The 139,526-nt window shown below is 55.9% G+C and overlaps 3 protein-coding genes across 7 annotated transcripts in view; 1 reads left to right on the plus strand and 2 right to left on the minus strand.

The window, feature by feature from the left end:
• Positions 1-5,082: 5,082 nt before the first annotated feature.
• On the minus strand, positions 5,083-13,012 carry KLHL35 (kelch like family member 35). Its single transcript, XM_045816328.2, has 6 exons — positions 12,138-13,012; positions 10,726-10,910; positions 8,992-9,110; positions 8,181-8,369; positions 6,657-6,845; positions 5,083-5,690 (listed from the first exon to the last, which is right to left on the minus strand). Exons 1-6 carry the CDS (start codon positions 13,004-13,006, stop codon positions 5,502-5,504), a joined length of 1,740 nt encoding a protein of 579 aa, XP_045672284.2. The 5' UTR covers positions 13,007-13,012; the 3' UTR covers positions 5,083-5,501.
• Positions 13,013-18,496: 5,484 nt separating this feature from the next.
• Positions 18,497-102,920, minus strand: GDPD5 (glycerophosphodiester phosphodiesterase domain containing 5). 4 transcript variants are annotated; one of them, XM_045816208.2, is made up of 18 exons: positions 102,095-102,916; positions 70,634-70,717; positions 59,687-59,863; positions 45,011-45,114; positions 41,902-41,995; positions 41,222-41,281; positions 34,780-34,878; positions 34,377-34,470; positions 33,882-34,027; positions 29,356-29,438; positions 28,316-28,411; positions 28,062-28,212; positions 27,319-27,537; positions 26,666-26,823; positions 26,279-26,426; positions 24,984-25,066; positions 22,148-22,260; positions 18,497-19,498 (listed from the first exon to the last, which is right to left on the minus strand). In XM_045816208.2, the coding sequence occupies exons 3-18, from the start codon at positions 59,801-59,803 to the stop codon at positions 19,350-19,352; spliced, it is 1,914 nt and encodes a 637-aa protein (XP_045672164.2). In that variant the 5' UTR covers positions 59,804-59,863; positions 70,634-70,717; positions 102,095-102,916; the 3' UTR covers positions 18,497-19,349. The 4 variants fall into 4 exon arrangements, with proteins under 4 accessions (XP_045672164.2, XP_045672165.1, XP_045672167.2 ...); XM_045816209.2 differs by lacking the exon at positions 28,316-28,411 and adding an exon at positions 24,408-24,422 and having other exon boundaries at positions 102,095-102,915; XM_045816211.2 differs by lacking the exon at positions 24,984-25,066 and having other exon boundaries at positions 102,095-102,920.
• A 32,356-nt stretch (positions 102,921-135,276) lies between these two features.
• Positions 135,277-139,526, plus strand: part of SERPINH1 (serpin family H member 1) — an 8,924-nt gene continuing 4,674 nt past the window's right edge. Inside the window, exons 1-3 of one of the 2 annotated variants that reach the window (XM_087868171.1) lie at positions 135,282-135,417; positions 136,925-136,968; positions 139,341-139,526. The exon at positions 139,341-139,526 is cut by the window's right edge and continues 479 nt beyond it. In XM_087868171.1, the coding sequence (XP_087724297.1) occupies positions 139,384-139,526 (143 nt within the window). In that variant the 5' untranslated portion in view covers positions 135,282-135,417; positions 136,925-136,968; positions 139,341-139,383. Of the gene's footprint in view, positions 135,418-136,924; positions 136,969-139,340 lie in introns of both variants that reach the window. The other variant, XM_045816272.2, reaches the window with a different exon arrangement.

A 139,526-nucleotide genomic window follows, 5' to 3' on the forward strand; every position in this document is an offset into this window, starting at 1 on the left:
CCTGTAATGGGCCAGTTGCATTACTACATTTTATATGAACTTTAACCCACATCATACATCTTAGGGGAATGTGTGATTTCTCTTAGGCTTTGGAAAATATTTAGACTATGTCAAGATCCCTACTTCCAGTTTGAGAACCAATATGGAGCCCTAGATTGAGAACAACTTACCTGATTCTAAACCCTCATTTTTACAAATAAGAGTCCCCATGGCTCAAATTCAAATGAGACCATGCCTCTGCTTCTCAGTCCAGTGTTGTACTAGCAGCTTGGCCAGCCAGGTGCAGCTGGGCCTCCGACCACTGATGGGGGAGGGCTGCTGTGATGGGTTCATCCCACCCTCCATGACCAGCCTGCTCCCGCCAGTCCTTTGGTGAGCCAGAGGAGCTGGACCCTTTGAATCCCAAATTGCTGAGAGAGGATAGGGCTCCCCTGGCCTTTAAGAATATTTTTGCTTTTTAGAGGGAGGAGAGAAAGCAGAGACCCAGCAATAAGGCCGCTTTCCCTTCAGGGATGGGAGACCAGAGGTGATGGAGCTTTGCTCACTGGTTTTCCCTCAATACAACAGGAAAAATAGCTGTCGCTATTTACCATCTGAGTCTAATAGACACCCTCCCTTTTATATTTTAAGTCACTTTACAGATAATTTACAGAAGTGAGAATAAAGGGAAAGTGGAAAACCATTTTATAAATTTTACAAGTATTCAGATAAGTATTTAAAAATACTAAAATTTTGGGACACCTGGGTGGCTCAGTCAGTTAAGCGACTGCTTTCGGCTCTGGTCATGATACCAGGGTCCTGGGATTGAGTCCCACATCGGGCTCTCTGCTTGGCAGGGAGCCTCCTTCTCCCTCTCCTGCTCCCGCTGCTTGTGCGCTTTCTCTGTGTCAAGTAAATAAATAAAATCTTTAAAGAAAAAATAATAAAATTTTAGCAAGCAGTAACAGCATCATTCTGAATATACTAAAAAACACTGAATGGGTGGGTTTTATGAGATATGGATTACATCTCGATAAAACTGCCATTCATATGTTCATGCAAATAGATACTTGTAAATGTGTATATACGTACATATGTATATGAATTAAAACAGCAAACGATTTCGTATTTTCCTTGCCCGGAAGACCTGTATACCCAAAAGAGCACGGTCCCTTGAATGCAGTTAAATGCTCATCAGCCACTATGTGTGAAGCTGGAATGTATTGATCTTATAACTACTGGTCCCAGGTTTCAAATACATCTCTAGTAGGCTCTAGCTTTTTCCTTCTGGGATTTTGGTTTCGGTTTTGTTTAGTTTTTGCACTTGCCTTGTCAACATGGAATACTTGAAAAATTTTGGATGGCTCATAATGTTGAAGAGAGGACAGTCATTTTCTCTGTTCCATAATTTTAAAACATTTTTGATTTTGGATTTATAAAGATCAATTTGAATGACAAATCTAATGAATTTTTAAAATCTCTGCAGCAACTGTTTCCCCACAGTCACCCTAGTACACAGCTGCCTCAGCATGTTTCCACTTACGAACTGTAACAAACTATATCAAGTAAATTTGGGGGCATAGGCATCATAAAAGATGAATACTGTACAAAACAGGATGGTACAGGTCTTTGTCAGAAAATATTGTGCGATGAAATCCTTCCTGTCGAATGACTTAAAATGCTGTATTTCCTTTCTGTTTTTAGAAATACATTGTTCACTCACCAATTCTTGAGTTTAAGAAAATTCATGTAGGAAAGATTTTGCTTATATGAACAATGTCCCCATCCTCAGAGACTAAGAGTGCTCCCGTGTGTGTCTGCATTCATTTTCTGATTTGTCTGTATTAAGTGTGAAAGATCCTCTGTCCGTTTTCTTCTGTCATTATGGGTGGAAAATGAAAAATCTTGAATTCTCAGCCAACATCTCTGGACTCATACCTTCTTGAAAGATGATCTATAGTACTTTAGGGAATACAGTATGGAAACTGAAGGATGATGTAATAGTGATGGTATATTCACTAGTCCATCTTCTGGGCAGTACCATCCTCCATTTTGTCATTGTAGTCTTGTTTGGGAATAACTGATGAGGAACATGAAATAATTTTTAGGATGAAAGAAATAGCAAAATTTTTAAAGACATAGGAAAAATAAATTCATCATGATCACATAATATACTTTAGATTTATAAAAGCACCTAATGAATCCATATGGTGATTGTAAGAGAGAATGAGTTTTATGTCTTTTTTGAAAGGTAAGTAAATTCCTCATTGTTTTTTAGAAGCCCACTAAGAATAACTGATAAAATAACAATCCTTACAAAGAGTTAGAACTTCTCAAAAAAGAAACTAAAAACTAAATTTGGGTCCCATGGCTTCTGATGGCATATGAAGAGTTCATTGTTCTCAGCTGGGGAGAGTATGGCAAATCCACGTGGCTAGGGAGTCATATACTCAGAACTTGTGGTCTGGTTTCCTATTGGATAGTGACAGTCCCTCCCATTCAGCAGGCAGCCCAGGTGGGCTGAAGGAGCAGTGGGCTAGGAGCCAGGGAGGCCGACCATATTTGGTTTTGGGTCAAACCCACAGTCCTAGGAAATGAGGACACATGGGTGTGTAACCTTTTGCTTTGTATTGTGTTCTGTGAGCCTCACTCACCGGGGAGATGAACCATGTCTCCCCACTCATCCAACTGGAAGCCCCTAAGGGCAGGGACCAAATCCCAAGAGGCTGGGATTTCCCACAGTGGAAATGATGTACAGTAGTTCCCCCCCCACCCCCTTATCCGTGGTTTCACTTTCTGCGATTTCAGCTACCCGAGATCAGCCGCATTCTGGAAGCAGACGATCCTCCTTCTGACTTAGGTCAGGTCAGTAGTAGCCTAATGCCGCATCATGATGGCTATGTCATTCACCTCATGTCATCTCACCCTGTAGGCATTTTATCTCACATCATCACAGGAAGAAGGATAAGTATAGCACAAAAGGTATTTTGAGGGAGCCCACATTCATATAACCTTTATTATAGTGTATTACAACTTTTATATGTTAATTATTAGTTACTTTAAATCTATTATTACTGTGCCTAATTTACAAATTAAACTTTATCCTAGTTATGTATGTATATGTAGGAAAAACAGTGTGCAGGGTTTGCTACCATCTGTGGTTTCAGGCATCCACTGGGGGTCTTGGGATGTATCCCCCACAGAGAAGGGAGGACTACTGTCTTTTCTACTTCTAAATAACTCATGTGCAGCCCTCAATGCTGTTTTCTCAGATTAGCTTTCTCAGATTAGCAGAGCCTGGGCGAGGCTGCATGGAGAGAGCAGGCCTTGGAGGTGGCTGGACCCAAGGTAGAATCCTGGCTCTGCCACCACTCACCAGACCAGTGACATTAGTGGACAAATCACTTCACAACCCTGAGTCTCTATTTCCTTTATTGGTAAGTGGGGCAATAGTACCTACCTCCTGGGTATAAAGTAGAAATCCAGGAAGCTTTGATACAGCATACGGAGGTGGGAGCGGGGTGGGCTCTTTTTCCGGGCACTGGGGGATAGTAAAAACACCTTTCCTTCCTCAGGAAGCATTCTATGGGTATGTCAGGGAAGACACGTCACGTATAAGGCCTGGCCACATGCCTGGCGGTGCAAGAGGGGCGGGTAAGGAAGGGCGTAAGGAGAGAGGAGTCAGCTCTGAAGTAGAGGCTGCAGGATCTGCCCAGGCACAAAGCAGGAAAGGGCACTGGCACTTGGATGGGAGAGCATAAATGGTCATTGGTGGGGAAATGGGGTGGTCTGCTTGGCACACAGGAAGTGCCCGGCCCGGGTGAGGTACCCACGTTCTCAAGATCTTACCCTGAATTTGCCCCTTTACCACTCAGGCTTTTGCTTGGGTGGTCAAACGATACAGCACCTTTTTTGCTTTGTCCTGGGTGTTATCTGTGGGGTGGGGACAGGCAGGCTCTGAGGGGCTGGGCATCCCCACCACTCCCCTCCCCTCCTGCCATTATCAGCTGTGTCCAGATGGTCACAGGCTTCCTAATCTGAGATAATCAGAGGGTAGCAGCTCAGCTGGGACCCAGGCCTTTGTGCTGGGCTGTGATGGGCCAGCCCCAGCTGGAGAGACCCCACAGATAGGACCCTGGGGCTTTGGAAGACAGGGAGGGGCATGGAGCTGGCCCTGTGCCGGAGGGGATGCGAGGAGCAGATGATAGCTCTTCAAAAGGCAATCTGAGTGCACATGATGGGGAGCCCCAGATGGGACCTGGCCAGCTCCTCTGGGCCTCAGAAACACAGGCATAGGACCTGAACCCACTGGGTCTCTGCCTTACAGAATATGTGACATCTTTTGTCCCCTCTTTCCTCTGAGCTCATCCCTCCCCCTCTAGCAGTTTTCTGTTGCTGCCTGTAGAGCCTCAGGCCACCCGGGTGCTTATGATGGCACGAGGGGCTCAGGCCCGCTGGCGATGTGGGGGATCTCACAGGTCCAGGTGCAGAGCTGGGCTGGCTGGGTTCTCAGGCCTGGGGCTCCGGTGCCTGCTACCCTGGGCCTGCAGTTTGCTGCGAGCCTTGGCCTCAGGGCTGCTCAGCATCCCACAACTGTTTTCGGTTTTGTTTCTAGTTCTTTGATGAGGCGAGGAGCCCTACCTTGGCCCTGGCTTCTAGCAGTGAGGCTGGTTTGTAATCCCCTTTTTTTAAAGCTTTATCCTAGAGTCTGAACCCCAGAGCTGGAGCTTCACCCTTTCTCATGGTTTTATAATTCCACTGTTTCTGGTCCTTGGACATGTTTGCTTACTTGTAAGCCCAAGCCCCTATCTTTTTAGTTGTTTGGCTTTTAATTTTGTCTGTTATTGCTAAGTGTTTGAATTGGAGAGGGTGGTTTAGAAACATCCTGACCAGAAGTGCTTCATAGATTCTGAAGCTTCACGGAACCTCATGAGTCATGGACTCTGCCAGTTACTAAGTATGTGATCTTGGGCAAGTCTCCTCGTCTTTTAAGGCAGTTCCTTTGCTGTAAGATACAAATCTTAATAACTAGCTTATTAAAAGTTAAAAAAAATGCAGTAACCTCAAATTTAAGGACTGATTACTTCTGGGAGGAATGTGGGAAGGAGTGGGTTTGGAAATGGAGGTACCTACAAAGGCATTTGTAACAATCTATTTCTTAAGCTAGATGGTGGAAACAGATTTTATTGTAATTCTTAAACTGTACAAAAATATATACTTTTTATGCATGAAATATTTCATAATTTTTAAAACATACCCACACTGCCAGTTTGAAGGTAAACAAGGTAATATATGAGGGAGCTTTGTAAAGAGTCAAAGCAGGGAGCAGACACTGGGCATTACTTCTCCAGACAAAGGAGGCTTGAGCTGGAACACAGACCCAATCTTAAAGGTTTTTATTTCTATAAGAAAGGGGGGCAATAAGTTAAGGGGCTATTTACATGGAGGTACCATGAGGGGAGCCGTGGTGAGCCTGAAACCCTCCTTTCTCTGCTTCCTGGCTCAGGCTGTTCAAGTCTGAGTTACCTGCCCAGGCTCTGAATAATGGTGAGGCAGCCATGGGAGCTGGTGCAGCGCTGTAGGGATGGCTGGGCCTCCACCTGCCCATTGTTGGGGTCAAAGGTGAAGACTTTGTCGGTGCTCTCCCCGAGATCATCCCGCCCACCAAGGATGTGGATCTTCCCGTCACACACAGTCACGCCACAGCTCTCCTGGGGAGACAAACAAAAAGATAATAAGCTATGGGGTCCAGTGTGGGGCTCCCTCTGTCCCTAGCTGGCCAGGCCAGACACGAAAACCTTGACCCACAGAATATGAGCAGGCAGTCTGGCAAGGCAGGCAGAAAGGCAAGAACTGGGTGGATTTGAGTTCAAGCTCTGGTGGAGCTTGAGCTTACTAAATGGCCTTAGACAAGTCACTCAAGCTCTCTGGGCCTCAGTTTCCTCCCCTGCAGAGTAAGAATATAGTACCTTCTTCATAAGGTTGCCTAACAGTTAATGGGGGTAAGCATGTAAAGCATTTTACATAGTGCCAGGAAGACAGTAAGCACTCCAGGAACAGTGACCACAATCACCGCCACCACCACCACTGCCACTGCCCTAAGACTCAGAGATGCCAGAAATCTCAAGCTCTTAGGATCACTGAAGGTCAGAACTGGCAGGGACCACCAGTCCAACCACACCCTTATGTAGTCTCTTTGGAGTTTCAGGGAAGGGGACAAGAGGGGGGGAGGCCAGGAATGCAGGGGCCAGAGCCTCCTGGGCCTTGACCTCCCTGCTCCAGTATTACTAGGACAGGGGAACTTACCACGTCCCTTCCCTACCCTGACCTCCCCACAACAGGCTGCCAGCTGGTGGCCTTCAGGACAAGAGACTGCAGGGTCATTCAGACCAAGACCTTCATCCAAGGCTAACGCACTTGGAACTGGGGTTCCATGCTCTGCCTTAACACGGCTTAACTGGTGGCCTTGGGCGAGGCTTCAGTCTCCCTCAGGCTGGTCTCTTCATCTGCGGAACACAAGGCTGATTCTCCGAATGAGGACAAAGCTAGGGAACTGTGTGTAACTGCCTAGCATGGAGCCAGACACACGCACAACCTGAGTTCCACGTCCTTAGACGTGGGACTTTGTGCTCCCGAATGGAACGAGTTCCAAGGCTGGGCCGGGAGCCTCTACTTACCACAGGGCTGGGGAGGACAGCTGCCTCCCGCCAGACATCTGCGCCAGGGTCATAGGTGAAGATTTTGTTCATGAGGCCCCCCACCACATAGATGCTGCCCTCAAGGGAGACAGCCTCGAGACACCGCTGTGAGAAAGGTGCCGGCGATCGCAGGCTCCACCGGTCCTCCTTGGGGTCAAAGCACTGCACCTGAGGGGCAGGAGGAGGGGCTGTGGTGAAGCCTCACCCCCCAGCCTCCCTGCTGCCCACATCCTCCCACCTCCCCAGCAGGGGGATTCATTCAGCACATTCGCTTGTGTCTACCACACCTGAGCTAGCATGGGGGGGCGGGGGGCAGAGACCTACCATCCCTGCCCTCAAGTGTGCTCGGTCTGGTTCCACATTCTGGCCCCAGCCCTGGACTTCCTTTGTCCAAAGCCGCCTCATCTTTCAAGCAAGGTCTGCATCCCAGGAGGTGGAAGTACCAGCTGCACTAGTGCTGTAGAAAGTCCTCAGAGAGCAGGCCCTCCATAGAGATGCATTTCTTATTGCACACATTGTCAGCCCTCTTCCCTCCCCCTGGTGCTCTGAGCTCATGCCAAGATTCCAGCTGGGGTGTCTTGCAGCTGGAATCCCTACAGCTGTCCACAGGCTTCCCAGGCCCACCGGTGTTCACACTTTCGAGTTTCGGAGGGCTTATACTACCCTCCCGTTCACCTTTATTTCGTCTGCTCAGTCGTTTCCTTGGAGGCTCCTGGAGTGGCCCATAATGAATCAGTAATGCGCCAGAGGGCAGCCCCCCGCCAGCCCCAGGAAGGGGTAGGTGTGTGTGTGGCAGGGGGGTGCGGAATAAGGAGGGGTGAGGGATCCCAGTTTAAAGATGCAGATCCCAGGACCACAGACTTGCGAGGCCATCAGGGGAGGGAGGAAGCTGCTGTCAAGAAGACGGATTTTTATTCACAGAAAGCCTAAATGTCCAGCAACAGAAAGTTTGGTTGATGGACTACGGTTCATCCACCCCAAAGACTACTACACATTGAAATGATGGCTGTTAAGAGTTTCTAAATATGTGGAAAATGCTTACCTTTAAATGAGAATAAAAAGCAGATTGCAAAATTTTACTAACAGTAACACAAAACGAAAACACAAAAGTTGATTCAGAAGAGGCCTGCAAGGCAATGCACCAAAATATTAAGAGTAGTTATCCTTTGGTGGTGGGATCATGGGTGATTTTTTTTTTCTTTCTCTGTGTTTTCTAAATTTTCCATAGTGTGTGGGTTTGTTTTGAACGAAGGAAAAACATTTTACTTGATCCCACCCCTGCCCTAACTTCATTTTTTAAATCTGTGAAACCCATATGGCACCAGCTCAAATATTCGGGTCCGGACCCGCTGTGTGGCCTAGGGGTCATCTCTCTGACGTCACTTCCTTGCTGAAACTTGGGGTCACTCCTCAGGGCTGCTGAGCGGAAAGCGCACGAGGACGTGAAAGTGCCAGCTCTGCGCCCGGCACACGGCAGGCGTCCAGCGCCCTGTCCGCGCCCACCTTGTTGGTGCTGACGCCGTCCTGCCCGGCGCCCCCGATCACGTAGATGCTGCCCGCGCAGGACACCACTGCCGCGGAGCTCACGGCCTCGGGGAGGGGCGCCGCCGCCGCCCACGTGTTGGAGAAGGGGTCGTAGCGTTCTACACTGCGCAGGCGCCGAAGGCCGTCGAAGCCGCCCACCGCGAACAGCTGCGGATGAGGACAAGCACGGGTGGGGTGCCGAAGGAGCCTCCGCGGGGGCTCGAGGCCTTCTCTGCGTCTCAGCCCCACCGTCTCCGCTACGTGCGGAGAAACCCAGACACACAGGGGGTACATCCCAGCACCGCCAGCGCCCGGGCGGCCTCCCTCAGCGGGTTTTCTCTATTAACGGGGGATAATGATATGCATCTCTGGGATGGGTATTAGACCTGTCAAATATCTGGCACCAAGCTGATGCTTAATAATAGCTAGTAATTTATCGAGGGTTTATCACCTTACTTAAGTGATCCGAAGAAGCACTTTTCTTTTCTGAATTCGGGATGTAGCTTACAAAGATAATTAGATTTTTTTTTTTTTTTTTAAGTGGCAGGGTCAAAGTTTACACCTAGTCTGTTTGGTCCCAGAGCCCACACTTTTGACCCCTGACCACTAGACTGTACTATTACCATAATTAGTAGTATTATTAGCATTATCATGTAACTTTGAGCAAGTATCTTTCCTTTTTGGTGCTTAAGATCCCATCTTTCAGAGAGACTGTGTTTTGGACCTTCCCCCAGGAAGACCACTGATCTGTACCTTGAGCCACAGGACAGCATCTGCTGTGTGTCCCTACCTGCCCCTGCATGACTGCCATCTTGTGCCTCCACCTGCCCTTGAGCAGCGAGGCCACCTTGATCCAGGTGTGCAGAGGGGTACTAAACATCCACACATCACGGCTGTTGATGTGGCCTCCTAGGGAAAGAGAAGCAGCTGTTGACTCCAGGCCCTCTTGGGGTCAACAGCACCCCTAAAGACCTAGAAACAAGGGTCCCCAGATCCAAGGAAGAGTTAAGGGTAGACCATGTGTTTTGAACAAATGGTGGGAAGGTGTGAGTTAGGACAAGGGGCAGGGAGTTTTGAGGGGAGAGGCCTGAGAGATTTAGGGAGGAGCTGATCTTCACTGGGTGCCTTATGGTGTTATGCCAGGCTCTGTACTCTGGGAAGCAAAGAGGGGGTCACTTAGAATTCAGCTGGAGATTAGAGTGCAAAGTGTGCCCAAGACAAGCATCAGGAATGTGTGGGGGACAGAGGCAAAGCAGGGCCACCTGCACTGCGATGGGCAAAGGTAGAGAGTGACTCAGTAACCCTGCCTCGTTCAGGGTTATGATTTCATGTCTGTTCTCGTCCCTCCAGGAAGTGTTAGGATTATTGGACATGTTTACAGACAGGAAATTCAGATGTGGCTTAGAGACCAGGAAGGCCCTGCTGAAGGCTCATGGCCTTTTACTCTAGATCAATGACCGGAACTAGAACATCTAGTCTCCCAGGCTGAGCACTGGTACGCCCAGTGGGGCTAGGCCCTGGAATGCAGACTGTGGACTCTTCTTCCCCGTTCCTTCTGGGATTACTGACCAGGGACTTACTCTCAGGAGCAGCCTTCCCAGGGACAACCATGACAGCATCCCTCAGCCTGAGCCCATGACTCAAGCCCCAGCTCTGTTTTGTAGCCCTTGACTCTGTGTATTCCCACCAGCACCCAGCAGAGGCCCTACGTGTTGTTCACAGGCCATCAGTAGCATTGGATAAGTTGTCCAGTAATTAAGTGTGGCCTGGATGTTCCCTGAGGCCTTTCTGGCTCATTCTTCTGCTCTTTATCCTTCCCAGACACCCACAGCTCCCTACAACAAGTGCAGTCTACCTAGGCCTGGAGTCAAAGCCTCCCTGATCTGACTTGACTCCCTTTCCTGCCTCATCTACAATACCTCCCCTCCTCTCCCAGGTGCACTCAACCTACCCTTTAGAGACCCGGGTACCTGGGATTCCTTTCTGCACATTCCTGTCTTCATGCCTTTGCCTGTGCTGTTCCCTCCAGATTTTCAAGGTCCAGCTGAAAAGTCTGGTGGTAAAGTGAAGTCTGTCTCCCCTTCTCCAGGGGAGCAGGAACTGTTTTATTCGCTATCTAGGGCCTGGACCTCAGGGAGGGCACAATCCGTTGGTATCAAATCGATCTGAGTTTCCCCTAGCTTTACCATTTTTGAGATAATGGTAAAATTCTTAACCTCCCCATAAAATGGGGTTGTAGGGAAAATTGATGAACTAATGTGAGCTGTGTAGCACTCTGTTCTGCACATAGTTCGTTAAATAAAGAGAAGTGATTAATAGTAATACGAATCGAAGTGGACATTGCTGAACGAAGGTCAGAGTCATACCAGCGACTGGCCCTGCAGGACCACATACCACTTCAGCCAATAGCTGTAGGTTATCGGGGGAAATCCCACCCCCACCTCAAGGCTGGGGAGAAAAGAGAGGCGTGAGAAGGAGGCCAAGAGCCAATCTTGTGGGGCTCCCGCTGCAGCCCTGCCCTCACCAGAGACATAGACGTCATTGCGGAGAGCACAGGCAGCGAACTCGGAGCGCGTGTAGCCTGGGAGGCTGGGCAGTGGGGTCCAGCGCCGGCTCTCTGGATGGTAGGCGTCGGTGAAGGGCAGCTTCAGGAGCCCCTTGCGGTCGCAACCGCCGATGACCACGATCACTTCAGCTAGGTCCATGAATCTGGCGTGGGGATAAGCCCAATGCCTGGTGACCCACACCCAAGTTCTGGCCCTCTCTCATCCCTTTGTTGACCACACTGTACCGTCCTGCTGCCCTTCCATGCCCTCATGCCCTTGTGTACTCCCTGCCTCCCAGTCCCATGCTGGACATGCCCTTTTGTACTCCCTGCCTCCCCGTCCCATGCGGGACTCTGCCACCTCCAACCTCCTTTCCTAGTATCGATGGGAAGAGAGTCACCAATCCTTAACCCCAGTCTACTGACATCTAAATTACAGGGAAAGGATCTTTACAGAGCCCTTACCTAGAAAAGTCACCTCGTTTAATTCTTATGATAGTTCTATTAGGCAGGGGTTACTATTCCTTTTGCAGAGGAGGAAACAGAGGCTCACAGACTCTGTCTTGCTGTAAGTCATGGAGCCAATAAGTGAGACAGTTGGAATTCAAGCCCAGGTTGGCTGCCACTAACCCATTCTCTTTACCCTTTTCTGTCCTTCATCCCCGACTGCTAATTCTGCTGCCTACCTCCTACTATAACCATCTCCTAAACCCATTCCTTAATTAGTAATTCCATTGGACCAGGATACACACTCTTTCAGTAAAACATTCTCCCCTCCCACTAACCAACCCCTCAGGCTTCTGACCCCACCAGAATTTCCAAACCAAGCCACCGGCTTCCTACCTAATTTCTTTGACAAATATTGAGCATCTTCTTCATACCAGGCCCTGAGCTTAGTTTTGGAGACACAGTGTGGTTATACAGAGGTGTCCTGTCTTCTATCCCCGGGAGGGGGACAGACCGTCTTGGACTACTCCACCCAAAGTCTCCTGGTCTGTTGTTCCAGAGTAAGCCTCTTGCATTTTTTTCCAGGCCCTATTTTTATCCCTTACTAGACTGAGCTCTTGGACGGTAAAGGGTATTTCCAATTACTTCCAAGTCCCAGACACCCAGCACAAGATCTGCACAGAAGCAGCACTCAGAATTATGGATGGATGGGCAAGAGGAAGGATGTGTGCTAGGTGTGAGACCCCTGCCTCTCCGCCACTGGACTGTGAATTCTTCAAGGGCAGAATTCCCAATACTAAGCCCGTGAAGTATGTGCTGAATGAATGAGCAAATCTCATTCCAGAGGCTCGATTAAGTGATTGAATGAAAGGACACCGCAGGTATGAGTGGTTGCACAATCGGGGATGAGGGCGGCTGGAAGGCAAGGGGGCAGGGGGCCGTACCTCCGCGGCTGGGCCCGCAGCGCACCGGCCTCGCGGCCCAGGATGAAGCAGGCGCGGGCCTCGAGCAGCAGCGGGCGGCACTCGCGGCTGGCCTGCAGCAGCTCGTCGGCCTCCACCTTCTCCAGGAAGTAGGCGGGCGCCAGCAGGGGCAGGCGCACGTGCTCCAGCAGGCGTCGCAGCTGCCCGCGGCGGGCCGGCGCGTCGTGGCGCACCCAGCGCATGGCCGCCTCGAACACGGCCTCCTCGCGCGCCACGCCCAGCGCCGGGTCGGCCAGCAGCGCCGCCACCTCGTCGGGCGCCAGCTCCAGGAAGTCGGCGTGGCGAGCCACCTCGACGAAGGCCTGGCGCAGCACGCGGCCGCAGCGCTCGGCCAGCGAGGCGAGCGAGAAGGCGGCAGCCACGCGGCGAAGCGCCAGGCTGTTGGCGGCGCGCAGGCGGCCCTCGAGGAAGCTGGCGCAGGCCTCGCGCAGGCCCGCCACGCCCAGCCGCTCGGCCAGCGCCAGCACGGCCGCCGCCTCGTCCTCAGCGCGCAGCCGCACGCCCGCGCCGTACACGTAGTCGAGCACCACGGCCAGCGCCGCCGCCGCGCCCGGCCCCGCCTCCGAGGCCACGGGCGCCACGGGCACCACCGCCAGGCCGCGCTCTGGCCGTCCGGCCGCGAACAGGCTGCGGAAGTAGGCGCTGCCCGCGCTGAGCGCCGCGCGGTGGCACGGGAAGTCGCGGCCGCCGGCGCGCAGCACCACGTCGGTGAGGGTGCCGCTCCGCCGGTACGCGTTGAGAGTCTGCAGAACGCGCTGCGCGTGGCAGGACCCCGCGCACGGCGCCAGGGAGCCGGGCTCCGACTCCTCCAGCGCTGGGCCCTCCAGCATCCTGCCAGGTAAAGAACACAAACAGCGTCGGAAAACCACCTGGCTGGGTCGGCGAGAGGGCAGGAGACCCCTCATCCGTCGATTCCGTTGTTGTTCGTTCCCTGGTTTACTCAAGCCGGCAAGCATGCATGTAACGCAGGTGCTTTCATTTACTCAGCTGCTCTGCCTTCCATCCCTCATCCAGAGGCGTAATGGCTGCAGGGATCTAGTCCCTGCCTACCTGCAGGTGGTCCCTGCCTTAGCTCTATCACCTTCTTCCTCGCTTACCCACTGTAGCCATATTACTCCTTCTGTCCTTCAGACTCGTTAAACTTTCATCAGTATCAGCAGGAGACAGATGGCAAGCTCTCAAATGGGATAATTTGCGGATTGTCTAATAAGGGGATGATTTACAAACACGTGGACGTTGTTTAGGGCCTCCCACAAGGGCTAAAGCAGTGCCCGTGGCCGCCAACAGCATGGAGACTTTACCTCTCCAACGTCCGGAATGGGAGGGCTGGGAGGTTACAGGAACCTGCGCAAAATATCTGTATAGGAAGGCCCCCTGACAGGCGCTGTGGAAGGGATTCAGGCTACCCCACAGACACCTAGTGTGGTGTGGGGAGGAACAGCTCTGCTCCCTCTTGTCACCCTAGTCTGTCTCCGGATCTCCTGTAGGTGCTCCCCACTGACCAAACCCTGATGATTTTATCTATTTATATTTTATTTATTAGAGTGGACGCACAGGAGTGGGGGGAAGGACATAGGGAGAGGGAGAGGGACAAGCAGACTCCCCGCTGAGTGTGGAGCCAGACACTGGGCACGGTCCCAGGACCCAAGATCATGACCTGAGCTGAAGTCAGATGCTTAAGGACTGAGCCACCCAGGCACCCCCTGATTATTTAATACCTGCCTCTCCTACAGCAAGTGCTCAGTTAATATCTGTTTGAGGTTGAGTGCATGTATTAAGCTAGCATGTATTTAGAGCCTTTTCTGTGTCAGGCAGTGAGCAAGACAGGCATAGACCCTGCTCTCCTGGCTCTCACAGCTTGGTGGGGGTCCCACAGGGGAGTGTGGGAGCCGATCGAAGGGGCACTAGACCCTGTTGCAGGGGCGTCAGGGAAGGTACCCCCTGACGGATCATCAGACTGAGAAGCATAGGGGGACTTAGCCAGGAGAAGGGAAGGGAGTGCAGGGAGGATGTCTCCATTTAGAGAACAATCTTTGCGAAGGCCCAGAGGGAAGGAGGGCAGGAGACTAGAACCCAGGCTGAGAGGGAAGTTAGTTAGCCCTCTCTCTAGTATGTTCTCCCCGTGTTCTCAAGGAAGTGCTGTGGGGAGATGGAAAGAACTGGCTCTAAGGACTGATCCGGGTTCTAAACCTGCCTCTGTCATTGACCCACTGCATGAGCTGTGCAAGTCACTCCCCTTCAGGCTCCTCTTCTGAAATGGGATCCTAATGCCCACCTCGTAGGATTGTGACATTGTGCTTATGAAGTGGAATATGAAAATGCTAGGAACATAGCACAGCCTCAGCTAACACAAGAGGAAGGGAGCACACCAGTGCCCTGGCTGCTTTTATGTACGTAATTGCATTTGATCCTCACAACCCTGAGCATTTCTTTAGATGCCCCCGCCCTTCTTTCAGTTTGTCCTAAGGAAAGAAGCACACAGGAAACCCGCCCTTCGGAGGTTGTGCTAAGAATCAAAGGAAGGGTGTTTGTGAAGGCACTCTACAGACTAGGGGGCGGTACTGGGCTGGTTGTGATTTGGCATTATAAATACACAGTCTCTGCTTGCATACCTCCAGGGACAGGGAGCTCACTTCTGTATGTGGCAACTTACTCCAGGGGAGCACAACTCTGCCCTCTACCTCTTGCCTCTCCCTCCATGCTCCTGATCCCACGTGCTCTGCCTCCTCTGAGACTGCTTTGCCCTGGAGGTCAGATCTTGCCCATTGTTAGTCTGGCTTTCACTGCGCACGCCCCGGTCATCCTGGGTGGTGGATCCCCATGTCAGGGTTACAGAAATGAGCTCCCTGGTGGGCAGGGTCCCAGGAGGCTAACTATGCCCAAGTAGAGGGGCTGGGCCCTGAACCCACCTGGCTCCAGACTCTGCATGCCTAGCTGCTCGGCCACACCTACCAGGGTCAGGGCATGTCCTAAGGAGCAGCCCAGGACCAGCAGAGGGAGGTGAGAGAGGTCATCGGAGCGTGCTGTCCCCATTCCATTCTCTGCTGGCTGCTTTCTTAGCAAGCAGGTCCCTGAGCTGAGATCCAGGAGGGCAGGTCTCTTCAGGGTAAGGAGGGACCTCTCCCTGCAGCACAAGGGGCTGCCTGGGGGCGGAGAGAGGGTCTCCTCCTGGGAAGTGCACCAGTACTCTTTCATTCTTTCTACTGCTGTCTCCTGTGCCAGGCACTGTGGTCACACTGGGATATCAGACTCCGTTTCCACCCTGGGAATTCCCAGTCTGGGGGCCAGAAGACCCAGTTGCGACGTGGATGGTAGGGATTCCCAGGGAGGGCTCTACTGGACGTTCTCCCGTCCTAGCGAAGAATCTAGCTGCCTCCAGCCAAGAGTTCTGATGCATACTAAGGGGTCTAGCCCCTAGAAGTTGACATGCCCCCCTGTTTCTTGTTCATACCCTCACTCACACACACGCACTCACACACACACACACTCAGCCTTGTAAGACACCACATAGCCCTGCTGGTTGAGGGGCTAAGTCCCCGGATGTACCTGACACTTACCTGGCCATGGCCTCACCCGGGTGCTCTGCAGCTGCTGCTCTCATAGTGACCACTGCTGTCTGTCCTGCTGCTGCACCCCTGGCCGTCCGGGCTCCAGTGTCCTTGCCGCTCTGCCTGGACTCGAGCTCCGGCTCAGCTGCAGGAGGACAAAGGGGCTGGACGCCAGGGGGGAGGGGAGAGGAGAGGGGGAGAAGGGGAGGAGGGGACGTTGGGCTTTTGTTCCATTCTTGGACCAGCCCTGGGAGGGAAGGAAGGAAGGAGGCGCGAGTAAGCGTGGCATTGACTGTGCGTGCATCTCGGGGATCCTTGTACCTGGATTGGGGGTGATCTGGCACTGGCTGTGCCCCTGAGTAAATGCATGGACGTGAAGGTGTGTGGGGGGACTGCCCTAAGGAGCCGGGGTGTATCCGGGTGGCTGTGAGGGTACAGGTGTTCCAGGGTACCCGTATGTGAGTGTGGGAGCACACGGGGACGTGGTGGGTGTGACTAACACTGTGGCTGCATAGCTTAGGGGTCTCGGATTCCCTCCTGCCTCTGTGTGACTCAGCCTATCTGTGTTCCTGTTTGACAGCAGACATTGTCATCGTAGGACTTCATGTGTCTGGTTGACTGCCTAGTGTGTCCCTCTTTGTGTCTATGTGATCCTGTGTGTGACGTGGGTCTGTCTGTGCAGGACAGGGGTCTGTGTCTTGTGGCCCGTGCGTGTCCTACGCCCGTGGCATGGTATGAGTTGAGGTGGTTTTCAGCAACGGACCCACATTGGAGGGGACTCAGTGAGGTGGGCCTTGCTGGTACTGAACAGGCCTGGTTGGGGTAGATGAGAGGAGGCAGCTTGGGCCGGCCTGGCCTCCTGGAGCCAGAGGAGACCACGCCACAGGCTGGTCCCAGATCATTTGCTGCCTCCACAAGGGCCACAAGGCCTGGTATTTGAGAGGCCAGTGAGGAGATTTGCTTTCACAGAATAGGACAGTTGTTGGGAGGAGGTTGCTTTGACAAGAGCCCAGATAGGCCCAGGCACTTGGGGTCTTGTCCCGGAACCGCCACGACTCGGCATGGAGCCGTAGACAGATCACTGCCCATCCCTTGGCCCCGCTCTCCGTCTCGGCAGAACCCAGGCTCGCAGTTCCTGCCCTGCCTCATCTTATTGGGCTGCTGTGACACTCAGAGGTTTGGCAGTGAAAGCCATGTGCCGTGTGGAGTCCATGAGGCCTGGGCGCTGCAGGAACGTGGCCTGGCCAGCTCGGGCAGGCTGAGTTTGTGGAAGGAGCTGTGATGGGGTCACTGTGATGCTGGCCAAGTGTGTGTCCTGAGGTCTGGGGGCAGGTTCTGTTTCGTGTACCCCACGCCAGGGGATGGTATATGTCTCTTCTCCCTAAAAAAGGAGTGTGTGTTGCTGTCAAAGGACAGGAAAGGTTTGGGCCCCTTTATTTCTGTACTTGGGAAGGAAGGCCCTGGAGCAGGTGGAGGGCGGGGGCGGCACCCCTGAGGTCCACGGAAGGAGGGAAGAAGTGGGAAGGGAAGGGGCCCTGTCTCTGGTTTTCCTATGAACAGGGCAGTCTGTCTGTCCTCCACAGACAAGGGGAGAATGTGGGGATGGCATCAGGAAGGCGGGGTTCTCAGTAACTCTTCAGGTCAAGGGACAGGAGCCAGCACTGACCACAGGTTGCAAGCTCCGCTGAGGGTGGAGAGAGGACTGGCTCCCTGCCTGCCCAGCTAGGGGATGGCCTCCATCCTCCCTCCATTGTTTGGGGTGAGGGGAGGCAGCTAGACTGGTGGGTACGGTCTAGGGCCCTGGTAGAGTGGGATGCTAACTAGCTGTCCCACTCAGAACTTCCAGCCCCCTCTGCCTGCTCCTGAAGGCTCTGGGATGTCTCACATTGCCCAGGTGTGGCCACGAGCCTGGAATATTCTGGCCTGGGCCACTGATGGGACAGGGAAGGGCTGCAATGAAAGGTCAAATCCACTTTCCTGGATGGGTCTGCCAGAGGCTGGAGAGGTTACTGGGGCATTTTGGGTAGAGCAGTGTGCCCCATCGCTGATCCGGCCATTCAGGATTTCCCTTACACTTCATGCCCAGGGAGAGGTGGGAGTTGACCTCTGCCCCAGGAAGGGATGCACTTGACAGATGTTCAGTAGGAGGAAAGGAGGGTGAATCCCCTCAGTTCCCAGAGGGCAGTCCAGAAGGTTAATGTGGGGGGCCCAGTCTGGATTCCAGTATTTGAGAGGGGTTTCTTTTCTTTTCCTCCAAGAAGGTGCCAGAGTTGCTCAGACCCCAAGAATTCTATCCAGAAGACCCCTGTTTGTAGAAGAGATATATCCCTTGGCTCCTAGGAAAAACCTTAGAAAGCCTCCATATGGCTGTGAGGGGACCTGCCAGTTCCGCCACCCAGCCCTGCATCAGACCCAGGCGGCCTCCCCATCGGCCTTGCCACTCTGGCTGGTTATGGAGGCATGCATACACTCCGGGGTCAGAGCTTGGCCGGGCTTCTGGCTTTGTCCGTTCTAAGCTGTGTAGCTTTGGATGTCATCTTACCACTCCAGGACCACCTCCCCCCACCACAATATGGGGGTACTGGTCCCCAACCCTAGGGCTGTTAAGGAAGTCCCAGTGTCCTGGTGATGCTGGCTAGGGGCCCAAGCACCCTGCGCTCTTCCATTCATTTCTGAGAATGCTTCCTCCTCAAATCATTGGCCCAAAATTGAATCCCAAATCCAGCAAACTCTCTCCCTACCCTCCCACAGACCATTCAGAGACAACACACGTCAGGATGGCAGCTTTAATCGTATTGGCCAAGGCCCTCAGGCTCACTCTGCCGTAGGCCTCCTTGGCCATATGCCCACCCTTGGCCTTGCCTAGAACACTGTTCCCACGTGGCCACTGTGCTGTGGCCACTGATGTGGAAACCTGAGGTTGTGTCAGTCTGTGGATCTGCCGGGCCTCTGCACCACTCTGCCCTGCAGGCCTGCTGGACACTTAGGTAAGGGTCTAGTAGAAGCAGCCTTAAGCCTGCTCTTCCGGCACCTCCAGCTGCTCCTGGGGCAGGGCCAGTGGTGGTAGGAGGCCGGTCGGAGAGGAGTGTCTCCACCACTGCAGCAGGCTTTCCTCCTGGGCTGAAAATCCTTGTGCTTTTGAGACTGACATGAAGAACAGAGCTGCTGGGGGCAGAGGCCCAGCCCAGGCCCTCAAGGCAGGAGACACGCAGAGAAGTCGGTTGCCTCTGAGAATAGACAGGAGGATGGACACACACGGGCACACGTGGACATCCACATTCTTGGCTGCCACAGGGGGCATGGCATAGCCCAGTGACTCAGCAAAGCTTCCAGATCAGGATATAAGGGAAGGCCTCCAGAGGAAGACCAGGCCCTGGGCCCCAAACTTTCCAGAAGGAGCCCCAGGCCTGCAGGGGCATCTGCGAGGCTGGAGTTCTGACCTAAGTGGGCCTCAGGAGAGAGGGGAGCCCCCTTCAAGGGAGGCCATGCTGACAGAGGGCTGGAGCGAACAAGGAGGCTGTGGAGCCAGCTCCCAGCGCACTCCCAGTCCAGACATGCTTCTGCCAGCTCTCTCGGGTTCCCTGGCCTCCACATCGGGCACAGGCTGGGCCAGACCAGTCTTCAGCTAGCGCCCACTCCGGTCTGCGAGAGTCCTGGTGCGGCGGCCACCGCCTCGGTTATCCATAGGGGTGGGAGCGTTGTTGGCGTACGTGTCATAACTGTTGTCTGAACATACAGAGAGCTCATCGGAGACCTCCATGCCATCGCTGATCTCTGTGGGGCCAGAGGGAGGCAGAGTGTGAGTGGGGAGAAGAGGGGTCAATGCGGATGGCTGGCAGATGCAGCGGGAAGGGTAGCCAGCAGCAAGTCCTGGTCAGGCACTTAGAGGCTGATGAAATCACTGGGTTCAGGTTTGCTGTTGAGGTTGGCATTCAAGGCCCTCCTTGGACTCTGCAAACACTCTGGCCGCACCTCAGTCTACTCTCCCCTGGAATTCCACCTTCCAGCCACAGAAAACCATCTGCACCCTCCTAATCTTGGTGCCCATGCGTTTACTGTACTCAGGGCCTTTGTACACACTGGCCCCTCTCCTGGGAGTGACCACCCTATCAACACTTCCTTTTCTTAAAATCTGGCTCCATTTTTCTTATCTCTGTTATTACCGACTCCTAAAAGCCTCCCCTGACCTTGCACCTCCCAGCCCCCCAAGCTGGGATGGGGACTCCTCGTGGCCACCCTAGCCCCTGCTTCCCCCCGCCCCATCACCTCCTATTCTGTCACTATCTGTGGCCCCCACCAGCTGGAATACTTCAAGCACAGGGGTGAGGTCCGGGCATCTGTGTCCCACTCTCTGGCACAGCACTGGACGTACACCAGAGACTCAGAAAAGGTCTGCTGAGTGGAGCTGAGCCCACCCCGAGGGGACTCGGGGTGCCTTGGTGAGGCTGAGGGTCTCTGGAAAGGACTTTCCAACCTGGAGTGGGCAGGTTGGGGTGAGGACTGTGGCTGGCTCCTCAGAGTCCGTACTCAGAAGGTGCTCGATGAATGGCATTTGGCACTGAAGGAGAGGTGGGGGCCTGGAGGCGCAGAACCTGCCGGGCCTAGGGGCTGCCCTCTTCCTTTCCATTCATTCTCCCTGCCTCTTCTGATTTCTCTGGGCCAGGCTGTAGGAGCCTGGGCACCCCAGGTGCCTTCGATTGGCCCCTCCTTCCAGGAGCTCCCCAGTGTGGCTCAAGGGCTGCGGGCACCAGGGGAGGCGCTCCAACCCAGCCCCAGCGCTCAGGGAAGGCTCCCTTTGAGCCAAGGCAGGAGGAATGCGAGGGCCCCACAGGCAAGAATCTCTGAGTCCTAAGCACCTAAAACAGTGCCTGGCGTTCAGCTGTTGAAGCGACGAGTTAAATAAAGGAGAGAATGAATGAGTGGCTGTTCACAGAATCCTGAGAACCAGCCCTCAAACCAGTCACCCCCACGGGGGTCTTGTTCATTCAGACAGTGCTCACCGAGCGTCCCTCCGGGCCAGGCGTGGGGCTAGCCCTCAAGCACCCTGTGAAGGGGGCCAGTCCCTTTTGCACGCGAGGAGTCTGACCCCGATGTGCTCTGGGTCACATATCTAGTTGGGGATAGAGCTGGGATTTGAACCCCAGCCCATCTGGCTCCTAGATGTCCCTCAAATCTCTCCTCTCCTCTGTGTTCCCATATCCAGTCTCTCCCCTGAGTTACTGGTTTCTTTGCCTCCAGCTTCCCCCTCTCGTCACCGTCCACACTTGTTATAGATGGAATTGTGCTGTCCCCCAAATTCATAGGTTGAAGTCCTAACCTCCAGTACTTGCAGAATGTGACTTTGAGAATAAGGTTGTTGCGGATGTTAATTGGTTAAGACGAAGTCATTAAGGTGAGCCCTAGTCCAATATGCCCGGTGTCCTTATAAAGAGGGGAAATTTGGACCAGAGATGCTAACTGGGAGAATGCCACGTCAACACAAAGATGGCCATCTGCAGGTCAAGGAGAGAGGCCTGCCTGACCAGATCCTTCTCCCATGGCCCTCAGAATAAACCAACCCTGCTAATACCTTGATTTGGGACCTCTAGCCTCCAGAACTGAGACAAGAAATTTCTGTTGTTTAAGTGACCCGGTTTGTGGTGCTTGTTACAGCCCTACTGTAACAAGGACAAGTCTGCCCATGACCCTACCCTGTTTTCAAAGTGAAGCCCAAGTTCCTGACCATACACTCGAGGCCCGAGTGCCTCCCTAGTGCCATCCTGGGGTGAGCGAGCGCAAGGCCACCCCTCATGCCATATGGAATGATGGATAGTTCTTCGTACCTCAGTAAGCCATGCCCCCTCACTATCTGAACACCTGCTCTCCCTGCCTGAATTCCCTTCCTTTCCTCTGCTTGGTCAGCCCTCACCTCAAACCCATCACCCAGGCCCCTCCTATGCATCTTTCCCATTCCAGCTAGGTCACCTTGCAAAGTGGGCCCCAGGACCCTCACTGCTGACCACTCTTCTCTGCACCCCACTCTGGCTCAGCACACCTGCTAGAGCTCTAGCGGCACCGGGTTGTCTATGCGTTTGTTTATACAGCGGCCTCCTCCATCAGACTGGGAATGCCAACAGGGGCTGGCAGCCAGCAGGAGTGAAAGATCTATATTTATGGTGTATAAACTAGGCAAAGGGAGGTGAGCCTTAAAAGCAGCCCCCCCCCCCGCATGTCACCCCTGTCCACCACCCATGGGGCTGACAGCTGATCTGGAGTTGATGACAGCATGTGGAGGGCGCATGTGAAACTGGGTGGGTAGATGTATGTCCATGCTGTGTCCCTGCCTGTATGCGTTGCTTGCAGATGCGTGTACACACCCTCGCGTGCACGTGGGGGTGGAGATAACTGAGCCCACGGCCTGCCTCAGCTTGCAGCGCTGCCCACCTGAGAAGATGAGCTTCTCCTTCATGATGCTGACATCCCGGCTGGTCCGGTGCACCGCAGCACTCAGCATGATCTGCTCGGGGTTGTAGCTCCGAATGCCACCCAGGCGCCACCTGCAGAGATGGCCCACGGGCACAGGTCCTTTCCCACCCTTCCTTGGAGCAGGGATCCTGCCCAGTCCCAGAGCCTGTCTGGATTTGGCCTGAGGGACCAGCAGGACTCTTGTCTGACTACAGATGGGGAAGCAGAGGCCCAGACAAAGGCAGAGCTAGGGCTTGAATTGGAGCCTCCTGACTCTCAGCCAGGCTCTCCGGCCTCCCTCTTGTCCCCGGAATCTGAGCTCAGGTCCCTCTGCCCCGGAGATGGTTTGTTTGGGGTTGGCGAGTTGTGTTTCAAGTGCCCACAGTTGCACACGGACTCTGAATGGGACAAATTGGGGGAGAGCTTAGGCATGACTCTGACACCCACTGTGGGGTACACCCCAATCTCAGGGAGTCCCAGCTGTTGTATCCTCCAGCTCCCACATTGGGGCCAGGCTGAGTGAAACCAGTGGGGAGAGCCCAGAGGGGAAGTGAAAGAGGGGAGGGAGGGCGGGGGAGCCTGTGGGGGCCTTGTCTTCGCAGGGTCAGAGGCAAGGGTGTCAGAGTGACGTGGGCAGGCCAGAGGCTGCTCTGCTCCCACAGCCCTGGAAGAGTGGCCTCTTTGCTTGTGGGGAGGCAGGGAACAAAGGGAAACAGCTGAGCAAGAGGTGGGGCTGTCCAGGGCAGTCAAGGGCCAGCAGAGCTGGGGACCTGGGGTCCTGTGCCCAGCCCAAGGCAGTGTTTGCTACTGCAGTCCCCTCATCCAGCCTCAAGTCCCTGGTCTCCGAACTTAACACTTTTCCTGCGAACTAGACAGATTCACTGGACCCCACGCCCACTCCCACCGAGAAAAGCAGGGGTCAGCTTGGAAACAAGAACCCAACCCCCCAGGCACTGAGCCCTGCTGGGGTGGGGGGCGGGGAGCCCAGACACCATGAGAAATCAGTTGTTTCCAGATGGCGTCAGCACAGCAGAAATGGACAGACGGATGGACAGGCAGGTGGGTGGATGAAAAAGGCAGACAGGGGAAAGCAAGAAGCAGAGGGGAAGGCAGCCTGTGCTCTGGCTGGGTTGGCTGCCCTACATGCGCTCGAGGGCAGCGACTGGGTCTCTGATTTGTCACAGTGTCCCTGGCACCAACCTCAGTGCCTGCTGTGGGGCAGGTGCCCAGAGCATTTGTTGAGTGTAGGAGTGGAGGGAGGGGGCCTGCAGGGAATGGTCTCCCTCAGGGTCCCCTCCTCTGTCAGTCCTCTCCTGACCCCCAGGGAGACCATGTCATGGGCCTGGCGTGTCCATCCCAGTACCTGGGCCACCTCAGCTGCCCCTCAGCACCCTGGAGCTCCGAGGGTGAAGGCCTGGCTCCTTGCTGGGGGCCTAGCCCAGCAGCAGCGCATGGAGGCGTCTGCTGATGGAGAGGATGAAGGAAGGACCGGTACATGTCCCTTCGCTGGGCTCCGTCCCTCTGCCAGGGAGCAGTTTGTGAAGCTGTCTAAACAGAAGGGCCCAAGGTGGGGCTTGGGTCCACAGGACTTGGGACTCATGCTGGAAATTCACAGTAAACCCAGGAGGAAGGAGTCAGGCCAGGGTCTGTGCAGCCAGGTACATCTAGGACAGGAAGCTCAACCCCTGTGGGGTTCCCCCAGGGGAAAGCAGGGAGGCTGTGTAAGGCCGGAGGGGTAGGTGGGAGTCAGAAACGAAGAGTGAGAGACATGAGAGCCACACAGAAAGATAAGCAGCGATTTGAGAGGCAGAGGCCAGGAGGAGACACCAAGAGATGGGAAGGGAGAGACAGAACTTGGTGGGGTTGCACGGGGCAGTGGTGAAGGCCCCTGCGAGTGCCGGCCTTGGGAGGGGTGGCCAGGCACAGTCCCTTCCCAGAGGGAGCCGCTTTGGTGCTGAGAGGCCAGGTCAGCAACCTGCGAGGAAGCACGGGCTTCCGTCCACAGAAACAGCGAGGAGGACCAGAGGGCGGGGCGCACACATGGCGAGATGGGGAGAGAAGGAGAGCGGGGGCAGCAGAGGGCATCAGGCGAGGGGAGGTGTCTGGGAGGGTGACCCGCGAGGGACCCTGACCCAGGCACAGGCGTGGTGCACGGCAGGTTTTCGGATGGAACTGGAGAAGGCGATGGCGAGGAAGAGGGAGAAAGAGGAACAGGAGAGGAAGACCACACCAGAATTACCTGATCAAGTGATAGCTGTGAGATGCCAGAGTGCAGCAGAGAGGGGGGTGGGGAGAGAGAGGAGGGACATGCGCCGGATCAGAGCGGTGAGTGACAGAGAGAGAACGTCAGTCAGGAATCAAACAGCCCGTTGTTGTTTGTGGCTGCATCGGGGCCCCTAGCTGGCCCTAAACCCTCCCCCGGACCAACCCCACTTCCCCACTGCACCGCCGTCCCAGCTGCTACCCTGACAGGCAGGAGGGCTCCAGCATGGCACACCCGAGTGCCGAGTGTTGGTGACAGCCCAGGCCTTGGGGAACGGGTGAGGGCACAAGCCGGAGAGGAGCCCAAACCCGCCAGAGTCCACACAGCAAGTCATGGCAGAGCCTGGCTCTGGGCTCCCGGCTGGGTGCTCGTTCCAGAAGCCACTGAGCTCTGGCTGAGGACGATGGGCTGGGGGGCCTGCCGGGCAGTCCTTCTACCCTGAACAGGCTGCCTCGTCAGGGCTTCTCCTGGCCCAGGGCTCAGGAGGAGGTTCGACTGGCTGGGGCAGGGGCTGGGCTTGTGGGGCGCGCAAGGGGGTCAGAGCCTACTCACTTCTGTAGCACGAAGATGCCAGTGATGAGTGTGAAGGAGATCAGGTCCGCGGTGACCCACATGAGACAGTACTCGTTTGGGGGCTGTGGACAGATGGCCCGTGGCCAGTTTTCAGTCATGGCCGGTCCATATCGGAGCTGCAGACTGAGGGTCCGTGGGCAGGAGGACCCCACGTCACCATCGGGAAGGGCTAGGGACGACCTAGAAGGGGCTTCGGGGCTCGGGGCCTTGACACTGTATGTTATAGGAGTAGAGGCTCAGCACTGTGGGCCTGTGTGTGTAGGATAAGAGATGGGGCAGTCAGGGTAGAGGTGGCGTGTGTTAATAAGCCTGGAGGGAGGGTTTGTGTGCTAAGCGGGCTCCGAGCAGAAGGTGAGTAAATGGAAGGCACACAGCTGAATGTGAAGGTGTAATCCACGAGCAGGTATGCAGGGGTGTGTGTGGAGAGGCGTACAGCAGCTGTGTGGGTGTAAAAGTACGCGTGTCACCGTAGGGTGTGGAGCGCAAGGGCTCCCCCTCCAGGGGCCAGGGAGGACAAAGCCTCCAGTGTGGCCAGGCCTCCGGGGCCCTGGACCTCAGGGAAACTGGAGGAGGGACAGGGCTGCGCCAGGAGTCCTTGCTGTCGGTCAGCTCCTGTGACCCGAAAATTCGAGTGTGCTCATTGCTGCTGCTGCTGGTCAGTAGGTCACTTCACCTTGTTCCAAGCACAGCCCTTGCAGCTGTGCAAGGGCAGCGGGCAGGTGGCCGGACACGCCATCCAAAACCTAGATCCGATTCAGTGACCCTGACACTGTTGCAGCCATAACAAGACCCCTGGCCTGGCTGTCACATCCTCAGCGGGGTGCTCAAGGGCGCCCCGAGCCCCAAGTAGCAGAGCTGGGACTGGAGCTCAGGCCGGCCAGCAGGTCCGTGATCAGCCAGGTAAAAACTGGTTTTATTTGCTCTATTCTCAGAACAGCATTTAATGTCCCCTATCCTTGTTCTGTTGTTACTCTTTTTCTAAGGCCTTCCCCTTCTTTAAAACAAAACATAACCCCCAAAACACAAACCCCAAGTAGTACTTTACTCCTCTGGGGCCCTTAAGTGATGTTTCTCACTTGGGCCGGCCCAGGTTCTTCCCACCCCCCAGCACCTTCATGCAGACCCCAGAGGCCACGAAAAGCCGCCTCAGGCACTGCTCCCCACCCTTGAGACCTCACAGAGTCCCGAGCGCGGAGCCTGCCCCCCACCCTGTGCCAAGGCTCTCTCTGCACACCCCCAGGTACCGTCTGCCCCCCAATAATTCCCCAACTCACCATGATCCAGAGGGGGGAAGGCACCTGGGACAGGGCGTGGGAGTTGTCGGAGGTGACAGAGGGGACCCCTGCGCACCACAGCAGGGAGAAGAGCCACGGCGCGTTGACCGTGTAGAGGTTCACGCTCAGGTTCCAGGACGCGTAGTCCCTGCGGGGCAGGCGGACAGAGGCTGTCAGCCCTCGGAGTGGGGCCTCGGGCCCAGCTGGGACGCGTCTGGAGCATGTCCCCCTTTAGAAACTGCTCTCCTCCAACGGTCCCTGGAGAAAGGACTCTCCATCCCAGAGGACCAAGCTCAGACGAAACCCACATCTGCCCGGTGCTCTCAGCCTCTACTCTTTGACCCCCGAGCCAGCGCGTCCGGCCCCCGCGTGAGCCGGGCCGGGCACCTGAGCTCCTGGCGGGACAGCTGAGTGTAACGCAGGTTCAGCCTCTGGATGTGGCCTCTCCGCAGGCTGGCGGCCGCCTCCTTGGAGCCCGACGTCTGCTGGAAGCCAGGAGCCACCTTGCGCACGAAGGGCCTCTGCCGGTTAGGCAGCCACATGACCTGCGGGCAGGAGGGGGCAGCCTCAGATTTCTCTTCGGTCACCTGGGGTTACATGTCTAGCTCCCCAAAGCCCCTGGAAGGGTTAAAAGCGATGGGACAGGGCACACAGGCCTGCGTGTGATAATCACCGACAGGGGACAACGTGGTCCGGCCAAGGCTATGAAATCGCTCTCCCGTCACAAGACTGATAACCCACGTTACTCCGTAGCTGGCCACTGGTCCCGTGTGCTGCCGTCAAGTGGTTTCGAATTTCTCTGATCTCCAAGTATTACACCACAAGGGTGCGGAAATAGCAGCGTTCAGAGAACCTGCTGCCGCCCTCTGTCCATTTTAAAGGACTTTCTTGTTTCCCTCTCGCCCCCAGGATGACGCCGCCGTCAGGAAGGCGAGGGTCACGCCACCGCCTCCCTCCGCATGCGGAGGCTGAGGTCCCCACGGGCAGGTGTGGCGTGTCCGTGCTGGGGGCCGGCTCTGGACCGGCAGGCGGGCCCTCACCTGGTGCTGGGGGAAGCCGGAGCGCAGCAGGGCCTCGAGCGTGACGTTGAGGAAGCTGCCGCGGTATGGGTGCTCCCGAGGCGGGTCCCGCAGGTTGAGCAGCAGCGTGGCGTTGCCCTTGGCCAGCTCCAGGAGCTCTGCCAGGCTGCAGATGGACTGGTTCTGCGCTTCCCTGCGGTCAGAGGGCGACAAGGAGCTGGCCGTCCAGAAGGGATCCGTCTGTAGCGAGAGGGTACGCACGGCTACCTCACCAGCCACCGAACCCAGAGCCCCCAGCTGCCAGCGCCTGCTGGTGTGCGGGGCAGGCCGACTGACGGCTGCGGCCCCGTGGGCAGTCTCGGGGACCCCAACCCCAACTTCCCCATGCCACCCGTTTCCTGAAGGTCATTTGCTTGGAACTTCTCCCAGACTCCAGCACATTTCTCCTTTAGTAGCATTTCAGACCAGGAATCGATGTCCGTCTAGAGCTTGACAGAGTTCAGTTTTTACCTGTTCACTCTTATCATCACCGTCACCTCCTCCCGATGGGGAGAACAGAGCCAGAATAAGCAGTGGCGGCCGCAACATCCGGCTCCAGTGGCAGGAGCCGGCGCAGGCCACTAAGTGGCCACTAGCCACTAGTGGCTGTGGGTCACTGATGCTAGGGGACTGGGGGCCCTCTGAGCTGCTGGCCACCCCGTCTCACTCCGTGCGGTCCCTGCCTGTGTTTGCCGTGCCTCGGGCTGGGACGGGTGCAGCCAGACCTTCAGAAACCACCGGCCGGCGTTGAGCCTCTGCAGGGCGGTCCAGTTCAGCATGGAGGCGGGCCTGCGGGCCAGCTCCGGGAACTCCTCCTCCACGTTGGTGGTTCGCCGCAGGGTGTTGTCATGCATGAGGAAGGGCACGCCATCCAGGCTGCGGGAAAGTGGGACCCCCAAGTCACTGTCCACCCAGGTCCCTCACCTGCCCGCCAAGGATCCCGCCCCCAACACCCATACACTCCTTCCCACCCACTTACACTGACCCCCATGGGACCCAAGCAGGCTTTGCTCCTCTCTGGGCCGCAGGCTCCCTGTGTGCACGGGGAGGACAAAGGGGGATTCCGCCTGGCTCTCTGTGAGGGTGAGAGGGGGTAGGGACTGCTGAAGAGGGAGGGCTGGGCCTGTTAGCAACCATAGCAGATAGGTGCTGCTTCATTTGATAATGGGGAAACTGAGGCTGGGAGAGGGAAGTACCTAGCTCAAGCCCACTAACCCAGGAAGTGGTAGAACCTTAGAACCCAGTTCATGTGACGCCATAATAGGACAGGACAAATGCAGGCCCCTTGGACACATTCCCCTTACCACCATCCTGGTCAACCCCACTGGGGCTGCCAGTAGCCCATGTGGTATCATGTGAAACATTAAGGGGCCCATGTGCCCCATTCCTCAAGGCATTTTACCACCATCTGCTAGAAAGTGACGAACACACGGTTCTGTGATAGCTACCCTGGGAATGATGGGTTATCTAACAGTGATGTCTACACTTGGAACCTCCCGTGCGTGGTGCCCGTATTCACGCACTACACCGCCTGTGTAAACAGACGTCACGGCCCCGCCTCTTTCCCCTTCTCAGAGGTAATCTGTTGTGAGATTGGTACGAATAGATACTTTTAAAATTTACATGTTGAGAACACAGAAATCATTTTATGTGGCCTTCGAATTAAAAGATAATTGACATCACAGTGACTCTGTCGCTCTGCAGTGTGCGTATTTCACTTATCCGTGTTCGAGCCCCGTCTTGCTGAGCCATGTAGATCTAGTCTTTCCTTCACCTGGAGCTGTGGCAGGCCTCCAGGTCCCGCTCCCCCACCCCTGCTTGAACCAAGAGCATCTAGTCATTTCCCTATTTTATAGCCTGGCATTTGGCACAGACAGGGTGTGGGCCCTGCAGTGGATAATCCAAGCTTTGGCCCTCCCATGTCTGAGGCTCTGGGACCCAGGGTTCCTCCAGCAGAGTCCCGGATGTGGATGTGGCAGGGGTGAGGGGTGTCGTGGTCCTCCCAACCCCCACACCTACCTGATGGTGACATCAGCCTGTAGCCCATACAGCTTCTGTTCCAGGGCCTTCCGGAAGGACATCAGCGTGTGCTCTGGGGCCAGCTGGGCAGGAGGGGAGAGCCAAGATTTAGCTGATGTATACCTCCCCAGCCAGTGTAGAACCTTCCGTGTTGGGAGGCTGCAGTAGGCCTGGTTCTAGTTCCCACTCTTCCAGGCAGTAGCTTTGGGACCCTGGGCACCCACACAGCTCCCCTGAGGCTCGGTTTCCTCATCTGTTAATCATGCCTGCCTTACAGGTTTTTTTGGGGAGGGGGTGGGGAGGCAGGGGTGGTTAGCGTTGATGTATATAAAAGCGAGGGCTTTTATACAGTCCTCTGCCTTGTGGCAGTCTTGGGCTGGGGCTGCAAGCTCGTTATACCCTGGGTCTGGGTGAGATCCTAGAGGGAGAGGAGAGGGTATGCAGGATGGCAGAGTTTCCACAGGGTGCCCAGTTTTCTCATCTATACAGACATGATGAGACCATCCCCTAGACTGTTACATGGATTAAAAGCCCCCAACATGTTGCCTGATATGCAGGAAGTGCTTAATAAGTAACCATTAATCCTATCGCATACACATCAGAAGGTCCTGCTTCTAGTCCTGGCCCTGCCATAAATTAGCTCTGTGACCATCAGAGCATCTTTTTCTTCCATGAACCTCCATTTCCCCATTTTCCCTTTGGGGGCTGCATATTCAGTGTTTTCCAAATTCACTGGGTCCTTCCAGTTGGGAGAGTCAGAGTTCCAAGTCTCCCTCCCTTGCTCTCTGGTCTGAAGACCCTGTCATACCCTCTGCCACCACTGGGGGTCACCACCACACCAAGGGTTGGGCTAGGACCCAGCACAGTGTGTGCTGGAAGAGGAAGGGAGGTCTGGCAGTGAAGGGATGGGCTGCGAGGGATTCCTATGGCTGATCTCATTCCCTCACACTCGTGCCCATCGTCTCTCCCTCTGGCCGTGCCGCTCCCACACATCCCCTTCCTCTGGGAGGCAGCCTGGCACGGCAAGGGCTGTGGGGCTGAGAAGAAATGATTCCCATGTCCCGCTCACCTCCTCTGCACCCTGGCTTCTCTAGCTATGAACAGGCTAGTGGTATCAAGCTCATAGGTGAGATAAGAGACAGCAGCAGTCTCTATAACTGAGTTCCTTTCTTCCCCTTGCCCTGGGGCAGAGTGCTTTGGGGGACGTGGCTCCCTTCTCCCAGTCAGGTGGGCGGTGTGAGGCCCCACCCAGAGGCAGGACAGGGCCACGGAGGGATTAGAGACAGGCGAGGACTCAGTGGGGTTCCTGCCCGTCTCGCCTCTACATGTCCTGTGGCCAGGCCTCTCACAGGTGACCACCTAAGAGGTGCCACAGCTCCCTTGTGGGCTGAGGCTGCAGAACGTAGACTGTGGGGAGACACAAAGGAGCACAGCAGGGGCTACAAAGACCCTTGGGGAGCCGAGAAGTGATGGGGAAGGGCAGAGGCTTTATAAACGCAGGTCTCCCTGGGGTAGGTGCTGGCCTCCTGGAGAAAGAGCCATGGAAACCTAGCCCTCCCTGGCCAGCCTGGGGACCCCAGGAGGGCTCCAAGAAGCACACAGGATCTCAGGGTGAATTCTTAATCTGTACCTGCCTCAGGCCTAAGCCCAAGTGGCATTCTGAGTATGTATGGGAGGGACGGCTGTCACAAGGGCAGGCCACTGTGGTTCAGAGTTCCAGCGCTGGCGTTAGTCTGACCAAACGTTAAAGAGCACACACACACACACACACACACACACACACAGGTGCACCCATATAGGAGCCATATCCCCAAGGGCACACGGACACCGTCTCCGAGACAGCAGTGTGCACTTGGGCTTGTCACACACACATGTGTGGCTCCAGAAGCCGTGATACACGCAGGTGTGGACACCGATACACGTGCAGCCACCGTGACACCCGGGGGCTGTGCCAGACACGCGGGCCAGCCCCTCAGCAGCCACCTCGAGGACGCAATCAGCCAGATGCACAACGTGGGACATTCTGCAGGACAAATGACTCAGTTTCTTTGACAAATAAACAGCATATGGGAAAAAGGGAGGGGGACTGCTATATACCGAAAGATGCTTGGAAGACATGTCAGCCAGATGCACCAAGTGGACCCCGTTCGGATCCTGATTTTTAACAACTCAACTATAAAAAGGTATCTTTGAGATAACAAAGGAAGACTAAACATGGATTCAACATTAGATAATATTAAAAAATTATTAATTTGGTTGGGTGTAACAGCAGCATTGTAGATGTCATTATATTAGAACAAAAAAAGTCTTATGGATTAGAGATATATCCTGAAATATGTGTGGGCAAAATGATATGATGTCTGGACGTCTGGGATTTGCTTTAAAATACCACAGCAGAGGGGTGCCTGGCTGCCTCAGTCTATGGAGCATGCAGCTTTTTTTTTTTTTTTAAGATTTTATTTATTTTTGAGAGAGAGAGAGAATGCGTGCACCAGAGCATTGTGAGGGAGGAACAGAGGGAGAGAAAGAGGGAGAGAACCCCAAGCAGACTCATGCCGAGGGTAGAGGGTAGCCCAGCCTGGGGCTTGGTCCCGCGACGCATGAGATCATGACCTGAGCCAAAACCGAGAGTCCGGTGCTCAACCGACTGAGCCGCCCAGGTGCCCCGGGCGTGCAGCTCTTGATCTCGGGTCCAGAGTTTGAACCTAATGTTGGGTGTAGAGATTGCTTAAATAAACTTTTAAAAAAATCTTAAAATAGGAGCGCCTGGGTGGTGCAGTCAGTTGAGCATCTGACTCTTGGTTTCAGCTCAGGTCGTGATCTTGGGGTTGTGGGATCGAGCCCCGCATCTGGCTCCACATTCAGTGCCGTGTCTGTTTGGGATTCTCTCTCCCTCTGTCCCTCTTCCTTGTGCTCTCTCTCTAAAATAAATAAATCTTTTTTAAAAATCTTAAAAATAAAATATTGCAGCAGAAAAGAAAAGGAGACAGATGAAACAAGAACGGCAAGAGTACTGACAAATGTTGAAGGTGGTCTTGGAGTCATTATACTATTCTTCGTTCTAGGATTCCTTATACCATTCTTGCAACTTCTATGAATAATCGAAATTTTTCCTACTAAAAAATGATCCATGCTGGGGCCACCCTTGGCTTAGCACCACCCCTTCAGCGCACAAGTTTGTCCCCTGGCCTCCAGGGCAGGCGGGGTGGGTAATCTGGGTCCTGGACGGACGAGGTGCTGTCATCTTGGGCCCCACCCACCTGCAGAGGCTGTATTTCTAAGTTATACTCATGAGAGTTTGCGGCATAAGGCTCAGAGGGGACTGGTGACCCCCCGAGACACACAGGCAACATTGGGTAAAACTGGACCCCAAATCCAGATTCCAGACTCCAAAGCCGTGGCCTTTCCAGTTGGTTTCCTCCAGGAGGTGCTGGGACTAGCAAAGGGTATGTTGGGAGGGCACCAGGGTCCAGCTTGGGCACAGGTGTCTGAATCTTATCTAGAAAATGGGCACAGGGAGTAGGGAAGAACCTAACGGTGATTCACAGCCCCATCAGACTCAACACCTCCTTTTACAAGTTACTTTGTGAGGCCACCTTGACTACCCTGAAATTCAATGCCATCATGGCACTCTTAATCACTACAGAAACCAAGAAAAAGCTCTCACAAAGTCCTCGAGCGCCCCCTGGAGGTGGGAAGTGGTACTGCCTCTGCTAAGAACACAAGTTCAAGGGGTTCTTGGAGAAGGAACCCCTGGTCCAGAGAAGGGAGAGGGCCTGCCCCAGAAAGCAGGAATGTCTACCTCTTACTTTCTGTGCACCAGGCTCATATCTGGGCACTTCACACGTGCTAAGTCCTGCTTCACATGGCCCACCGGCGCAGACACTCATTAGCCCAGGACACAAGATGAGGAAACCAGCACAGAGCAGACAGGGATTGGTCCAGGCTCCCACAGCCGCCAAAAGGCCGAGGGAGCATGGCTCTGAAGCCATCTTCTCAAGTGGAAGGTCTCCTATGGGGTCACAGGACTCTGACTTCTTCTTCTCCAGTTCAACCCCATTCAGCTACCTTCCCTTTAGCAGTGGGCTCTGAGCCGCACCAGTCCCCTCCGCCCCCCACAGTCTGGAAGGTGCTTCTGCTGCCTCTTGCATCCCAGGGCCCTGCTGCTCTCCCCACACCTGGCACCTCTCTCTCCTGGGCCTTCCCAACCCACAACTGGCCGGGTCTGGTCCCGGCCTGAAGCCCTCCTGCATCTTTCTAGGGCCCTCAGGATAAAAGTTAAATCTTTTTAGCAAGATGCCTTCAGGACACTTCAGGATTCAGTCCCATCTAAGCTCCCCAGTGTTTCCACCAGTTCTTCCCAGATACCCTCCAAAATGGCTAAAGATTATTGCTATTACTACACTATGCTTATTATATCCCTTTCCCTACAAGGTCCTCTCTACAAGGAGATAGGTCTTGGCCTGTCTCTCCCAGAATGGCAGTTCCACCCCACCCTGCTGTTAGGACCCTCAGGTGGCACTCACCATGGGGGCGCCGCGGTGGCCGATGAGGGCTGGCTTGGGGCCCAGGTCCTTTTTGTCCATGATGCAGGGAGAGGAGATGGTGAGAGGCGCCAGGTAGAAGGCAAACACCATGGCGAAGAAGGTACAGAGAATGGCCATCTGGGAGGCTGCAGACATGGGCCGTGAGTGAGGCTGCCTGGTGAGCCCTGTGGCTCCCAGATGCCCACCCATGAACCCTTGGCAGGTTGGGGGTGGGGGGGTGCTGGACCTCTCTTCCCTCCACCTGTCAGGACCCAGATGCTCTGCGGGGACTCTGCACCACGGGCAGCCCCCATTGTCGCTGGGAAGGTGAGCTTGACTTCAAACTCCCACACAGGTGCACAGAGGAGGAAACATGCAGGGCTGACCGGGGCTGCAGCCCTCGGTGGAACCCCCAACGCTGAGAGCGACACCTTATCCCCAGGCCATCTAGGTGAGGTCCAAGTGAGGGCAGGACAAGCCGGTTTGGGTACTTACAGGACCGCTCAGCCCGGGCGAACTGTCCCGCCACGATCCAGGAGAGTGCGGTGATGGCGGCCAGGGCCCCCACGTGCAGGAATGGTGCTGTGCCCTTGTGTGTGGGAAGGGGCGAGAGGGACCATTGGCTCCCAGCCACGCCCACACCCTCTGGTCACCAACATCCTGACAGCCTGTCTCTACCCATGGAGCAGGCAACTCTGTCTCCATTTTTCCATGGAGGAAACTTGGGGTGCAGAAACCCCGAGCTGTAGCCCCCCACCCGGCTCTGACTGGCTAAGTGACCTAGACCGCTCTCTGCCCCCTCTGGGCCTTTGGAGAGACGTGAGTGACAAAAAGCCTGCCTGGTCTGGAAGGTGCTGCGGAGGCAGCTGCCCAGCACCCCACGTCCCCCACCACTCACCTGCAGGGATATCAGCAGCACCTCCCACTCGTCCTCCCACAGCTGGGCCACGGCCGACATGGCCACCACTGTGGACACCAGGATGACCACCAGCCCTATCTGGAAGGGGAAGAGTCAGCAGACAGAGGGTCAGAGCGGGTGTGCCCAGACAGCCCGAGTGTCCCCGCTATGTCAGAGAGAGGGGGGCAGAGGCAGCGGGAGAGGCTGACAGACGGACACAGGGAGGAATGGAGAGTGCAGGAGAGACCCACGAAGCAGGGAGGTGGGGAAGCGGGAAGGAGGCACGACTGAAAGAGAGCCAGAGATGGCTGGAAAGGGACAGTGAGGGACAGAGGCAGGAGGAGGCAGGCGGACCTCAAGAGAATAGAAAGGAGGCTGGAGAGAAGGTGGGAGGAAGCCGGGGGAGGTGGCCCAGGGTTCAGCCCCACCGAGGGCGTGAGGAAGGAAGACACTCGGCCAGTGGGGACCTCTCCCGGGCCCACCTGGTCACGTTAAAGGCCTCTCCTAGCCCTGCCAGCAGCCCTTGGGGTGAAGGGTGCTTTGTCCAGGCCACGGGGGCAGAAGGCTGCGGAGCCAGGTCCCCTGCAAGAGCGGGTAGCCCCCAAGGTTGAAGCAAGCAGAAGCGAGGGGGGGTTCTGCCCCACCGTCCCGCTACCCAGGCCTGCTCCCAGCCCCCCCCTCCGAGCTTCCAGCTTCTACTGTGTGTGTGTGGGGGGGGGTTCCTGCTGAGCTGCCTCCTGGAGAAAGCAAGGAGCGTGACTCCCAGGGAGACGAGACAGAACCTCTACAGGACAGACAGCTTCGGGGTAGATGCGATGCAAGGTGCTCCCCCAAAACTAAGTGAAGCCTGGTTTCTGACTACTCAGCCCCCAGCCCCCCACCTCAACGCCTCCCCCACTCCAGCCACCTTCCCCTCACTGCCAAGCCTGGCACCTTAATGCTCAGGTCACGCCTCTCCCCCCAACCGCCCCCCTCCGTAAGGGGCCAGTCAAGGCCACCACGCCCTGCCCCGCTGCTGCTGCAAGCTGTCTCCCCACTGCCCCCCCTTCTCTTCCTGCGGTGCCTTTTCTAGAGGCAGCAGCCTTCTGCGAGCCCCCCCCCCCAGCTGAACGGGCTCGGGTGGTGAGGGCAGCAAGCGCTCGGTCCCCCTTCGTTCCCTGCCAGGCAGGGAAGATTCGTTCTTGCCTGGGATCAAGCTTTCCTTTGGAGGTTTGTCATTCCAGCCCATCAGCCTGGAAAAGAGTGTTCCCGTAATACGAGGCAGTAATAAGGTGAGATGGTGGGGGCCTTCATGGGCTGTAACAGACTGGCCGGGGGGACACGAGAAGGGGAGAGACACGGGTAGACAGAGGGCCCGTGTGCCCGGGGCAGGGGAGAGATGTTCGGCTTTCCTCGTGTTTATTCTTCAAACGTCCCAGGTGAGGACATGATCAGCTTGATTTGACACGCCGGGAAACGGCTCAGCAGAAGGGCTTGCTTGCCCTGCAGCTCTGGGGGGGCAGATCCCGAAGCAAGCTCCCTCCTGCCTGTCTCAGAGGTCCTGCTCTTTCTGGGACGTCACCCGGCAGTGGAGGGGGGCCAAGGAGTGTGCTCGCCGTCCCTGTCCCTGAGAATCCCCCCTCCACACACGGGCTCCCTGCCCCCCCTCCCGCTGCTGCCCCCTCCAGGCAGGCCCTGGGCACAGCAAAGGTCTCTGAAGGGTTGCTTCTGACAGTCTTACTACATTTAACTGCTAGTGGAAAGACGTGCAATAACACCAATTTCCCATAATCCTAACGCAGTTGAAATTGTTATTCTCTCCGAGTCTTGCCGTTGCTGTCGTGGCAGCCATGGCTCTCAGCAGTGTTACTGCGGCGTTCAGTGTCTGTGGGGTCCCCCCACCCCGTCTCCTGAAGCCACAATAACAGCACCGATGCCCAGCATGACCACTGTTGCTCAAATCTGACCGGAAAGGATAGAGCCCACCCAGAAGGCCCGGCGACGGCCCGTTCTGCTCCCGTGAAAGTGGTCTTGGGTGTTCTGCACAGGTGGCTGTGGCTTGTGGGGACAGTGGGAGGGACGGAGGGCACAGGCAGCCCGTCCGTGCAGCGAGGGGCTGCAAGCCAGCCTTGCGGAGGGGCCGCGCGGCGGCCTCACGGGGCGGCTGCATGCGGGGCTCTGCGGGGCTCTGCAGTCCACATGGCCCATGGTTGGCCAGGGTGCGGGGCCCCAGGCGTCCCACCCTTCCGTCAGACCCCAGCTCTGCGGCCCTATGGGAGAGGCTAGTCTGCTGGGCTGCGCAACGGGAAGAGTGAGTGTCCGCCTGAAAGGGGTGTGGGACCGAGGGGGAGAGAGGTGGCGTGCTAGTAAGCACGGTGGTTGGCACCCAGGTAGTAAACGCCTCCTGGATGTTAGTGGTAGAGTTTGAAAAAGCGGCCAGAATCCCGAATGAACGCGACTATGACCAGCAGTAAACGACATGCCGTGTGGACAGTGCCGAGGACACGATGGCCACAGCGACCGCAATGAGCCGCGCCTGGCACGAGTGTGCCTTCCTGAGCTGCAGCTGGACGGACGGGGCCAGACACCAGGAAGCACCGGGGAGCCCGGGCTGGTTGTGTGTGGGGAAGTCCGAATCCCCAGGGAGTGCTGCTGGAGGGAACGTGGTGGGATGGCACCCAGAGGCGCTGTGGGGGCCTCGCCAGGGGGCAGAAGCACAGAACTGGCCCCAGCTCACTCGGTAACTGGTGGTGGGGTGTGCGGTGCCCCATCCTCCTCCCTGGGCCGCAGCTCGGGTCACTAGCGGATGCCTCCTCCAGGCAGGCCCCGGGCTGGGGGCTGCTGCCGCTGTGCGTAGAGGAGTCAGGCGAGGCCACAGATGGGGGCAGTGGGGTCTGACCGGTGCCAGGACGGGGAACAGCCTGAGGAGGTGGGATCTGTGATCCAAGCCCCTCACAGCAGTGGGCCGAGCCGACTCTGGAGTGGTGGGTGGGGTGAGAAGGGGGGCACCTCAGGGAAAGGGCCTCCTGCTTACTGGCAAGCCCCAAGCACACTTCGACCTTCTTACCTTCTGGGCCCCTGGACTTGGCTCCTGTTTCTGGGAAACAGAACCTTTGGGAGGACCGGGGAGGAAGGGGGAAGGTCCCCAAGTGGACACCCAGATTTGCTCACAGTACCCTGCCCGCCCCAAATGGCTCCCTCTCCGCACCATCCTGGGCGCCTCTGTCCTGTGGCCCGCCCTACTCATGACCCCGGGGAACCAGAGACTCTCAAAATAAAGATACTGATTAAAACCTCAAACTGTTGTAGGTAAAGCAGTACAACACTGGCATGAGATCAGAGAGATAAGTGGAAGGAAGTAAAAAGCTCAGAAACAGATCTTTTTTTTTTTTTTTTTAAGTAGGCTCCTTGCCCAGCGTGGAGCCCATTGTGGGGCCTGAACTCACGACCCTGAGACCAAGACCTGAGCCAAGATCAAGAGTCAGGTGCTTAGCTGACTGAGCCACCCAGGCGCCCCCAGATCTAAATACACTAAAAAAATTAGTCTAATATAAAAAGTGTCATCTCAAATTAGAGGGAAGGAATGGATTACTGAACAGAGAGTCGGGACCTGGGAAGCCATCTAAAAAAGAACAAAGATCACACTATGCCCCCACATAAATTCTAGAAAGACAAAAAAGGTAAATGTTAAAAAAACAAAAAAGTAAAAGCCTACAGTTACCAAGTGATAACGGCAGAGAGATTTTTTCTGGGAAAGACTTTTCTAAGTCTGACACAAACCCCGGGAGACATCAAAGAGTTGACACATTCACACCCTGAGGAATAAAAAAGTTCTTATGGCAAAAATACAAGCCCAGTTGAGAGATGAATTAGGAAGAATTATTTGCAGCTCATCAGCCAAAGGGCTAATTTTCCGAATCTCTAAAGCACTCCTGCACATTAATAAGCAAAAAGCAAATCCCATTGCAAAAAGGACAAAAAAAGAGGACGAGACCGTTTACAAAAAAGAAAATGTAAAGGACTCCAGCACGTGGAAGACGGTGAGTCGAACTCCGAGTCGAACTCATCGAGAGGGAAATGTGCCTTAAACTAGCGGCATCTTCCCCCGTCAGATTGGCCAAAGTCAAGAAATCGGTGACCGCTTTCTGGCGAGGGCGTTACTTATGCCCAGACTGTGGGGCGTGGATCGGTGGCACTGGTCAAGGAGGCTACGTGGCAAGAACGAGTGAAAGTGACGCTCTTTACCGCACACTTCCCCGCCCAGACCGCCGCCACACTGTGCTGGCAACGAAATGAGCACGCGGGGATGTCAGGGAGCCCCATCAGCCACGGGGACCAGGGATGAGTGGGTGGGGCAGGGGCGAGGGGTGGACGCCGATGGCGACGCTCTCAGTGCACGAAGGGCAAGGAGCCCTGGTTTTGCCAAGGTGCAGAAGAGGGAGCAGGCTAGTACTTGTGGGGAAAGGAGGCGAATAGGAAATGTGCATGTATATTTGCACGCACTTAAAATATCTCTGGGAAGATAGCAGGGAGATTTGCATTGCATACTTTGTAGTTCCTTTTTAATTTTGAACCGTGTCAATGTATCAGATGGTCAAATATTGGTTAAAACAGAAAGAATAGGAGTCTTTAGAATCTTAGAATCAAGTGACAGAATCTTTGCAGCAGAACAGCAGAATTTCCCGCCCCTGCTTCAATCCTCCCAGCCCCCAGGAACTCCCTCCCTCCCTGTAGCAGGTCCAGCTACAGATCAGCTCTGCCTAGAAAGACCTTGCTCACGCTGAGATCTCGCGGGAGGGGACCGAAGGGAGAGGAAGGCAGGACTGGCGCCCCCGGAGCTGGCCGTGGTGCGCCTGAAGGGATCTGATCCTTCCAGCCCCAGGGGACGACTCCCTGTACTGATCTGCTACCCGGGCTGGCTCCGTGCCTCCGAAGGCCTCTCCACCAGGATCAAGCAGGTGCGACCTGGCCTGCTGAGAAGCAGGCATGAGCCCAAGGAGGTGACCACAGTGGCCCCATCTGGCGCACCGGCTGGGACCGTTCTTTCAAGTGTCAGCTGCCCGGCCGGGAGAAGAAAGTGCCTCGTGGGGGGACTTCAGAAGCCCGGAGGAGACCTCAGGATAGAGTGACAGGCAGGAGGAAGGGGGGAAGGCTGCCGGTTGGTCTTCACTCCTCTCAGACTTCAGTCACCTGGGTCTGACTCCCCAGCACCTGACCTTGGAGGGCCCCTGGATGCCCACTGGCCCCTGCCACTCTGCCCAGCCCCAGCTCCTCGCCCCCCACCCTCGCCCCCCCCAGCTCCTCGCCCCCCCCCACCTCGGGCCTTCTTCTGGTTCCTGCCCCTCGTCCCCCTTCTAGCAGGAAGTGAGCCCCTCCCCTTGTCACTCTGCACCCTTCTCACGGGCTCATGGTTACTTCTGTACATTTCTGCCCCTTCCAAAACAGCATGCTCACTCCGACCTCTGGGAAAAAAGAAATGCCCAGCCTCCCTCCAAGGCCCACGTGCTCTGGGGAACAGGGGCTCTCGATCCGCTTTGTGCCACACCCCATGCCCACTGACACCCCAGCAAGGGCAGGCATCGGCCACATACATTCAGCAACCACGCGTGCAATGAACCGCGCAAGCGCTGAGGCTCGGAATGTGTGTAGGGGCCCAGTCCTGAGCGGGGAGCTGGGGGCACGGAGGTGGGCAAAGCCAATCTGGCCTGCAAGGAGCTCCCAGATGGGGAAACGGGTGGGGGAGCCAGGCGGAAGAGGACAGCACAGCCGCTCAGGACTGTGGCGGGGGAGCCCGCCAGGGCCGGGGGATCTTGAATAGCCTGTGGTAGGGGAGGAGAACCAAGGAAGGAGTCCCAAGGAGAAGAAAGGGAGGGCCAGAGCGAAGAGGTAAGGCGGAGAAGAGGCAGCGGTGCTGGGAGGGCCTGGGCTGTCTCATACTGCAGCAGCTGAGGTGACCGTCCCATACAGCAGTTGGGAGGTGTTGGCGTCGGGGAGGTGGGGTCACCCTGGGAGCAAGGGGAGTGGTGGGAAGGGCTCTGAGTTGGGAGTCACATCAGCGGGCTGAGTTTCACAATGGGGGCTCATGGAAGAACGAGGAGGGGAGGGGGCTGCGGCTGTGACCTGTGCTGGCCAGTCAGCGGCTACGGAGCTAGGATCTTATTAAGTGGGAGACCCTGGGCAACTTTCTTAACCTCGCTGAACCTCAGTTTTCCCAATTGCAAGATGGGATGATAGCACTACCCACATCACAGGGCTACCGTGAGGGTCCAACGGGTTAGCAGAGGCCAGCGTATGAGAGCGGGTGCGGAGCGAGTACTCCGGTAGCTGCTGGAACAACTGTCGCGGTGACCCAGAGGGAGGATGGCCTCCTTCCGAGGAGCAGGGACGGGGCGTCCAAGCTCTTCCCCTGCTGCTGGGCCTGCAGCCCCGTCTCCCTTCCCCCAGCCCCGCGGAGGCGCCTTACCTTGTGCAGCCAGTGCAGGCTCATCTGCTGCCCCACGGCGATGTGACATAGTGCCAGGACCTGCAGCGGGGACCCGCAGGGGACGGTCAGGGGCCACGTGTGACCCGAAGGTTTCTGCTCGTTCCCAGACACCCTGCTGCCCACTGCTGCTCTGGGCCTGGCTCGGAGCCGTCAACAAACCCTCCATGGGAATGCCCCGGCCCAAGCCTGGCCACCTCCCAGATGATTCTAGGCCTCTAGGCTCCTCCTCCTCTACAATTTCTCCCTCGAGAGCTCACTGGGCCCTGCTGCACTTGGGTTGCCCAGTGAGTGTGTTGGGGGTTCGAGGCCCTAGGATTCTGAAGCTGACTTGGGCCCAGTCCCCTGAGAGCCCCCAGTCCAGCATGGGGACTGACCCGTCTGAGGGAGTAGAGAATTGGGAGCAGGAACCAAAGCAGAAGCTTCTGGAAGAGACAGTCTACAGTGGGCCCTAACAGCAAGATGGCTCTCACTGGGTCAGGAGGAAAACGTTCCAGGATGGGGCAAGAGCAAGATGACCTCCCACCTTAAAGGAGACCAAGCCGTAACGGTGCAGGAGGCTGAGCGGCCCTGGGAAAAGCCAGCTTCCCCCTTTTCGACCAGGGTGGCTCTCCCTCCCCCTCGGAGCAGGGCCGCCCGCCCTCCGGGACAGCCCCACGTACCAGGAGGCCCGCGATGTAGGTGAAGGCCGCAGCGGTGGTCACGAGGATGGGCACGGACCAGTCGCTCCAGTAGCCCATGTGGTTGTAGAGGTACCTGCCGGGAGGGGAAGACGTCAGACCCGCACCCGGAGCTTCCCCGGGGCCCACGGGCCGTCCGCTCTCACAGCCAGGCTCAGCGACCAGGCCCGGCACCGCTCAGCAACGCCATCACGGTTTCCATGCTCCCCAGGCAGGCCTGTCCGGGGCTCACGGCGGACACCCGGGCAGGCCACGAGGCATAAAGAAGAAAACAACAATTCACCGTAATTCTACAGCCCAGAAGGAACCATCACCAAGACTTTGCAGGTGGTCCTTCCGGTGGGTTTCTCCTGGTTTTATGTATTTGTAGACCAGCAAAGCCAGGAGCCTGCCACGTCCAGCACGTGCTCAGCTTGGTTTCGGAGGGGGGCGCAGAGGGTTCCAATCCCCACTCTGCCTCTTACTGGCCTGCAGGACCCTGCAGAGGGGACAGGCTTCCCTGAGTCCAGGATGCCACTGACTCTGACATTCATCTCCATTTCGATGCTAAAATGTGAAAATTTGGGGGTCCTAGGATGGATCAGCTGTCATCCCTGACTTCTCTGAGCCTCCATTTCTTCTTCTATAGGACAGAGAGAACAAAGTGCCCTTCACAGGGCTTGCTGAGCACGAAGTGAGACAAGGCACATGGTAAGCACTCAATCAATTCTGTTCTCGTTATTAACGCAAGAATTTACTGATGTCAGTAAAAATCCCAAGGAAACGGGCCTTTCGAACAGCCATGTGGTCTGCTGAATTAATGTGCCATATGTAGCCAACTTTCTACTAATGAAAACAGTTTCCAATGATTCACTCTTATAAATGAACACAAAAAAGGAAATTTTGCACATAGCTTTCTGTGTTATTATTTTCTTAGGATAGGCTCCTACAAATAGAATTACAGGGCCAAAGGAAATGAACTTTTTAAGGCTCCCGATAGCTGCCGCTTAATTGGTCTCCAGAAAGACGTGAAACACCCGCATCCTCCCTGGACAGCTGGGGACACTGAGGCTCAGGGTAATGAGAGAATGGGAGCCAGCACCAGGCCTGGGCAGGGGGCTGGGCGGGGACGCCAGGAGGACACTCTGGGGCACCTGCCCTCTCCTGCACCCTCCCTTGGCCCTCATCCTCAGATTCCAGGGGAAAATCTGCTTAGAAGACAACTGAATGCACTCCTCTCACCGTACAGCTGGAAACGCTGAGGCCCAAAGAGGGGCAGGACCCGCTCCTTGGGAAGGACTTCCGAAAGATGTTTTGGTGACACTTGTCTCTCACTTTTGGCAGGGAGCCCTTCTGGATAGCAACAGCTCATACAGCCCCTCCCTGGCTCTCCGTACCCAGCCCCAACCACCGGCTTCTCACTCACGTCCTCTCACTGCGTGAACGATCCGCAGACACTGTCGAGACCAGGAGGGCCGGGCCAGGGTCTCCTGAATCCCAGCACGGACTCCAAGAAACTGCAGTAACAGGCTGAGGGAGCTACGGGTCTTCAGGCCATCCCTAAGTCCCAGGCAGGCCTTCCCCCTGCAGCCTTTCTAACAGGGCAGGCACTCTGCTTGAATGGCCCAGTGACAGGGCGCTCACTCTCTGAGGTCGTTCTGTGGACAGCGTGATACGGTCAGCCGTATTCAAGTCCCTGTCCCAGATCAGCCTGCATCTTGCTGTGTGACTTTAGAAAGTCTACTTAACCTCTCTGAGCTTCAGTCTCCTCAGACGGTCCTCAAACTGTTTTGGCACTAAGTGGCTTTGGCCGTGGGTGAGTCCTGCCCTCTCTGGGCCTTAGTTTCCCCATCCATATGTGATGGGGGTGGACGCGATGATCTCCCAGGCAGCAGCGCTCCAGTTCTGCAGAGCTGTCCGAGGTCTGCAGTGGAGGGCCAGCACGCAGTGTTTCCATTCACTCTCTACAGTGCCGTGCTTCGGATACATGGGAGGATGAATGACTGATTGACGGCATTTAATAAAGGCCAGAGGCCACCTCTGGGACTCAGGCTCATCTTGCCGGGCTGCCGGGGGACAGCAGCACATCCTTTATTGTGCTCATTAATAGCGGGGCCACAGCCGCTCGCCGTGCAGAGGGGAGTGGATGCCCAGACCACATTAACGGCATCTCAGTACCGTCCCAGAATCCTAGAACCACAGCCCATCAGAAGCCCAGAGTCCTTGAAATCCCACATGCTCACCTCATGGCCTCTCTCCAGCTCAGGAAGCAGCCCTGAGGGTGCCGCGGAGCTCTGAGCCCTCCCACGGCCATCATCTCCTTCCATCCTCAGAAAGACCCGATGCGGGGGGAGTTACCCTTTTCTGGAGGACGAAACTGAGCCTAACAGGGGCTCGACTGAGTGTGCTCACGGTCACACTGAACTGAGCTGAACTTTTAACCAGAAGGAAAACAGCACTGGATGGGGAGCGAAGAGGCCTGGCTTCCAAGCCCCACCTCTACTCCCACTGCCTGTGTGACCCGGGCCTCAGTTTCCTCACCTGTCAATGGAGGAGTTCCCCACTAGAACCCAGGGAACTTACTCCCCTTCCCATGCCTTTCACTGTCTGACAAAGGCAGGCCATGGAGGGGGTGAGGAAGCAGGTACCCGTGTGTACCAGGTACCAGCCGCGGATGGCCCTGCCCTTGGACCCGAGGCTGGTACCCATAAAGGACCCTGAGCTATCCTAGAACCATAGCATCTGCCAGCTGCCCAAGGTCCTGCTCAGGGATTTCGGACACCTGGGATCTGGGGTCACCTTCTCTGCCAAGGCCCTGGTCTTTCTGGGCCTTGGGGTTCTTGTCTACGATGAGGTCCAGAGGCCCCAGACCCCGGCTGAGCCCTGCCCAGGTCCTCCTTTCCTGTTTTCCATGACAGCACACCAGGAAGGAGTCCCCTGCTCTCCCCAGCCGGTCTCAGCTCCCGCTGGGCCTTTGTGCTTTCCAGAGGACTCTGTCCCCAAAAGCCACACAGAGAGCTCTGAGGGCCAGCCTGGGAGACAGTTCAAACCAAAGCCCCCCAGTGCCAGCCCAGCAGGGCCCAGGCCCCCGTGTCCCGCCCCCCCCACTCACCAGTTGAATTCATCGTAGTCGTTGCGGACTTCCCACCAGAAGTAGAGCCAGGTGAGTGTGAGGCCGAAGGTGAAGCTGAGAAGCACGAACCAGAGGCGTTCCCACTGGAAGAGCAGAGCAAGGAAAGGAGGGGACAGTGAGGTCAGGGGCTGGACCCCTGGGCCACCTCCCACCTAGAATGTTCCTCCCCCTCCCCTTTTATAGCTGGACCTGCCAGGCAGGTCCATCCTGGTGGGGACCTGAGGTTCAGAGAGGGAAGCCACCTGCCCAACACCACAGAGCCCAAAGCCACAAAGTGGTAGGGAATAGGAGCGGATTCAGGGGTCCACCCCAGGGGTCTTCTCTGCCCCTTTGGCTGAGGCCTTTCCAGGTGCACCAGTCTCCCCATTCCGGTGATGGCCCCCAGAAGCAAAGGCCACGTCTGTCCTAAGTCTTCACACTGGCATGGCCTCTGTAGTCTGTGAGGTCACATCCCTCACCTCCTTCCCTTCTCACACACACCTGCAGGGCAGGTGTTCCTTCTCACCTCTGCCCCATGCTACTCAGAGACGCACCGAGGCCCAGAGAGGTGAAGCGACTTGCCCTAGTCACACAGCAAGTTAGCAGAGGATTAAAGACCAGCGCCCCAGTCTCTGGACTTGACGCACAGTGTTCTGCACCCCCCCCCCCGTACCAGGCACTAGCCCCTCAGGGCTGGGCCACATAGGCCCCCTGTCTCCTGCAGGGATGCAGGTGGGGTTCCCCCGACACTGCTACTTCCGGAGAGGTCTGCAGGCACTTCCGGCTGGGCCCTCACGTTGATCCCTGCTTTCGTCTGGCCCCTTTTCTCCGAAGCACAGCAAGCTGGGAACACCCTGCTTTCCGGGAAACTGCTGAGATCGTCCGAACAATCCAACAGTGCGCGAGGGAAGTCGGTGCAGAAAAGAACCAAGACCACCCCCACCTTGAGGGGCTGCAGGGCTCGGGTGGCCCCGGCATCTCTTGCCTGGACACCGCCCAGAACCCTTGCGGGCTCCCTGCAGCTCCCCTGGGCTTCTTTGACCCTTCCAGCCCAGAGGCATGGTTCTAACCCCTGTGTAACCTCTCGATGGTTCCTCACTGCTTAGCCAAGCAGGGAGGCCCCTTTGGGGGTGTTGCCCCCACCTCTCTAGCTTCATCCCCTTCCCCCACCAGCTCCCTCACCCTGGAAGAGCTGCTGCCCCCTGGCTTATTTGCCTAACATTCCCATTCACCTTTCAAGTCAGCTCCAATGTCACCTCCTCTGTGAAGTCTTCCTGGACTCCACCTCCGCCACCCACGCTGCTCCCCCAGCACCAGTGCCCCGTCTTTAAATTCACGCCCTGTGCACCGTGATCTGCTCATGGGACGGTGTCTCCCAAACGACTGCGGGGTCTGCAAGGACACCCCCTTATAATTTAGACTTCAGGCAGGAACACACGTACAAGAGGAGGGAACTTTCGTTCACTGCCCAGGACGCCTCCATCCTGTGCCACCAAGAGACACCACCGTGGGGCGCTGATGCAGACGGTGTCTGAGCCAGACTCCCTGTCTACCAAGCCGCACACCTCAGGCATTAGAAACTGGCATAACCCCTCTGTGCCTCAGTTTATTCGTGTGTGCGGTGAGGACAGTAAGAATACGTACACCATGGGGTCGCTGTGAGGAATAAATGAGATAATACGAGCCAGTGCTCAGAACCAGGTCCACGAGCAGTCAGCGCCCCAGCAGCATGTCTGCAAGCATGCTCCGCCTCACCCGGCACGCGGGAAAGGCCCTCAGAGCCGGGGAGCCAGGAAGCTCCACACAGAGCACCCACTCCCTGCCTCGCCCTGGGCAAGAGGGTCCGAGCTTGGGTGACAGTGAAAGCAGCCTCCTCCACTCACGGCCAAGTACAGGGCCAGGTGGCCTTGCTTCGCCCCACTTTGTATCTAAACAGAGCCGAGGAGGTGACAGCTCCCTGAAACCATCTTTCCAGCAGGTGGTGGTGGGTGGCTTCTCAGACGGTCGCCCACTTGTGTCTGTCCCGCCCAGACAGAGAATGGCACGAGCCCCAGCTCCAGGCCCGCGAGGCTCAGCCTCGCTCAGGAATGGAGACACCCCAGATGGGAGCAGGGCAAGCCTTGGGCCTTCCTGGAGCCTTGGAACCCTGACAGCCACCAACGAATGGCCGTGACTGTTCCGGGAGCAGAGAAGGGCCACGCTTCAGCCATGGGGCTGAGGGCTGTGGGATGCCCCGTCGGAGCCAGCACCCCCAGCCCGGCGGGCCTAGCATCCCCCGGGCCTCGACTTTCTCAGAGTCCCTCTTGCTGCCTCCAGTGCTTATTTGCTCACACATAAGAATTCACTGGCCCCCCATTTCCTGCAGAGTGCAGCCGGCTGGTCCCGGGCCAGCTTAAACATCGGTCTTCCAAGACCGAGCCCCCTCTGCTCATGTCATGCCCCAGCTCAAGAGTCTTCCTGGCTTCAGCCCTCACCTGTGCCCTCACCCAGGCACGACGCCCCCAAATCGCCCGCAGTTCCTCAAACCGGCTCTTTCAAGCCCGGCCTCCGCGCAAGCCACGCCCTCCTCCGTTAGTCCATGCGGTGACCCTCCTCCTCCCGGAGGCCTTCCCTGTCCCAGGGAGGATCTCCTCTCCACAGAGCTTCCAGAGCCCTGGCCCCCGTTTCTGTTGGGGCAGGGACCCCGCAGTTCTGCGTGTCGGTCTCCTCCGCTATACTGGAAGCGCCTTCAAGATCTGGGTGGGGGGGGGAGTGGAAACTCAAAGAAGATTTGATAATGAGATGGTAGGTGAGAAAAGACCCTTTCTCCTGCTCCAGCATGAGGATGCCCACCCAAGAGAGATTTCACTGGGGGCTTCCCGCCCCACCCCCACGGAGGGGCCCGTGGGCTTCCGTGCGAGCCCGGCTGGCAGCGGCGGGCAGCCACCTGTCCACGAGATTGCTCTAGGTCAGCACGGGCAAGGCTGCTGCACCGGGGGCCCATAGACAAGGTTCCGAGAGGGCTCTGGGTGAGGGGTGAGCCTCAGCTGATGATGGGTCCTGTCCCAGGCAAGCAGCCTGGAATTCAGGGACCGTGGCAGGTTAGAGAGCCCATTCCAGGGGCTGGGGAGGGGTCCTAGGGTGAGGTACGATGCAGGACCCAGGGGCAATTCTGACAGGTGGCCAGGAAGACCACGGGTGTTGGGGGGCCCACAGCAGACAGGGGTCCTGTGCACTAAGGGCCACTGTCCCCACTTGGCCAGATCCTGACAGTGGGGCAGGAAGGACAGGGCAAGACTGAAGCGCTACCCTGCCCCAGGCCTGGACACTGGCCCGGATGAGAAAACTAGAGATGGCAGGTGGGTGAGAACCCAGGGCACGGCAGAGACGGGGGCCAGGCCTAAGCAACAAGGAACTGGGAACCCCATTACCAGAACCAACCATGAGCTGGGGCTGGGGGCCACCTAGAGATGAAAATCTTGGATGCTAGAAGCTGGGGGCCCCAAGGCACCAGGGAGCCCATAGATGGGGACGAAGAGGCCCGACCCCAGTGGGGAGGTGGCAGGTCACTGTAAGAACAATTGGAGGAAAAATCTGGATGGCAGGGGCTGGAAGAAAGGGGAGGGGAAGGCCAGGAACTGGTGGAGGAAGTGGCGGGCCGCAGCTCCACCAACAAGGAGGCTCCAAACAGCACTAAGGGTCCTTTGTCGGGGCCACTACAGGAAAGAGGCCCGGGCCTGCTCCCAGGAGGTCCAGGCTCCGAGGTCACGGCCAGCTGCGAGGGATGGTGGACCCCCGGCCCTCCCTCACCTCTCCCAGTCTGCACGGGGCCTGGGGCTATTTGTGGGTTTTTATCCCCATCCAGGAGCAAATGAAGACCCCAAGCCTCAGAGGACGGCCAGCACATTCAGCCGAGCGAGCTTGGACCCCATCACTAAGAAGCGACACTCATGTCATGGTTACCGTCCGTGTGTGTATTTTTCACAGCCCCTTTCCAGCAGATGCTGGACATAGATCTGGAGGAGGGGCGCCTTTCTCTAATTCGCACAAAGGCTCAAGTATGTGTGGGAGTCAGAGGCTGAACCACATGCCCAAGGTCACCTAGTAGGGGAAGAGGGAGGTGGGATTGGACCCAGGTGTCCTGACCAGGAGCCAGTCCTCTGCAGGTCCCCTTGAGAGCCAGCCCTGCACAGCTCTCCCCCAGACCCATCCCTGCCAGCTGGGACCCAGTATAGAAGTCCCAGGCCCAGCCTGGCCCCCTGCGATTCCTTGCTTCTCTCTCCCTGGACTCCACCCCATGCCAAACCTCCTTCTCCTTCAGCGAGCCCCCCATCCCTCCAGCCCGTGAAGACCTCCTTTCCCGGAGCACTTCTGCACAGACTCTCGGTACCCAGCAACTTAGCCCTCAATCATATTCTGAAGTTTGGAGATGGAAAGAGCCTGGGCTCGGGAGGCAGATGGACCAGTCTCTGCCCCTTGGGCAAGTTAACCCCTCTGAGCCTCAGTTTCCTTACCTGTAAAATGGGAAAAATAACCCCCTACCTTGGAGAGTTGGTATTAAATGAGATGATGTCTGTCTAGTGGCACAGTCGGTGCATAGAAGGGGACCGTTCACTGGGCTGTGGACTCCTTCAGGGCAGGCATGGCTGAACTAGGTCTGCGTGCCCTGGGCCCACGTCCTGCAGAGCACAAGGCCGTGCTCGGATATGCTGTGAAGAACCGAAGAAGCCAGTATGACTGACCCAGGGAGGCTTCAGGCCACCAGCGGACAAGGCCATCGTCCAACCCAGACACAGCCTCAGGCTGAGCCCTCGGGCCTCAAGGAACCAAGGGAAGGAGCTCCTGTGATATGCAGCCTCCTTCCTTTCAGAGCCTTCTAGCCGCCCGGAGTGGAGCAAAGGTCAGGTAGTCAGTCGCCGAGCTGACTGGGCAGCAGCGGGCACGAGGGGAGGCGGAGAGCAGCTGGGGGAAGGGGACAGGCCCTGGCTGTGAGCTGGGCAGGCTGCTCCATCCCTGTGCCGGCAGCAGGGGGTGAGAGAGAACCCCAGAGGCCCCAGACCCAAGGCCCAAGCCCTTCGCCCCCTGCCTCATCCCCTCCCATGCTTGTCCCCACCCTCCAGAAAGACTGGTTCCTCCATCCCGTGCCAAGCAACAGTGTGCCAATTTCCCAGAGGCCACAGCTCCTCCTCACTGTCTCCTGCTGATTGTCACGTCTTCTCCTTACCCCTCTTCGTCTGTCCCGCCCACCCCAGAGCCTTCTGCATTCAGAGAAAAAAACGTGCAGCAGGAGCTTATAAGCAGCGGGGGGCTCTCACAGTCACAAAGCCAGCGGCGGCAGCCACACACCCAGCCCTACACAGGACGCGTGGGCCCGCCCCGCACCACAGCCCCAGGCCAGGAGGCACACAGACCCCACTCCCACCCCTGGGGCCCCGAAGGGTCCAGACGCCAGCCTTCCTGTCTCGGCTGGGCCACAGACTGCGGAGTCACAGGACTGCAGAGCCAGCGCTGGTTTGCCGGCCTCCTGCTCCCCCCTGTCACCCCGGGGCAGAGATGGCCTCTGCAGCCCCCAGGAGAGGAGCCCAGCCCGCCTCGCTCCTGCAGCTCCAGGGACTGGCACTCTCCCTCTGGACTGAACGTCCTTCCTTCGAAGACGGCAGCCAGATAGCGACATGCTGCCTTTGGGAGCTCAGCGACACTGGCTTCGGACCCCAGGCTGGCCACCTACCAAATGGGTGGCTTTGGACAAGACACGTGTTTATCTTCCTGAGCGCCAGCTTCCCGCTCTGTAAAATGGGGACAGCGGGGTGGCAGGCAGCGCAGACCAGCAGGACCTGCGTGTCCCTCCGTCCCTCCCTGAGGTGCCGCTGACATCTGCCTCCCCGGGAGCCACCGTGAAGAGGGCTGATACCATGCAGAACAGGTCTGGCCAAAGCGCAAGAAATATTGGGGTCAAATGACCGGGGCGTGGGGGAATACAAGCAAGAGCTGGGTGGTAATTCTCAGCCCTCCTCCCCATGAGCCCCAGGGCTGTGGGCCACTCACTCAGGACCAAGGCCCAGCTTCCTCCTCTGTTCAGAGGGATGACATCACCTCTACCTCATGGGAGGGCTGCCAGGCCCGCATGTGATTACAGATGTAAGCTGTAAGTCGCCAAATCCATGGTCGTTCCTATAATTATCATTTTGCATCTGACAGCCCTTTAATTATGCGAAGACAGTGATCAAGACGTCCCCCACCCCCTGCTCTATGCCAAATTTCTTGGGCTGCTGAGGACAGCTGGTAGCTCACCTGCCCCCCCCGCCCCCGCCCAGGGTGGGTGCCAGGGTCGGCGGGGTGCAAAGGGCCGGCCCAGGTCTGCGGGCTGCTGTCCTAGGAGCAGGCACAGATGAAGGAAGGAGACCCTGGTACAGCCACTGCCCGTGCCCGCTCCCAGCCCTGCACTGCTGGCTGCGGGAGGACAGAGCCCTGCATGAGCTCTTCAGAGTGGGGGCAGGGCGCTCTGAGGCCCCCCACCTGCTCCATGGCCTCTCATCCTCTCTTCTCTCAGCTCTCTCAGCAAAGCGGGAGCTACAGTTGGGGGCAAGCGGGGCTTGGAGAGGGGAAGTGACTTGCCCAAGGCCACAAAGGGCAACCTAAATAGTGGAGCCAGCATTCGCACCCAGGTCTGAGTGCCTTCAGCAGCGCCAATTATCCCAGAGCAACAGTAACCAGGACAGGTAACTACCTTTGTCCAACCAAGGAGGAAACTGGCTCAGAGGGCAAGGCCCGGCCCAAGGTCAGCAAGTGAGTCATAGGCAGTGCCAGGCCAGGAACCCTGGAATTTCAGTTAAAGAAGAATTCAGAGATCGTCTCGCCTCATCCTCTACAGATCCAATTCCGAAATGGAGAAACTGAGACCCAAAGAAGGGGGATAGACTGGAAACAGGGCCGCAAGATGAAGACACGGTAAATTAGTACAGAAAGGATGGAGAATCCAACAGATGGTGCTGGAACATCTGGACATCCATTTGGTAAAGAGTTAGACCCCTACCTTACATCCTATACCAAACCAAATCCCAGCAGCTCCCCTCCGTGTCTTTGCCACCACTCTCCTCCAGTCACCCCAGACACATGTACGCAGCCCTGCACAGTGGGAGGTGAGTGAGGCCTGGAATCCCCTCTGAGCAACCCCCACAGAAGACTGAGCAGACAGCAGGCAACTCCAATCCTAGGAATCAGTGTGGTGAATGGAGCAAGCATGGGCTGCTCGGAAGCCCACAGCCAATTACAGGAGGAGGGACAGTCTGGAGGGCTTCCTGGAGGAGGCGACACCTGCAGCAAAGTTGGAAGGAATGGGCCTGCTGGGATGACAGGTCAGGGAGCCTGGACTGGGGCAGTGGGAGGGAGCAGAAGTATGAAGGCACAGAGCTGGGCAGCTTTTTTTGGGGGACCTGGCTTCTTTTCCTGTGGGCGTATAAAAGCTTTCTCTATGTAAGAGTATTTACCTTCATCTATACTGTATATTTTCTCTTATTTGATCATTTTACTTTTATTTACTATGCTTTTTGTATAAAAATTTAAATTTTCGGGGTGCCTAGGTGGCTCAGTCGATTAAGTGTCTGACTTCAGCTCAGGTCAGGATCTCAGGGTCCTGGGATCGAGCCCCGCACTGGGCTCCACGCTCAGTGGGAAGCCTGCTTGTCCCTCTGCCCCTCCCCCCACACTTGTGCTCTCTTACACACTTTCTCTCTCTCACAAATAAAAAAATTTTTTAAAATTCTTTTTAATTTTCATGTAGTCAAATCTACCCCTTTTCCTTTATAGGTTTTGCCTTTGGTATTGTGTTTAAGAAAGGTAGCCCAAGGTTATATATCTGACCCCTATTTTATACTGATAATTTCTTGGCTTCGTTGTTTACATTCAAATCTGTAATCGGCCCAGCTCTCTGGCCGCCACGTCTGTGGCTCCACGTGGACAGAGGCGTGAGCGGAGAGAGGCTAGAAAGCCATTTCTCTCAAGCGTTAAGATTAGAATTCCTTCTAGTTCACATCTTTCCAAGTTGTTCGAATTTTCTCAACAAATGTGTGCTTCCTAAATAGAAAAGAGGAGTTTAAAAATAGGGGAAAAAATACATTTTAATCCATCTGGAATGTATTTGGATGTGAGGTAAGAGGCAGAGATCTAATTTTACTTCCACCAAATGGGCACCTCAGCTGTCCCTGCACGGTCTGTGAAGTCTGCCATCGTTTCCGTGTTCGTGCAGCGCATGGCACATCCTCAGATGTTTCTGGGCTTTCTCGTCTGTCCCACAGCAGCCCTTCCCTGTGGGTGGGCGCTGCCCGGCGCGCCTCCCTCGCGGCTGAGCTCCGCGCCCCGCGCCGCCCGTGGGGTCCCCACTGCGCTTTAAGGTTCTCAGCAGAGACAGGAGACAGATTGAGGGGTGCCTCCCCACGGAGTGTGCCCTCGTGCGCGCTACGTCTCAGGCACGCCAGCTCCTCCTGTCATCAGCCTGTTTTACCCTTACCACGTGCCAAGTGGGGGGACTAATGAGCCAGAAAGGCCTGGGATATGTCAGCTGGGAAGGGTGCAGGGAGCTCCCCCCTCCACCCAGGGGAGAGACAGGCCCTGGCAGGATTACTCTGGCCCTGACCCAGGAGATTTGGGGGAGGGGGTGGCCTGGGGAGTTTGAGATGTACTAGAGCATTAGGGTCAAGCAGGGAAAGGGATTAGAGTCCCCACCCCCAGCCAGCTCCTGACAGCCTAAGAGGCCGGATTGATTTTTCTGGGCTACAGAGCGCCAGGCAATTAGGCCTCTGTCTGCCCTTGCTTTTGCTGGGGGTGCACCGAGAGCGGCTCATTAGGCGGTAGGATGAAACCAGGCCCAGCCCGGAGCGCCCCGCCTCTCTGCACGCATCCTGTGGGTTATATCAGCTCACGGGGAGGCAGGAGTGGAAGGGGGGGGGGACCTTAGGAGGGTTACCCTGGGCCCTCAGGGGGCCCTGACAGGGCCACAGGGTGATGGGTGCCTGTGCCCCCTGCGGCTACCCTATCATCTCCTGCCCCATGCACACTCTCTAAGCAGACACTCAAGGCGATCACAGAAGGTTCTCCTGGAGTGTGGCATGGCCACGCCAGGCGCCCTCGGCATCAGTCAGGGAGGAGCTGGGTGGAGCGTCGGGGTTCCTGAAAGCCGAGACGGCATGGCTTTATTGCAGTGATAAATTCTCAGCTCCCTGCGCTGCAACAGACCGGGGCTCTGCCGGTCTCCCCTCTGTCTCACGGACGCACTAATATCATCTCGCATTTGCTATCATCATGGCAACCCTGCCACGCTTAGAGGATAACGCGAGGTCTTATCCCCACTTTATTTGTCTTATTATTTTATTTTTTTAATCCCCACTTTAGGAGCGGGAAAACTGGAGATCAGAAGGCGCCCCTCTGACCTGCTGGGCCCCTTCTCGCGAAAGTACCAGAGAAGGGGACAGCCACCCTTTTGAAAGTTTATAGGGCGAACACGTTTTCCCCAAGGTTGGGACAGCGGTCTCTCTTGTACAAGACGTGAAGTGCACTGGTGTCCCTTGGGGCATGACTCTGTATGTCCAGCTAACCCATAAGCAAGCTGAGGCCCAGAGAGGGTCTGGCCTTGCCTACAGGGTCACACACTAAGTCACTGATGCAGGCGGGGGAGAGTTCAGGTCGCTGTCCCCCGGCCAGGGATGCCCTGGCACTTTCGGCTGACTCCAGTGATACCCTGGAGCCCATGGCAAAGGCTGCTTTATCCAGGGAGCCCACCTTGATTTCTGAGTGGGATCCACTCTCCCCTGGAAGCCCACCTGGTGGTGATAAGACAGTGAGGTGGGGACTGGGCTGGGAAAGTCTCCACCCCCGTGCTCCTGCGCACCCACCGGCCGAGGCCGATCTCAGCTCCCAGGGTGGCCTGGGAGGTCCCGTGGCAAAGCCCGCACCCTCATCTGCTAACCACAGCCCAGAGCGCCAGAGGACAGCATGCACCTGTCCACACATGTATGCCTGCCCCTCCCAGACCAGCCAATACCCGAGAGCTCATCGGAGGTCTTACCCCTCTGGGCACAATCAGTAGGACAGCAGGCCCGGTCCTTAACTGGCTTCCTCGCTACTCTTCAGCTCCCTGCCTCAGTCACCCTGCCGGCTTTGCCCCGAGCCCCAGGCCCTGCTCTCACCACGCTGAGTCCCTTGGGAGACACAGAAAGTCACAGTCCACAGGGGCAACCCAGAACGGAGGTGCTATGGGAACCTAGGGGAGGGAGCCTGGATCTTTTTCTGTTTAAGGGGGATAATTCCTAGAGGAGTAGGCATTTGCCATGAGCCTTGAGAGGTAAGGAGAGCAGGGGCATTCCGAGCAGGGGGGCAGCCTGACCACAGGCCCGGGGCTATGAAAGGTGAGGCTATCCTGGGAGGGGGTGGGGAAATGGTGGACTTGCCCCAGCAGGGGGTGCTGGCTGCAGGGGCTCCGGTCATAGGAGATAGGCCACTGGGGGTGGGGAGACTTTGTTGTCTGTGTCCCACCCCCACTGTGCTCCTCCTGGACTCTATGGGGACCACTCTCCCCTCCCACCCACCCCCGGACACAGCATGCTTTCCCATTTCCGTCTCTGGAATGCCCTCATCCAGCTAGGCTAGAAATCATGGGGTGATGGGGACTCCCTCCATCTCTTCCACAGCCAGTCTGTTGATTACACTTTCCAAGTGTCTCTAGAATCCCCCCCTTTGCCAGGAACCTGCATACACCTCCCCCAGGGGAGGCCTCCATCTTGCTGTCTGGCTCCCTGCTCCCCCACCTCCACTCCAGCGTCTCCGTGCACTCCCCACAACGTGCACTCCCCACAACGTAACCAGACTGGTCCTCACACAGCCCGGGTCTGCCTGCGCTCCCTCCGCCCAGGATGGCAAGCAGGCTCCCCAGCACACCTCAGGCTCAGGCCGCCTAGCAACAGCCCCCCCTTCTCACACCGGAGGAGCCAGGCTGAGGCCAGATTGCTTTCAGTTCCCAAACACAAGAAGCTCGGGCACCCACAGCTCCCCGTGCCTAGAACACTTCCCCATCTGGCTAGACAGGACTAACTCTCAGACATCAGCTCTCGGGCCAGCTCTCCTGTCTGGGCTTTTCCTGAGCCCTGGCAGGGATCACCCTGGGTGGCCTGGGTGTGTTGGTTCTTGCTGAGGAAGTAAGGAATCGTGCATCCCAGACAAGATCATTGGTGTGGAGCAGACGAGGGGCTCAGGACTGGGGAGGTGAGCAGAGAGGGCAACGCACACCGGGCCTCCAACTCCGTGGCTTGAATAAATCACTTATTCTTCCTGGAGCCCTCTCTCTGTGAGACGGAGGGGGGGTGTCAAACGAGCTTAAAACAGCCCTCGAAAGGCAAACGTACTACAGAAATACAAGAGAGTTGACAGTCGCCGCCTGTCTCCTTCAGGGTCTTGGGCTGGGAAGCTGCCCCACGTGTCTGACCTGTATGCCTCTTGCTCCACGAGAAGCTGGTTTTGACACTGTGCTGCCTCCCACAGACACGCAGTCTTCAGGGGGCCCTGGGGGACAGCCTGAGAACTGTCTTCTGTCCTACCCAGTCCTTAATTGGCAGTATTAGAGTAATGAGTCACAGACAACAACCAATTAATTATCTCCAGTTATAAAAAGCTGCACTTCCCCTTCCTAGCTGTGGAGTGAGCCAGCCTCCTGCTGCCAGGCTCCCGCACTCCCTGGGGGGCTGGGGGCAGAAGAGGGCATTTCACCTCTCCGGTCTGGTCCTCAGTTTCCTGTTTCCTTATGTGTCCGGTGTGTGTCCTGGGGCCGGGGGACAGTAAGAGCAAAGGCTTGGAGGAGCTGGGAATGCGTCGGGCTGGGGGGACAGGAAGGATTGGGCTGGGGGGGGGGGCAGGAAGGAGGCTGCCAGCTCTGATGTAGAGGAGGGGGCTCTCCCTGCTCCCCAGGATCCACTCCAGTACTGTGGGCCCACTGTTCATCCCAGAACCTTGGAGGGCTCCGACGCTGGCATTCAAGCCACGCCCACTCCTGTCCGGCACGCTCCTGGTCTCACGCTTTTCCTCCAGCCGGCAACTTCCCAAATCCTTCTCCTTTCTTCCCCTTCTGGCAAGTTCTCATGTAATCACATACTCAAAACACGCGTGTCCTCCCCTCCAGCCTTCATCCTCCTGTGGCTCCTTTTGTAAATCTATCCTGGACTCCAGGTGTGACATGGCTGGAAGCCTCGAGTTCTCCGTGGGTATCACGGTGAAACCCGCCCCACAGCGGCGACCTAACAGGGTGACGCGTGTAAGTTCTCAGTTCCTGGCATACAATAGGTGCTCGATAAATGTGAACTGTTGCTCTCATGCTTTATTTCCCAACCTGAGCAGGATCGTGATGAAAGGCTTCCGTGACTCACCAGTCTGTCACCCCATTTCACAGAAGAGGATCAGAGAGGTCTGGCTTCACAGAAGAACTTGACCCAGGGCTTGTCTGAGTTGGGAGGTGCTAGGGGAGGCAGTGCCTGGGCAGGGGGAGGGGAGGGGTCCCCAAAGTCAGAGGGGAAGGTCGGGATGAGAAGAGGCACGGGCCCAAAGTTGGAGCCCCTGCCCTTTTGGGGGCCTTTCCTCTACTGCCTTGGCAATGCTCCTTCATACCCCACCTGTGCCCCCGGAGCTCACCGGGGCCTGTCCAGCAAAGCTACGGAGCACCCACTCTGCAGTAGCCCCGACTCTGAAACGCCGATCACTATTCCCCTCCCTGTGTCAGGCCAGAGAGCCCAGCCCCCACCATGGTCCTCACCCGGCCATCTCAGGAGGGACTGGGGAGAAAAAAGAAGAGAAGAGAGAGAGAGAGAGAGAGAGAAGGGGTGAGCAGGCTGAGGCCGGCACCCAGGAAGTGGGCGGGGAAGCGGAACGAGGTGAGTGACAGGGAAGGGGGAGGAAGCTCGTCTTCAGCTGGGAGTCTCGGAGGGTCACCTGAGGTGAGCTCAGCCTGTTGCACAGAGGCCCTGACACCCAGAGCTGCTGCAAAACCCCCTCCCAGCCAAGCTGGCCTGCGGCCTCCGGCAGCCCTCCCGCCTTTGCTCCGCACCTGGCACCCAGGCCTCGGCGTTTGCAGAGACTGCACCACTTGGGCTCCCAGTCAGCTCAAAACCGGCCTCGGCCCACCACTTCCTCCACCCTGGGCCCTGTGCGGGCCGCAGCCAAGGCCTAGCACTTCCTGACTCTGAAGGCTGGGATGGGCCTGCCCGGGGCCAACGGAGGGCTGTGCTACGTTGATGTCCCGGGAGCTATGCCTTCCTCCCGCAGCTACCCGATGGCCAAGGGGCTTGCTGCTGGGGAGCTCAGCCATCCTCCTCCCTCAGCGTCAGCGGTCTTCCCTCCCAGAGCTGTTGGACCCACACTGCCCCAGGGGCCTGATCACAGCTCTGTCCCCTCACTGCCATCCCTGGCTTCCGTTTCCCCGTGTGATGTGGTGGCGATGGCATCTCACTCGTGGGCTCAGTGGGAGAAATGAGAGTGGCCATGTCAGTGCTCAGCACCGTACCCGGTGCCAGCTGCCTGCTGAGTTCCTGCATTTCCCGACACGGGGAGGCCCTGCCGATGGCCCCTGTCCCTGAGGAGGGATGAGGGCTACCATCCCAGCACTGCAGGGACCCAGGCGGTGGCCTGGGGCAGGCCCCTCCCTCTCCCTTGCCTCGGTCTGGCCTGTCCCCTTCTCTGTGCTGGGAGTGGGGACTTGGTAATATGTCAGACCGTGTACTCACCAGGTGACACCTGCTTCTCACCACTTGGGGTCATGAACCCAGGCTCCTGACTCAGGCTAGTGCTCTGTTGGTCCCCAGCACAGGCAGAGAAGGAGGGCGGGAAGGTGGACGGGCTTCCCCATCCTCCCCATCCGGAGAGCCTGGTGACACTTGGCCTCTGACCTCGGCTGCCACCCGCACCCTTGGCCACTCCATCCTGTTTCAAGGCTGGCTCAATTTGGAGGCTGGCTTCTTTGTTTAGACAAGCAGGAGAGAGGAGGAGAGCTGTTTTCCAGGCAGCAAAGCTTTTAGATAAACACTATTTATCTCCCTCCCTTCCCTCCTGAAGGCGTTGGGTTCCTTCAGAGAAGAAACTAGATCCAGCAGCTAAGAATGCCCCAGGGATGGAAGCACGGGCTCTGCTCGGCTCTGGGTCTGGCCTGGGGTACCGGACACTGAGGGAGGCTTTCTTTATCCGGCTGAGCACCTGCTGCCAGCTCTGACAGGGCTGGGGCTCAGGTGACGGGACCCTGGTGCCAGGCCACAGCCCTGCCAGCTCCCAGGCTCCAGGATGGCCTGGCCCCCCTCCTCACCCTCCCTTCCAGCACCTGCCTGCCTAGCTGCCAGGAAGCTGAAAACGTCTGCTCACCTCGGGGGCGAGCCCTTCCTCTTGGAGTGTCCCCCCCGGAGCATTCCTTTCTGCCCAGACCTCAGGAGTAGCCCAGGTCCCATGTGTCAGAGGAAAGTTCACCAGCTCCATCCAGGACAGGATGGCCTACTTCCCTGCCCATCTAGTGAGGCAGATTCAGGAATGACCATGGGCCCATTTTACAGAAGGAGAAACTGCAACCCAGAGGGGCACTGGCCTGTCCAGAGCCACACAGCAGAGTGACGGAGCTGAGACCTGGCCCCCAGGCCCTGGGCTCCCTAGGTTGCCCGCCCCCATCCCAGCACGGCTCACCGGCGTGGTGTCATCGTGGGACCGCTGGTAGCGCTTCCAGCGGCAGCCGTAGATGCCTGTGAGGCAGGAGAGGCAGAGCTGGGGCTCATAGTACTGCAGCGGCTGGTGTCTCACCATGCTCTCGCCCGCCGCCCTGGCGCCCGGCCCTCAGGCTCCCATGGAGGCCCCCGGCTGGTCCTGCAGGAGGAAGCACAGGCCTGTGAGGCCGCGGAGGCACAGGGACTCAGCCCCCCACACGGCAAGAGTCACTGTCGCCCAGTTAGGTGCCAGTCCCCGCCCGGAGCCCTGCAGGGAGGCTGACACAGCCAGAGGCCCGCACACCTGCAGCTCCCCCCGGGCCAGTCTCCTGCCCCTCACCCCCGACCCAGTCACCCCCAGCCACACCTGCCGCCGCTTCCTCTGCCCGGAATGCTTTTCCCTTCGAGCCCCACAGGGCACCTGCCTTCCCCTCCTCTGTTCAGGCCTTTGCTCAAATGTTCTTTTCTCAACCATGCTTTCCCAGGCCACCTCCTATAAAACTGCAACCCTTCCCATTCGCCCTCAGCCGTTCTCAGCCTTATTTTCTCTATCATGTCCCAATGTACTTGGTTTAAAATAGACCAGGCACGGTGTGAACACTGTATACCTCGCGTGGCAGGTATTATGTCCCGAAGCCGTTTGATAACTGGATAAACTGAGGGTCAGGGAGAGAAAGGGACAGTGCCCAGCACGCAGTCCAATACCTGGGTGCAGCCAATCTGAGAATCTGCTCTCGTGCCCCAAAGTCCTCACGGCTTTGGGCTCAGGGGGTCCTGCCGTGGTGGCTGGACCATGAGAGGTGTCCTGTGGGCTGAGCTGCTGCCCCAGGAGCAACGGGCCCGGCCCTGCGCGGCACCCTGCAGATGCCTGCTGGGGGCAGAGCCGCTCGGGGCTAACATCGGCCAAACGGCCCCTGGCTCGGGCGCCTCACACACCCTGACGTCAAGCATCCTCTGATCCCTGTCGTTGCTGTTCTTATCACCCCATTTTACAGGACGAGGAGCCTGGGGCTCAGAGCAGCCCAGTGATTGGCCCAAGGAGTCAGGACTCAACCCCGGGTCTGTGGGACTCAAGAGACTCGAAGCCACATGTTACGTATGGGGTCCTGTCCTCACTCTCCGAGACAACGTGAACGGGACAGGCACACTGATGCCCTCAGGGCTCCACAGGACCAGCGGGGGACAAAACCGGTCACCTACTGTGTACTAACTCTTACAGCGACCCTGTGAGGTATTATTTTTTATCGAGATCAAATTCACAAAGGGTACAATTCAGTATTGAGCCTATTCCGTTTTCAGTGTCGTCACAAAGTTGTGCAACCGTCACCGCTCGTTCCAAAGCATCTCCATCATCCAGCAAAACACCCAGACCCATTAGCACTCACCGCCGCACCCCTCCCCCACCCCCTCCCCAGAGACCACTAATGTACCTTCTGGATCTATGGATTTGCCCATTCTGGACATCTCCTGTCATTACAATCACACGATGTGCAGCCTTCTGCGGCCGGCTTCGTTCACTCACTAGTTCTCGAGGCTCACCCTGTCGTAGCAGGAGTCAGTACCGCGTTCCTCCGTAGGGCTGAATGGCGCTCAACTGTACGGACAGCCCATTCTATCCATTCGTCAGCTGAGGGGCATCTAGGTTGTTACCGCTTTCTCGCCGTTAGGAATAACACTACTAATGAACAAGCTTTCGCGTGAGCGTGTTTTCATTTCTCGTGCAGACATGCTTTGGAACGCAAGTGCCGGGTCACAGGGCGACTCCGTGTTTAACCTTTTGAAGAACGGGCTGAGAGCCGTTTCATAAAAACAGCACAGCAGCTCGCTATTCTACATTCCCCATGTATTATCATTATCACCCCCATTCTCCAGATGCGAAGGAAATCTGAAGCACAGAAAGGTTCAGCCATTTGCCAAAGGTCACACAGCAGAGCCTGTCGGTCCGGCTCCAGGGGCCTTGCTCTAACCCCGGGGTTGGCAAATTGTAACTCAGGCACCAAATCCGACCGGCCACCTATTTTTATATGGCCCACAAGCTAAGAATGGCTTTTCTATATTTTTACAGTTCGGGGGCAAAAAGTCCAAACAAGAATATTTTGTGACACACGGAAATTATAGGAGAGTCCAGTTTCGGTGTCCTTAAATAAAGCTTTATTGGCTGCAGCCACGATCGCTTGTTTATGTGTTGTCTACGGCTGCTGTAACAGGAACTGCAGAGGGGGGTGATTATAACAGAGACTGAACGGTCCGCAAAGCCTAGAACTTACTGCCCAGCCCTCGACAGGGGCAGTCGGCTGACCCCTGCAGCCACCGGGCTGGTCACAGTGGCTCATGAGCTGGTATTCTGGAGAGAGTAGAAGTGGGCTGTGGGCACTTAGCATTGTGCATGGAGGGTCCCGTGTTTCCAGAAGGCAGCCCGGACCTGAGGCCTGTCTCTAAGTGCCCCGGGGGACGCTCCACAGGGGCAGGCTGGGCCTCAGGCCCACCCACTACTTTCACCTTGGCCTCATTCAGGGCCTCTACCTACCCTCATCCCCCACCCCATCCCCCACCAAACAGTCACATCAGCACAGGGATTACAGCCTCTGGTCGGTAAGAGGAGGGAGGAGATGCATTAGGGCCTTGCTGGGAATATCGACTGACTCCTAATTGCTGGGAATTGTCTGGTGTAGCCTCTATGCCCTCGGCTCCCTGGGGAGGCAGCTGCTGGGGGCTCTCTGAGCCAAGCCAGCCCCGGGCTTAGGGGCAGTATGGCATGCTGTGCTGGTGGCTTAGGTCCCATGGGGCTGGGGAGAGAGGAGGGGCTTTGGGGGGGATGCTCTCAGCTTTACTTTATTCCATCCAGAAGGAGTGTGTGCTCACACGTGTACTCCCACATTTGCAGCCTTCCAGAGGGGGTAGAAGGCCAGATCTTACACAGCCAGGGAGCCAAATCTTACCCCCAGATTAGGGCCTCTACTGGTCAGATCGATCACATCTGTCCCACCTTTGCTCTGTGGCTGGGGCCTCCAGGGTTCTTCCCTGAGCCTTGGTTTCTCAATCTGTAAAATGGGTAACAGCCTTTGCCTTGACTCCTATAGACCAGACTGGGGGGGAGGGTGCCAGGAGGGCAACACTGCTGCAGAGACCCAGGTACGGCAGGTGGGCATCTGTGAACAGGAGACAACACCCAGGTTCCCCTGTGCTCACTTCTTTCCCGGGACTCGCTGAGCCCAGGACTGATTCCCACATGTCCTCTGCCCTCCCCCTTTCTCCCCCCCCCCCCAAAAAAACTGATCATTACAAGGCACCAGGAATGGATTCCACTTCACATCAAGGAAGCAGAACTGCCTGCACTAGGCCTCAGCCCAGGCTTCGCTGATGGTGGCTCTGGGAATCGCCTCCCCTCCCCACACCCCTGCCTGGTGAATTTTCACACTATTCGTAACTGCGGGGGCCGCATGGGGAGGCAAACCTCTTCTCTCTCCTCTGCGTGCTCTCCTGGGGGCTTCAGTTACCAGGTGTGGCCAAGCCCACGCAATCGCTGCCTCCCGACTGAGACACCAGCGGCTCCTAGCTGCCTCCAGGGGCGTCCCCCAGGCCCTACAGACCCAGCACAGGCCACCCTGACCTCCTTACCACCCCAGTCTGCTTCTAACATCCCTCACAGCATCTTCTCACCAGCCCCTGGGCCACTGGCCTGGCCCAGGTCTCATCTCTCCTCTAGATAGAAAATCCTCTGGCCTCCCTACGGAGGTCACAGCCCACCGATCCGAGCCCTCGCCTGTGGCCACAGTGAGCTCTTTAACAGGCACATGGCCACGATCTGGCCTCTGACCCTCCTAGCCTCCACCCTCCAGAAACCGCTGTCCCTCTGCCGATGAACACCTCCCCATGCTTTGAGTCTCAGCTCAGATGTTACCCCTCCAGGCAGCCTCCCCTGAGCTCCAGGTGGGTTAGAGGGTTTCCCAGCTTCCCACAGCCCTCAGTGTCCCCGTCTTTCCCAGGCACCGCGTGTGAGCACGGTGGATGGCCCTGCCTCCCCCTGGAATGCCTGGGTTATTCCCATGTCCCCAGTGACCAGCCACAAGCAGTGGGGGCACTGGGGACTTGCCTGACTGGACTTGTGTGGAGGCCTGAAGTTCTGCTAAAGAGATGTGCTGTTCCGACACTGAGCAGACAAGCTCCCAGAGACCAGACTCTCCCCAGCCTCCCCCGACACCTCCTCTTCCTGCCAGGGCTAATGACATTACTTAGGATTGATCGATTTCTCCAAGCCACCTCCAGAACTGCTGATATCAGCCAAGTTCCCCAGAAATCCCTAGCCAGGAGCTTCTCCGGGCTCTGGGATAAGAGAAAGCCCTCACCTTTAAGCCTGATATTCAAGAGTGCCCCTCAATCCAAAGGTTCATTTTCTGTCCGAATTCTGGGCCCCTGCTCTGAACTTTCACAGCCTCCTGTTTTATACACGGAAGGGCCTGCAAGGGGTTGGGCCTGGGGTGGCGTGAACACCTGCTACAGAGCAGGATACTGGCACCTCTAGGGTCCTCTCCCATCCTGACATCCTGGGCACGGACCTGACCCATGTCCCTGCTCCTCCCTCAAGTGACCACCCTCACTACCCTGGACCATACTGCCTGTGGCCCCCACGCCTGTTCTCTTTCCTGAGAGTGGAAAGAATTTCAGGCCAGGTGTCAGTGCCCGGGTTCCAGCCTGGTCTTCAACTGACTTGCTGTGTAACCTCAGATGGCTCACTGGCTCTCTCTGAGATTTACTTTACTAGCCTGAGAAATGGGGACGAGATGGAGTGACACAAAAAAGGACCCAGGCAGGAGCGCCTGGGTGGCTCAGTCCGTTAAGAATCCGACTCTTGCTGTCAGCTCAGGTCATGATCTCGGGGTCGTGAGATCGAGCCCCATATCGATCTCTACACTTGGCGCAGAGTCAGCTTGAGATTCTCTCTCTCCGTCTCCCTCTGCCCCTCCTCCCATGCTCTTTCTCGAAACAAATAAAATCTTTTAAAAAATTAATTTTTTTTAAAAAACGACCCAGGGCTACAATAAAAAGGAATAAAACATGGATAAATGCTACACAGGAATAAATCTTGAAAACACGGTGCAGAGTGGAAGAAGCCAGTCACAGAGAGTGACATGGATTATACTTCCGTCATCTCCTGATGACAATCTTCCAAAGTCGAGCTCCACTGCCTTCTTTCACGCATTAGAAACATGGGCCCCAGGTGAATGGATGAACCAACCGGCCCACCCAGACGACGGAAGAGTTCTCTGCGGCAAAGAGAAATGTGTGATTCGGCCACATAAACACATGAAGAGACTTTAAGGGCCTATTGTTCCATGACAGAAGCCAGTCTGAGAAGGCTACGTGCTGTATGGTTCCAGCTCCATGACGCACTGGAAGAGACAAAGCCATGGGAGCTGTAAAGAGATCAGTGGTTGCCAGGGGTCGGGGGCGGGAGGAGCGCAGAGATTTTTAGGGCAATGACGCGATTCCGTACGATGCTGTAATAATGGGCACATGTCATCAGACATTTGTCAAACCCCACAGAATGTCCCACACCATGAGTGAACCCTGGTGGAAACTGTGACTTCGGTTAATAATCCTGTGTCCACATTGTCTCATCAGCTGCAATGAACGTAGCACCCCACATAGGGTGTTAACGAGGGCAGCTGTGAGGGGGGAGCGAGGGTAGATAGCAGCTCTCTGCTTTCTGATTGATTCTTCCGTAAACCTAAAAATGTTCCCCAAAGGCTATTAATTAAATATCTATGTATTCAATTTAGATACCTATATCGATCGATTGATAAATAGAGAGACAGGCAGGAGGGAGAGACTAAGTGATTCAGCCAAGGCCAAACAGCTAACTGGGGAGAAGAGAAGATCTGAACCTAGGACTGCCGAGTCTTTCCGTGGCACCAGCTCCAGAGGGAAGGTCAGCCCACATTCCCGCTGCCTTAAACGTCTGTGCCGGCCACGACGCCCATACCCCTGCAAACTGCACAACAAAGGGCCAAGCCCAATATTTTGGTTGGCACCGGGGAGCAGGGGCAGGGAATGGGGCTGAGAACCCAGGGAGGAAAAGGGAAACCCCTGATGAGTGCAGAGCTGGAGGACGAGGAGACCTGAGCTTCTCCAGCAGCCTGCCAGGGCCCCAGGGAGGGAGGCAGGGCACACACGTGCATGAGGAACAGCCCCCTTTCTCCTTGGCTACAGCTGCCCTCACGGGCCTCAACCCCAGCCCAGCCTTGGGTGACCAGCAAGCTGGGTGACCCTGCAAGGCTCTGGCCTTGGCTTTCTTGTCTGTATCATGGGATGCATGCCACCAGATGATCCCCCAGGGCCTTTCTGGCATACACCCTAAAACCTTTCAACCCCCTGCTCTCTCTTCATCCTCAGGAGAAAAGCAGAGACGGGGCAGGACAGGAAGGAGGGAAGGACAAATCCCACTGTCCTTGCCCAGTCTGAGGAGAAAAGACCCCTCCCTTCCCAGGGCTGGGAACCCTGAGCCTGCTGCTGCCTAGAACAGTCAAAACGAGGATGACAGCTGCCGGAAGGCCTGTGCCATGGTTAGAGGCCTAGTCGCCCTGAGCCCCAGGCCAGGGCTGCCCCTGCCAAGGTGCCTCCACCATCTTTGATGGGGACCAGGGTATAGGTAGTCCCAGGCTTGGGAACTCACAGTGATGATCCCAACATTCCCCTAGAGTAAAACCCAAGGCATGAAAGGCACGGAGCTATGAGGATGCCTCCCCACTGTGCTCAGGGACCATGGCCTTGGAGGTAGACCAGGCCTCCCTGTGGTTCCTCCTCACTGCCCTGCCCATCCCCTGTGCCCAGTGCGGGTGTGCCTGTGAATGGTCTTCGTTCTGGGCCCCTCTGCCCATCTTCAAGGCCTGGAAAACTCCGGCTGGGCTCAGCTCAACAACCCTTCCTCCAGGAAACATTCCCCGCCCAGGTCAGGGTCTCTTCTGGGTCCCATTAACTTCTGTGCCTCCTCGGGTCCCAGCACTGATCACAGTAGGGTGGCTTCTAGGAGAGGGGGTTCTAAGGGGAATTCAGAAATAAGGAAGGATTTGTGGCAAAGTGGGAGAACATGGGGGGCTCTGGCTGGCGGGCAGCACAAGGAAAGCCTGGCGGCAGGGAGGCCTGAGCAGGGCCTCTTGCCGAGCTGAGGGCAGCCCCAGACTCCAGCCAGCAAGTTTAAGCCTCATGGGGGCTCCATGTGGGAGTGATGGGAGGCCTGTTCCCAATAGGAGACTCCTCGCCCTCTGGGAGCCCAGGGGCAGCAGGACACCTCCAGGCATCTCATCAAGCCACCAAACCCCAGGGAGGGGCCGGCAGGGGCCAGGGTGGACAGGGCTGATAATGGGACCAGCCAAACCCAGCCCCAGCCCCACTGCCCTGAGGCCTAGCTTTCTGCAGTTAGCTTCAGGGGGGCACTCCCGCATTTACCCTGTTCCCAGCTGTGGGCCTCATCAGATGGCTAGGATGGAGAGATCTGGCTGCCACCATCTCGCTGTGTGGCCCTGGGCAAGTCAGTCCGCTTCTCTGGGCCTCACGCAAAGCCCGAGATTTAATGAAGCCAGCAGAGAAGGTAGACAGATACCCGGCAGGACGGAATCTGTCACGGAGGCAGCGGCCGGTGGGGAGAGGCCAGGGGAGGTAAAACGAGAAGGCGGGTCGGCAGCCCGGGGCCCTGGTGCGCCTGTTCGCTCTTTGGAGAAAAGCAGCTCAGTGGCCAAGGCTTGGGCTCTGCAGGGGCGCTCAAAGAATCAATCAGGCCATAATTAGGGTCATTATGAGTCTCTTCCCACAGTGGTGCCAGGGCTGCCTGTGTATCCCATACTTCCGTGCCAGGAGACCTCTGATTTCCCTTCCCCTCCGAGCAGGCCAAGCTGGACCGATCTTCCGGGCGGCTTGGCTCCCGACCCCAGCAGTGGGCTCCCCAGTTCTTCTGCCCCTCTTGGCCATTCTCCTGCAGAAAGGGCTCTCTGCTCCTCCCTCGGGAAGGGACGGCTTTCTTGGAACTGTAGCCTCTGGGACGACTTCTCCCCTACCTAAAGCTCCTGAGCAGCCTCAGTCAATGTTTAAGAAGAATCCGCTCTCTGTAGCAGGCCCTGCTGGGAGCCAAGAGTGATTCACAGGGAATCAGGCACAAACCTTCCTTTCAAGGAGACAAGCTCACAGTACAACGGCAGCGTCAACGACACCCCGCGCACGGGGCCTTCTGGCGCACGCAGGCCCCCGCGCATCCGCTCACTGAAGCATCTGGCCAGCTCCGCAGGAAAGCAGATCCCCGGGTTTACTGACCGACGGGGAGGAGAGGCTGGGGGAGGTCAGCATAGGTGTTTTGAGCTTCAGTGAAGGCCCTACGGGGACAGACCCACGTGTCTAGGGCGTGTTTGGGGCTACAGACTGGACAGGAGCCGGGAATGGACCCTGCCCGGGAGACCTGGCTTCTCTTGGCATAGGCAGGACCACTGTTTCCCAAGTCGGGACTATAAGTGTGGGCTGAGCAGTCCCCGGGAGTGACCTGGTCTTGCCCAGAATGCGGAGCTTAGCATCTCAGAACTCAAAATCTCTACTACAAGCTCTCTAAACTGGAATCACCCCAGTCAAGACTTACACAATCACGGAATCCTGGTGCAGTCCAACAGGGATCTAAGAACTATCCTTGGATTTTCAGACTATCCTTGGATTTCAGACTATTTCAAATGTCAGCACTGAGAAAGATCTGGAGCCATTCCATCCAGCCACCCTTCTCATGCAGAAACCCCTGGTACAGCTCTTAGGGGTGGCCTGAGTAGGCTTGCATACATCCTGTGACAGGCTCCTCCCTCCCTGCAGGGCTGAGTGCTTCCCCCCTTGAAGCTGCCTGGACCCCTACTCCTCCTCCCCGACTGGCACTGGTTCTCCCCCGGAGCAGGCAATGAGCCAAATATTCTCAGGGTTTCTGGCGGGGCCTCAGGGGTCAGCCAGGGGCCCTGGAGAGGAGGAGCCTCTCATCAACCTCTTACCTCGGTTGACACCCCAGTCCCTCCCAGGAGCATGGTGATTCAGTCACAGGGACCAGGCTGACTTTTTCTGAGGCCTCTCCCTGGGTTCCGTGAAGTGGGGGGTGGGAGGGGGGGACCCGAATGGGAGGAAAAAGAGAAAGCTGAGTCTGGCAGAGACTTGCACTGAGCAAACCTGTCCCTGCCCAGTTTTTACCCCTGGAGGGAATGGAGAGCAATGATTTATTTTATTTACTTATGTAAAACAGCAGACTTATCAGACACACGGGCTTCCCAAGCAGGCGGGGGATGGGAAGAGAAGCAAGGCCTACCATTTAAGGAATCTTTCTCTTGCTTCCTTTCCCTCACACCTACCTGTGTAGCCTCACCTCCCCCTGCCCCTCCTCTCTCCACTCTGCTCCAAGCACACCCATACCCAGTCTGCCCCCTCCATGCCTTTGCTCATGCTGGGCCCTCTGCCAGGAAAGCCCTCCCCGCCACCCCAATTCAAGTCCTATCCACCTTGACAAATGGACCCTGTGCAAAGCTTGGTCTGATCCCCCCACCCCCCAGAAGCCCACCACCTCCTGTCTCTGTGTTCCCGTCATCCGGCAGAACTCTCGAGACATGATCGCAGGCCTCTGTGCCCGGTAATTATCTGCTTCCGTAGCTGCCTTGCCCACCAGGCTGAGAGCTTCTGCAGGCAGACTTCAGAGCCATCTGGCTAAGCTTTTCTGAAGAGCCCCAGTGTCTGTGGACCTGTACTGGGTGATGGGGACAGAAGATACCCCAGGCCCCATCTCTGCTCGAGGAGTCACTGTGCAGGGGGCCTGTGTCTCTGCACTGGGCCTGGCACCAAGGAGGCCCTGGTTTATTTGTCAGTCAGAAAAGCTGGTGAAACGTGCGGTGGAAGGAAAGAGATCAGAGCCTCTTAAACCATGCGACTGCAGAGCTGTTTCTGAGCCCGTTTCCACTTCTGCTCCTGAATGATAATTAGCCTCTCCCAATTTACAGGGAAAAAAAGTTACTAAAAAAAGTCTCAATTAAGTATTTTCTCCCACAATTTTTGCTTAATCCCCTGATATCTGTTTGCACACATCTGCTCCAGGTCCCGGATAAGATGACCTCAGCGTAAGCACAGAACACTGACTTCCTGTCACTCCGTCTCTTTCATCGTGGTGTCCTGTGAAGGACAGGGGCCCCTCTCCTTCCAGGCACGTCTGAGAACCTGGGGCCTAACCTTTTCTTCCCTCCTTTCAAATGTCTTGGTCTCCCTTCCGTAACCAAAGAAAACTGGACTTACTCGCATGCTGAGGAAGAAAGCCGCAGGAATTTGCTGGCCCAGTATGCCTTGAAGGTTCATGCCAATTCTGTGATTCAAGACCTCCAATTTCACCATGTGCTATTCATTCCTTTGGCTGAAGCATCACTTTTTCTAGGATTATCTTTTAAAATACCGATCTCCCCTGGAAATGGGAGCTCTTTAAACCTCCAAATTGGAGGTCAAGGAACCTTAGTTTAATACATGGCTCTAGAGGCAGGAAATCACAGGGGCTGAGAATGTGCAACGAAAGCCAGTCTGCCTGGGTTTGAGACCCAGTCCTACCACCTACTAATTGGTATAATACCACCAGACCTCAGTCTCCTTATCTATAAAGTGGGGATAATCACAGTACCCACCTCACGGGCTGTCGTGAGGATGAGACAAGCTAATACTTGTCGGGGGCTTAGGTAAGTCCCTGGTACTTGGGAATGAGAGGTCTACCAGAGGGCTCTACTGAGGGCTTCTGATGATTATTACTATTATTGCTTTGTTTTGTTTTGTAAACTGTAAGGCACTGTCCCCCTGGGAGAGGCAAGCACCGTTAGCAGCCAGTGTGCTGTCCTCCGTCCCTTGCCTCTGACTCCTTTCTCCCCCCACCCTTCCCTTCTCTTTTCTTTACCTGGAAGAAGGTATCAGTGGCTGTGAGCGGGGCTCCTGAGGATGTCCGGTCCACGGAGGTGGCGATGTCACTTCCCTGGGACAGCTGAGGGGACAAGGGGACAAACCCAATCAGATCACTCATCAGTCCACGCTGCCTTCTCCTCTCCCACCTGACCCTTCCTGAGTCCCCACGCGGTGCCCACCCTGTGCTGGGTATGAGCCCCAGGGATGGGTCACACCTTGTTGCTGCCCCGGGAAGCTGCCGAGCCGGCGGGTGGTCCAGCTGTGGGTCACCAGACCCCACACGAGCAATTCTACCTCCATGCGAGCTGCCCGCAAACCGGCCCCAACCCCAAACCCGGGACAACCAGTACCCCGAACCCCTCCTGCCCCCTCCGGAACCCACGGAAACGCAATCCAAGTCCCAGCCGCCCTGGAGAGAAATGGGGCTGCGTGTGGCTCCTGGGGGGCTGAGGCCCTTCCGTGCAGCCCAGAGACCTGCTTCTCTGGAGGTAGCCGCCAAACCAGCTGCTCTTCTGAGGCAGCCACTGAGGGAGGGCCAGGGGCCTGGAGGCAGCGTCTGGGGCACAGCAATTATGTGGCTAACTTCTGACTCACGCACTGCCTCCCCCATCCCCAGCTCCTACAGCCAGCAGGGCAGCCCTCCTGCCCAGGAACTGGGAGGCGAGAAGACACCAACAGGCCTTGGGGAGAAAAGCAGAGGGGAGGCAGCTCTGAGGCAGGGCTGTAGGCTTGCGAGGATGCTGCCACATTGCCCACCAGGGCACGCCGAGGCTGGCACGGCTGGGGGCCTCCGGCTGCCCTGCAGACCCATGACAGCGGTGGCTCAGTGCCGCTGCCCGAGCCCATGCCAACAGGAGAACTCTCTAACCCGATTGGGCCCTGGAACCACATGCCGGCAAGAGACACACGGCCAAGACTCAGCCTCACACCAGAGGGCGAACGAGCTGGATGCAGAGACAGCTTTGAAGTGACACCCAGCTCGTGAGACACAGACCCTCCGGGGCACCCCAACCCTGCCTCCGTCTTCCTGCAGTCCCCAGCTTTCTCCCAGTGCTCCGAGAGCCCTGCACTTTTCTGTCTACGAAGCATACTTACTTCCTGAGTCTCCCGTTATGACCCTAAGTGACAGATGGAATAGAAATAGAGCAGGGCTTCTCAAACTTCCGTGTGCAAACATATCACCTGGAGACCTTGTTAAAACATAGTCTGACACTGTGTTTTCTAGGAGGTCTAGACCGGGGCCTGAGATTCTTCATTTCTGACCAACCCCCAGCTGATGCTGGTGCTGCGGGTCCAAGGGCCACAATTTGAGTAGCAGGAACACAGTTGTTAACAGCATGGGCACAGGGGTCAACCTGTCCCAGTTTGAATCTTGACTCTTACTGTGTAAACTTGGGCAAGTTACCTAACCTCTCTGTGCCTCCATCTCCTTATTATAAAATAGTAACAATGACAACAACAGTATTAAACCTGACTCATAGGGTTGACGTGAGGATTAAATTATGTAAAACGCTTAAAGTGATTATTATTTCAAATTTAAAAATGGAGACTCTGAGAGACGGACGCAGCCAGCAAGGTGCCAAACCCAGAATTCAGCCCCAAATCTCTTCATGTACATCCTGATACCAAGCCACCACGAAATGTCACAGGCAGCAAGCCCTCCCCCACATGTGGAGATTGAGGCCCAGAGAAGGGTGGGGAGCTGGCAAGGTCATGAGAAAGTTGGTGTCAGAAATTCAGGCTCATGACTCCCAGCCTCCTGTTCTTTCCACCTAACTGCCCTTCTGCACAGAAGAGAAAGTGTTGAACATTCTCTCTGAGGCGTCCCGGCCTCAGCTGTCAGCCCGTACATGGGCAGTAGCCAGCCTGGAAGGCAGAAGTGGGAATGGCGGGATGTGGAGGCCACCCCCCTGTCCACCATGGCCGCTCTCAGACCCCTGCCCCGCAGGCTGGGTGAGAACAGTCTGGAGGCCTCCTTCCATCTCCATCTCCTACCTCCAGTCTGTGGCACTGCTTGGTCTCGGGGTCACCCAGCTGGGGTGCCAGGCAGAAGGTGACATGGCCTGGGCCTGGCTCCACCCCCACCTTGGTTTCCCAGCACGGGGCCAGTGGGAGCCTCTGAGTCACTGGGAGGAAGTGCTTGGCCCCAAACAGGAAGTGGCTCTTCAAGCTGAAAACCCCTCCAGGATCCCCAGGGCCCTGCGGCAGGTGGCTGGGGGAGCAGAGCCTGACGAAGCCGACGGGGATATAGTAACTCCTATTCGGATTTTTACCTGAAGCTCGAACGTGGCGTCCATCTTCTGGACTGTGAAACATGGCCGGGGGCTTTTCTGCTGTGTGATCTTAGTACATCAGTCCCCTTCTCTGAGCCTTTATTCCCTCTTCAGCAGGATGTGGGGCTACACTACAAGACTGCCTGAAGGGTTAAGCGTCTGCCTTCAGCTCAGGTCATGATCCCAGGGCCCTGGGATCGAGTCCCACATCAGGTTCCTTGTAGGAAGCGTGCACGCGCGCGCGCGCGCTCTCTCTGACAAATAAATAAAATCGTAAAAAAACCAAACCAAACCAAAAAAAACCCAGGAGCCCTATGGCCTGGCATTCCACAATGAAATGAAGGGTTGGAGGAAGCAAATGTGGGTTTTAAATAAATGAGCAAATGCTTGCATGAAGGAAAGGCATGAGTGGATGCAGACACACAGATTTAAACACCAGCCTTAGGACAGGCTCCATCATTCATCTGTTGTAGTTGGATGATAGAGATCTCACCGATGAGATCTCCTCCCACCCACTGAATCACCCTGAGGCACAGAGAAGAAGGGCCACCGCCCGGAGCCCACACATCACAGACACACGCTCACAAGCGAACGTAGGGAGAACATACGGGAGCCTCTGCACAGGACATCCGTGGGACCCGTGAGTGTCATCTGCTCCCCTAACGCCACTCAGGCCCCGCTAAAATCCTCCTCCATTCCTTCGGCATGAAGAACAAAAGGTGATTCTGTCCAGATGAAGAACTGGGGGTCGCTTTGTTGCTGATGGGGGAGAGGGACACTAGGTGGTCGTGGCGGGGGAGGGGGGACAAAGAGGCAGGAATGTTTAGGGGCAAATTCAACTTGTCAAATCCTTTCTCGGGCAGCAATGAGCATAGCTTCAAGTATCTGTTTCCCAGGAATGCCGAGCAACGTTATTATTATTATGTTTTGGGTTCTCTCCCTATTCCAATGTGTGGTTCTAAGAGTACTCATGACTTAGTGTGGTATCCCCCATAAATGCATAAAGGAGCCGAAGAACGTCTTACAGTATCTTAGAGTTCATATTACTCCAATTAATGGAACCCGAAATGTGACACTAATTCTTTGCATTGGCAACTAGGGGGACAAGAAACGCTGGGACTGAATAATTTCAAGCTTATAAATGTTCAAAAATATGAATATTTCATCTCATTCAAATGATTTTAGTTTAAAATCTGATACTCATCGATTATCACGTGCATAATTTGATTTCCATGGATAATTTCAAGGCATAACGACAATTTTTGGAAGATACGCGTTTTCATTTCTTTGCAGTTACTTTCATTTACATTTCTGATGGAAATACACTCAAATTCCGTGCACCGTAACTATAACTGCATTTTATTTTTGATCCTTCAGATTCTTACTATCGATACCAACTTCCAAAGGATGTGCAAATCTTGACTAAAACACTATAACTATGGTGTTCTCGCTAAAATGAACACAATATATTTTATGAAAGAAATAGGGAGTAATGTATCAATTCTGTCTTATCACTCATCAGAACATCACCGGCCCACCAATGAAACATCCAGATGTGTACTCATAATTATATTCAGTCTTCTTTGCTATTTTGTCACTTTTAGTTGTATAAATTCATGACTTTACACGTACGTTTCAATTTATATTATGAAGATACAATTGTCTAGGCGAGAAAATCAAATTATTTTCTGGGTTTCTTTTATAACCTTCAACTGTCCGATAGAGCTATATGGGCCTCTACTTGTAGTTTTGCTCGGGACCCTGCACACCTCGCAGTGGGCCTGTCTACCCCCACTCCTCGGCAGGGCAGGCAGGGGGGCCCGGGCCTCAGGATAGGTCTTGCGGGGTACTCGTCATTAAGCCTGGTGAAAGCAGGACCCTTTCCACAGTACGTGCTCCGCAGATGGCTGTCCGACGTGCTAGCAATGAGCAGCAGTGACTGACCGCTCGGATACCTAGCTCGGTCCACCCTGATCATGGAGAATTTAGTTCAGGCTCCAAATTAGACAGCGCTGGGGGCCAGAGCAGAGCTGGTAAAGGGTAAGGTGCTCACCTAACCAGCCAGGGGGCAGGGAGCAGGTCCTGGCCCTCTCACTCCACCCTTTCACTGTGTGATCTGGGCAAGTCACCTTGCCTCTCTGGGTATCAGCCAAACAGGACTTAACACCATGCTGAAATCAGCCGACTTGAGGTGGGTGGGTACAACACTTTGGTTAGACACATAGGGCACTGAGGCTCAGAGACAGGAGCTGACTTGGCCAATGTCACACAGCAGGTGACAGGGTCTGAACTAGGACCCGGGCCTGTCACGCACTGTGGAGCTAGACTCCTACAAGCCTTAGTAAGTGGGGAGACCAGACTGTGGGTGCCATCCCTCGTGCTGTCACAGAGGTGGGAGAGGGCTTGGGGCAGATTCCATTGGGGCCATCGGGGCCAACCCCAGCTGACGTCACCCCTGAAAGCCATCAAGCCTCTTGGAAGCACAACTTCTGCTGGTTCGTTCCTGGGACACGCTGACCAATGTGAGTCCCCCAAGCAATCCCTGAACACCTTCTACGGGAAAAAGCCCAGTAAACACAGAGGGGTGGAGTGGGGTGGGCTTAGAAGAAAAGCGAAATTCACTTCAGGTGGGGATGGGCCCCAGGAGCCTGTTTCCTCTGTGCTGCTCACTGCTTCCACGGCCCTGAGCTAACTGCTGCCCCGGCCCTCTGCCGGGTCCCGCGCTTCCGTGCAGGCAGGGATGGAGGTGGCACACCTCTCAGGAAGGGACTATGGCAGGGCAACTCGGGCGAGGTTGGAGAGGCTGCACAAAGCCAAGTCATCAGGGAGAACCTTGGGGGCTGGAGCCAGGCCTCCCAGCTGGGGAGCTCTGTGGGATTCTGCTTCTGGAAGCTGCGAGAGAGCATGTGGGCCTGAGGGAACAGGGGGAGCACAAGGAAGCTCTCAGAAGGTCCTGCTTCTTGCGGACCACACAGTCCTGGGGCACCTCTTCTGCACCCCCTTTCTAACAGGTGCGAAGAGCTGTCACTTACCGGAACTTCCTCTGGGCCGGGCCCCACATAATCAGCACCACATACGCTTTATCGGAATATAATCCGTGGACTAATTCTCAGGAGGGGCCTCTGTCATGTTCCACCCACGTCCCCTGGGATCACTTTGCTGTTCCGGGGCATACCGGCTTGCGTGGGCCCTCCCAGCAGCCAACATCTGTGGAGGTGTGTGGGCATGGCCATTCCCTGGGGCCCCTTTACCAGTGAGCCCCTGAAAGGTCTAAGCTCTCTAGCACCCTTGCTCTGGCAGTCCGCTCTGGCCCCATGTCCTCAGAGCTCCTGTGCAGACCGAGCCAAGCGCCCTTCCACTCTTGCTTCTTCTCTCTCTGGTTCTACTTTCCCTATGCCCTTAGCAGCTTCTTTTCTGGAAAACTTCCTCATAAACCACTCTCACCTCAAGCCTTGTCTCAGGGTCTGCTTCCAGATCACCCAACCTCAGACAGCTATGAGGTCGGTGCCATTAATTTTCCCATTTCAGAGACAAGGAAACTGAGGCTCAGACTTCGAGTTGTTAAAGCTCCCCCAAGTGGCAAGCAGCAGAACAGACTCAAATTGAGGTGGCCCCTGTGCAAAGCCTCAGCCCTGACCCCTCTGTCTGCCAGCATCATCTGATCTGTTTACAGCCCTCAACGCTGTCCCCTCCTGGCCATCTGAGCTAACTTTCATTTTTTTTATTAGAAGGAAAGCAGGAGGATCTGTAGATGATCCAAGGGGGATGACTAAGTCCTCAGATTCTTCTGGTTGGCTCAGATCCTGTTTTGGTCAATCCTTGTGAATCAGGGCGGGTCTGACATTCTGGGAATGCAGGGAGACTTCAAACCAACTTTATGAAAACAAGTTGTAAAAACACTGGCCGCCACTCAAAGCGGCCGGCTGACCAGCTTGGCTCCACGGAGCAGGGTTGAACAAGTTCACCAGAAGGGAACACACAGCAGGATGGACTTCGGCTAGACCCAGAGGAAGAACTTCCCAGTAATTGGGAAGAAAGGGAGTGCTTGCTGGAAAGGGGTGGAGGGGGACAAACTGGGTGAGACTCAGGTCTGTCCATTGCCGCCTGGAAGGAGCCAGCCCCGAAGAGGTTCCGGGGAGGAGGAGGAGGGTGACTCGGGCTGTGAACACCTCTAGTTCCCTGCGGCCCAACACCCCCTGCCCCGCAGGGAGCTGGGTGTGTCCTCCTTGGAAGCAGGAGGATCCATGCCCTGACCTTCCCAGGCTTTTCTTGTTGGAAGCAGCTCCGAAGCCACCCCTAGAGCCCCGGAGACAGAAAAACACCGGAGGCCAACTCCACCCAGCTCTGAGCTTCTACCACTCACTTGGAACCTGCTTTATGAGGATGCTCAGAGTTTGTGGGGCTTCTGCCTCCTAGGAGGCCAAAAGTCTCCACAGCAAAGGGTCCCCGATCTTCCCACCCACCAGGTGGACCGAAGCCCTGGAGCCTGGCAGAGCTCAGGGCAGGACTGAGGGCTGCCATCGTGCCACCTCCTTCCCCCCTGCTCTGCACAACCATCCTTCCAGGAAAATCGCACCCCCCCCAGGACACCCTACACACACACACACACACACACACACACACACACACACACACCGCGGCCCCTGCAGAGACCTAGAGCAGGTGTTCATAGATGGTCTCACCCTGCTCCTCCCTCGCACCTCCTCTGGGCTGGGTCCTTCCAGAAGGCAATGAACTGGCCTGAGTCTCACCCAGTTGTGCTTCTCCTCCACCCCTTTCCAGCCTGCACTCTCTTTCCTTTCTTCCCTCTCATCCAAACCTCCAAAAGAGTTGTCTACACCCATGTCTCCACTGCCTCCCTCCCACCTGCTGCTAAACCCATGGCCCTCTGTTCCTGCCAAGTTCAACCATGACCTCCATGTGAGTGAGCCCACTGGGCAGCTCTCAGTCCTCCCTGACACAGTGGGCTTCACCCTCCTTCTGGAAACATCCTCCATCACTGGCATACAGGACACCACTTGCTCTGGTTGCCCTCCTTGTCTCGGCAGCCCCTCCCCCCCCCCCCCCCGCCTGGGCTTCACGCAGCACTTTCTCCCTTGCCCTTCGTACGCCTTGTGCAAAATCAGCCAGCACGGCTGTCTCTTCCTGGACCAAGCTCAAAGCCCCAGTATCCAGTGACCCCTGGTCATCCTGGCCTGGACACCCCACAGGAACCTCATACCCGCGGTGGCCCAATGGGAACTTATCGCATTTCCCTAAACCTCCTCCGCCCGTGCCCTATCTCAAGGCACCTCCATTCTCCAGGCTTCCAGGCCTGGCAGATGAGAATCACCCTTCCCACCCACCTTCCTCTAGCCCCCTCAGCCTCCCTGAGACCTGTTCTCCACCCTTTTCCCCCTCAACCTCCCACCACAAAGCCCTCAGGTCTTGGTTCGAACTCCTCCTGCAGGAAGCCTTCCTTGACTCTCCTGGGAGATCAGGCATGCCTTTTCCTGTTTTGCTGAGCCCTGCATAGCCCGATTGGGCAGCCATGCTTGTGTCCAGCTGCATACTAATGCCCCTCGCTGGCTCTGGAAGGGCAGGGGCAGTGCCTGATCTGACTGTGGGTCCCAGCACCCAGCCCAAGTTCTGCACACAAGAGTCCCTGGGAGGGAGTCCCCAAATCTGAGGAACTTGGCTTTCTGCTGAGTTTGCCCCATTGGTGAGATCTGGATCTCCCCTCTGCCCACATACCTCCCAGGGCAAGGGTTGTCTCTGCTCCGCCCCTCCTCAGGGCTTGAAACACACTCGCTCTCAGCCCCGTGTAGACACATTCTAACCTGTCTGGCATGTATAAGGAGAGACCCCATGGGGCCTGCAGTAAAGCAAGGCGCCCCTCTCACACGTGTGCGAGCACGTACACAAACACACACAGGCAGACACGCACAGATACAGAGCGCACGTTCACAGGCAGCCCGGGCAAATGCACACGGACGCACGGGCACAAACACACGCTCATGGAGACGTAGACAGGCCCACGGACGCAGCAACCTGGAGGCAGCGTGGACTTGGGCCTGTTTCCGTCATGGGCACCATGGGCGCCAGGAGTCAAGGCTGGCTTGGTGGGGGCTCAGGGCTGGCTCTCACCGCTGCAGGGCAGGGGCTTGGGGCAGGGGGCAGCAGCAACAGCACACAGCTCTGTGGCTTCAGCCCTTCTTTCCCCCTCAGTTTCCATAACCTCTTCCTCCAGGAAGCCCACCCTCTCAGTGCTAGGTGGGGAGGTGGCGCCTAGAGGGGATCCCGCCCAGATCCCACCCTGATCTTTGCCTTGGGCCCCTTCTCAGGTAAGGGAAGGGCTGGACCAGGCCAGCTCAGAGCTTTTAGGATCAAGACTAAGTCCCCTTCCCCAGCCCTGGTCCAGCCTTGCCTCCCCAGGGTGGCTCAAATGCCCCTCTGAGTAACCCTAGGCCCTTCCCTTTCCCAGAGGCAACACTAACATCAGAGGTAGAACCCAGCCCTGATGAGTCCATCTGGCCCTCAGGACAGTCCTGCTGGGGTGCTGGTCCTTTACAGGTGAGAGACAGATGACTTTCCCGGGCCACACGGCTGCTAACCCCTTCTTCTCGTCCACTGAAATCCTGTTCCCAGCCACCATGCCCCTCCGGAGGGAGCACTGGCCTCAGAGTGGCTGCGGGGAAGCTGCAGGAGCGGAGGCTGGAGGGCGTCGCAGGCAGGAACCTCTCTCTACCTGCAGAGCACCTGTTCCGAACGGAATCCGAGGCAGCCCTGAGTGCCGCGGTGCCTGGCTGCAGCCACGTGGATGGACTGAGCTGGCTCCTTTATTAACTTTCTCTGGGATTTGAAGCAAGTCACCGGGCCTCAGTATCCCCATCTGTGATATGAGTGGGAGGTGGACACTACAAACCCTCGGAATCTGTTCCATTCGGACCCGGCGAGGCTGCAGAGTAGGAAGGGGTGCTGGAAGGAGAGGCCAGGAGAGGTGCGGGGGGCCGTTCCGCACAGATGGGGCCGAGGCCAGAGGAGGAGGCCAGTGGGTGTTCTCTGGCCCTGCCAGCTTCCCTCCGGTAGCTGCTAGGCTCCCCAGCCCTCTCTGCCACCCAGGCACCCTCCCACCCTTCTACCTTCCCTTGCAGCAGAGGAAAACTGCTTAATATCCGATATACTAGAAGGGAAGGAAAGCCAAGTGAGGGTGGGTATGCATGTCACGTGCAAAACCAGTGCAAATGCCCTGGGCAAACACCGGGGCATGCGTGTGTCCCATCATTCCTGTTCTCTCCTTACACCCCCTAAGGCCAGTACCTTCCCAAATCCTGCTGATCGCACCTCAGAAGTGGCTCCCTCATTGGCCAGGCCCCTTCTCTAGCCCTTCGTATCTCTGCCTGAGAAACAGCCAAGAACCCCTTGGGAGAAACCCCATATGCAAAGATTTTCTCCACCTGGTCTCAATTCACCTTCCCAGCACCCCCACTTCATCTCAGGGGAGCCCCAGCCACTTGGAGCTAAGTCTGTGCCCCAGGAACTTCTCATGCCATACCTTTACACAGCTAGCTCCCTCTGCACATTGAACTCCTATAGATCCCTCAGTACCCAAATGGGAAATGCTGCAGTTCAGTGAATTGGCTTCTGCATTGGGAATCAGATCTTAAAGTCAGCACACCATGAGTAAGTTGCATATGGTCAAAATCACCCCAACTACATACAGCTATCACTTCTCTACAATGCCTAATCACCGTCTTAGACCGCTCCCCCACGTTTTGACCCGCCTAAGTCTCACAACTGTGGCAGACTGTATTTTCAGAGACACCTGCAGCAGTATCTTTCATCCCACATGCTCTTTCTACAATGTTCCCGGGGAGAGGTAGGGTCTATGCTACCCCCACTTGAAGCTGGGCAGGGGCGCTTGGGGCTAATGGCAGAAGTGACACCACGAGGCTTCCCAGGCCAGCTCATCGAATGTCACGCAGCTTCTGCTGTGCTCACTGGGATATTCCTGCTGGAGCACTGGGCCGCCGGGGAGTCAACCTGATTGCTCCGAGCCTGCCATTCTGTGGGGAAGCCCAGATGAGCCCACAGCCAGCAACGGAGCCCTGCGATGACACGAAGAGCGCGAGAGGCCCAGCCAACCTCCAGCGGCCCCAGCTCGTCGCTGCTCTAGCTGCCATCCGACTATAACCATGTCAGAACCCTGAGCCACAACCGCTCAGCTAAGCCCACCTCAGATTCCTGACCTCTACACACGGAGATAATAAAATGGGTGTTCTTCTATAAAGTCACGAAATTTCGAGGTGATTTGTTTTGTAATAATCGTAATCGGAACATCATTATCTCCGCTTTAGGGAAGAAACACAGAGAGGGTAAGCAATTTGGCCAAGGTCACAGAGCTGGTAATTGGCAGGGTCAGGATCTGAACCGAGGCAGGTCAGCCCCAGAATGCACAATATTCACTGCTACGCCACGCTGACTGTCTTCCAGGTCTGCTTGGCCCCCAGGCCCACAGCAGGCCTCAGGGAGTATCTACTGAAGAAACGACTGAGGGAAGGAATAAGCAAACACAGGTAAGCGAAAGCAGAGCATGAGCTCCCAGGTGTGAGGCAGGACCTCGGGCAAGCCTGAGCCCTGCGGATGAGTCTGACCCGAGCCCCTCATCGCTGGGCGGCGCTGCCATCCACAGCCCCGGGACAAGGAGGCCATCAGAGGAGCCTGGCAGATGCCACCTGCCTGTGGCCCCACGCAGAGGAGCCTGAGATGCTCATTGCCCTGCTCCCGGCCTTCCCTAGCCTGCACGCTGCAGGATTATACACAGGCCCCTGGAGAGCCGGTCCCACTGGAGCACAAGGCCTGTGGATCCTGGAGAGTGAAGCCAGAAGGTCCCCGAGCAGGAAGGCTGGCACGGCTGCTGACAGGCTGTGCGAACTTGGGCAAGTCCCTGCCCCTCTTTGGGCCCAGGTGCTCTCCAGCTCCACCGCTCTAAGAGTCACCAGATGCTGAGCTGGCCTCGTGGAGGAGGGTTAAGGTGAGCTTGGGTATGTGGGTCCCATAAATCCCAAAAGGGATCCATCCCAAGATGGAAAGTGCATAACGAGGATGAATGCCCTCCCCCCTCACTGGAAACCCGCCTTGCCGGGCATTTTTACGTGCACAATTTCTAATCCTTGCAACCCCGCCAGGCTCAGCAGTAAGTGACGAAGGACTGAGACTCCCAGCTCAAGTGACGCTGGAAGCCAGGGTCCAAACCGGCCTGTTCACCCGCAAAACTCCCACGCTTCACAGTAGCGAGAGGCAACGCGGCCATATGTGCAGTGACAAATGGGTAAACACATGGTATGTGCATATAGCTGAATATTAGTCAGCCACAAAAAAAGAAAGACATCTTGTCACACGTTACAACATGGACAGACCATGACGACATTACCAGCGAAGTCAGTCAGTCACAGAAAGACAAATACGGTATGATTCCACAGATATGAAGCATTTAGAACAGTCAGATTCATAATGGAATGGATGTTGCCAGGGGCTGGGGGGTGGGGGGAAAGGGGAGTTGTAATTTAGTGGGTATTTCTGGGTTTTTTTTTTTTTTAAGGATTTTATTTATTCATTTGAGAGAGCGAGAGAGCATGAGTGGGGGGAGGGGCAGAGGGAGAGGGAGAAGCAGACTCCCCGCTGAGCAGGGAGCCCAACGAGGGGCTACATCCCGGGACCTTGAGATCATGACCTGAGCCGAAGCCTAACTGACCGAGCCCCCCAAGGGCCCTGGGAATTTCAAGTTTTGCCAGTTGGAAAGTTCTGGAGATGCATTGTGCAACAATGTGAATGAAGTTAACACTACTGAAATGTACACTTAAAAATTATTAAGATGGGAGACGCCTGGGTGGCTCGGGCGGTTAAGTATCTGCTGAATGATCCCAGGGTCTTGGGACAGAGCCCCACATCAGGCTCCCTGCTCAGTGGGGAGGCTGCTTCTCCCTCTCCCTCTGCCTGCTGCTCCCCTTGCTTGTACTCTCTCTCCCTCTCTGACAAATAAATAAATAAAATCTTTAGGAAAAAAATTATTAAGATGGTAAATTTTAAGTTATATGTTTGTTACTACAGTTTAAAAAAATTCCCACTCTTGGGGTAGAGAGGGAGGTTAGAAGGGCAATTAGGGAGGGGAGTCCAGGCAGGCTTCACAGAAGAGGGGGCTTTGAGTTGGGCGGGGTTTGGGCAAGCACAGACAGGTCTGGGGCATTATAGGCTCACAGCTTTGGCCCCTGCCTCCCTCCGTCCCTCCTAGGATCAGGCTGACTCCATCCCCAGCCCACCCCAGCCCTCCAGATCGGCACACAAGAGCAGTGCCCAAAGGGGAGCAGGCATTGGAAGAAAGAATTAAATGCCCACTATGTGCTCCCAGCCCACCTACCTCATGACCTCAGGCCAGCCCCTATTCTTCCCACGTGTACAACCAGAGGATGACCCAGGATTCCTTCCAGTTCTCACCCTGGGAATAGTCTCTGAGGGGAGGGAGTGGTGGGAGGGCCCAGGGACCTGCAGAGAGGACGGACCAGGACACTCACTGTTCAAAAGACCAGGAATCTGGAGCTCTGGCCTCATGATGCTGTCCCAAGCAGCTTCTGTCCACTTTACAGAAGAGGAGTCTGAGACCCAAGGGGATGTGGGTTCATTCCAACTCCACAAACAGGTGCCCAAACCTCCTCTGTTTGTGATGGGACCCTAAGTCCTCCCAATCCGGTTCTGGAGTAACCTAAAGCACAGTTTGTTGTGCCAAGACCAAGTCCTCCGTGCCCAGGGCTCTCGCCAGGAATTGGGACTCTCGCCTCTCCCCCGACTCACGAATCTTTTGCCCCCAGAAGGAACGAGGTGGGACAGTCCTTGGTTCTAGTCTCAGCTCTGCCAAGTACTCGCTGGTCCTCGGTGTCCTCACGCACATGGTGGGGAGGAGGACACCTCCCCGCAGCACCCCTGTGAGGGTTAGATGAGGCAAGGCCACAAGCACCGAGCCCAGGGTCCGGCATACAGTAGACACTCAATGAATGACCGCCCTCATCAGCTCTCTCCTTGAAGACAAAGCCATCTCCATTGATCTGTTCGTTCCTCTTAGAGGCCAGCTTGTTTGTTTGAACATTTCTCGGAGAGATTTCCCCCAGGAACACTGGGTGATGCTCCTAGCCAGCCCCAGGGACGAGAAGGGAGGAGCAATGAGCCTTACTTATGGAAAAAAATCAAATCATCATCACGTGGAAACACGAGAGGAGTCCCGGGGAAGCCCGTGGAGGCCCAAGCACCCTTCACCCACCCTCTCCCTCCTCTACCCGGGGGGACCGACGATGGCCCCAGATCCTGCTTAATAAGCCCCGTGGGCCGGGCTGGGAGGACGGATAGGTTCCGGCTGCTACTTAACTCACACAAAGCCTTCTATTCTTAGCTGAGCAGGGACCTAGTGCCTGGCCAGCTGCCATCAGCGCTGCCAGCCCCGTGGTGCAGGCCTGGGGGTCAATCATGACCATGAGGAGGTGCCGGAGGCCCCTGACCCGACTGGAGCCCGCGCGCGAGGGGGCTGCAGCGCACAGCCATAAGGCCGGGAGGGAAGGGGAGGCTGGGTTCTCTGCCCTGAGCCACTGGCCTGCACCCCGGGCCACCCTCCTGCAGAACCATCCCCCCCAAGCACCCACTATGTATCAGCTGTGCTTTTTTTCCCCCCCAGTAGAGTTTTACAGGTCATTTCTCACCTGAATCTCACGGCGCTGAGAGGTGCCCGTTCCCTCCCTTCTACGGGGATGCGGACACCAGGGACTCTCCCTGGGCCACGGGCAGACGTGCAGAGCCATGCCTCGCACCCTGGGTGGCCTGGCTGCAGAGTCTGGCCTGGTCCCAGAAGGAAGTTCCCCGACACCTGGTGACTTAGAAGCTCTTCTGCTGGGGTCACAGGTGCGAGAACATGGCTAAGCTGCACTGACCTTTTCAAGGCGCTTAACGGAAATGTTCTCTCTCCTGCGGAAAGACCACGGGGAGTATCTAAAAACCCGATTTCTTTGCTCTGGGCTATAATTAGATCCTCCCTGCGAATCGGTAGCCTACTATGTGCCCGGCACCTTACTGAATGTCCCACCTACTGGGTGGTGTGATCTGACCTTACAGTAGCCTTGTGAGGTGGCCTTGTCATGAGCATTTTCCAGATGAGGCTGTGTCACAAATCCAAGGTTGCACAGGCCTGGACAGAGCTGGACAGGAAGTGGGGCGCGTCAGGCCTTGTGGATGGGGGAGAATTGATGCTTATGGTTCCTGGCTCTTCTTTCAATAAACTGCTGAAGTTTAGGTTCCTATGCCATTATACCCCTCCCCCTGCCTGTCCCCTCCACCCTGCCCCCATGCCAACCTCAGCAGAGGGTGCATCTGCGATGCCTCTGGGTGCTCGCCGAGTCCAGCTGTCTGCGGAGACCCCAGCCCTGCTGGAGCCAGGACACCATCTGGGAGCCTCCCAGGAACAAAGGGCATTGAGAAAGACCCTCGGAACTCTGCGGGAAGGGATGCTGGGCATAGCCCAGTCCTATCCCCTTGCACCTCCACATGGGCAGAGTGGCTCTGACCAAGCACTCTGTGTAACAAGCTGAAGCCCCCCAGCCCCCACCCCAGAGCGGGCACCTAGGCCCCGCTGAAATAAAGCAGCACCCACGCCAGAGATCTGAGTCGCCCTGACTGACACCTCCTGGCACCAACCGGGAATTGGAGGGGAGGGAGGGGTGACTGTCCTGTTCTGCCCATGGGCCCCAACCACTCCCCTCCCCCCGGCCTACCCAGGGACACAGGCCAGAGTGTCCTGTAGGTGGGCAGGCCCTGTTGGACCCAGCCTCGAGAACAGGACAGGTACGCTGGGGAGGAGGAGTTCCTTACATGTGCTCCTACCCTTCCCCGGAGACCAGGCCCCAACACGCTGCAGAACTCTGGGAAGCAGCGGGAGAGGGGGCAGTATCTGGTCCAGGGCCCAGCATACAGGAAGGGCAGGGCTGTTTCTCCTCCTATTGGAATGCACGCAGACACAGGAGTGCAAACACAGCCCTGGCCGGCGTGCGCTGCTTGTACATAATTCATGGGCTCCTATCGCTTTGGCCTGGATAAAATGTACTCAGCACGAGACAGCCACACAGTGAACAGTAAGCAGCTACCGGGGGGCACTTCCGGGAAAGAAGTGAGTGGGCCAGAGGCCTGGGCTATCGTGCAAATTGGACAAATACATGTTATTAACAACAAGAATGGCTTACACATGTGTGGGGTAAGTGAATTTCCTCCACACTTTCATACACTTCATTTCATGGAATCTTCACAAAAGGCCAGAGTGGGAATTACTACTGTTCCCATTTTACAGATGAGGAAACCGAGGCTCAGAGGTTAAGTTACGTAACTTACCCATTTTTCCAAAGAAGGAAGAAGTAGAACTTCCTACCCTGCACCAAACTGCTTCACGTACACAAGCCTCAACCCTAGGCTGGCTCAACTCCCCTTCCCCCCGGATCACAGTCTGGGGCCTTAGAAGAGCCAGCAGTGAGGACGCCAAGACACTTCATCCCGAGCCCAGTGCCCAACTGCTGAAGGGAGAGAGACGAGCGAATTCCACAGCAGAGCCAGCCTGACCTCCGCCCCAGCAAATAGGCTGCCCCCCACCCAGGGAGCCTCTGGCCCCTGCCCAACTGGGGCAGCCCAGCGGACCTCAGGCGGGGGAGGGAGAAATGCTCTGGTCTTGCCCTGCACACACGTCAAGAATTCCTGAGAGTCCTTCAGAGGTGGAGGGGAAGTGCTAGGTGACTTTGCCTGACATGAGCGTGAGCAACTCAAGGTCCAGAGGCGAGAAGGACTTGCTCAAGTTCCCACCGTGGAAGAGTCCAGGCAGTCCACAAACTGGGCACCGCCAGGTGCTGGGGACACAGGGATGAGTGTGACGCGGTCTGTCGCTTCCAGATGCTCCCACTCAGCTGGTGTTCAGACCCTCCTGATCCCGCCCTAGGCAGCTTCTTCAGCCCCATCTCCAACGAACCCCCTTTCCTCCCTCTTCCCCCACCACCCTAGCTCCTTACAAGGTCCTGAGGACGTACCACACCTGTTGCCACCTTTCTACCTTTGCTCAGGTCAGGCTCTTGTTTCCTAAGAATGCTCTTCCCAGCTGGCCAGAGCCTGCCACCCCCACAACTCCCACTATAACCTCTGTGCTTCTTTGCAGAGCCTCAGCGGAGATCCCCACAGCCTGCCCTTGTCCTCTCCCCAGCTCAGGCTGCCAGTCCCAGGGGAAATGTTCCTCCCTCCCTCCTTCCCCCTTCTGAGCCTCCCCCCACTCCTGCCCTCCCCGACAACGTCTGTGCACTCTGCCCAGGGTAACTGCTCCTGGAAGCGGCTCATTCACACCCTTCAAGACCTGGGACTAAAGCCCACCCACCACAAAGCACCCCCCAAAATGAGAAGAATCACTTATTCATTTTAGGGCTTGTATTTGTCTTTCTTTAAAAAACCCTTGATGGCTACGGGGACATGAAATGGAACGTTCTTAGTCAGACTCGTCTTGGCATTTCCAAATGCTGGCTCTGTGCCTGGCATGCAGGAGATGTCTGACATATGTGCCGTGGTGGATGAAAGAATAAGAGGATCTCCACCTTGCACTTCCTCCCGATGCCCGCAACTCCACCATTATTACCAATTCCTTCCTGGGGCTAAACCCTGCTCCCTGTGATCCTCCGTCAAAATGCAAACAGCCCCGGGCAGGAAAGACGCTCTAGCTGGAGGCCTCCGGTACAAAACAGAGAAGTGAGCACTAGTACATCAGCCGTTCCCAAAGTGTTCCCTCGAGGCGACGGGTCCCAGACTCTGCTCTGTGACAAAGGAGTTGCGGGCTAAAGCAAGCTTGGGAAAGGCTGGCTGTACACTGTACCTCCTGTTGGGATCCCTAATTTACATCAACACGTTAAAAGCCCTGAGAAGTCCTGTTTCCATGGATGTGACCTAGCATTTCCCGAATTTGTACGCACATGCGTCCTAGGACCCTGACCATCCCAGGGAACTAGGGCTCCTCAGAGCACAGTTTGGGAAATGAGGACTAGATGCTGTGCACAGATCCCCTGCCAGACAAGGGATGTGCACGAAGGGCGTTGGTGCCAAGGCCACACTTCCTTGAGCTGGCCTTTTTACAGAGGCACAGGTCTGACCTAAACCGCCACCACCCATCTTTTGTGACAGAAGCAGAAAATGAAAGGGGCATCGTACAGCTTACGAGTGGAGCACAGAGCAGAAGGAACAGGTGACAGGCCAGGCTGGAGACCTGAGTTCCCATCGCAATTCTGTGCTCACGGCTGGCCACTGGGCAGGAGACCTCATCTTGCTGAGCTCTGCTTTAATCACCCACAAAACGGGGCTAATGCTATTCTCAGGGCTGTTGTAAAGACGCAGCGTGGTAATGCACGCAGAGGCAGATTATAAACCGTAGGTCCTGGACCAGCATTTGCTACTATGTACATCATTCTTGCCCTGTGTGCACTGCCTGGAGGCTGTGGTCATGTCTGGATTGATCCCAAGCCACTGCAGAAGTCCTCAATCAGGGAGGGAAGGAGGGTGGGTGGGTGTTTGGATGGATGGATGGAATGAATCCCTAGTAAGACCCACAATGGGTCTATTTGAATAGATATGAATGAACGAATGAACGAACAAACCAATTCCAATAAATTCAATTGTCCCATTTCTTAGTCCCCAACTGGTAGAAGCAGTAAATCAGAAAGGACACAGACACACATGCGCGCGCGTGCGCGAAAGGGAAGAAAGGTACTGGACTGCTGGAGGCAGGTCCGTGGGCAGCAGAATGAAGGTCAGGGTGAGAAGAGCCAGAAACCTGCAAAAGCAGACACTCTTGCGGAGCGGGCGCGGCAGCCCGGGGCCACTGGGCCACTCGGCACTCCCAGCCACGCAGTCCGCGTTCCCCAGGCCCGTCCCTGAGAGGTTAACCATGTCAGTCGGCATTGTGCAGGGAAAGGAAGTGATCTATCCTTTTCACAAAGGTTTCCAACCCAAACTATTAAAGGGTTGTTTTTAAAGGGGATAAGGGAGCAGAAGGAAACTTCGGGGACACAAGCTTAGCTGCCTGGAAAAATGTCTTACATTTTTCTACTAACTTATCAACATATTTGTGCGCGGGACAAACATTTTTATTTTTATTTTTTTTTATTTTTATTTTATTTTATTTTTTTAAAGATTTTATTTATTTATTTGACAGAGATAGAGACAGCCAGCGAGAGAGGGAACACAAGCAGGGGAGTGGGAGAGGAAGAAGCAGGCTCATAGCGGAGGAGTCCGATGTGGGGCTCGATCCCGGAACGCCGGGATCACGCCCTGAGCCGAAGGCAGACGCTCAACCGCTGTGCCACCCAGGCGCCCCGGGACAAACATTTTTAAAGTGCCTACTGTGTGCCAGGCAAGTGCTGTTAGGTGCTTGGGTGGGGGAGGGTGGACTCAGGGCCTCATAAGATAGCATCACACATTGAAGGCTGGATAAATGAGGTGTGAGGTCACCTGAGGACAGAAAGGGAAATGTTGGAGGAAAAAGCCACAGATGGGAAGTCTGGAGGACCAAGCCAAATGACCTCGTGACCTCAGGCAAGTCACCTTCCTTCCCCGAGCCTCCATCTTCCCCTCTATAAAGTGGGGTGATACTATGTTGCCCTGGCACTGGACCGGTGGTTGCAGACCTTCTCCCACCTGGTGAGCACAGCCAGCGAGACAGCTGTCGCTGTTTGTTATAGGGAATGATTGTCCCTTTCACAGATAAACAAACCGAGACTCAGCGGGTACTCACTTGCTGGAGAGATTGGTGGGAGCTGGAATTTAAGCCCGGGTTTGTCAGATTCCAGAGCTCACCCGCTCCGGCCCTCCCAGATGAGCCCCGGGCTGCCTCTCACTGATTGCCGTGAGGATTTGGTGACACCATGGATATCAAAGTGCTTTAAAAAAGGTAAACTATTAGGTATCCAAAGCCAACAAGAAACAAATCTTGATTCCTCCGTGAAACCAAACACCGAAGCTCACAGGGGCGTTCAGGACCGGCCGCGGTTCGGGTCTCCTGGGCTCTTGGCCCCACTGCCTCCTCCGTTCCTTGGCCAACTTCTACCCAGCACCCCCACCCCAGACCAGAAACAGCCCTGCTCATGACCACCTGGCTCCCCTGTGCTCCACCCAGTCAAGGACCTAGAGGGCACAGCGTGGCCCAGGTGCCACGGGGGGCCAGGCAGAATCAGGAGCCCTGGGCTCCCTCACCACTCCCCACGGACAGGCTGTGGGGCCTCGGGCCAGTCTTCTCATCTCTCTGAGCCTCAGGCTCCCCCCACAACATGAGGGATTAAAACAGGCTTCATGAGGGGAAAGATGTTCTCCAAGGAGGAACTCCTTGGGTGGGTGAGTTTAGCTGGGTGGGTAGGGGGTGCTCCAGGCTCTCAAAATCCCTGGTTTTGAAGAGGAGAGTGCTACCCGACCCACCAGGAATCCCCCATCTAAACTTGGACTCCCTGGCTGCCCTTGGGAGCCCTGGTCTGAGAGTGGACTCAGCCTTCACCAGCACCAGCAGGACCCTAATCTGCTGGCTTTCCAGGCAGACTGGGGCCCAGGTGGGGGGAAGTAGGAAAATGGTCTTTCGGCAGAACTGCATACATCTTCACGGGGGAGAGCTGAACCCCAGGCACAGACATCCTCACCATGGCCCAGAGAGGTCGGTAACTGGCTTCGGGCCACACAGCAAGACAGGTCAAGTGGGTACCAGGCCCAGGCCTTCTAGGCCCAGCTCAGGGCTCTCTCCACTGCCCCAGAGTCATCCCTCTTGGAACATGGATTGAGCACAGAAAGGAAGAACAGTGTGAACAGTCAAGATGATGCACCCACCCCCACTCCCCGGTGGTCAGGAGGTGTTCGCCACGGGCCGGTAGGCCCCCAAGCCCCAAGGTGAGAACCACCCCCCAGCCGCCCCACCCCCTGCTTCCCTCACTGCAGATACTGACGGGGCACATTGATAGAGAGGAAGGATGCAGTCCGCCTCTGCGGAGCCCTCAACGAGAGGAAGGAGGTTCCAGTTACAGCACAATGGATCTAAGCTAAACACAAGAAAGAACTTCCTGAGGCAGCATGAAGAATGGACCGAGGGAGCAGGACGAGGATGACTGTGGAGTCTCCTCTAACACAGGAGGTATGATCTCATCCTGGGTCATTTTAGCTGTGAGACAGGCCTGCAAGGTAAGAGCCGCTGCCCTCGTTTCGTAGGTGAGTAACCGAGGCTCCGAGAGCTGGAGTGACCTGCCCGGTGTCTTCCAAGTTCTGATCAAAAGCGGCAGGGCTGGCCCTCGCAGCCAGCACAGACTTGGAAGCCCGCACCCTCCCTTCTCAGGAAGGCCTCTGAGGATCAAGGCCCCATCACACCCACCATGGGCAGCTCACTGCCCCTCCTCAGGTGCCCAGGGCGAGCCGTGGCAGATGCACGGTGCTCCTGTCGGGGGTGGGAGGAGGGGGAGGGAGTGCTCAGCGGAGGCGGGCTGCAAAGAAAGGGCTCCGCGTCCTAGGCCTGCCCAGCTACCCCCAAGACGCCGTGCGCGGGGGGCCTCACGGGTGCTTTCCATGCCATGCACCCCAACACATCTTCCTTCTGACCATGCCTCCAGCTCCCTGCTTGGCAGGAGCCCCATGTTCTCCCCAAATCCCACACCTGGGCACCCCATCACCCCCTGCATAGCCCATCCCAGGCCTGCCTGGCCCCACACTCCCTTCACCTGGTCTTTAGAGGCCCCCTAGAGCCACCTAAGCTCCGAGTGGCATGGCCCGTTCTGGGTGTTAGAGGCTGGTGAGGGCCAGGACTGGCCCCTGGGCCACCCCTGGCTGCCCGGCTCTACGGAGGGCAGGCCACCCGAACTCACCTGACGCCAGACTACCCACAACCTTTGCCTCACCCCAGAGATGAGGCTGTCCCTGGCAAGGCCACCCCGGAAGCCACCTGCAGCCTGATTCGGGGGATGAGGCGTGGACCGAGGCAGGCCCCTCGGCTCCCTGACGCTCCCTGACTTCTCTACAGCAACGGGGTGGAGGAGAAGGCTGACTCCCCCGGCCGCACTCGGCACTTTGCACGGCACTTTGCACGGCACTGCCCCAGCCCTGTAAGCACTGCCCCATTCCACAGACGGGGAATGGAGGGTCAGAGAAGCCAAGCCACCCGCCTGCCGTCAAAGAACCGATACGAAACTGAGCCAGGATTCAAACCCACATTTGCCTGAATCCAGAAGCCAAATGATTCCCCACCACACGACTCTCCCTTTGAGTTCCTGCTGGGTGCCCTGCTAGCTACAGGTCCCATTCGCTGCTCCCCTGGGGCCATGCCTTCTTTCCCATCCAATTTGGCCCAGCGGAGGTCCTAGCCTACCCTTAGGACTCATTTCAAACACCCGCTTTGCCATGAAGCCTCCCTGATTTCTCTCATTCTCCTCTGAGCTCCTGTTCTCACCTCTGCCTCCTGCTCATGGCTGCCCAGCCTGCCCGTGAGGAACAGAACTGGCCTGTGTCCTGACCACTGGCCTCTACCCCGCTCCCCAAAGGCTCCTCCATGGCAGGGATGACCCAACCCTTCTTCTGGCACAGATGGACCTGGGGGCACAACCTGGGAACATCCAGTCCAACTGCTTTCTGTCACAGATGGGGAAACTGAGCCTTGATAGAATGAGAAGCCATTTCTCACGGGACATGGTTTGCAGCTGAGGACTGGGGGGAGGGGCGGAGAGCCGGCAGGTGAGTGTCCACAGTGTGGCCAGGCTGCATGACACTATGATAGCCTTGTCACTGGAGCAGAGTCTAGACTGAGGGCGGTGACAGTCCCCGTCCTCCCACTAATGGTCCAGCCACACGGTGAGCTCTGGGCTCCCACTGTATTATTTGTGACCAGGGTAAAGGCTGTCATTTCCTGGGCACTCCCTGCTCACCAGGTCCCAAGTACTACACGCTTATTCACTCGTCTGGTCTTCACGGCAACCCTGAGTACTCTCTGTTACCCCCATTTCACAGCTGAGGAAAGCAAGGCATAAGAGATTAAGGGGCACACTGTGTAGTTCTCGAGGCTTTCATGGTGGAGTCAGGATTTCTGCAAAAGTCTGGTTTCAGAGCCTGTGTTCTAACCACGACTCCACCCTGCCTGACAAAGAGGGACAGAGCCACAGGCTGTTCGGGTGATCAGGTTAGAGAAAACTCAGGGCCGGGTCCTGCAAGCACCCGTGGGCGTGGAGCCGGACAGAGAGGGAGGCACGGTAGGCAGGGGCCCAGGGGCGCCACTCTCAAAGGGGGACTAAGGCCTCTCTGGGAAGGCAGAAATGGAAAGATAGGCCCCCCCAGAGCTCCTCGCTCTGGGAGGATTGTGGCAGTTGGAAAGGTTTGGTGCGTCTTTGGTGGGGGGCTGAGATCCCCTTCAGAAGGGAGGTGCTCGAGTGATAACACATGATCTTTAAACTGCATCCGGGGGAGGGAGGGTCCCCTGGGCTCCGTGGCTTTCGACGGAGCGAGGGAGGAATACTTTCCGTTTGCCCCTCCAGGCCCACTCCCCAGGCTGCCTGGAGCTGGGGAGGCGGACCCTCACGGGCGGCACCGGGCTCCGTGCCACTGGGAAGCCCCGGTGGGAGATTGGAGGAAGGAAGAGAGACAGTTGAGGCTTTTTCCCCCCAGGGTCTCCTGGGTTGACTGCCTCTACTGCGGGCCACAGCCCCGGTCCCTATCACTGGACACCTCCTCCCCTGGCAACTTCGGCCCACTTCAGCCTGGGAGCCTGGAGCTGGGGCTGTGAGCTCTGAGTGCTGCCCACTGTTCATTGGTTTGCCACACCCCTATTTCTCACCTGAGCCGTTCACCCTGGGCTGAGACACCCTCTCCGGCGGGGCCAGAGCAGAGGAGACCAAACACCACCACGGATGACCCCCTTTCTGCAGCCTTCTCCCTGGACAGCCCTTGGGGTTGTCTCTAAACACACACGGAACAAACGAGCAGAGCGGGGCAGCTACGGGAATGCTGTTACTGTTAACTGAGCGCGCAGGCCTGCCCTGTCTCAGCCTGGGCCCGGCCTGCACATGCAGTGAGCCGGAGGCAGGGGCGGCGCCAGGCCAGGGGAGGGAGGGCCACGAGGCTGCGTTCGGCTCCAAAGGAGGACAATCGAGGACAGTTTCTGAGTGCTCGCTCTACAGGGGGCACCTGGCGCTCCATTCACTCCTCACAAGAGCCCAAGAAGGACATCCTAGCTAGGTCTTTTCCAGAAGAGAAAACCGGTGCTCAAAAAGCTGAAATGACGCACCCAGGGTCATATTGCCCGTGAGTGACCAAAGACGGGGCTCAAATGCAGGTGTTTCGGCCTACAGAACCCATGCTGGTAACTACCTTGAAATAATCTCATTGAACTGGCTTCCAACAGAGGCAGCTGACTTAAATGGGGTCAATTATTGGTGAGGGCCAGACAGAGGCCTCCAATGTCTTCCCATGACCCTCCCCTAGATGAAAAAACAAAACAAAACAAAAAAACAAAAAAGAAAAAAACCCTTCTGACATTCTTCAGTTCTCCCAGGTGGGACAGGGCCCCAAGCGGGCGGGGCAGTTGGGTGTCCAGGTTGGAAAAACAAGCAGATTCAGACAAGGCTTCATTGTTAAGGAGGGCCTGACACTCTGGCCATTAAAACAAATCCTAGCAAAAGAAAATGCTTGCTGCCTTGTCTTATCTCTCAGAGAAGGGGGGCAGGTAAAGGCTCCGAGACAGGGGGCTGATCCCTCCTCACACCTCCATCTAAGACACCCAGCCTCAGGTGGCTGGGGCAGGAGAAGCAGCACTGGGATGGGGGTGGGGGGACGTGGGGAGAGATGGGGGGCCGGAGGGGAGAGTCCAGAGTCTGGCTGTAGCCCTGCTCCGCCACCGTCTGTGACCTCCTACTGCACACTGCTGACTCGTCAGACACCACCCTGGGGCTTTCTGTGCGTGGCCTCCTGTGGTCTCTCTAGCCCTTCCAGAGAAAGATTATTGGCATTCCTATTTTCAGATGAGGACACCGAGGCTCAGAGAAGATACCAAGCAGGGAGCAGAGCAGGGTTAGAACCCAGGCTTATCAGACTGTAAAGCCGTCCCACTCTGTGTCTCCAGGCAGGGAGCTCCCAGGGAGAACAGTGCCCCCAAGGAGGGCGCAGCCTGGAAGCACCGAGCTCCTGCTTGTGGGGGGTGTGAAGGTATGAGATGCTGAACAACACCGGCCACAGAGGGTGGTGGCTGGTCGTCAAGCCTGGGGAGCTGACATCACCTGGGAAGCTTTAAAAACTCCTAATGTCTTGCTCTTTGGCCCAGGCAGGACTTTTAAAAGTTTCCTAAATGATTCTAGCGTGCAGCAAAATTTGAGAGTCATGGGCCCAGATACCCACTAGAGCCTTCCGCACCCCACAAGCTCCCCGTCTGCCTCTTGAAGAAGGGAAAGGCTATATCACTCAGAGCCCGTTTTACAATAAGGAGTGAGGTCATGTCCTCAAGGCCCCATAGGCAACCACAAGCACAGGCAGCACGAGGGACCCCTGACTTCAGGATCCCAGGAACTCCTCGAAGATACCTGGGGATCCTGGCTCCTGTCAGGGAAGAAAACTTTCTCTTTGAGCCTCTTGGTGGGGGGAGGGTGACACAGATTCTTCACGGCATTTTTTTCTTTTAATAGAGTCCACTTATTCAAAAACTAAACAGCCACGGGATTAATGCTGGAAGACCACCTCTACCAGCGGGTGTGCTGTGGAAGCAAGAATATGAAACAGTTCTGAGCAAGGCCTGTCTATTCTTTTCTGTAGGAGATTTGTCCCAGGCCTGGGAAGAGCTGAGACTCTCAGACAGCCCACACTTCCTCCCCACCTGCCTTCCTGCCTTCTTCGTGCCCTCAGAGCAGAATGTCGCAGATGGAGAGACAGCGTGTGGCGGTGGGAAGGGGGAAGCCTGTGGGGTCCAGATCTGGCTTCTGCCCAAGCTCTGCCCCAGCCAGCTCCCCTGGGACAGGACCCTCTCCTCTCTGAGCTCATTTAACCCCCAGTGCTGACCCCACAGGGAAGTGCATGGCACCACGGTCCTTAGGAGCGTTCGCGTGCACGTGCGTGTTAAATGATACGTTCACACTCAGCTCTGGGGGCACCACCTCCAGGAAGCCTTTCCTGACACCCTCCCCACCCAGCACTGGACAACCCCAGCCGCCAGCCTTCCCTGCCACATTCTGTCCCATGCTGTGTTGTCATTGCTCCTGTGTCCTCCCTTCCCTCCCAGGCCATTCATTCATTCCACAGAGCAGCTGCCCTTTGCCTGGGATTCCTTCCCTAGGCCTTTCCTGAGCTCTGGCAAAAGTCCCTGCTGGGTGCTGGGGGTAGGGCTAGCAATAGCAGGCATCCAATGCTTGCTCCGTACTAGGTATTTTTCCGAGAGCTTTATGTGTATAATTCATTTACTCTTCACCCCAACCTTATGCACCCGGTGCTATTATTGTCCCCATTTTACAGACAGGGATACTGGGACCCAGAGAGGTTCAATCACTTGCCCCAGTCAGTCACGTGGTTAATAAGTACGTGCGCTCAGGCTGTGGTTTGAGCATGACTCTATGACCATCCACAAACAGAGATGGGGCGGGCCCTGCCCCAGGAGCTCACCCTTCACAACTTGGATCTGTGTATGAGTGCTTACTTGCTTAATGTCTGTACCCTCCCCCCAGACCAAAATCTCCTCTCGAACTACATCTTGGATGTGCATGGGTGAGCCTGAAAGAGACAGACAGACAGACAGAATAAATGAACACCGCTTCCGTTTAAGGAAGGACTCACTCTCGCCCAGCCTCTGTTACCTGTAGGACCCAGAGGGCCCCTCCGAACTGGGCTCCAGCGGCTGCTACCGCCTGAGAGGAACCAGGTCCCCAGCCCTTCCGGTGCCGCCCCCCCCCCCCGTCCCAAATTTAGCTCCAGGCCCTCCATGTCTGACAGCTGCCTGCCCCTGGGGAAGGCATGGGAACCCCAGCTCGCTGACACAGAGTCTTCCCCCAGGCAGCAAAGTGTCCTCCTCTGGGAAGTCCTCCTGGACTCTTCAATCAGCTTCTTTCTGAGTCACTCGCTCACGGGGCTACCAAGGGGACAGGGGAGTGGACTCAGGCTGAACGAACACCCTCCTGTGTGCCAGGTCTGGCTGGGCCCCTCCCTTGTGTCATTTCATTTAGCCCCTGCCCCTCGACACTGTTATTATCAGCCCCATTTTACAGGGAAGGGAACAGAGGTACAGGGGTTGAGCGGCTCACCCAAAGGGCAGCTTGAACTGCCTCCCCTGACGCGGGGGGCGGGGGGTGCTATGCAGTGCCAGGCGCTCAGTCAGGAGCGCAGACCTGGAGGGGCAGAGAATCTAGTTATGACAGGTGGCAAGGGAAACAGACCTACACGGCCCCCCTCCCCAGACCACAGTCCGTGAGTGAGGGCTGTGGATCTGCAGAGAAGGAGGCTCAGATTCCGCCTGCTTGGGAGGAGTCGTGGAAGCTTCTAGAAGGAGGCATCTTCGGGCATGCCTAGAATCCTCACTGCTCGACTCCCGTGACCACCACGACAGGAAGAAGGGCAAGCCTTGGCCTCCAAAGTCCTGGTGCCCAGTGAGTACTTGTTACCACCTTGGAGGCCGTGGAGGAAGGAGAAGGAGCTGCCCGGCTGGCTGCCCTGCCAGTGACCCCACTGTGGCCCAGCCAGCCTGGCCCCGGCCCTGCCAACCTGGCCTGGCCCCGTCGGCTCCCAATCACAGGGTCTTCTCGGCCCCGCTAATGACCAGGCTGCAGCAGCCCAGGCCGCCACCCTCCTTCAGGGGAGACAGCAGCTAACTACAGAGCCTGCCGGCCCAGACAGCGGCCAGGCCAAAAATCACAGCTGCCTGTCACACCACATCCTCTGGCCCTGCTGCTGTGGTCTCCTCCTCTACCTTCCAGAGTCACAGAGGACACTGCAGAAGGCTACAGCTCTGGGGGCTCACACACCACCCCACTCGCCACAGACATGGGCAAACAGGACCACAGAGGGGGCCTAATTCACCCCCCCAGTCACACGGCCGGGGCCTGGATACCTGACCTTGAGAAGAAGGCTCATTTCCAGGTGTTTTACATGCAAAGGACCTCTCGAGGTACTTGGGCAAAGTTAAGGAGACAGGACGTTTGTTCAGTGGCAGATAGGAGCTTGATTCCTCACTCCCCGCTGTCTAGCTGTGTGACCTTGAACAAGACAATGGACTTCTCTGAGCCGTTTCTGGGTGATAACAGTAGCTACCGCCCAGAGTTGTGAATGAGAGTGTCTGTAAAATGCTTAGCACAGGGGCGCCTGGGTGGCTCAGTTGGTTAAGCATCTGCCTTCGGCTCAGGTCATGATCCCAGAGTCCTGGGATGGAGTCCTGCATCGGGCTCCAGGAAGCCTGCTTCTCCCTCCACCTGCCACTCCCTCTGCTTGTGTGCGCGCTCTCTGACAAATAAATATAATCTTTATAAAGTGCTCAGCACAGTGGCTCATAGTGAGTACTCAAGGGCATTAGCTACTGTTAATATCATCAGCGTGGTGTTATGAGCATGGAGATACGTTCTACTGACTGTAAGATGTAATGCAGGGGGAGGCATTATTTATTATTATTCCTGTGAAGTGTTAAAAATTCAGAGGAGATGTGACCAGACGGTTAGGTAATCCAGGAATGTTTCCGGGGAAAATCATGACCTGAGTTGGGCCTAGAGAGACAGGGAGGTGAGCAAAGCAGCAGCAAAGGGGCAGCGAGGGGGCTGCATGGGATAGGTCTAGGAGACAGTGATGAGGAATAAGCCAGAGGTCCGTGCAGTGGCTGTGCTGGGCAAGGCCTCGATGCACAACAAACGGGCCTGGTCTTCATCTTACAGGCGAGATGAAGATGGGGACTCCATAATACTTTCTGAAATGTGAATTCTGTCTGACATCCAAGGCCCTGGCCACCCACCCCTTTTCTCCACACCCCTCGCTGAGCCCACAAACCCCAGTATGACTACCCCAGAGTTCTCCCCGCCCCTCTGCTTACTACACCTTCTCATCTGTCCTACTGCTAGCCCACCCCATGTTTCATGTTCACAATGAAACACCCTTTCACCAAGTACCCATCACGCCATGTGCTTTATGTATATGGCCCATAACTACACTTCTTTTACAGAGGAGGAAACAGAGGTCTGGCAGGGTCGGTGTCTTGCTCACCGTCTCACACAGTAGGTCAGTGGCATAGCCAGAATTCAGCCCTGAACTGATGTAGGGACCCCTATTCTCTATAGCAAATTGCCTCTTGTCCCAGCCCAGACACTTCCTCCTTGATGAAGCCCTCTGGCTTACTCCAGTCCTCAAGGGCCTCTCCCTGCCAGCCCCCACCACCCATTTGGAATCAGAGGCCCACGGCTTGATCCTAGCTCATCTAGCCTGGTTTCCACTGTTTCCTGTGGGCCTACCTTGCCCCCACCCCCAACAGGAAAAGAGCCAGGGTTGATGATAGGCCACTTTTTTCCTGTCCTGTCCCCCTCCCCCCATATCCAAGACTTCTTATACCACTGAGGGGAACCACCCACCTGCTCTGGTGGGGTTCAGAAGCTCGGCTGAGCACAGAGCAATTTCCCTGAGCCTGCCTCCCAGCTCTTGAGGGGAGACATAAATTATTCACTGCACCTTTGTGCCTGGGGAGGCCAGACAATGGGCCACAGAGGGAATGAGCACTAGCTCCCCCCCAACCCCAGCAGCCAACAGCCCTGGGGTGAGGGGGTCAGAATCTAGAGCCCCTTGCCAGGGTCCCCAAGCAGATTCTCGAGGACTGTGGACCAGGGAAGCAGCCAGGGGAGCGTGACCCATACAGGGGTCCCAGCTGAGCAAACCCCAGTCTGTGAGCCTGCAACAGAGCCTTCTAATCTAAGGCAAGCCTGAGAATTTCCTGGTCAAAATTCAAGCTTCCTTGCTTTATAGGGAAGGAAATAGGTATTTGGCCAAGCACTATATATTTATATCTCATTTCATCCTCATAACCACCTTGTAAAGGAGAGATTCTCCTTTACAGAGAAGCTGGGGCTTGAGGAGTGAAGTGCTCTGCCCAGCGCCACATGGCGAGTGGGAGGCCGAGCAGATGCACGCCCACCTGGTCTGTCTGACTGAGCGCTCTCTGCGGCCGTTTAGCCCACCCAATCGGGAGCGAGTCACCCCACTGCCTTTTCCATCTGGGTAACTTCCAGAGCACCTGGCATGAGTCGACACTCAGTTCCTGAAGCAAACTCAAAGGCCCTGGGCAAGTGGCTTCGTCCCTCTGAGCCTCAGTTTCCCACATGTGGTAGCGATTGGTAACAAGCCCAGTCTTGGCAGACACGAAAATCTCTTGAGCACTTGACAGTTTGCCAGATGTGATGGCCCCATTCTCTGAGCAGGTAACACACAGCCTGCTTTGACCCCATTTTACAGGTGAGACTTGGCGCCGTGGATGCGTCGGAGAGGTCCCAGGTGCCTCCCCTACCCCCACTCTGCCTCACTCCAGGTTCCAGGTTCTTTCCACCACACCGTGAAATGAGATCACAGGTGAGAAATTATCTCACCAAAGAGGAGCTTTGTTTAGACCCAGGGACTATTATGAGAATTTGAATCCTCACCGATGGGAGTGGGGGGAATCCCAAGCCCCTCAGTTACCTTCTCTTCTGGTGCCCCCCACCCCTCCAGCCCCTGAGACTGAGCTTCCAGCCTTCAGCTGACCTCTCCACTGTCCTCCACCTCCCAGGGGCTTTCCAAGGTGGTTTCCCCTAGACTCCAGGAAGCTGGGCACAGCAGGGGTTAACTAGTCCCAGCCAAGGCCACAGGGCTCAGACCAAGGCCACATTCCCTCCCCCTCCCGACTCAGAACAAGAACCCACAGAGTTCACACCAAGCTATCTTTCACAACACCCCTCTTTTTGCACAGCCCCAGGGGGCAACAGAAGGAACCCCTGCCTGGGAATCCAGACTCATGGGACTGTGCCCCAGACCGGCAGCCCCAGCCTTGAGACCTTGAGCAAGCCCCTCCCCTCTGGGGCCAGAGGTGTCTGGCGGGTTCCCCTGTCCAGGAGAAGCTGAGGTCGGACCTTCAGTCTGGGCCAAAGGCAATGGGGTTACTGGCTTGTCTTAGGCCCCAGCGACAACCACACAGACTCTCAAAACAGCCTCAGAAGTGGTCACCCTGACCTCACATCACGGGTGGGAAAACCCCAGCCACCCACCCAGAAGATGATAACTGGGAGTAGATACCTTGAAGGATGTTCGGGAAGGTTTCCTAAAGTGTACTTCTGCCTCAACCACTTACTTACTTTAGGCCCCAGGACAACTGGCACCCCCCACCCCCCAGCCTCCCATGTCCCATTGATAATGTGAAGGATGGGAGCTGGTGAGTGCTGAGAGGCCTCACCCCCCCCCACCCCCGCAGCTCAGATGCTCTGACTCGGGGACCTCGAGTTAGTTTTCCCAACATGTAAGCAGCATCTCAGGATGCCATGGTGTCTCAGGGACCCTAGAGACTGGTACACAGGGGCAAGGGGCCCACAAGGAGGGAAGCTGTGGAACTGGGAAGCTTCCCACCTCTGCCCTCAACTCTGGGTCACCTTTCCTGGGACGTGACTTGGCCATGGAGTGGGAGGGAAGGAGGCCAGAGGAAGCTACCTCCCGGGCCTCAAGGATCAGCCCTGGATGCCCCAGTGGCCCCACCTTGACCCCTCCCCATGGCCTCCTGCCTGGCGGCTCTCCACTTCCTTTCTCCCTTCTCCGCTTTTCTCCCTCTCCCCCCCAGCCCTCCTACCCACTCTCGTACCCAGAGTGAAAGAGCAGGGCCACTCAACCACGCTGAACCTCAGCTTCCCCATCTGTAAGAGCCCGTAACAATACACAACACCTTTCTATCTCACGGAGTAGTAGTGAGCCGTACACGAGGGACCATTTGCGCAAGGGTGGGGCGCGGACCCGCACACAATGGGCGCTCAATAAGTGCCTGTTTTCTCCCTTCCCCCGCCCTTTCCCACGCCCTCTCCTACCCAGCTCCAGCCCCAGCTAGTGACCGGTACACGCCCGCAGCTGGCCCCGGCGCTGCCCGGCTGGGGTCGAAGGCCGCCCTTGCCCGGCATCCGGGACTCTCTCACCTGCAGCTCTCAGCTCTCGCCGGCCGCGGGGCCAGGGGGGAGTCCTGTGCTCCCTTCTTCGGGGCAAGCGCTGAGCCCCTCGCCTGAGGCGGCAGAAAAGGTGGCAGCTTCGGCTCGCAGCACCAGCTCGGTCGGGCTCAGTCCGACTGCCCACCCGCCTGGGACTCCTCGCGGGGCGCTGGACCCGGGCCGGGGCTTCCTGGGCGTTCGCACGGTCCCAAGTCCGAAACACCCGGGCGAAGGCAGCTGAAGGTTCGGTCTCGGGAGCCCGAGGCTGGGGGCTTCTGGGCTTCTTTGCACTCAGTCGAGGGGGGCTGTTGGGCACCTGCCTTAACCGGGTCTCAGGCGGAGGGCTCCGACACACACTATAGAAAGGTGGGGCACAAGCCCGCAACCATGGACCCGTATGGTGGGCCAGGAGCGTCCCGCCCCAGTGCACTGGATCGGGTCGGGGCTCTGGGCGTCCTGGTCACAACGCCCGGGATCGCGAGGCTGGGAGCGTCCCGGCGCAGAACCCCTGGCTGGGGCAGGCGGGGCACGGCAAGGCGCAGGCGAGGACGCTCGCAGCCGCGGCGGCCGGAGCCCGGCGGGGAAGTCTTCCCAGGTCCGGACTCGGCTCGCTCTGCAAAACGGGGCGGACTTCGGCGCGGCGGCTGACTCCGGAGCTCCGGGCCGCGGCTCCACTTCCTCCTCTTCCCCCGGCTCGCTCGCGGCTCGCTCAGCCCCGCGCGGCAGCCGCTGCCACCCCCGCTGCTGTCATCCCCGCTGCCCACCCCCACAGGAGCTGCAGCCGGAGCCTGAGCCGAGCCCAGCCGAGGCAGCGCCGCCCAGCGCCTGAGCGCCAGCCGGCGCGGCCCAGACCGAAAGGGGCGGGGTCACCCGAGGCCCCGCCCTCGCCAGAGCCACTGGCAGGAGGCGGGCCCGGCCCAGATCCCCTCCTCCGGCCCCGCGCTGTCCGGCAGCAGGAGCCAATGGGAGAGTGGGAAAAGAGAGGCGCTCTGCGGAATGTGTACTCTACCCCGGAGAGGGCGGGGCAGACAGAGAGGAGGTTGCCGCTGGGGAGAGGACAATGGAGGGGTGGGGGTTTTTAAAGAGTGGAACAGGCTACAGGGTCACCTGGGGACCCGGATGGTGGGAGAGGCGATGACGGCTGGTTTGTATGGGCTTGGGAGCGTGGGGCTGCCGTGTGTTGGGGAGTGGGGAGTCAGGAGGTAAGAACAGGGGTTGGGGTAGGAAAAGAAGCAGGATGGAGGTGAGGTGGGTTATTCCGGGGTAGTGAAGTCTCCCAGGGATAGGGGAGCTCTCCGGGGTAGTGGGACAGCGCCCTCACAGTACTCTTCCCTCTCCCCCCAACTTCTAGGGCTCAGCGCGCGAAGGTGAACGTTGGAAGCTGTGAAATACTCAGATTTCAGGAAGCGGTGAAAAACAAGTTTTTGGAAATAAAGAGCAGATCTTTTCTTTCTTTTTAAAGAGTGAATCTTTCTTCAACATTTCCCCTTTCCCAGCTCCCATCCGCGGGAAGGAGAGTCGTTGTCAGTTTTAGAAATACGAAGTCAAAAGCAGTGTGTGAGGGTAACACACACATACATACACACGCTCTTCTTGAATAATGACGTATCTGCCGTCTGCTCCAGCCCCTCCCCTCGCTTTCCCTCCCCTCCCCTTCCCTTCCCTCCCCCAGAGCCCTGGGGCAGAAGCTGCGTCTGATCATCTCTGAGTCCCCAGTCGACTGCACAGGGCAGGGCACAGGGCAGGCGTCGGAGAGTTTTGATGTATGAATGAATGAGTGTTGATGTGCCGCAGGGGCCATGTGAAAGCCACTAATTGGACTGGGGAGCAAAGGAATGGAGGCCGCACAGTAAGCTTTTCTGTAAGCCTCACATCAACCTTACAGAGTATGTACCCCATTTCACTGATGAGGACACCAAAGCACAGAGAGGCCAAGTGATGTTCCCAAGATCATACACCTGGTACAGGATTCTGTCCACTCATCACTATCCCTTTCTAGGGCGGAGCTGTGTGGCTTTGACTGGGTTACTTGACCTTTCTGAGCCTCTGGATATAAAGCTGCTGCTACTTGGCAGGGACCGGGCAGGCACGGGACTTCAAAAGGTGGAGGAAGGGGTATTCCTAGCAGAGGAGACAGCATATGCAAAGGCTGGAATCACTCCTGGGGACCCCTGGCCTATTCTGGAGGATTAGGGGAGGCTTCCAGGAGGGAGTAACAGGCTGGCTCAGGCCAGAAGTCGGGTTTAGCTAGGTTAGGGGGGTACCTCAGGAAATGGACGGAGAGGCCGGCCTGGGCAAAACCCTGGAGGGGAGGGAGAGCATTCCTTTGTTGAAGAACCCAGAGAAGTTCAGGGTGGCTAGAGCACCCAGGGAAGGAACAGCAGAACTGATGGGAAGAGAACAGTGTGGTGGGGCCAGACGAGAGGGAGTTCAGACTTTCTTCTAAGGGCCAAGAACTCTGTTGGGGTCTCGCTCATGATCCCAAACCCAGCAGAGTTATTCTGAGGCCCCAACCTAGACTCACTGGTTGTCAGAGGGGTGCCCTGGAAGTTTTTAAGCCAGGCATTGATATGGGAAAGACTTTGTAGGGAAACCAGGTAGCATGAAAACATTTAAAGCCCATAGGAGGCAAATGCTCTGGGGCCCACACAGTGAAGGGCTGGAGTCCTCAATGAGGTCTGCACCCAGAGGCCCTGCCTCAACCCCTCTTGAGAGTGCACCAGCCTTAGAGTCTGGTTGGAAGAACAAGGAAGAGGGTGAGCTGGAGGCTGAAGTCCAGGCTAGGGGGAGGGGGCGCCCTCTCTTAGCCAAGTCCAGGGGTTGGGGTGGGGAGGTTGGCTCCAGGAAGCTCACACTGGTGGCTGTGGCAAGAGGACTGGAGGAGGCTATCTCACTAAGAAACCTTTGACTTCTCCCTCTGCTGGGAACCTTCCGTGGCTCCCAGTTGCCAGCATGATCAAGTCCTAAATCCCCAGTCTAGTGGTCCAGGCCCTCCATTATTGCTCTCTGCCAATGTCACCAGCCTCATCTCCCAATCACTTCCTTCTCCCCTTGTACCAAACTTCTCTCACCTCTGTCCACAAGCAGGATGCAGTCTGTCCCTTCCATGGGGTTGCTCTTACTGTTCCCCTTGCCTGGGATCCCATATTCCTTTTCTCTCCTGAGTAATTTCTACTTCCCTGCTGGACCGAAGAGAAGGAACTTTAGAGCAAATGGCCATCTATCCTCTTTCCGGCTGTATCCTTAGAGCCTAGCACAGAGCCTGGCACGTAGTAGGTGCTCAGGAAATAACTGTTGAATGAATGTTCCATCTCTCAAATCAAGTGTCTCCTGGCTGAGAAGCCTTCCTGGACTCCCCCAGGGAGTCTGCCTTTGGTATGCGATCCCTTGGCTGGAAGTCTCTGTAATTACGTATTTCATGTCTAGTTGGCCCCACTGGGCTGGGAGCCCCTCCGTGGCAGTGTGCCCCCACCCACCAGCAGCCAGCAGCAGGAGCAGGCCCCTGGAAGACCTCAACTCCTGGGGAATGAAAGAGGCTCTCAGAGCTTGGCTCTCTGGCCGCCCCTGCTGGGAAAGCTTCCTAGGAGGTCAGATGAACAGAATGCCAGAATGAAAAGGAGGCTTTCAGAACAGCCCCGCCATCACCCCTGAGGCCCAGGAGAAGAGTGCCCAAGGTCACCAGGAGGTGATCAGCAAACAGTTCTCAGACACCCACATTCGCCCTCTGGCTACCCTCCCAGGGGAGGAAGTCTCCTGAGCTGGGAGAATCGGGCCTTTTTGCCACCAGAGAGGTCCACAAAGCAGGACAGATTCACGGTCGTGGCAGCTTGTCTGGGAGGGTGATTGAGGGCTCAGAGGCGGGCTCTGAACCTGGGCGTCTGGGATTGACCGAAGAGGCTGACCTTGTCGGCCTTGTGCCCTGGCACTCCCTGAGCCCCCCATCCTTCTCATAGCCTTCGGACCAGTGGAGGGGGAACAGGGAAGCCACCGTAGCCACCGCCCTATTACACTGCTCGTCTGTATTCCCATGCAAATAAATATTCACGTTAACGCTAACATTCTCTCCAGTAGAATCTTGCATTCTGTTTAAGTAGGGCCACCAAATTGTCTATGACTTCACACCCCATGAGCTCTGCTTCCAACAAATCCTGACAGCGCACCCACCACAAGCAGGTGCGGCTCTGGGGCTGGCGGGGACACCGGGAGCTTCAGCGGGAGGCCGCACCGCCTCCTGCTGGTGGGGCTGGGAGGCTCGGCGGAACTCACAAGACGGGGTGCTTGCCCACCTCTCTGCCCTGCCAGCCTGGAATCCTTGGCCGTGGAATTTCCTCCATCCTTCAAGGCCCCTCTGAGAAGCCTGCCCGACTCCCCTGGTGGGAAGCACAGCATCGTCCGCTGAAGCAGGTGAGGCTGGCCTTAAAGCATGGTGGGCCTGGGTAAGAGTGTGTGCTGAGTGGGGAGCGGGTGGGGTGGAGGAGTGGCAACAGAGTCACTTACCCGCTCTGGAGGCACGGTAGGGCGTAGGGCACTTGGGACGTGATGCTTGGGCTGGCCCAGTCACCTCCCCTCTCCCTGCCTCAGTGTCCTCGTGAATAAGATGGAGATGAAAATGGCGGCCCCTGGAAGGCCATGAGGACTAAAGCGCTCAGTCAGCGAGGCCCGAGGTAGCATGGCATGTAGAGGGGGAGCCACATGGCTCCCATAGCTCCTAGGCGGAAAGGTCAAGAGAGCCCATGGCTGGAGAGGTAGGCAGGAAGACCTGTCCCTCAGGTCTTTGTCAGAGTTTGGCTTCTGCGCTGCCAGCAGGGGGGCATGTTGGGAGGGTTTAAGCAGGGGACAGTGTCAGCTTGGCTTCTCAGAGCTCGCCCTGGTCACCCTTTGGAGAAGACTGAGGCACGGAGAGCAGCTGGGGCCTCTTCTGAGAGCCCGGATGACAAGGAGAGATGAGGCTCTGAGCCTGGGCCCCAGGGCTGGGTGTTGGGGGGTCAAGAACATTTAGGGGGAAGGGGGAAAGAGGCAAGCTACTGATGGTGTCTATGTGGGATAAGGGAGATAGAAAATTTGTGGGGTCTGGGCCTGTCTTTGGGGTAAGAGGGGACCAGCGCCAGGGAGGGAATGTGGTTCACAAGGGTGTAGCAGGAAACCCCACAGGGCATGGAGCCCTGGGCAGAGTCAGAGAAAAACTGGTCAGAGAAGGGGAGAAGGGGACAGGCCGGGAGCCTGAGGACTGAATCATCGGGGTCAGCCGCTGGGGACAGGGTGGTTCCCGGGAGAGGTGGAGACAGGAGCAGGGGTGTACGTGGACACGGTGTGGCGGGCCTTTTCCAGGGTCGCTGGCAAAGGGGGCACACTTAGGTGGCAGCTGGGGCAGGAGGCAGAGGTGGAGGCTTTGGGTTTTTGTATTTGGAGGAGGACCTAAAGCCTAAAGCCATGGGAAGGAGAGAAGGTAGCAGTGTGCCGGAGAGACCAGAGACTGAGGACAGACAGCACTTCCCGCTTCCAGGTGGTGGGGGGGCTAGAGTGGGGCCAGGGCAGGTGAGGAAGGTCAGGGCTGAAGGCCTCAGTGAAGCAGGAGCCAAGGCGGGGAGCCTGGGAGGCGTGGCCCTGGAAAGTGGAAGGGAGACAGAGGGGAGAGCCATAAATCTGTACTGGCCTCTTTCACATGGTGGAGGGATTGGGCATGGCGCTGGGAAATGTCTCTGTCGAGTAAATAAAAATTTATACCTGGCCTGCTTCTCCTGCTGCTGGATCCTTGGCTCCAGTCTTGAAAGGATGGGGAACTTCGGGGTCCTCTCTGACCCCAGATCATCTGGGCTCCTTCCCCTCCAGCAGGCCTTGCTACCTGTCAGTGGGAACAACAGTGATCATTGACTTTACCGGCACCTCCCGATGCTCACAAGAGGGGGGATCTTGGCTCCCCTATTGTCAACTGCGTTATCACGGGACCATGAACTCCATGTTGTGTTTCTTGGGTGTCTTCGGCAGCACGCGGCGGCTCGGGTCACACCCAAAAGGTGCCTAATGGCTTCAAAGAAAGGCACGGGGATAACTTTATCTGACTGCCTCTGCTGCCCCCTGCTGTCTGATATGGGATGGTGCAGAATAATAGTTCGAAGCGCTAACACCAGAGCTCTCGCTCTCAAACGTGTGGATCTTGGGACACTGTTTCACACCTAAAAATTATTGAGGACTCCACAGAACTTCTGTTTACATGGTTTATATTGGTATTTCCAGTATTATAAGTTAAAACAGATATTTAAAAATATTTACGTCATTAAAATAACAATCGTATTAAATTTTAACACATATTTTTTAAAGATTTTATTCATTTATTCGACAGAGATAGAGACAGCCAGCGAGAGAGGGAACACAAGCAGGGGGAGTGGGAGAGGAAGAAGCAGGCTCATAGCAGAGGAGCCTGATGTGGGGCTCGATCCCATAACGCCAGGATCACGCCCTGAGCCGAAGGCAGATGCTTAACCGCTGTGCCACCCAGGCGCCCCAAATTTTAATATTTTTATGAAAAATATTTTTTCCTAAACAACAACAACAACAAAACTCGTGAGAAGAGTGGCATTGTTTCATAGCTTTACAAATTTCTTTAATGCTTGGCTTAATAGAAGACAGCTGGATTCTCCTGTTTCTGCGTTCAATTGGACACAATATGTTGTTTTGTTTGAAACTTACAAAGAAAATACAGGCTTATACTGACTTGTATCTAGAAAAGAAAAGGTATTTTCATGGCCTTTTCAAATAATTGTGGATATTCTCCTTTGATACTAACCAAAACTCTATAAATTTCTTGACAGATAGTTGCTATTAGAATCTGAAATCGTATTACATTAATATCCATTGGTCTCTTTTGCATTTTTTTAAGGGAGCTCTCCACCCAACATGGGGCTCAAACTCACAACCCCAAGATCAAAAGTCACACGCTCTACCAGCTGAGCCAGCTGGGTGCCCTTCTTTTGCACTTTAAACGTATCTTTTACCCATGCATGATTTTGTAACAGCATGCATTGGCCTTTAGTGAAAAAAAAATTGTTCACCAAGGTATCTTTCAAATACTGATAAATTTTAGCATATGATATAAAAAATCAAATTCATTAATATCACTATAGAGCTCATCAGAGAAATCTTTACATATTGAGAAGCTGTCAAGCTTACACTGGTGAACACAAGTTTTCCAAGATTCTAATTTTCACTTGAAAGCTTGAATTTTATCGTGAGCAGCAAATAGTGTCAGTCCACCTTGAAATGACAGGTTCATTTATTCGTTTTTGAGAAAAATGCCTGCCAGATACTCAAGTCTGCATAACCATAATTTGCCTGTCAATTTTTTTTTCAAATAAAAATGGTGTTCCATGAGAAAAAGTGGCTAGTTTAACTCACAATTCAAACAATGGCACAAACGCTTTTCCTGGAGACAGTCATGGTGCTTCTGTCTACAGCACAAGTCCTTTATGGTGCTTCCCGTTTGCCACACAGAATATTAAAAAGGAGGGCGCCTGGGTGGCTCAGTTGGTTAAGCGTCTGCCTTTGGCTCAGGTCATGATCCCAGGGTCCTGGGATCAGCCCCAATTTGGGCTCCTTGCTCAGTGGGGAGCCTGCTTCTCCCTCTCTCTCTGCCATTCCCTCCACTTGTGCTCTCTGGCTCTCTATCTCTCGGTCAAATAAATAAGTAAAATCTTTAAAAAAAAGAATATTAAAAAGGTGTATATTCAAGGGTCAATATATAACGGGTTGAATACATTTTATTGTTTCATCAATACAATAATTTTATTGCTTTCTTGAGTGCTGTTGGCAGTGTTTTACTGCGAGGGCATGGCAGCAAAGAATATGGCTATTTCTAGGACAGTTTGGAGCTCTGATGGGCATAGGGGCACCCCTGTTGCACCACCCTTGTTTCGCCCCATCTGCAAAACATCACCCCAGTGAAAAAAGGCAAAAGATGCCTTAAGATCATTACAAAGGAGTTTGGACCCGAAAGGGTCCAGCGTCTGCTTTGGAACGTGTATTATGTACTAGGCCCCTGTTCCAAGCATTTTACTTAAAAAAAAAATTGTGGTAAAATTTACATAACTTAAAATGTGTGTTTTCACCATTTGTCAGTGTCCATTTCAGTGGCATGAAGTCCATTCACGATGTTGTGCAACCATCACCGCCATCCGTCTCCAGAACATTCCTCGTCTTACCAAACTGAAGTCAGTACCGGTTAAACAGTGACTCCCTATTCCTCATCCCCCCGCCCCTGCCCACCACCATTCTACTTTCTGTCTTTATGAATTTGACTGCTTTAGTTGCCTCATATAAGGGCAACCATACAGACTTGTTCCCTTAGCTTAAAGCCTTCAAGGCTCATCCATGCTGTCACGTGGGTCAGACTGTCCTTCCTGTTGAGGGCTGAATACTACTCCAGTGCATGAATTTTCTCCATTCATCCATTGCTTCTACCTTTTGGCTGCCATACCTCATGCTCTGTGGACGTGGGAATAGACGTACCTGTCTGACCCTCTGCTTTCAGTTCGGTCGGGTATATACCCAGAAGTGGAATTGCCGGATCATGGAGTAGTTCTATTTGTAATTTTTTAATTAAACTTTTATTTTTAAAAATTTTTTTTAAAGATTTTATTTATTTATTCGACAGAGATAGAGGCAGCCAGCGAGAGAGGGAACACAAGCAGGGGGCGTGGGAGAGGAAGAAGCAGGCTCATAGCAGAGGAGCCTGATGTGGGGCTCGATCCCATAACGCCGGGATCACGCCCTGAGGCGAAGGCAGAGGCTTAACTGCTGTGCCACCCAGGTGCCCCTAATTAAACTTTTAAATATGAAGTATTGCTAAGCATTAAATACTGTTTTCCACAGTGACTGCAACATTTTCTAGCCCCACCAACAGGGCACCAGGGTTCCCGTTTCTCCACATCCTCACCCACACTCGTTACTTTCTGGTTTTTGATAATAGCCAGCCCAATGGGTGTGAAGCATGATCTCGTGGTTTTGATTTGCAGTTCCCTAATGATGAGTGATGGCAAGCTCTTTTCATGTGCTTATTGGCCATCCGTATATCTTCTTTGAAGAAACTTCTACTCGAGTCCCTCACCCCTTTTTGAATCAGGTTGTTTTGGTTGTTGACAAACGTTTTGCTCTTAAACCTCGTAACAACCCTGTGGGGTAGACCATTACTATTTCCACCTGCAGATGAGGAAACCAACACAGAGGCTAAGTAGCATGCCCACAGCCCCCCAGCTGGGAAGGGGTAAACCCAGAGTTAAGATAATCTGGTATTCTTTTTCACTAGGCTGTGTGCCCAAGAACAGAGGGGTATCCTTTAGGTCTGAGAGCAGCAGGGGTGGGGGAAGAAAGAGGAGAGTAACTCAGGTGACGTCCTGTCTCCAGTGTCATGTGCTAATGAGGTAACATGGGTGCTGTTCTTCAGGAGAGAAGATTAGAAATACCCCTGACCAGCCAACACCGCGGGAAAGGTGATGCTAACTGTGGCTTCCTATAAGGACTCAGTTCAAGGAAACTTTGCTGAGCACCCAGATCATGCCAGACCTGAAGCCGGCACGGGGACATGCAGAATGGAACCGGGCCCCATCTTCGGCCCTGGAGGAGTGTCCAGCTTAGTGGGGGGAGACAGATGTGCCACATCATGGTAGTAACTTTGCCAAACAAAATTTCATAAACTCAAAATGCCACCTACTGCTTCCCACAGAGTTCTCTTCTGATTCAGTTTCTGTAACAGAACAAGTTTCAGCACTGAGGGGAATTCAGTGGAAGGATATGGGGGAGTCCCCCAAGCTCTAAGGGCAGGGGCGCAGTCAGGCCTCAGGATGAGGCAAAAACAGGGCCATCAAACAGGTCCCAGATTAATATTATGGTCCACGCACCCAAAGAGAAACTGAGTTTTCTATCTCTGTCCTGGTTCCAAAATTCTTGAAAAGAAGGCACGTGGCCTAGATTGACTATGTCCTCACTCCTCATCATGGAGGTTGAGAGCAAAGGACTGTGGTATCTATGTTTGTAAATGAGGACGGAGGGGCAGAGGCAGTTCTCGGAAACCAGGTGCTGGGCAGACCATCTGCCCAGTTTGTCCCATACCGATCAGTAGAGAAAAGTATCTTTTTTTCCGTCACGATGATGTTTGTCGATAATATGATGAACTTTTCTTGTTTTACTAAACAATTCTATGCACATCGCATTGATAAGATTCACACACTGTGACTTCTAACGTGACCTTTTGTGATAGGACTTCTCTTACGTTGGTGCATCGGTCAGCTACTGCTGTGATGATGTTGCGTAACAAACAACTAAAAAAATCTGAGTGGCTTAGAAGCAATACTCCTCTGTCCTGCTCACAGTCTGCAGGCAGGCTGGGATGGCAGGGGAGACTTCAGGCTGTCTTTCAGGCTCAGGTCTGCTCCACATACCTCCCCTCCTGGGATCACTAGCTACCCAGAGCAGGCTTTCCTCCAGGCGGATGACAGAAATGCCCAGGGTGCGAGTGGAAGCACGTGATGCCTCTTAAGGCCTGGGCTCCGAGCAATCACACAGTCTCTTCTGGTCACATCCTGCGGGTCAAAGCAAGTCACACGACCAAGCCAACCTCAACAGAGCAAGGAGGTTCACACTCTACCCTCGGTGGGCCATGGCAATGGTAGAAGGAAGAATGGAGAACAAATGATATGATTTACTACAACTACACTTGGTCTTGGTTTCTTCGACTGTAAACATCAAGGTTTGCGAATGGTCATTCAGTCTTATGGGTGCTATTGTCCCTGGCCCAGAGGTCCCATGCTTCCCTCCACTCCGTGCCATAGGCTCTTATGAAAGGAGATCCGAGTGGCAAGCTTCCATGCCCTGACTGAGGCCTGAAGTCGGAAGGAACTTAGGAGAAGCTCGGTTCAGCAGCTGGCACGCTTTACATATGAGAAAACCGAGACTTGGTGAGGGGAAGTGCTTTGCCGAAAGCCACCCAGCCGGGAAACCCACATGCAAATCCAGGTAGTTCTGACACCCGCATCTAGGCTACTCTATCTCACGGCTGCCTCGAAATCTCTGCTGGGCTTAGAGTGGAGCTGGACAGAGAGTGGCCAGGTAGGACTTCAGGCAGGGCTCAGGTGTCCCCTCCTGACAAGAGTCTTTCATGGGTAAGCTCTCCTCTGGGCTGCCACAGGCCCTGGGCTTCCCTCTGTCCTCTCATTTACCACGTGCCTCTGTGACTGTCAGCGTATGTGTCTGATTCGACCAGGCCACACCCCCCAGCCCCCAGGACCTGGTACACCTTGGTACTCACAACAATGGTCATCGTTGCCCCATTCTACTGCCCTCTCTGGGCAGCCCAGTCCTCCTGGGCGGGATGAGCGATTCCTTCACGTAGTCATTGCGCCTCGCCTTTCTTCATTCTTTAAATACATTCATATTGAGTGATTACCTCGTGCTCAGCATTGTTCTACACAATTACAGCAGTGAGAGATCTCTGCCACCGTGAAATTGACTTTCTAGCGGAGGGAGATAGACAGCAAGCACACACACACACGCACAGAATGGGATATTAGATGAGATGTGTGCTATAGAGAAAAGAAAGAGCACCATAGACAGAGGAGAACATGGAAGGTCAGCAAGGGAGTTACCATTTTAAATGGAGTGGTCAGGAAATGTGGCATTTGAGTAAAAAAAACCCTGAAGCAGACCACAGGTGCAAAGGCCCTGAGGTGAGGATGTTCCAGCCAGGAGGCCAACGTGGCTTGGAAGAAGGGGGTGATGGAGCAGCTGAGGTGGGGCTGGGGTGGGGCGGGGAGGGAAAAGATGGGTCCACGAGGTCACAGAGATCAGATCATGGAGGCCCTAGAGCCCACGGTAAGGAATTTAAGTCTCGCTCCAGTTGAACTGGGAAGGCACCACCGAGTTCAAAGCAAGAGGGCGTCAGTGTTTGCCTCCTGAGTTAAATAGACCAAGGCGGGTAGGGTGGAAGCAGGGAGAGCAGATGCGGCAATCCAAGGAGAGGTGGTGGTGGCTCAGGGGAGGTCAGCGGCAGGGACGCGTGAGAGGGAGTCACATTCTGGGATGTCTGTGGCAGGTGGAGCCACAAGACTTCCTGGTGAACTGAATATAGGTTGTGACAGAGAGAGAGGAGTCGAGGGTGGCCCCGCGTGCTTGGCCTGAGCATCTAGAAGGATGGCGCGGCCCTGGTCTGTCACGAGGAAGGTGACAGGAGCAGTAGGTTTGGAGTGGCAGATCAGAATTCGGGTCCGGATGTGCTAATTCTCAGATGTCCCCGGGACATCCAAGTGGAGATGGTGGGTGCACAGTTGGAGATACGTGTCTGGAGTCTGGGAGAGTCCAGAAACATGGGAGTCGGGGCGTAGAGAAGGTACTTAAAGCCTCGAGGTTGGATGAGACCAGCAAGAAAATGGCGGCTGCTGAAGAGAAGGTCAAGGACCGAGCCCCAGGCTCCCATGTCAGGGGAAGAGGAGGAAAGGGCAACAGAGACAGAGAGGGGTGTCAGGAAAATAGGAGGGAACCCAAGGGTGTGTGGGGTCCTGGCACTTAAGAGAGGAAAGGGACCCCAAAGACGGTCAGGCAGCAGTGTGCAATGAGTCACCCACTGGGTCCACAGCATGGAAGTCGTGGCGACCTTGGAAAGACCTCTGGTGGAGTGACGGGAGAAACACTGGTTAGGGTGGGCATAAGAAACTACAGGAGGCTGGGGGCGCCTGGGTGGCTCAGTTGTTAAGCGTCTCCCTTCAGCTCAGGTCATGATCCTGGGGTCCTGGGATCGAGCCCTGCATCAGGCTCCCTGCTCAGCGGGAAGTCTGCTTCACCCTCTCCCTCTGCCCCTGCTCGTGTTCCCTCTCCCGCTGTCAAATAAATAAATAAAATCTTAAGAAAAAAAAAATGGAACTACAGGAGGCTGGAACTGGAGACAGTGGTCCACACCATTCCTCTGAGGGGTTCTGCTGTGGAAGAAAGGGAAGACAAGACCAAGGAGGGAAACAGAGGGGGGCTTTGTGAGCTAGAACTAGAATGTGTGTATGCCCAAGAGAAGGATCTAGAGGAGAGAAGAGCTGAAGGAGTGGGAGAGAGCAGACTGCCTGGGGGGAGGGGCTGGCTTGAGCCGGAGGAGGACAGTATTACCTACAAGATGCGAGAAGGGAGCCTATGGGGAGTCTTTTCTGTTTTCTTTCATTCTCTCAGTGACTCAGGAGGCAAGACCATCAGCTGGGATGTGGGTGGAGAAGGGGTCTTGGAGATGGCAGGGCAGAGGAGAAGCCACATGGCTGTTGCCTGGGAGGGCAGGAGAGGAGGTCCTGGTATGCATGCATGGAATGTGCAGGCCTCTGGGGTCAGTGGAAAGCATCAGGCAGCCCGGAGGGCCCAGAGCCCAGCCACCTGCCTCCGGGCAACATCTCTTCGGGCCCCGGCCGGTGGGCCAGGCAATGCAGCTTGGACAGACGTGCAGCTCGGGGACGGAATAGCCAGCTGTGGATCAGGGTCCGGGAGAAGGAACGTGCCCAGCAAACCTCAAGCCTCCAAGACTGGACTGACATCTTTAGGCAAGCTTCCCTGCCTCCATACCCAAACCGCGTGTGTGGGGCGCGGGGCTTTCAGCAGCCTCGCTTTGGGGTGGTCTTACGAGGTCCCCTAAGCCACCGACCCTAACGTAGCCATGAAGCAGATACTATCCCTGCCATGTCCTTAGGAAAAGCTCCCACCTCCTGGGCGAGAGCTGGTGCCCTGCCTGATTTCATCGTCCTTGTATTTTTGGGTCTGTTTTTTGGCAACGGCTGCTTTTCCTAGATTACTTAACATCTGTTAGCTCGCTTCTAAAATAAAACCGGACAAGTGTGACTCCTCTGTGGTGGCCATCTGCAAAGGCCTGGCTCTCAGGGGCTCCGCCCGCTGCCTTGCCGCCCTGATCTCTGCTATGTGGGTGGACCCCGGTGTCCTGCCTGGCGTTGGTCAAGCCCTTTCCCCTTACCGGAGCATCTCTGGCCCCCAGCTTCGGGACTGGCTCCTGAGGGCTCCTCGCCACCCAGAGCCCCACTGCTGAGCTCCTGGGCTGCTGGCCTTCAGATGTGGGGTGGAACACACTGAGCCTTGCGGTACTGGACCAGATGGCCAGGGCCACCCAGGGAAGTCCCTGCCTCTTACATCCCAGCCGGTCCCAGCTTCCATCGAGGCACCCAGGAGGCCCTGTGCCAGCTTGGAAGCTAGAGCCATAAGCTTTCTCAGGCTGGGAAGAAGGAGCTCACATTCGCTTAAAGCTTCTGATGTATGGCAGGCACTGTACCAGGTACACGTGGCCGGCCCTTCTGCTAGTTCCCCAATATCTGTGCCCTCCTTCTTCCACGATAATAACACTCCTGATTTTTACCAGGGCCCCTTGGAATAAAAAGTACATTTCACAGACTCTCTTGCCATGACCCTGGGACTAAAGTTAGGACCAACAGAATGTAAGCAGAATTGCTTCGTACAACTTCTGGGAAGTATCTATAAGGGGAGTGACATGCACTTCTTTGGTCCTTCTCTCATCTGCTGCCTGGAACATGGATGTGATGGCTGGCGCTCTAGGTGCCATCTTGGTCTTTGAAGACAAGGGCCATACCCTAGGGTTGGAGGAGCCACGAGCTAGAAGGAGCCTGAATGCCCAAGGACTGAATGAAGCAGAGCCTCCCCACCACCCCTGAATCACCTATTTCCAGACTTGCATCAGAGAGAAACAAACTCTTGTTTAAGCCAGAACGGTTCTGGGGCTCTGTTGCTCACAGGTGAACCTAAGCCTGCAATGATGCCTGCCTTTTGCCGGGTTATCTCATTTTCATCCTCACAAGAGCCCGGTCAAGTGGATGTTCCCCACCTCATTGTAGAGAGAGGAAAGGAGGCTCAGGGATGTTATTTAGGCAAGTGGCCTAAGGCCACCCAGCCAGGGAAAGGCTGAAGTGCGTGCAAGGCCCGGTGGCTCCAACTGCTGGCCCCGCTCTCTCCACCAGCCCCTGGGCCCCCAGCCAGGCCGACCTCCCCGTGCGTGCTCACACCACCTGGTCTTCCCAGGAGCGTGTCATCCAGGGCCCAGAAGCAGCTAATGAGCAGAAGCCTCTAATGTTGCAGGGTGACAGCTGCTTTTAGCACTGGAAGCCCCGCATCCCTCGGTCACGGGCAAACCCAGACAGGTGGTCAGAGAACTGCGACCCAGCCAGCACCCGTCACTGCCCTGTGAGCACCCATACCCTGAGCCATTGCAACCTGCCTCTTTCCAGGGATGAGTTTTCTCCCTTCCCTTCCGGGAGCCCTGGGAGCTGGGGCCTGGGCTGCCAGCCCCTGGGGTCTGTTCAAGAGCCAGAGCAGGGCTTAAGAGATTAAGGAAATGGGGCTCATCAATGCTGGCAAGAAGTGACAGCCCCGATTACATCCTGCAGTGCCCTTGCACTGGCCTCAGAAGTCAGCAGCTCCCACACCTGTCTTGACCCTTCTGTAGCCCCTGACTCTCTGCATATCCTGCGACCCCCAAGAAAGCACAGAGTCCTAGTGTGGTGGGGTCTGAGGCCATCAGGCTGACCTACGGGGGCCCACCCATCCCTGCCCCCACCCACGTGCCTATCAACTACAGCTGAGCCCCAGCTCAGTACAGCACAAGGGGCCCCGCACGCAGGAGGACTTGTGCCACGTCCCGGCTCTGCTGCCTTCAAGCCAGCGATTTCACCTTCTGAGCCTCAGTCTTCTCCCCTGTAAAACAGGCATAAAATAGTACCTACTACCTAAGACTCTAATAGGATGAAGGCGATAATGCACCATGACGCTTGGCACAGGGCCTGGCACACAGTTCACGGTGCAGGTTGTCATCATTGCTGTTCTTGCGTTACTCTTCCTTTGTGTCCGGCAGCCGTTGTGCTGGATAACACGGACCCAGTGATAAAGCAGAAGCCATCCAGGGATTCTTCAAGAAACTCACAGTCTGGGGCACCTGGGTGGCACAGCGGTTAAGCGTCTGCCTTCGGCTCAGGGCGTGATCCCGGCGTTACGGGATCGAGCCCCACATCAGGCTCTTCAGCTATGAGCCTGCTTCTTCCTCTCCCACTCCCCCTGCTTGTGTTCCCTCTCTCGCTGGCTGTCTCTCTCTGTCGAATAAATAAATAAATAAATAAAATCTTTAAAAAAACAAACAAACAAACAAACAAAAAGAAACTCACAGTCTGATGGGGAAACAGGACACCGGACAATTTTCAAAAATACCAAGAACTGTCCTAGTGGAGGAGAGAAGGAGCTATGGTGGGAACACCAGGGAAGAGGAGAGTCTCAATGCGCTCCATGGGGGCAATCAGGGAGGTCATCCTGGAGGAGGCAGAGCTTGAATGGAGGCTTGTGGAGGAGCAAGTTTTTGCCAGGCAAATCCAGGTGATGAAGGAGCCTCTGGCAAGTCTTTTAAGTCTGGTGTTCTCCAGTCGTGTGATAGGGCGGGGCGGGAATAAGGCTTGTCCGATGGCTGGTGTCTCACCAGGAGCTCTAAAAACTGTGGACAAGAGGGCCCCAGCACCCAGAGTCCTAAATGAAGTGTCAGCCCCTCCTGCGGGCCCAGCAGAGGGAGTGCTCCCAGACCTGTCCTGCCAGCCTCCAGCCATCACCCACCCGTGGTGCAGGGGTGGTTTGAGAGACAATTGTCATTCTGCTCTGCTTCCCTTCCCTCCTTTAAGCCAAGTGAGGAAGGCTTCCAGAGCACTGTTCAAAGAGCTTGACATATGTGCCTCGATTCTGGGAGGCACCGGGACCGGAAGGGATCTCACACACTGCCCAGCCTAACAGCAAGGGGCTATGTGTGGCAGCAGAGTGGGGAGGGCTAGGGCCCTACTGGGAATGGCTCACTGCCCGGGTAGACCAGACAGAGGACACCTGATTTTCAAGGGGACCAGATGAGGGCCCACCTGCCTAAGCTGGTGTCCTGCTGCCTAAGGACCACTTTGGGAAGGAGAACCCTACAGAGTGGGGACAGCTGGAAACCGACAGGGAAGTGGGAAACCAGAGGAGGCCTGCTTTATCAGGGGAAATCTAGGTGAGAGGTCCCCAGAGGAGAAAAATCTCCAGGAGAATCCCATGAGTTAAGATCAACTTGGGACATCCACCATGGCCAGAGGGTCTGCAGGCCAGGTTACAACTGTTGTCAGTCAAGGAGGACCTTTTCTGCCCTCTCTCCCACTCTGCACTCCACTCTGGAGGGGCCATCGGGAGCCAGAGATGGTCATGGAGGGAGAGCAGCACCCTCCCCAGGTTTCCAGTTTCTGAGGCAAGCCTAGCCTGAAAGAAAGGTCTCATTCTAGACTGGAAAGATTTTGGTGTTTTAATATTACTTTGAACTGTGTTTAAAAAAAATAAACATTTGCAAGGCACCTGGGTGGCTCAGTCAATTGGCCATCGGACTCTTGATTTCGGCTCAGGTCATGATCTTGAGGTTGTGGGATCGAGCCCTGTCATAGGCTCTGCACTGGGTGTGGACTGCTTAAGATTCTCTCTCTCCCTCCCTTCTGCCTTCCCCCAAAGGAAAAAAATAAACATGTGGACGAGGTACATAAAATTAGACAGATTAGTATAATAAGCCCCCATCACTCATCATCCCACTGCAGCAATAGGTCACACCCGTCTTGTTTTGTATCTGTCTCCAGCCCACTCCCTTTCATGTAATTTCGAATCAAATCTACAAGAAAGAGTAGAACGACTTCCTGCTTGCCTCTGAAAAATTAAAAATAAAAAAGTCAGGGGCGCCTGGGTGGCGCAGTCGTTAAGCATCTGCATTCGGCTCAGGGCGTGATCCTGGCGTTATGGGATCGAGCCCCACACCAGGCTCCTCTGCTGGGAGCCTGCTTCTTCCTCTCCCACTCCCCCTGCTTGTGTTCCCTCTCTCGCTGGCTGTCTCTGTCAAATAAATAAATAAAATCTTTAAAAATAAATAAATAAATAATAAAATAAAAAATAAAAAAGTCAGCATCCTCTACTGTTTGGTTAGGGCTCTCATTTTAGGGCATAAACCTGAGATCGAAGCCGGCATGACCCGTGAAGTCATTACGCTGAAGGTGGGGCTCACACCTGCTGCTTTCGGCATCATGCCCACCACCCAGGGCAGCGCCAGGCACAGAGAACGTGCTCAGTAAATCATTCTGCAGCCTGTCCACCCGCTCCTCTTGCAGTCGGGGCAGCGGCTCTCCTGCCCTGCCCCTGCTGCAGATGATCCGAAGCCTTCCAGTCAAGGCTGCCGCAGGTCCCGCCCACAGCACCCCCACCCGAGGCCTCGGCCGGGCAGGATTCCTGCCCAGAACACAGGAAACGAGGAGGCCAGCGCCCAGCCTGCTGCTCTGTAATGGCCCATGGCTGTTATAATAAAGACAGTGGCAAGAAGACACCTGAGAAAAGTTTTGAGCGGAAGGGTGACATGGCAAACATTTTGCAGACTTCACTGAGTGGAAGGGGGAAGAGGACGGGTAAGGATGGGGGCAGCAAGACAGTGAGGAGACACGTAGTGATCTCTGGGGAGGGGAGATGAAGGTTTGACCCATCCAGCAGGGGACCAATGAGGGATGTGGAAGAGGGGGTATCATGGCTCAGCTGCTGGGGGTCAGACTTTGAGCTCTGTTCTGAATGTTCTGGATAAGGCTTTGCAAGGGTCCTTACTATGACTGAATACTTGTGCAAAATGAAAATGCAGGGCCCCTGGTCCAAAAATTATTAAGAACTGCAAGATGGATGGCTCAGTCGGTTAAGCATCTGCCTTCTGCTCGGGGCCGTGATCCTGGGGTCCTGGGATCCAGTCCCACATCCCGTTCCCTGCTCATCGGGGAGTCTGCTGCTCCCTTTACCTCCGCCCCTCCCCCCTGCTCATGTACGCTCTCTCTCTCTCATGCTCTCTCAAATAAATTAAAAAAATAATAAAAACAATTTCAAGATGGTGACACCAGAGCATTAAACCAAGAGAAGAGTTCTTTGCTTAAGACGGACAGATTAAGAAGGGGGAAAAAGGAAACCCAGTTAAAGGGGAATTTCAGATAAACAACAAACAATGATTTAGTATAAATGTGTCTGGGGCAATAGTTGCAATAAAAATCTTTGTTGTTTCTCTGAAATGCCCCTTTAATTGGGAATCCTGTGTTTTAGCCGGCAGCCCTACCACGTGGGTCCTGCTGTCTCCTCCATTGCCTGGGGCTCCTGGGAAGCGGGTTGTCAAACTAGCTTGCATCAGAATCCCCTGAAGGGCTTGTTAAAACAGATTTCTAGGCCCCACCTCTAGAGTTACTGATTCATAGGTCTGGGGCGGAGTCCAAGAATTTTCATTTCTTTCTTTCCTTTTTTTTTTTTTTTTTAAGTAAGCTTTATGCCCAACCTGGGGCTTGAACTCAAGACCCGGAGATCAAGAGTCACTTGCTCCACTGACTGAGCCAGTCAGGCGCCCCAGAATTTTCATTTCTAACAAGTTCCAAGATGATGCTGATGTTGTGGTCCTGGGGCCACATTCTTTTTTTTTTTTTTAACGTTTTATTTATTTATTAGAGAGAGAGAGTGCATGAGCAGTGGGGGGAGGGGCAGAGGGAGAGGAAGAAGCAGACTTCTGGCTGAGTGGGGAGCCCAATGCGGGGCTCAACGCGGGATTCAATCCCACGATCCCAAGATCCTAAGATCCCAAGACCAACCCAAGATCATGACCTGAGCCGAAGGCAGATGCCCAACCGACTGAGCCACCCAGGCGCCCCCTGGCGGTATATTCTGAAAACCACTGCTCTGGGAATCAGCCTGTTACCCTAGTGAAGCTCATAAATAGGACACAGAAAAGCACAGTGACCCAAAATGGCCACCAGAGGGCAGAAGTGCCCACCAGGCAGGCCTCAGCCCACTCTCTTGGGGCTGAGCTCCTACCTTTGCTGAGCATCTGCTCTGTGCCTGACCACGGCCAGGGCCCTTGCTAGGACAAAAACATGGGTCAGACTCAGTGCCTGCCCTTGAGGAGCTTAGGGTCTGGAGAGGGAGACAGGGTTGGTGCTGAGACGGCGGGAAGCGCGGAGTGGAGTGGGAGGCTGTGGGAGCCCAGAGGAGGCTGGGGGTAGTCAGGCAGGCTTCCTGGAGGAGCTTGTCTTCTAAACCATGAGTACAAGTCACCCAGGTGGGGAGAAGAGGAGGAAGGGCATTCTGGGCTTAGGAACTCACAAATGCAAGGGCACACAGGCTGGGAGGTATTTGGTGTGCTCGAGGGGTAGTATAGGAGCAGGGAAGAGAATTGGTGGGTGAGGCTGGCAGCGGCTTGGCTGGATCCTGGGGGTTTCAGGGAGCTTCTGCAGGGTTTTAACTAGACAACATGTTAGCATCACCCCCTGAAACAGTGTGGAGGAGAGGCCAGAGGCAGGGACACTAGTGAGGAAGCTGGTGCAGTGGTCCAGGGAAGAGGTGATTAGATGAAGCAAGGATGGCAACAGTCTCATTCATTCATTCATTCATTCATTCATTCATTCACTGCGTACATTTATGGAACACCTTCTCTGAGCCAAGCCCCGGGCTGGGTGCTGGGCCCTGGCGTGCTCAAGACAGACAGCTTCTGGCCTTCGCAGAGCTTCAGTTCTGACAGGAAAGACCACCATCCGACAGCCAATGGCACAGGGAGGCAGCTGTGGTCCCTGTGGGATGTACAGGGGAGGCTGAGGAAGCCAAATGTACAGGCAGAGGTGGGGGGTGGGAGGTATACCCCAAGAGAGCCCCTGACCTAGAGATCACAGATGCCTCATTCAGCCAGACCCTGGCACCCTCCCCACCACAGTCTGGAGCTAACAATACGGTCATTGAAGGCCACTGCCCCTGCCGGAGATCCAGCCTTTCCTGCTCCCATCCTCCCTTAGCCACACAGCCCTGGCCTTGAGCGAGGAAGAAAGAGCAGGATTATGCGTAGGAACCAGGAGCTGGGCCCACTCCTTGACCAGAGTCAGTCTGGCCTCCAGCTCTAGGGGACTGCCCAGGCAGGCCCCTTCTTCAAACATCCAGGGCTCTCATTCTAAGCATGTGAATGGTTGGCCAGCTAGAAGTTGGGGAGATGGAGGAGATGACCTTCAGTGCCGAGGGGATGCTCTGTAGGGGCTGTTCTGGATGCTTAGGGTTCCTGGAGCTCACCACATTCAACTACAGAGGTGGGATTGGCCCCATGGATAAGGCTGATTAAAATCACGCTAACTGGAACGTTCCTTTCTAGAAGGGAGGCCTTCTTGCTATTCCGAGAACATACCTAACCTTGAGGACTTTGCACAGGCAGTTCCCTCTGCTTGGGGTGCTTGCGTCCTCCCCTCAAAGGCCTTCACAAGGTTGGCTTCTGTGGTAGGCAGAATAATGGCCCCCAAAGATGTCTTTGTCCTAATTTTGGATATGGTCATTTACATGATAGAGGGGATTACATTATGGCTCTTAAGATAGGGAGATTACCCTGGTGGCCCCGCACAACCACAAAGGTCCTTGTAGGGGGGGAGGCGGTGAGAGGGGTTCAGAGTCAGAGAAAGAGGTGTGATAGCACAACAGGGGGCGGAGAGAGGGGGAGACAGGATGTTGCTGAGCTGCCATCTTTGCGGATGGAGGAAGGCGGCCTCCAGGAGCTCGGCAGGGCAGGAAGGAGATCTGCCCCTAGAGGCCCCAGAAGATACACAGCCCTGCCAAGCCATTTGAGTCTTCCAATTAGGACTATAAGGTAATAAACTTACCTTGTGAGGAGCCACTGCATTCCCAGAGACTTGTTACAGCAGCCACAGGATACAAATGTAGCTTATCATTCAGGTCTCAGGCTGGCCCCCCACCCCTCCCCGGCCTCCCCCCACCTGCTTTCAGTTCTCCGTAGCCCTTATCATTACCCGAAGTTATCACACTTGATTCTTAGTCTACAGCCTATCTCCCTAGGCTGCTCCTTGAGAGCAAAGGCCTTGTTTTGTTCACTTAGAACAGTACCTGGAACGTAATGGGCTCTCAGTAAATATTTGTTCCATGAAAGAAAGAAAGAAAGAAGGAAGGCAAGCCTTAATATGGTCTCTGTCCTGTGCACACTGAGGGCGAGGGAAGGGAGAGGCTTTGGCAGGCTGTGAGAAAGCAGAACGGAGGGACCGAGGGACAGAGAGACAGAGGGACGGAGGCATGGGGGTGGGGAGACGGTCATGTGCTTGCCTGTGGGAACAGAGTGGCACCCAACACAGAACTTGTGCGCGCATGTTCCCATTTACAGCGCTTTCCAGTTTCAAACTCAGCAACTTTCTCTTTTCCTTTTGTCCCCCAGAACAACCTGGAAGAGGGGCTGTTGAAGGAAACCCTTGTTCTCAGTTCACAGATAGGGCACTAAGGCTCTGGACACTGATGGGAAGACGGGGAGACTTCCAGGTGCCTCTCTTGCAAGGACTTCGTGGCTCACCTGCACCCCCCGCCCCCGGCCCCAGCCTTGCCAAAACCTTCTCACAGGCTAGTCCTGCTAGCCAGGTCGGCTTCTGGCCACTGCCCTGCTGCTCCCTCTGGCCGGGCTGGTGGCCCTTCCTCAACTTCTCTCAGGGCTGGGACTAGAGGGAGGCCAGGAGGCACTCACCTGGGTGCAAATTAAAAGGGGCATCAGAAACCTCAGTAATCAAGAGAAATACCATTTGCAATATTTTTAATAACAGTTTTTTTAAAAAAAATCAAAGTTAATGCAAAAAGAAATCCATGATGAACAAAATACCAAAATCTTTTTTTTTTTTTTAAGATTTTATTTATTTATTTGACAGAGAGAGAGACAGCCAGTGACAGAGGGAACACAAGCAGGGGGAGGGGGAGAGGAAGAAGCAGGCTCTCAGTGGAGCAGGGAGCCCGATGCGGGGCTCGACCCCAGGACTCTGGGATCACGCCCTGAGCTGAAGGCAGACGCTTAACGACTGAGCCACCCAGGCACCCCCAAAATACCAAAATCTTAAACATTTTTTTTCTCTTTTGGCTCAGGCTCCAACATGGGTTGACACAGTACTATCTTAATGACCTAGCCCAGGACTGGCTATGTGATGTGTGGGGTGCCTTCCTCAAAAATTATCCAGAATTTCAACATGGCCACAGCAGAACATTTAACCAAGAGTGGGGCCCTGGGAGACTGCACAGGTTGCCCAACCAGGAAGTTGGCCTGGTTCCTGGCTTTATTGAAAACTTTGAAATTTTGTTCATCAGGAATTTTTTTTTTTTTGCATTGGTTTTGATTTTTGAAAACATTACTTATCTTGAATACTGTGGGTTTGGGTGTTGCCATTAATTGTGCATCTGAGGAGAGCACCTCACTTTCCTCACCCTCCCCAAGCCTTTTGTGCTTGCTGTGAGCACCTTCTCAACTCCAGGCAGTCTCCTCCAGGAAGTCTTCCCTGCCCCTCATCCCTGCATGGGGTGAGGTGCTTTTGGGTTCAAATGCCCTCTCCCTGCTCTCCGCAGTCATACCTCTGAGTATCCCATGTGAGGCTCATTGCTTAAGAACAGAAAGCGTCCAAGATTTGGGCAACTCTGAGTTCTGTCCGTCAGCGATGCCAGCGCCAGGCTCCTGATGCTCTCAGGGACGGCCCAGTTGCTACAGTGGACAGAACCCCAGACTCCAAGCAGGGAAACCGGGCTTCACATCCAAGCTCTATCATTCCTGGGCTGTTTGAGGCTCAGTTTCCCCATCTGCAAAGTGGGAATTAAAAATGCCTACCTTACAGCAGGCTTATGGGACTTAACAGAGAATGCACCAAGCGGGCCTCATAAATGCCACCTCCCTTTCCTCTGCGCCTGGTGTGGGGGCCCAGACCGGTCAGCTGTGCCCCCGGTGACCCCCTTCCGGCTCCAGCCCCCCATCTCCGAGCTCTTTTCCACAACTCTCTGTCCCAGCCAAAGCCATGGCGAAACAGGCTCGGAGGGATGAGGGATTTGCCCAAAGTCCTGTACAGAGTCAGAGGCTGAGCACAGTTGGAGAGCCAGGGTGGGATGCTCAGCCCCCTCCTCCCCCACCCCTGCTCCCGCTCCCCGCTCCCCGGTCTGGCCTCAGGCTGCTGGGCTTGGAAGGCAGGGCTGAGCGTGCGCAGCCCTCGCGGCCCCTCCCCCACCCGGGGCCCACCCGCGCCCGCACGCACACGCACCGAGCGGAGGGCTCTGGGTGCTTCCATGAAAGGCGTGCCTCCCTCGTGAGTCAGAACAGACGCACAGCAGACAGCCTTGGAGGCCGCCGGGCTGCAGGCCTAGAGCTCCCGCCCGCCCCGGAGAGCCGCCCCCCCTCCCTGCGGGAACCGCTGGGCAGCGGCCGGCGCAGCTGCATCCCCTGGCCCGGCCTGCAACGATAGGCCCACGTTGCATCAGCGTGGCCTGTCTCCGCGCCGGCTCCTGCCCGCCAGCCAATGGGGTCCGGCCGAGTGTACCGATCCCGGCTCGGCTCGCGCGCACCCCACCCGCTGTGGATGCCGCGCAGCCCCGTTCTCCCTCGGCATTCTCAGCCGGGGAGGAGGGACGGGGCACCATCTCGCCACCACCTCCCACAGGGCCCGCGTCCCTCTAGCCCCGGCCTCACCGGTGGCCTGCCAGCTGCGCCCTGATTCTCCCTCCTGAGGGGGGCACGGGTGCCCCCTCTGCCTGGAATGGGCCTGTTTCTCCCTGGGCTCCGTTCTTCTCTTGCTCTGTCCCTGCCCTCACCCACACCTTCCATCGCATGGTGTCCCTTACTCTCCAGTGCCCTGACTCCCAAACAGTCCCCTCCAGCCTGGCCTTCTCTCCTGAGTGCCAGACTAATGGATGCCTCGCCTCCCAGATGTCTCCAAGCCACAGACGACACCTTCCCTCCCAGGATCCATCTCAGGAAGCCGACCATGGGCCACCCATTCCCCCAGGCTGCACCCCCCAGAGCCCTCCTTCCTGCTGCTCCCGGCCCCTCCATGCTCAGTCTGCCACCTGGACCTCTAGGCCTATGGTTCCTGCCCAGGGGCAGACATTAGCATCTAGCTCTGGATTGTTCTGACCATCTCCTCCTGGCCTCTATCACTCTCCACTCAGCAGGCAGAGAACTAGTTTAAAAACACCTCTTTCTCTTGCTCGCTCTCAAACAAATGAATAAATAAAATCTTTTTCAAAAGGGGGGTGGACGCCTGGGTGGCTCAGTTGGTTAAGCACCTGACTCTTGGTTTTGGCTCAGGTCACAATCTCAGGGTCCTGAGACTGAGCCCCACCTCGGCTTGGGGCTCAGCAGGAAGTCTGTTTGTTCCTCTGCTCCTCTCCGCTCCCCGCTCTCTAAAATAAATAAATAAAATCTTTAAAAACACCAATGTGACCTTGTTTGTTCCCTGCTAAATTGTCTTCAGGAGGAAGCTCCAAGTTCCCCGCCCCCAAGCTCCTGGGAGACCCCTGGCTGGCCATCTTCCTCTGCAGCTTTACACACACACTCCTGACCCCTCACATGGTGACCTTTATCGGGACCTTCCCTGCCTTGTCCTGGCAGATTCCCATGAAATACTGTCAGGATCTAGCTCGTTTTAGCCTGAGGCCTAAAGCCGGCAGGCTTGGGGGTGGGGGGGAGTGGAAAATGCCAGGCCTAGCCAGAAGAGCTCTAGCCCCAGCCTCCTGTCCTCCCATCCTCCCCAGAGCTGCAATGAGGGACCTGAGCCCCAGGCCCCATTGGCCCGTGCTTCCCCGCCCCCCACTCAGATGTGGCCTTCAGGCCTGGCTTGACCTCCCACTGGATGTTTCTCTCCTATTCACTTTATTGATTTTTAAAAACTGATTATAGAAGTAATATATGCTATTGAAAAATTTCAGAGAAGCAGAGAAAAGAAAATAGAAATCATGTATATTTCCCTCTCCAAAGAGAAACAGTATTAAACCATTTAACAGTATTTCCTTATGGTCTTTTTCTATGAGTATTACACACACTTCTTCATATTTTGTATTAATACACATTCATTGAAAAAATAAAACAACTTGAGGGGCACCTGGCTGACTCAGTCAGTAGAGCACGGGATTCTTGATTTTGGAGTCGTAAGTTCGAGCCCCACGTTGGATATAGACATTACTTTAAAAAATAAAATCTTTAAAAATAAAGGAAATGAGAAAAATAAAACAACTTTGAACAGCAGAAGCGTTCTAAAAATTAAGTGGAAATCATCTAATACCAAGAGTGGACTTCTCGGTGGAATGAGAACCTACCTCCACACAGCTGTGCCTGTGCGCAGAGAATTTTCATAAATACGCTGTTTTTGGGTTTTTTTTTTTAATATTTTTTTGTTTGATGGAGAGAGAGACAGCCAGCGAGAGAGGGGACACAAGCAGGGGGAGTGGGAGAGGAAGAAGCAGGCTCACAGCAGAAGAGCCTGATGTGGGGCTCGATCCCAGAACGCCGGGATCACGCCCTGAGCTGAAGGCAGACGCTTAAGGACTGCGCCGCCCAGGTGCCTCCATAAATATGCTGTTTTATAAGCTGCTCTATTTTTTATCCACCGAATCCATTGAGCTGTCTCTCTCTGCTTGAGGATTAAAACAGCTCCCCCCTTATGATGGCTGCCAGGAGTCCATCCCATACTGACTTTGTCTCCAATTTTTGGCCCTTACAATCGAGGCTGTAATGAGCATCCTCGTACACGTACCTAGGCTCATATTTTCAAAAACAATTTCCTTCGGCTAAATTCCAAGTAGCTGATTTATTTTTTCAAAAAGAACACAAATAATTTAAAATTGAAAAAAATGTACGAATAGGTAATGCATTCGTATACAGTTGACCCTTGAACAGCACAGGGGTTGGGGCGCTGACCCCCTACACAGTGAAAAAATCCACGTATAACTTTTGACTCCCTCAAAACTTAACTACTAATAGCCGACAGTTGGTCAGAAGCCTTACTGAGAACATAAAGTCAGCTACACATCTTTTGGACGTGACATGTATTAATATACTGTATTCTTACAATAAAGTAAGCTAGAGAAAAGAAAATGTTGTAAAGAACATCATAAGGGGGGCGCCTGGGTGGCACAGTGGTTGGGCGTCTGCCTTCGGCTCAGGGCGTGATCCCGGCGTTCTGGGATCGAGCCCCACATCAGGCTCCTCTGCTATGAGCCTGCTTCTTCCTCTCCCACCCCCCCTGCTCGTGTTCCCTCTCTCGCTGGCTGTCTCTATCTCTGTCATATAAATAAAATCTTAAAAAAAAAAAAAAGAACATCATAAGGAAGAAAAGTCATTTACAGTGTTGTACAGTATTTATCCAAAAAAAAAAGTCCACATATAGGCGAACCCATGCAGTTCAAACCAGAGTTGTTCTGGGTCAGCTGTAGTCCAAAAATAAACCTCACCCCTCCCTTTCTCCCTTCCCTCCAGCCCTTTCCCTGCAGGGAGGAATGTTACAAGCTTCTCACCCACCTGCAGGGCTGCTGCGTGGATCTGAACAGCCGCTGTGTACCCTGCACCTTCTCCTTCACTTCTCTCTTCCACATCAGTATCAGGACATAGAGAACCTCCTACTTGTTTTTCCTAGCTTCTCGGTATTCCCACTCCCTACCAATAGAGGGGTTGATTCCAACGTTTGCTATTACAAACAATATTGCAGGGAATTAGTCAGTAACATGTCTTTAAAGCTCCCAGTGCAAAGTGCCTTCTGGAAAGCCTGTGCCCATTTCTTCTGCCAGAACCCTTCTTCCTGTTTATTTATTTATTTATTTTTAAGACTTTATTTATTTATTTGACAGAGAGAGAGAGACAGCCAGCGAGAGAGGGAACACAAGCAGGGGGAGTGGGAGAGGAAGAAGCAGGCTCATAGTGGAGGAGCCTGATGTGAGGCTCGATCCCAGAACGCCGGGATCACGCCCTGAGCGGATGGCAGACGCTTAAGGACTGCGCCACCCAGGCGCCTGCGCTTCCTCCTGTTTAAAATGAAATCCCTCAGATCTTTCTAGATCCTGCTCATCTCCCCATGTTACAGATGAGGAAACTGAGGCACAAGGAGGTGCAGTGACTTTCCAAGGTCACTCAGTGAGTCGCGGCACCCAGACTTCCTCACTCTCAGGCTGGGTTCTTCCCCCCTGCCAGGCTGCCAATCTCTGCCTGTGCCCCCCCCTCCCCAGGCAGTCGTCATGACACTCACAGCCCTTTGGGATCCTCATGTGTAGGTGTGAGTGGAACCAACGGTACAGCACTCAGAGGACAGAGCAGGAGTGGCCAGGCAGGAGTGGACCAGGCGATGAAAAGGCGAGCGGAGCATGCATCTCATCTGGAGTTCTCGAAATGCTCTCCAATTCCTTGTTTCATCTGCGCTTCTCATCTTCGAGATGATAATCCTAGCTGTGGGGGAGGGGGGCAGCCCTAGATCACGGGCACAAGGCTAGAATATAGCAGACCTCCAAGCCGGGGCTTCCTGGACTCGTAACACTGGGGAGGCTGCCCTGGGCTGAAGCACATTGGGGCTGGGGGGTGGTGGGGTGGTCAGAACTCAGGGGTCCCTTTCCTGAGTGTCAGAGATAGATGGTGAGACAGGGAGGGCAGCCCTGTGGCCGAGCTGGGCGTCACTATTATGACAGCTGTGGGTGTCACCCGGGGGAGAGGAAAAGAGCTGGGCCCTGGCAAGGGGGTAGGAGAGGCAGCAGGGGAAGAGAAAGAGCCAGACTGTATTTACAACATCTACCATCCTACCAGCCCGCTTGGCCTGGCCTTGCAGGCAGTTGGAACCATTTCCAGGGGGCTGCCAGAGGAGGCCTGGGAGGGGGAGGCTGGGGAAGGGAGGAGCTACCAGCCCAGCCAGAATACAATGTGCTCCCCCACTCCCTAAAGCTGAGCTCTTCTAGGAGGTTCCTCCCTTGCTCTGACCTAAGAAGGTAGAACATCTCCGCCCAGGGGTACCAAGGACCTGCATGTGTAAAATGGCGCACCTGATGCAAGGGGATGAGGGCAATGAAGGGGTTTGGACTTTCTCCAGGGACCGCTGGGAGCCACTGGAGAGCTGGTGCAATGAAGGGAGCCCTGGGCTGGGGTCAGGAGCCCTGTCCCTGTGCTCTGCCCCTGGCTCATTCCATTTCCCAGTGGGAACTATATCCCAGCCTCGCAGGGTTTGGGGCACCCCACACATGGCAGATACTCACAAAAGGCCTGTGGATTTTTAAAAAGATTTTATTTATTTATTTATTTGAGAGAGAGAGAGAGAGAGAGAGTGCACTCAAGCATGAAGGGGGTGGGAGGAAGGAGAGGGAGAAGCTGACTTCCCGCTGAACAGGGAGCCTGATGCAGGGCGCGATGCAGGACCCTGAGATCATGACCTGAGTCCAAGGCAGACTCTTAACCGACGGAGCCACCCAGGCGCCCCAGGCCTGCAGGTTCTGAGGTGAAGGCAGGGTGAACGTCCTCTGGCAGGGAGTGAGTGGGGTGGCAAGGAGGAGTCACCGCCTCTCATTTCACAAGAGGAAACTCAGAGAGGGACATGACTTCCCCAGGGCTTCATAGCTGATAAGGGGTGAAGAGATGAGAGTGGAACCCCCAACTTCCACGCTGTGCCCTTCCCCTGTCCTCCCTCCTCTGTGCCTGCTCAAAGGTTCCTAGGAGGCAAGCGCTCCGCGCGGTGCATCTGTGTTGCTAGAGAATTTGCAGCCGCGTGTGTACGTGGACTGCACGAAGGGGCCGCCGCGGGTGGACAGACACATGTGCATGCAGTGTCATGTGTCCCTGGGCGTGTGTCTCCTGGGTGTCGCGCCAGGCGTGTGAGTGAAGGCCCTGGATGGCCCCTGCGACTTCCCTCCGCACCGGGACTGCGGAGGGGTGGGGGTGGGGCGGGCCGGCTCTGGGAGGAGGAGGGGAGAAACCCAGTGCCCGCCCGCCCCCAGCCCCACAAGGGCCTCCCACCCAACGACGTGGCAGCTTACAGGACAGCCCTTTCTGTCGGAAGGCCCCACGTTCCACAGAGAGAATCAGAGATTGCAGAAATTGTGTTTCCCTGACTCACGCTTTGGGCCGGGAGCATATTCTTGGCTTCTGGACAGCATCTCCAACACTGCCTGTGATCGCCCTGGCTCCCTGAGGAAGAGGGCCCACCGAGCACCGGTTAGCGGAGCCGTTCTTGGCCCGTTTTATCCCATGTGAAAAGGAGAAAGGGATTACACTTCCTTCCAATTAGCATCTTATAATTAAGAGTGAGATGCTGTTTAGGCGCCCGGCTTGGCCTGCCGCAGCAAAGTGACCTATAAATGCCATTTCTCTGTCCTTCTCTTTCCCTACCTTCCTTTGGACAAACCGACCTAGTTCAAATCCCTGTGCTGAATGCAGCCTGCTGTGTGCCCTTACACACTCCACTGAGCCTCCCCGAGCCTCAGCTTCCTCGGGTTTAAAATGGCAACATTCTGGGGCATCTGGGTGGCTTAGTGGGTTAAACATCCAACTCTTGATCTCAGCTCAGGTCTTGATCTCAGGGTCATGAGGTCAAAGACCACATTGGGCTCCACGATGGGTGTGGGGATGGGATGGGGTGGAGGGCAGGAACAGCTCCTTCAGGGAGCCAAGGCACTGGAGGAATCCAGACCCGAAATGCTGGAGAGTCTCTCTGCAATTCAGTCTTTCCTGCCTCCAAAAAGAGTGCTTTTTCCAGAATGTGCAGCCTGGGAGTGTGGGGGAAGGGCCACAGCCAGGCCTGGGCTGGGCTCAGAGCTAAGAATAATGTGGCAAAGGCTCTCAACATTTTTTGCTGATCTTGGAAATTTAAAGGAGCCGTAGTGTTTCTTCGGGGAGGCGGGGCTTGGAGCCCCACGGACTCAGGCAGCTACTTCCCACCACTCACTCTCCGACCACGCTGACCAAGTTCCTCTCCTGGGCCTGCGCTGGGCTGGGTACTGGGGACTCCAAGTGAGAAGAAGGCCTGGGTCTCCAGGGACACTCAGTGACAGTATAGGGTGATAACACAGAGACAACGCCATAGCAGAGGCTTCTGACCCAATTTGAGCTAGAATAGCCATGTGGCCAGGCTGGCAGACGGTCTTCAGACCTTGCCTTCTCCTTGGGCCTCAGCCTCTCTCTCTGTAAATGGGGGGCAGTAGTCCTTTCTACTCTCACCTTCTAGGTTTCCGGGTTTATCCAGCAGCAGGAGCCTCAGTTTACCCTTCCCCCTCAGGGCAGGCACTGAGAGTCATAGCATTCAGCTTCCCGAAAGGGTTGGTGAGGCCTCAGAGAGCTAAGAAATGGAACAGTGTAGAGGAAATCTCTGTGGGATTTTAGTATCTGGACCTACTGGAAACCAAGACCTTTCCTCTATTCCACCAGTTTTTTTTTTTTTTTAAGATTTTATTTATTTATTTGACAGAGAGAGAGCGCGAGAGAGACAGAGAGAGAGGGAACACAAGCAGGGGGAGTGGGAGCGGGAGAAGCAGACTCCCCACCGAGCCAGGAGCCTGCTGTTAATGATCAGACCTGTCCTAAGACTACTGGGCTGCCTCTGTGGGACTTGAACTCCCTGTTCTAGGAGATGCTGTGCGCTTGCAGTTGGGATACGGCGGAGAGGCTTATGCCTGGGGCTGCACACAGGAATCCAGGACCTCTGAGAAGCCTTGCAGCCCAGGGCCCCTGCTCCTTTTTTTCTAGGGTTCTCTGACTCTGGGATTTACCACTCCAAGATTCTCTAGATGGATTCAAAGATTCCCTGGAGATTCAAGTAAGATATCACCTTCTACCATGGTCATTTTTCGATTCAAGTCCTCTTTGATTCTTTGACCCTGATTCAAAGAGTCTGAAGCTCTTGGAATCTAGAATTTCCCACAGTCCTTGTAAGCAGACTTTGAGGGCAGCACCTAACCCAGACTTCACAGTTAGTCACCACCGGAAGGGCTCCCCCCGACCCCTGCTTCTGGGGACCCAGAGGATTCATCCACTGGGTGCTGGGATTCATTTGCTCCCCAAGATCCAAGGATGCACCCGGAAAAAAGGATGCACTCAGCGCAGCTTATTGATTGGCTGAACGAATGAGTGAACGAAGTGTCTCTCCACCCTGTCCCTTCCTCTCCACACTGTGCCCATCTGTTATCCATCATTTCATTGTGAGAAGACTTGTGGGAGATAGGGGGATGTCCTAAACAATCGTCTGCCTTCCTGAGTTCCCCAGTAACATGCACCTTTCCTCCTCATACCCTACATCCTTGAGGGCAGGGACTTTGTCCTGTTCCAAATTCGTCTTTAGCACCTGCAACAGATCTGAATACCTCTCAGCTTTGCTCAGAGCTCAAGGGACTATCAGTTGTGGGAGGGTGGGATGAGAGGGGTCGACAGTGAGCCCTGGAGCCCTGGGAGGGGACCCAGACGGGGAGGGGGCAGGGATAACAGGGAGAGAGGGAGAGAGGGAGACAGACATACAGGCGGGGGAAGGGGGGAAGGAAGCAAGGAAAGACAGCGCCACATTTCACAGCCAAAGAAGGAACTGTGGCCGAGAAAAGGAAAGCAACTTGCTTAGGATCATACAACGTATTACTTAGTGGACAGCCAGGGTTCTCCTTTCCTCCTGTGCACCCCTCCAGACGCAGCCAAACCACGACATTCCCGGAGTCTCCGCCTCTATCACGACTTTCCAGAGTTAGGGTCAGGTATCGGCCCGGTAGGATCCCTTTTCCCCTCAGGGCAGTCGCTGAGGTCGAGCTCCTCCAGGGTGTTGAGGGTAAGCTGCGGATGGAGAAAGATGTTGCCTCTCCATTTCTGACCACCTCCCCTACGACAAAGGAGAGGGACCCTGACTGAAGAGGGGGCGTGTCGGGGGACCTGATTCAGGGTCCGCTCTGAAACGGGGGAGTGGATCGCCTGGGGCAGAGCCCCTGCAAGGGAAAGGGCTGCTGGAAGGGTGTGCGATCGGAGTGAGCAGGCTTGTAGGGAGGGTGCTCCTCTCCGGGGAGCTGGACCCCGGAGCTCAGTGTCCCCTCCAGCTCAGCTGTCCGAACTCCCCCCGCCCCCTCCCGCTCCCCATCTCCAGGACCTCGAAGGTCCGGAGTCTCCGCAGGGTCTGCCGAGTCCAAGGACACGCCCGCGCTGTGCAGGTCTTGCAGGTCCCAGCGCCCGGCCTCTCTGCGGGGGTTCCCCGAGCCCCGCCCGGTGTGGGGGGCAGTAGGACCCAGGGGCCGGGTGAGGGCCCGCAGAGGGAGGGGCGGGAGCCGGGGCGGTCTGGGGGAGGTCTTTGGCTTTTTTTGGCGGAGCCGGGGCGCCCTCCGGAAGCTTTTCCAACTTTCCAGAAGTTTCTCGGGACGGGCGGGAGGAGGGGAACGCCATATATAGACCTGGGGAGCCGGGAGCGGCGGAGAGTGGAATCCGTCCGCGGCTCCAGTGGAACTCTCGTCCGGCGCCAGCCCGCCCGGCCCAGGTGAGGGCGGGGGCCGGCCTGCGCGCGAGGGGCGCTTTGGGGGTGCTCCGGGCAGTGAGAGGGGGCGGGAGGCCCCCGGGGAGGGGTTGGGGGCCAACCCGGAGCCCGCAGACTGCAGTCCCTGGCACCTTGGGAGCAGCCGGAGCGTTTGGGATCGGGAGCCTGGGGGTAGATGGTGATGGCCGAGTGAGCCTGCAGGGGCAGGGCGGGGCGGGGAGTCGGGGCTCGAGAAGGCTCGTGCAGAGTTCCACAGAAGTGTGGGGCAGGGATGGTGCCGGCTGAGAGGAGACAGTGGGGCTGGGGGCCAGGATGCTGAGACTCGGCCCTGTGCAGGAACCAGAAGGGAGGAGGTGGGGTTTGGGGCCCTTTCCAGCAGGGGTGGGAGGCCAGGCCAGCCGTGCAGTTAAGGGAGCCCCCACCTCTGGGGCTGAGGCCCAGCGGTCAGCAGGGGTGGGTGGACCAGCTTCCTGACGGGCTTGTTAGGGAGTGGGGGTGCATCTGAGCGTCCTGAAGGTAGGGTAGTAGGAAAGGAGGTGAAAGAGTCGAGGCTTTTCCCGAGGCGGGGGTGTCTTGGGGTCCCCACCGTCCCCCCCAACGGTGGCTGCATTTCTGACCGGCAGCCTGCACGTGTACATGATGGCAGCTAAAGGAGGAACTTGACCAACACTCTCTCCCCCACCTCCCTCCAGAAGGGGGGTGAGGAATATGTAGGGGCCATATCCCCCGACCCAGGACGGGGTGGTTAGCTGACTGGAAGGCTTTGAGTCACCCACTCTTAACTCCGTCCACTGCCACCTGGTTCTTGGAGTAACTGCAGGGTTAAGGCTACTACTTCCAAAGGCCAGGGTTCCCTGCCCCCAGCCCAGGGACATTCCTGAGGCGGCTGGAGTGGAGGAAGAATGAAACCACTTCCAGCAAGGCCAGGAGGCCCGGCCCCTCCTCTTCCCCGTTTCCGGCAGGTCCCTCTGGGCTGTAGGGCCCGGATGGAGGGCGGAGGAAAATTAGGGGGCCATGGTTCCCTGGAAGTCTTTGGCTGGTACCACACCCTTCTGTCCTTAGACGGTTCATCTGCCCATCCCCCCTTCCTGAGGCCTACGGATCTTTTGTGTCTGGTGTTCCACTCCTTTTGTCTCTGGTCACCGGGATTCCCAGCAGAATTTTTTTTTTTTTTAAACTCTCTGTATAAGAGGATGCCACATCCAGGCTTCCTTGGGGGCTCTGTGGGTGCTTCTGGGAGGAAGGAGCCCGGAGCTAGGAGGCCCGACCCCCGCTGATTCTGTGGGAACTGGGGTTGCTCCCTGCCCCTCTCTGGCCTCAGTTGCTCCCACTGCACAGTGAGGTGGACCACCTCCAAGGCCCCTGTGGATCTGGGACTGGTTAAGCCTTCCTTTGTGCCAGGGGCAGTATAGCCAGGGTCCCATTTGGGGGTTGGGCCTTCCAGGCGCCACCTCACCACCACCCCAGCTCTGCCTTATCCCACCCTCCTCACTCTTCTGTTTTCTTTCAGAATGAAAAAGGCAGGCATTGAGCTCCCTCTGAGGCAGTTTCCAGGTACTTTAGACTCCCTCAAGTGTTTGAGATCCTCTCTGGTGGACCCCCTAGAATTTGCTTCCCTTCCCCTCTTGCAGAAACCCGGAATCCAGTCTCAGCTGCGTCTGGCTAGCTGTGGACACAGCCCTCGGCTTTGTGGGACTGTAAATCGTCTCATCGTGGCCTCAGGGCTGGGATTTCTCTGTGGCAACGTGGGCTGGGCTGTGGGAGGCTGGCTTGCTTGCCGTGACTTGTCTTCCTCTGTGATTGCTGCTGGCTGAACAGGGCAGCCCTCTCCGCGGCCATGCATCTCCCTGCGCAGCCAGATGCACAGACTCAAAGCCAAGGCCAGGGAGGCTCGGGGGCACCCCTGGGACCTGAATCCTGCTTCCCCGGCTGGAAGCCCCCCTCTGCCGGCGGATGGAGATAATTCCGTTTCCAGCCTGCCACGTCACCTAGCGCGGGAGTGGGAGCAGAAGCAGGAGCGCAGCTGTGTGGCTGCCTGAAGAATCCCAAACTAGTCATTTGGAGCTTTCTCGGAAGGCCCCTCCCAGTCCTTTGAGGTTCTGGTTGGCTGTGGGTGGGGGCTGTCAAGACGATGTCTGCCACGTGGCAGGGCCGTGAGCTGGGCTCCTTGACTTTCTCCCCGTGGGATGCTAGCGGCTTCTGCCCGGGGTCTGTGCTCTGCATCAGCCGTGTGGACTAGAGGCGGCCTTTGAATAGAGTGGCATATGCTTGTTGTCCTGGCATAATCGTCAGTAGGGCTCCATTTCATTTTCTTAGGTGTCTTTGTTTGTACAATAAGCCTACGGTCATTCTGCCTTTGAGGCTCCAGGCCTGGTGGGGAAGGACCTAGGGCTGGGAGGAAGGTGGCCTGGGCCCTGGGGTGTATCACCTCCCCAGTCTGGACTCTCGGTAGGGTGCAGGTCTCTCTGTGCCTTGGCTCCTCCCCTACCCCTCTCCCCACGGGTCCTTTGCCTCCCCTTTACACTGCACCCTCAAAGAGGTGGCAGCCCAGGGAGGGGGACCTGCCCAGGTTCCGGTGGCTATGGCACTGGCGTCTTCCCAGAAACCCAGTGCTCCTGCAGGCGGGCCGAAGTCCTGGGGGTCTTCCACCATGTTCAGACTTTCTTGAGGACCATGAGATGGGATCCGCCAAAGCAGCGGGCTCCCGGCCTCCACCAGAGTTCCTTCCATCCCTTCTCCTTCGCCCTGTCATCTCCTCTTCCGTCCTGCATGAAAGTGGGGGGGACGTGTCCCATGCGGAGAGACTGTCCTGATTGGAGGCCCCAGGGAGGGGAGTGAGGCTTGTTTTAGGCCACTGCTACTGCTGTTGTTTGGGATGGGTCTTGAGGGCCATCCTGAAGCTGTAGGGCAGAGGGCCTGTGTGACAGCCACTGTCAGATGGGAGGGCAGAATGGAACGTGAGGGGGGCCCAGCTTCCTGCCAACACACATCTGGGGTGAAGGGGAGGGAGTGTCATTGCTCCACTGAGCTGTGACGAACCCCTCCTCCAGTATCCTTCCTCTCAGGAAACCTACTCCCCACTCAGCCGGTGTCCTGGGAATTTCCCCTTCGTGCCAGGGCCGTGGACAGCTGGGCAGGCATGTGCCTGCTAGGACACAGGCCTTGGGCATGGAGACTTAGACCCTGACAGCTTGGAAAATGGGGAGCGAGGCTGAGAGAGGAGGGGACACACACTCAAGGTCACCCGTGGGGCGGCGGAGTGGAGCATCTTGGCTCCCGCACTTAATGAGTGAGCTAACCAGTGACTCATTAACATCCAGGGCAGGAGGAAAGGCGGGGGGGGTGGGGGGTAGGCCTTCAGCCTGTCCCGACAGGACATCCTTTGCCTGGGCCCCTGTGCTTCATGCAGACCCTTAGTCCATCTGCTGCTTTTTTCCACTGGAAAAGGGCCCGGGGGTGGTAGGAGATCAGAGCTACTCTTTATACAAACTGAGGACCCTAAGTCTGGCCCTGGTTTCTGTTCATTCAGGAACAGCCGAGGCCTCTTGTGTGCTGTGCACTGGAGATCTGCAGGGAAACAGGACTGGCTAGATTTCCTGCCCTCTTGGAGGTCACAGACTAGTTAGGGGTGGAGATAATGCATAATAAACACATAAGACTCAGTGTTGTCAGTTCAGTGGAAGAAATCAATAGGGAGGAGGTGGCGACTTGCTCGAAACCCCGTTTTGGCTAAGGCGCTCGGAGAAGGCCTCGGAGAGAGGGGGCAGACTGAGACCTTGGATCTGGGCAGCTCCGAGTTAGGGCTGGGTTCCCCAGCACTCAGGGGCTCTCTTGCTCCCATCTGCAGGGGGCTTGGGGGCTCCCAGAAGGTGGGGGATGGTCGTCGGGGAGGAACACCCAGGGTTTCAGGGCCACCCTCTCTGCAGCCCCCACAGGTCCTCCGTGGTGCGAACAGTCCACCTTCCAGCCATGCGCTTCCTCCTGCTCGTCAGCACCTGCTGCCTGCTGGCCGTGGCCCTGGCCGCCGAGGTGAAGAAGCCGGCGGCCGCTGCGGCCCCCGGCACGGCAGAGAAGCTGAGCCCCAAAGCGGCCACGCTGGCTGAGCGCAGCGC

The sequence above is a fragment of the Ursus americanus genome, chromosome 16 (genome assembly GCF_024610735.1).
Source record: "Ursus americanus isolate L20-20 chromosome 16, mUrsAme1.1.p, whole genome shotgun sequence".
NCBI classification, from domain to species: Eukaryota; Metazoa; Chordata; class Mammalia; order Carnivora; family Ursidae; genus Ursus; species Ursus americanus.

What these genes read in the sequence shown, in the direction of transcription:
- KLHL35 (XM_045816328.2), bottom strand. Translation starts at nt 13,006, where the DNA reads ATGCTGGAGGGCCCAGCGCTGGAGGAGTCGGAGCCCGGCTCCCTGGCG. An exon ending in CTGCGGGCCCAGCCGCGGAG is followed by an intron (nt 10,911 to 12,137) that starts GTACGGCCCCCT and finishes TCCCCACGCCAG; the next exon opens with ATTCATGGACCTAGCTGAAG. An exon ending in ACGGCGTCAGCACCAACAAG is followed by an intron (nt 6,846 to 8,180) that starts GTGGGCGCGGAC and finishes CCTGCCCCTCAG; the next exon opens with GTGCAGTGCTTTGACCCCAA.
- GDPD5 (XM_045816208.2), bottom strand. Translation starts at nt 59,803, where the DNA reads ATGGTGAGACACCAGCCGCTGCAGTACTATGAGCCCCAGCTCTGCCTC. An exon ending in GCCACCGCGGCGCCCCCATG is followed by an intron (nt 29,439 to 33,881) that starts GTGAGTGCCACC and finishes CCTCCTGCCCAG; the next exon opens with CTGGCCCCAGAGCACACGCT. An exon ending in GGCATCTTCGTGCTACAGAA is followed by an intron (nt 22,261 to 24,983) that starts GTGAGTAGGCTC and finishes CCATCTCTGCAG; the next exon opens with GTGGCGCCTGGGTGGCATTC.